Consider the following 144,179-nt stretch of genomic DNA (forward strand, 5'->3'; position numbering starts at 1 on the left):
TATAAAGCACTGTTGAGAGAAATTAAAAAACTAAAAGGACAGATATACTGTATTCATGGATAGGAAGACTTGATATTGTTAAGATGCCAGTTTTCCTCATATTGATAAATAGGTATCAATGGTATTTCAGTCAAAATCCCAGCAGACTTTTTGGTAGAAATCTAGAAATGGATTCTAGTGTAAACACGGTATTCAAATTACTGGGAAAAGGAAAGATTACTTTAAAAATAGTGCCATCACAAATGGCTTTCCATCTGGAAGAAAGTAAAACTGGACCTTTATATTACACTAAATGCTAAGATAAACTGAAGACAGATTTTTAAAAATATGAAAAATTCAAAATCTCACTACAAACTACCCAAAGAGACTACAAGTATAATTTAGAAAGAGAGGAGAGCTTAATCATGACCAGAAGGTCTAAAATATTACAATTAAAGACACACAACAGGTTTCATATTGCAGAAAAAAAAATGTAAAGAGTATGTGGAAACCCTGAACTATCTGCATCTTTTCTGTAAATCTAAAAATATTCAAAAATTAAAAGTTTATTTAAGGATAAAATAGAATGCACACACAATGCTAATAAATAGTCAAATGACATATGTGGAGAAAAATACAAGAGTCAAACTATTAACAGCTATAGTATAAAGATATATTTTTCTTTCTTTTTTTTTTTTATTTATTTTTCTGAGATAGAGTCTTGCTCTGTTGCCCAGGCTGGAGTGCAGTGGCATGATCTCAGCTCACTGCAACCTCTGCCTCCCGGGTTCAAGCTATTCTCCTGCCTCAGCCTCTCAAGTAGCTGGAATTCCAGGTGTGAACCACCGCACCCGGCCCTATTTTCATTTTTATTTATTAACAGAGATGGGGTCTTGCTATGTTGCCCAGGCTAGTCTTGAACTCCTGGCCTCAAGCAATCCTCCTGCCTCAGCCTCCCAAAGTGAGCCACTGCACCTGGCCAAAATACCTTTCAAACTGACAAGAAAACAATAAAAATAAATAAAAATAGGCAAAGGATGTAAGAGCCAATTTAAAGAACAGCAAATTCAAATACTATCTTCCACCTCCTAGGCCAAAAAAAAAAAAAAAAAACACAAGAAGATGTACACATTTACTAGTCAGGAAAATGTAACATTAGATAATAGATATTACTTTACACCAAACAGTTTAAAAATTTGTAAAGCTCTAATGCCTATTGTTAGTAGAATGCAGGGAAAAGGGAACTCCTGTATTGTTAGCAAATTGTAAATTGTGACAGCTTTTTTTGGGAGACAATCTGGTAACCTTCTAAAAATTCAATATACATGGACTTTAACCTAGTCATTTGATTTCCTTGAATCTATCTCCCATACTTAGAAGTACCAGAATATAAGGATGTAAGTATTACAATGTTTTCTGCAGTGTTTTATATTGAAGAAACAACAAATAACAAAGTGAATGCTCATCAATATGAGAATGTCTGAATAACTGCAGCACATCTATACTACAGAATTCTTAGGCAGCCATTAAAAAGAATGAATTGGAGTTATACAGTTGACTTGGACAGATTTCCCAAAGATATTACTGAGAAAAAAATCAAGAAGATTAACGTACATATGCATTATATGTGACTATGAACATGCAAAAAACTGGCATCACACACATTTTGTCATTTGCACTGGTTCTGGGGGAAGATAATGAGGGAAAGAGGCAGAGAAGAGAAGGGGAGAACAAAACACAGAAAGGCAAGGAAAAAAGGATGGGGAAATAATTTGTTGGTGCACATTTTATTTAAGCTTTCAATAGAAAGTCTCTAAAACATCAGTTTATGATATCTCTAAAGCAACTGTGATTTCCTTATCTAGTTGAAAGTATTACATTTTCTTTAAACAAGCAAAAAAGCAACAAAAAGCCCCCAAAAGCAAAATTAAAATGTCTTGGCTATATTAACTCTGAAAATTAGGTTCCAATGGCTGTCATACATGATAGAGTGTTTGTAAACTAACGTATTTGGTATAAAACCTTGTTAAAAGTTAACTGTCTTTTCAGCCACTGTATTGTTTCAAACAACTTATTTTACTGTACAATATTATGAAGTGACTGGTTATCAACTCTGAGTTGAGCCCACAAACATTCTCATTCCCTTTGCTCAGTTGTTGTTCTGTCCCATCAGAATTTCCAGAATTTCCTATATAAATACCTTTATATATACTATATAAATACTACAAGTATAGAAAAAATAAAAGGAAAGACAAAGTCCCTGCCCTCATGAGACTAGAGTTTCTTTAAGATTTGTTCTCCTAATATCTTGAATACAGAATTAAGAATCTGGAGGTATTAATACTTGGAACACATGGTGTTATGAATGTCTATATTTTACCTCCATGCAGGACAAAAAGTGGCAGAAATATGTGCTCCAGTGCTATTTAGGCAAAAGGCTAGAAAGAAAAAAAAAAAAAAGCAAAAGCAAGACTATCTTGTCACCAGCCAGCCCACACATTCTAGAATTAGTCAACTCTTAACAGAGCAAAGAGACTGCCTTATCTTACTGCTCATATAGATGAAAATGAGCTGCTTACTAACCCTGAAAACCTGGCTCTCTCTTGTACTAAAAAACAAACAATTCAAATGCAGACAGCCTTAATAGCAATTTCTACCAAACATTCGACGAAGACATCATTCCAATCTCACATACTCTGATCACTGAAGTCTGCCCCAGGTTAACATCTGAAGAATCAAATTCACCACATTAACATATTAAAGTAATCACAATTATACAGCAGATGCTCCCCCCACCAAATAAACAGCCAATAAAGTTCAACATATTTTCCAGCGTAAAAACTCTTGGCAAACTAGGAGTTAGAAGATAATTTACTAAATTCAATAAACAATATCCTATAAATATATCTGCGACAATAATAGCTGAAATGATGAAAGGTTTCCCTTTGAGGTTAACAAATCAACAATGCCCCCTATAACCACTGCTATTCAGAAGTATACACTAGAAGTCCTGGCCAGTGCAAAAGGCCAGAAAAATAAATAAATGATGCAATGATCTAAGAGAAAAAAACCAAAACAATGGGAATCCCACCTCTACCACTTAGCAGCTGTGCAACCCAGGCAAATTACTTAATATCTCTGTGCCTCAGTTACCTCCATCTGCAATGAAGATAATACCTCCTTCAGAGTTGTTCTGAGGAATAAGTATTTTATTTTGAACCAACTCTAATGATAATTAAGACTTTAATATATAATTTGATATACAATTATCTTTTGCATCTTTCTAAATTATATGACCCTTATTCACTGTTCAAGGTCAACCTAATATTATTTTTTAATTTAACTTTTAAGTTAAGTTCAGGGGTACATGTGCAGGTTTGTTATAAGTAAACTTGATAAGTTGTATTTTTCTTTTATTATTTTTTATGTTTGCTTTTCCATAAGTTACTATTTTAAAAGTGCTCAGAAAGTATTTGACACTTCAAAGCACTGTAAAAGTGTTTAATACAAATATTCACAAATAACTGTACAGTGATATCCCAAAGAATCTGGGGATAAACCATTGGAATTAAAAGAGTAAGATTCACCAATACAAAACTGTTATACAAAATCAATGGTATTTCTGTATACTATTAGTTACGAACAGAAAATGAGGATGGGCGTGGTGGCTTATGCCTGTAATCCCAGCACTTTGGGAAGCCAAAGCGGGTGGATCACCGGAGGTCAGGAGTTTGAGACCAGCCTGGCTAACATAATGAAACCCTTCTCTACTAAAAATACAAGAAATTAGCTGGGCGTGGTGGTGGGACGCCTGTAATCCCAGCTACTCGGGAGGCTGGGGCAGGAGAAACGCCTGAACCCAGGAGGCAGAGGTTGCAGTGAGCTGAGATCACACCACTGCACTCCAGTCTGCGCAACAACAGTGAAACTCTGTCTCAAAAAGAAAGAAACGACATTTTAAAAATATATCATTATTATAGGATAAAAAATATCAAGTACCTGGGAATGTACTTTAACAAAAGATGTAAAAGACTTCTATAGGGATAATTATAGATTCAATGTAATCCCAATCAAAATTGGTGAAACACAACAAGGTTATTCTGTTTATGGAAATGTAAAGTGCCAAGGACAGTCAAGACACCAAGGAAAAATCAGTGGCAGACTTGCCCTATTAGATAGCAAACTCAGATTTCAAGACTGATGTCCGCATTATCCACTAACTCACCTTGGAGATGTTTCTGAGATGTTCATCCACCAGGTATGTTTACATGGTTCCTTCATTTCCTTTAGATCTTGGCACAAATGTCTTCTAACAGAGACTTTTCCCGTTTTGCCCTGTATAAAACAGTACTGCTTCCCCCAAACCCCAGACACTCTTATTGTGCCCACCTCAAATTTTTCATAGCAACCATCATCTGGTTATTTTACATCTGGTTCCATTATTTTAAGCTACATGTACATGTTTATTATTTTTGTATCCTCCAAATTCTAATATAAGCCTTCTGAAGCCAGGGTGTTTATTTGGTACTATGCTGTATTTCTAGCATCTACTTTGTTGAATGAATAAATTGGTAGAAGTCACAAAAATTCTGACTAGCATATGATGTACAGTGATTCAATTTGAACTAAATTTTAAAACTGCCAACTTTTTCATATCCATCTATTAAATGATAGCCACCCTAAATAACATAACTCTCCCCAAGTGTAAAATACTATTTTTGGCATTCAAAAATCAACCAGTATGTAAACACTGGCTGTTAGCAATGATATCTCATACTCTAGTGAAGGAAATAAATGAAACAACAAATCCATTAAAAGGAACCATATGAAATGTAGCCCTGAGGAAAGAATTTTTTTTCCTCAGATCCAAGTACAGACTAGAATCTGTAAGAAGCGTGCTGACTCTGAATGGAAAGGCAAAACAATCTGTGGAGCAGGAGTTTCTTTTGCTCATGTCATGTAGGAATTAATAGCTCTGATGGTTTTCAACATATACTTTATCCTTTGGTGAATGGTCTATATGTTTACCTAGACAACAGGCTAGGGAAAGCCTTACATGTTTACAAATTAACACAATTTCCAGCAAAATAAGTTAGGAGTGGTGGATTATGTGCATTTAATATAAAAAGATAACTAATTCAGTGCTCTGAAGCTGGGAATTTGTACATTGAGGTGAATCTACCAGTTAAATTGGTGGTCTACATAATCAACAGTAGAATATACTATTATAATCTTTGTATTTCTTTTCTCTCATTACCAGATGATTTTTCCAACAGGCTTTAAGGTACAAAGAGTTTTAACAAGATTTCAGTGAGTTAAGGTTTATTTTGAATACCCTGGAGGTATATCTTGTTCAAGGCTAGCCCAGAGTTGAGCTCCAGGGAAAACTGGCTTGGTCCTAAATTAATCCAACTTTGAAGGATCCAGGAGACAAGGAATTTCTGAAGCTAGTTTTAAGGTGAGACTGAAGTAGTACTGGTTGGGAGTATCACCAGAAGAAGGTGTAGGGTGAATGAATGTACCAACCTCCTATAGGGCACTATTTTTGCTGTGTTCCTCTGAAGATCATTTAGCTTTCCATTTCATCTTTAGCCTTTTAAAGAAATGTCAAGAAGGCAGTCATCATATTCATAAGATTATTTTGGTCGAGCATGGTGGTTCACACCAGTAATCCCAGGACTTTGGGAGGCCAACGTGGGCGGATCACTTGAGCTCAGGAGTTTGTGACCACCCTGGGCAACATGGTGAAACCTGTCTCTACTAAAACACACAAAAAAATTAGCTGGGTGTGGTGATGTTCGCCTGTAATCCCAGCTACTTGGGAGGCTGAGGCGTGAGAATTGCTTGAGCCCAGAGGGCAGAGGTTGCAGTAAGCCAAGATCGCACCACTGCACTCCAGGCTTGGGCTTTGTACAAAGTGAGACTTCATCTCAAAAAAAAAAAAAAGGAACAAAAAAATAGTATTTTCATGAAGTATTAACTATATACCAGAGAAACAGAAAAACCATCTATGCATTTTACAGAGGCTACAAGAATAGAAAGCATCTGATTACAATTAGCTTGAATTTAAATGGCTCCAGTTTCATAATCTAATGTTGCTAGAAGAGAATCTCTTAAAACAGTCTTTTAAGATCTTTTTACTTTTTTCCCCTTTTCCCAGGTTAGCTGATCTTTCCACTTTTCTAAGATGAGGATTTATAATACTGATTTCTCTTCACAATTTAATGATAGATATATTTACTCAAGTTAAATTCAACCAATTTACTCAAAAAAATTATGTTGATGTATATGGCATCTTTTCTTCTGGTGGAAAAGCAGGAATTAGGAAAAAAGGGTAGTTTCTAACACTATTGAAAAGTTCAGCAAATGTTTTCCTTTGGGCTGAGACCAAAAGGCAGAATAATCACAAAGGCTTGCAATATTTATGAATACTACCACAGGGCCAATGAATATTCCCATTCTTATAATAAAACACTTGTGCACACACCAGAAGGCAGCAATACATTAGTATTTACATTTATTTAACGTATGCAGTTTACACACTCATTATTAAACAAAATTGGAATGCAAACAAATATACAAATACCGTAAGCATTATCAAATAAAATAACTGGCACTAGTGTTATAAGCATATTAATGGACCTGGTAGGGAAAAGTGATGGAAGAAGACTGCAGCCCATGGCATTTTTCTTTTTACCAAAAGAAAACGCTCAGTAGCACCATAATGGTAATACTTAAAAGAAATACATAAGATAGAACATTTTAACTGCTATCATTGAGGTTAACCTGCTTTTATTTAAGTGAATTATACAGGAAATTAACAGTACAGGCAGTATTTTGGCCAACTTCTGCTTATGTCAGCTGAACATTGTCCATAAACAAAAGCAAAAGAAAATAATGCTAATCATACATGGACCTTTTGTACTTGGTACAAGCTCTGCACCGTGCTTTGATTTCATGGTTGGAGAAGATACGCATGTGTTAAAAATTGAGGTTATGTAAAGTTATTCACTAAAGCCTGAGTGTGTCTTTGGTAGGCTAATACTTTTTCAGCATTATTATTAATCACATTCATGTTTATCTATTTCCTGTATTTTTCTATATAATCCAAGGTGACCAGAGAAGACATGGAAAACAACACAGCAAAATCCTCAAATAACTAGGCCATTAAAACCCAGTCAAACCCAAAGGCACCAAGAATCAATGGGGTACAAATTTCCCCTTAGAGAAAGGTGGTTTTTTTGTAATACTTATAACCTAATGGGACTTTATTTTGTAGTTTTATATATCTTATTTGTTGCTGTCATATGCTTACTTACCTTTACATTTTTCCTCTAAGATGGCATCAACAATATACAAGATAGAGTACCAGGTATTTCTATTTCAAAGTTGTGCAAAAACTGCCACAATCTTGCTCAAAGTGTCTAAGTATCCAAATGGTAGCAAATGAGCTGCTTTAAGCTTTATATAACCACATTGCATATGAAGAAAAAAAATGAAATTTATACCCAGATATAAATAGAAATGTTACAAAGAGTATCATATACTGAGAGTAACCTATGCAGTTCCTTTAAACTTATCTCTTAGTGGTTTCAATAAAATATCACTAACCACTTATCCCTAAAGCCTCAAGTTTTCATTTGAATGCTGTAGAATTGCATTAGTATTTTATATTGATTATAAATTAAGACCAATTTCTATCTAAGTATGTGCTTCAAGCAATGTTTTGTGGCAAACACACAAAACATGCTTTGCTCTTCAAATTTATTGTCCTTAAAATAATGCACTTTTAAAGCCTTCATTTCATAGTTTGGTAACTAAGATCCACATGACACACAATGCCTTGCTGAACACAGAAAATGTATCTGCATTATGATAATGAAACCTGGCTTTTGCTGGTAACCTGAAACTTAAGAAGTCACATGTAGTTCAACCAGCTTGAAACACAGTTGTACAGTGGTAATTATTTTGCAGCATTTATGGGCCTAAATTTCAGTCTGAATTGCAACTTTTAATTCCATTGTCTGATGTGAGTGGTTGTTATTTGTTTCTTTTAGTGTATCACCAAAATATAAATCAACATTAGGTTTTATTACATTTTTACTATGTTCTTCAGCAATATGATTCAACTGTGGAACTTCTGAACAGGAAGCAGTTTGGGTAACCACAGAAATGCTACACTGATGTGGGGAATTTTCCAGACGGTCATTTTCTACCTCAGGAAGAATGTTAACAGTAGCAAAGCGGGTGTGATAATCACTGGAACCATGACTACAAGAAGTTTTCATACTTTCTAGGTCAGAACAACTAAATTCAGAAAAATGACTAGAGTGGGAATCTGCTACAGAAGGCATACTGTCACTGAGGGATGGAGCCTCAAATTCACTTGAGTTCGTGCTTTGTTGTTCTAACAACTGTGCATCCATGTCCTCTCTCGTCTCATTTATCTTCATGTTACCCTTTTTCCTCAATTTACCACTTTTTGATTTTTTCCCTGCTGTTGCTTCTTTGGACCACTTGGTGGCACTAGATTTACCTTCAGGCAAGCCACTGGATGAACCACCAGCATGACTTCGGGTGGCACTGCCATCATCCACACTACTACTTCCACTGTTGTGCCTGAATTTGGATGGCTTTGACTCAATATCTACTTGCACTTCCATACTGTTGCCTTCTCTGAAAATATAAGAGGAACAAATTCAAACATAATTGCTGACTTCTTTTTGTTCAGATGACTGGGGGCAGGGGTTTCTGTGTGGAAAATTCAGACTATACATAAGCTATGAGAACATCTTAATGCAGGACATATCTACTTAAAAAATGTACTTGATATAAGAGAACTCTTTATAATGCTTCAATTTTTTAAAATAGTAGTAAATACATTTATTGCTTATGTTGTTCTAGACACTATGCTTTTTTTTAAAGAACAGCTTTATTCAGATATAATTCTCCCGTTTAAAGTGTACAATTCAGTGATTTTTAGTTGTGATCAGAGCTGTGCAACTATCACCACTACCTAACTTCAGAACATTTTCATGATCCCAAAAAGAGATCTTGAACCCATTAGCAGTTAGTTCCCATTCTTCCCTCTCCCAGCCCTTGGCAACCACAAATCCACTTTATGAGCTATATAGATTTGCCTACTCTGGACAGCTCACTGTTTCCTTTTCTCAGCGAACTTAACAGTTGGTAGTCACTTTTCACTGGTAATCTGTCTAATGATAGGAATTATTCCTTTTAAATTAATTTTAAAAATACTCGATTTTATAACAGTTTTTTCCTTACTTGTCCAATGGGATGTAGGAATTCAGAATGGATCCTGCCATTGCTTTGGTGCTGGCATTATCACTAACTGTTCCCAAGCTGACTGTGCCAGATTCTCCACTTAGACTGTACCGTTCTTTCTGTACATCTGCTTGTACTTCCAACCTTAAAGGGGGGGTATGAAATCACCAAAATTATATTTAATATCAGCACTACTGTAATATGTATCTTTAAATAATTCAGTTAAGAACCCTAGTAACCAGAAGCTATTTTAGGAACCATTTTTTAAAAATTTCCTTTTATTTAATTTAAATTCTACTGCAGCACACTGCATAGTACCAGTCATCCAAATAAAATGGGAAAAATTAGCTGTCTGCCAAGTAAAGTACTAATAAAATAACACAAAAAAGACACAAAGGATTTTCACTTAAATGTACTCCATTATTCTCACTCAGGATACGGCACTTTGTAATGTTTCAATGCAAAACACAAAGTTAGAATACAGTATTAATCATTAAACATGACAGACCAATGAATCCAAAAATCCTGGGCATCTATATTAAAAAATAGCTCTATAAATAACACCTGCCTTTTAATATTTTATTTATTTATATATATTTTTAGAGACAGGGTCTCGTTATGTTGCCCAGGCTGGTCTCAAACTCCAGGCCCCAAGCTATCTTCTCATCTTGGCCTCCCAAAGTGCTGGGATTATAGGTGTGAGCCACTGAGCCCAGCCAACATTTGCCTTTTTAAAAAGAGGTAATATATACCACTATAACGTAAGAGTTTGTATTTAAAATGCAAACTACCTAAAAATAAGATAAATATGTCTAATTTATCTTTTAATTCATGTATTCTCCCCTACATTTAAAAAAGGCAAGGCTATTAAGCCTAAGTGAAAAATAGTGAATTAAAGAGAAACAGGGGAAGATAATTTTTCCTACTTATCTATATGGCTATTGATAAAACACTTGGTGAGAATAAAGTAAGCAAGCATTAATACATAAAAGGACCCTAGCTGATGATCCCGGTCCCAGTTCACACATTCCTGGATGTCCTGACTCCACCTGTTCCCCAGGACTCAGCCGAAGTCCCATCTCCTAACATCGGCTGTTGTCACCCACAGAGGTAAGATCTAGGCTTAAGTATTGCCTTTGCTTCAATGTCTATTGAAGCAGCTGCAGCAATGATTTATAATACAAAATCTGACAAGGACAGTGAAAAAATTGGCAGAATGTTATTGCTTAGACTTAGAAACCTACCACCAAATTTTTTTCTTTTTTTTTTTTTTGAGATAGGGTCTCACTGTCACTTAGGTTGGAGTTCAATGGTGTGATCTCGGCTGACTGCAACCTCCACCTCCCAGGCTGAAGCGATCCTCCTACCTCAGCCTCCCGACCAGCTGGGACTACAGGTGCATGCCACCAAGTCCAGCTAATTTTTTATATTTCTTTAGTAGAGACGGAGTTTCGCCATGTTGCCCAGGCTGGTCTCGAACTCCTGAGCTCAGGCAATCCACCTGCCTTGGCTTCCCAATGTGCTGGGATTACAGGCGTGAGACACTGCACCTGGCCCCAAATTTCATTTTTAACAGTACTATTTTAAACCTCGACATAGTAGGGTTATATATAATCATCATGCTTTATGTTCAAAATTCTCACCTAATTAATAATTTGTAGTTACCAGAAGGCAGAACCAAACCAAGCCAAAACACACACCTGTTAAAACAGTTTACCATGGCACTTCCTGACAGACTCCCCGTTATACTGGCTCCAGCTAGTGCCATGGTGCTGGCCGTTTCACTCAGGTTGTCTCGGATGGCTCCTATTCGATCCATGTGGCTTCCACTTGCACTCAAACTGCCAGTCAGCCCACCAACACTTCCCTCCCCTATGCTCGGGTTGTGTCTTGCTTCTGCTACTGATGTTGTGTCTAAATGCAAATATTCCAAAGAAACTAAGTAAGTATGATTATCAATTTTCTCCTTCTTAAATTCCTCCATGATTTCAGAGAGGGCATTTTATAAGGTATAAAATATACACAGACATGGAAAAATTTTTTTTTCAGGCTAGTCCACTAGAAGCAGTGGGAAAAGAGCCAACAATTTTAAATGGTCACTAATTTCTTTTTTCAAAAACCCAGATTTAGGAATTCTTTTTTTTTTTTTTTTTTTGAGACGGAGTCCGGATCTCAGCTCACTGCAAGCTCCGCCTCCCAGGTTCACGCCATTCTCCTGCCTCCGCCTCCCAAGTAGCTGGGACTACAGGCGCCCGCCTCGTCCCCCGGCTAGTTTTTTGTATTCTTTAGTAGAGATGGGGTTTCACCGTATTAGCCAGGATGGTCTCGATCTCCTGACCTTGTGATCACCCGTCTCGGCCTCCCAAAGTGCTGGGATTACAGGCTTAAGCCACCGCGCCCGGCCCAGATTTAGGAATTCTATAAAGAATCTGTTAAAAAATATAGCTGACTTTAGAGGAAAATTATGTGACAATTTTCATTAAGGGTGTCATTTAAAGAGCTTATTACTCTCTAAGTCAATAACAATAGGCTAAAAGTTGATTTCTAGATACATCCCACAGTTCTGTCTACAAGCTATTATTAAGATGTGATAACACTATGTTCCAATTTTACAGTACCTCTCACACATTTTGTATTGAAGGAGTCATTTATTTGCACCAATATTTGAGTTCCTATTATATACCCAATCACATGGTGATAAATGCTACGTGGAAAAATACAAGAGAGTAAAGGGGAGGAGAGTGATGAGAAGTGCATGTACGTACATGTCTGTGAGCCATTTTATATGATGACAGAAGGCCTCTTTAATAAGGTAATACTTGTAGAGACAAATGAAGTAAAAAAGTGAGTCATGAAATGTTCTAGGGAAAGAGTATTCCAGGCAGAGAACTGCAAGTTTAAAAGCCTACAAGTAGGAGCATGCTTGGCACCCTCAAAAATCAAGCAAGAATGGTATTAAAATAGGAGGGTGACAAGAGATGAGCTCAGACACATAGTTGGGGCAGATCACGTGGGACCTTTTGGGCTATGATAAGGACTTTGGATTTTCTTCCCCAGTACAGTTAGAAGCCACTGGGGAAGTTCTGAGCGTAAGAAAGTCATAATCTGACAGGGTTTAGACATGTGACTACGGCTGCACTATGGAACAGTGAATAGAAGCTGACAAGTTGATATAACAGTTAAGAGGCTATTACAATAGCCCAGGAAAGAGGATAGTAGCTTGGTCTAAGAGAAGGGTAGTGAAGAGAGTAAGAAGTAGTTGGATTATGGCTAAATATTGAAGGAAGCAGCAGAATGTGCTGACAGATCAATCAGATGTAGGGTAAGAGGGAAAAGAGGGAGGCATTGTAAGTGAAGGTTTTTGGTCCAAGCAACAGGAGGAATGGAGAAGCTACTTATTGAGTTAAGGAGGATGGAGGGAAGAAGAGTTATTAAGAGCAAGGAATTTGGCTGTAGACAAGTTAAGCTTGAAATTCTTGTCAGACATTCAAGTGCAGATTAAAGAGGAAAGTTAGACATGCAAGTTTGAAGTTCAGGGGAGAGGTCAGTCTATATATTATTTAATAGATGAGATTATCTAGGGCAAAAGTGTAGATACATAAGAGAAGAATTCTGAGAACTGGGCTCCGGGTAACAAACATTTAGAGGTCAGAAGAGGAAAATGAGCCAGCAAAGATGAATGAGACGGAGTAGCCAGAAAATACGGTAAGAAGTGGTTTCCCAGAAGAAAAGTGAAGTATTTCAACAAGGGCAGAGTCTCTACCATGTCAGATATACTGCTATATTAAGATGAGGACCAAGAACTGACCACTGTATTAGGTTACATGGAGGCCACTGGTGACTCTGCTTTAGTGAATAGTAGAAATGAAATTCTGGAGTGGTAGGGACAAAAATCTGATTGAGGTCAGTTCAAGAGAAAATGAGAGGTAAGAAAGTAGGCATTATCTTTACACATCTGCCTGATTATTTCCCTATGACAAATTTCTAAAATAATAATTGCTAGAATACAGAACATGCACTTTTTAAAAAAGGTTTATTGACATACTCCTACGGACAGTCTATGAAGGCTTTTTTATTCTTCTTAATCTTTGCTTGTTACTGTCCTAATTCACATTTCTTTGAATAACATTGAGTTGAAGATATTTTTGACTTATTGGTCATCCATATTTCTTTTATGAACTGTATTCCTCTTCATATCCCTTACTTAGTTATTTGTAATGTTTCAGGCAAAATTTAAGATGAAAAGTTTATGATATCTAAGATATTATATTCCAATTAGAAGTCAGGTACCCAGAATTACCCCCACCTCTTTCATCCATACTCCTCCTTGGCAGTTTATTCACTGATGTACTTCTGAATGAATGCTATTAGGCCTAGTAAAAGGAGGGCAATGGAAATTCTGACCTGCATGTTATATCTGGCCTTCCCAATACTCACACTGTTAATAAGCACATTTTCTTCCTTTGCTTAAAGGACTTACCTACAGCTGTGTTAGTTCCACCAACATTTATATCATTTTCATCATCAAATTCAATCCTGACTCCTTTTCCATTGCCTGCTGAGACTCCACAACCTCCACTTCGACAAAGAGAAATGGGAACAACGCCATAGACATAAGCTAACATAATAGGAACACCAATACCTAAAGAGAAATTAAATCAGTCATTATAAACAACAAAATAACTTACAGAAACATGAGTTTTAGAAAGTCCTTTCAACAGAGGCATGCAGAGAAAAGTGCCAGGGTTCTGAAGAACTGGCTGGAACATTTGCCAAAAGTAGAGTTACCCAGTTGTTAGGCAAATTCAAGGTTCCCAGCCTTTCAGGTAATGCACATGAGGAGAAAAAGAGAGAGATGTAAACTTTTCTCTTTTGAAGTGCCAGGCCTCTGAACTGTACTTGGGGTGGAGTTGGAGCGGAAGGGTATCAGCCACTAACAATTTACCAACTACTTTAAGGCTAGGCTCTTGAATCTCTAATACTTTTAACCAAGGAAAGACTTACTGTAGGCTCAATTTAAATTGTCCTCAAATTAAAAAACAAAAAGGTAAGTCTTATCTTCAAACACTTTGCTTTTAAAAAATCTTTCCATAAAACTTTAACTCCATAAAATTTTAGGTAATTAGTACTTTCCAGCATGTTCTTACCTACAGTCACTGCAGCTACTACTGGAGACACGATTACAGACAACGTTACACCACCTGCTATGGCCAAATTCCGTTTGTGCTTTGAAACATCCTTGCCTTCATAGCGATTGTGAATCTTGAATTAATAAAAACAGGGGTGGGGGATTAAAGAGAAAATACATTACAATTTAACCTAGTTGAAAAAGACCTATACTTACTAAAGTGATTTTTCATAAAAGTTCGTAGCTGAGTATCCTAGTTCAAGGTAAACCTACTAGTGTCCTTAAACTATTAGTATATTCTCACAAATAATTTGCTCCTTTTTAATAAATTGCTTTAGACAGTGATTTAATGGATTTTACTTTGTGCTTAATTTTAAAAGTCTTGAGTAAAAGTAGTCTTTATAATTTTAATCAAAAGTAGTGTAATTATGTATTGAGCAAAGAGGAAGAAATTAAGATTTATTATTTTGAACACAGTTATGAGTTACATGGTTCACTAACAGGATAATTCTAGCATTCTAAAGGTTTCTTTCTAAAGAAGATTCTTTAAATGGTAAAAATTGGCTTCTAGGGAAGTTTTCTTTTTTAAAAATTGACCTTAAAAAGCAGTTCTAATAAACAAGTATGAATAAACAGTATTATTTTTTCTCAGATCCTTTTTATGAAGACAAATATTGACAAATGACTCAAATTCCAGGGCTCTCATTTATAGCTCAAAGTAAACGGCAGAGAAAGAAAAAAGATGATAAATAATGGCTACCAGAGGACAGGATTGAATTCACTCAGCAATCTCTGTACAGGACAGGTGTTAATAAGTAGAATTTGATATCATTATAGAAGCAGTGATTAAAAAGTGGCTTGTGAAATTACATGAACTTTGAGATCTTTATTTTCATGGTTTGCAAGGGCTAATAAAGTACATTTTCCCCCCGTTTCAAGACAAAATCAAAACAGCCTCAAAAGTATGTGGACCCTCTAAAATAAAATAACTTATAAACAATATTACAGGTGGGACTTATAAAATAATCTATTATTACATGGTATAATACCTTTGGCCTTTGGAAGGCTGTAAAGTATGATGAGTGTTATGGAAAACAGTGGAAAAGTTGGGGTGGGAGGTGGGTGATGCATGTATGGGACAAGAAACCTTTCTATTTCCTAGTCAGAATCCCATTTCCCAGCACTGACTAGAGGTTCCTTGTCAATGAGCCTCCTCATTTCCCTACACAGTCCATGCAGGCAGAGATGGCAGACCTTCCCAAGGTACCTTTCATTATCCTTCAGCACTGCAGCTAATTCCTGCTCCTCCCCACTCCCACTCCTGGGAAACTTAGCACTGAAGAAGAGAAGAGGCACAACGGATGGAGCAGACTTGCAAAGGCAGGCTGCCAAAAGAAAGGAGTCTTCTAGAAAATTTTTCAGCCTCAAGCACCAATGTTCGACTACAGTGATCACATCATTCCACTATTTCTGTTTCAACTTAAATTTTCTGTTTACTATTTTTTGCCACATTCTCTACTTTTCATTAAGTGAAGGCTCAGCTTTTGGGTACTTTATTGACTTAGTAGGTTTTCCTGGGCTGATTGGGATCCCAAAGCACCACAGAACATTATTTCAATGGAAAATTAATTCATTCATTTACAAATCTTTGGATACATGTTTAAAAAAAGGAGACCTGTAACTGTACCCTATGACCTAAACAATGAGGTAAATAATCTCTCCTCTATAAATTATTTGTAGGTACATGTGGTACAACAGTCTCTCTTTCCCTTCTATTTCTAAGTACCTGAATAAATAGTTTTGTTTTCAGCAAAACCTTGATTTGAATAACTATATGAAAAATTATAATCAGCTACTATATTTTGAATTTTTTTATTTTCTCTCTCTTTTTTGGAAAGAGGGTCTCTCTCTGTGTCGCTCAGACTAGAGTGCAGTGGCACAATCACAGCTCACTGCAGCCTCAACCACACAGGCTCAATCAATCCTCCCACCCCAACTTACTTAGTAACTGGGGCTACAGGCATGCACCACCACTCCAGCTGATTATTTAATTTTTTTGTAGAGACAAGGTGTCACACTGTGTTGCCCAGGCTGGTCTCAAACTCCTGGATTAACGCAATCCTCCCACCTCAACCTCCCCAAGTGTTAGGATAACAGATGAGTGAGCCTCCACACACAGCCCAACATTTTTTTTTTTTTTTTTTTTTTTTTTTTTGAGACGGAGTCTCGCTCTGCCGCCCAGGCTGGAGTGCAGTGGCCGGGTCTCAGCTCACGGCAAGCTCCGCCTCCTGGGTTTACGCCATTCTCCTGCCTCAGCCTCCCAAGCAGCTGGGACTACAGGCGCCCGCCATGTCGCCCGGCTAGTTTTTTGTATTTTTTAGTAGAGACGGGGTTTCACCATGTTAGCCAGGATGGTCTCGATCTCCTGACCTCGTGATCCGCCCGTCTCGGCCTCCCAAAGTGCTGGGATTACAGGCTTGAGCCACCGCGCCCGGCCGGCCAGCCCAACATTTTTTAAAGTTCAAGTTGACTACTTAAAACCTTCAGAAATAAATATGTGGCTTATAAATATGTTTGTCATCAGTCCCAAAACTAATTTTTAAGAAATAGTATATGTTATTTTTCTGATTATAAAATGTAAGGTGAATATAAAAAATTCAGCTGTTTTACAGAAGAGGATCAACCTTATTCCCAGTGTGGTCCCAGAAGTTAGAAACAGAAATAAATGAAACAAAAGGAAACAGATCTGACTCAACATAACAATTTTGTAACAATTAGTAGCCATTTTACAACAGAATGGGTTGATTCATGAGTTGGTGGTTTCCCCATGACTGAAGTTCCCAAATAGCTAATGAAACTTAATCAGGGAACTCATATTAAGAATTCATGCCTCTGAGTTCAAATCTCAGCTCTGCTTCTGTGTAACTGAAGATATATCACATAACCTTTCCTAAATCTCAATATTTTAACACACAGAGACCAAAATATCGAGGTTGGTGCAGGGTTAAAATGAGTAAAAGTACATACAACACCTATGACATGGTATGAAAACCTTTAGAGCCTTTTCTTATTTTAGAGATAGGATCTTGCTCTATCCCCCAGACTGGAGTGAAGTGGCATGATCATAGCTCACTGCAGCCTCCACTTCCCCATCTCAAGCAATCCTCCCACCTCAGCCTTTCAAGTAGCTGGGACTACAGGTGCATACTACCATGCCCAGATAATTTTTAAATTTTTCGTAGAGATGGGGTCTCACTATGTTGTCCAGGCTGGTCTTCAACTCCCAGCCTCAAGTGATCCTTCTGCCTCAGCCTCCCAAAGTGCTATGATGACAGGAGTGAGCCACCATGCCCTGCTTGTTAGTTCCTTTTTTTTTTTTTTTTGAGATGGAGTTTTGTTCTTGTTGTCTAGGCTGGAGTGCAATGGTGCAATCTCAGGTCACTGCAACCTCCACCTCCCGGGTTCAAGTGATACTCCTGCTTCAGTCTCCCGAGTCTGGGATTAGAGGCACCTGCCACTATGCCTGGCTAATCTTTTTTTGTATTTTTTGTAGAGATGGGGTTTCACCATGTTGGCCAGGCTGGTCTTGAACTCCTGACCTCAGGTGATCCTCCAGCCTCAGCCTCCCAAAGTGCTAAGATTACAGGGATGAGGCACTGCACCCGGCCTGTTAATTCCCTTTTTAAAAATTGCTATCCCTTTGTTCTGCCTGGGTACAAGGTTGGGATTAGATAATTTCTTTTTATTTTTTAAAAAAAGTTTTAATTTTTTTGATCTTCTTGGATACCAAAGAAAATTTCTTTTTTTTCTTTTAGCTAACTCCTACTGAAAGTTTCTTCTCAATACAGAGATTCTATTAATTTAGGCAACAACAGACTTCTTAGGACCTCATAAATTATCCCATTAATCCTTAACAAAAGAACTATTTGCTTAGTTAATGAAATATAATTCATCAATTAGAGGCCAGTGGTACTCACTAGTGTTTGAACTTTCACAAGATTCTAATAATTTGCAAAACAGCATATTTATTAACAGCAGTAATCCAAAAAACAAGCTTTGCACTGCAGCAGAAATAATTCAAGAATTGGCTAATTAGTTTTTCCCTGAGGGCATGTGTTATTTAGCTATTAACTTTCATTAAAAAGATCTCATAGACCTGACCTTACAAGGATATACCTATAGAAAAATCTCAGGTGTGTATCCTTCAATATTTTATACTCAAAGTTTTATAATATAAACATACTAAAATTTTCAGATTCAGAACATTTTAAAGCAAGTCTGCTTTATACATATTTATATATGCTTGCCAAATACTAAACATTTATGAAAAAAGAGTAACTGTTTTATACTGAGGAAACTAAAGATACCCTTTGTCTAAAAAAAAAAAAAAAAACCCAAAAATCATCAATACTAAAAGAATACATCTAAAGATTTAGAATATCATAATGGACTAACAAGAATTATGCATTTTACCTTGCGGCCCACATACACAGGAATGCCAATAATCATTGCAGGAATAGCAATGCCAGCTATTAAAGCGATTCCAACAGGAGCACCAACCAGTGTTCCCAGCTGCCACAATATTTTCTTCTTTCGGCTCCAGGGTTTCTTCCCCCAAAAAGTACATCCTGATGGACTAATGGAAAAAATTATAATGTAAATAACTGCTGCAAAACACCACAATAACAAATTAGTATAATATATTAAAGCAATGACTATTTTTAAAAACTTCTCATAGTTAGGAGTTTTTTTCCCCTTTAAATTCTGAGTTCATTAAACTAAGGTAAGAACCACTATAAATTATATTAACAAGATACTGATATATCCTATTTTATGTTATATTTTATTATGTATTATATATTTATTATATTATAATTTATATATAATTTAGATATTATATTATAATTATATTATAATTTATATATTTTATTAAAAAGATACTGATAACTGAGATTCAGGTTAAAAATTTATCCCTAGTCCTCCATTACCCTCAAACCCTTAAGTCAGTTTTTTAATAGTAAATTAATGCAAAACATACATATTTTTAGGCATCAATTACCTGATTATATCATAAACTCACTCTGTAGCCTAAATGATAAAATTTATATACGGGAAAATTCAATGGAAGTATAAGGTAAGAACCACTATAAATTATATTAACAAGATACTGATAACTGAGATTCAGGTTAAAAATTTATCCCTAGTCCTCCATTACCCTCAAACCCTTACGTTAATTTTTTAACAGTAAATTAATGCAAAACATGCTTATTTTTAGGCATTAATTATCTGAGTATATCATAAACTCACTCTGTAGCCTAAATGATAAAATTTATGTATGGGAAAATTAAATTAAAGTATTTATGGTCTAGCATAATCACACAGGGTATTACATACTTACCAGCATTCTAGTTTAACAAAAACAAAAAAAGGAAATACCCATTTCCTATTTTGACTAGTTATTAATTCCAAATGACTAACATAATAACTTGGTTTCTTTTAAATTTATTTAACTAGAATAAAACCAATCCCTTTAAGTATCTTATAAAACTCAAATTTAAGACAAGTTATTTTGTCTTACAATATAAAATTACATTTACATATAAATAGCTCCTCCTATAAGCTTACCTTAGATAATGTAAATCTGAGATCTCCTTCATACACAACCAACAAAACTCACAACCACAAACAGCACATGTCATGTGATTGCAGCTCCCATCATTCATCTTTATTATATAAGCAGCACATCGTGGACATGGCTTTATATCATCAGCTATTGGGAACATAGACAAATCTATTAGGCATATAAAACTGGTCTAAAAATAACTTCTGGCAGTTTACCAATTGTAGTACTGCCAAAAATCTTAAGATGTAGATAGTTTGTTAACTCATAGCCTCAGCCTGCTGTTTTTAGCATATAAAGCGTTTTTTCTTCCCTTCTAAGAGAACATATTTTACATTAAAATATCAAGTTATAAACATTTTTTAAACATAGTAGTGAAACAATGAGAACAAAGAATAACAAAAGAATAAAAAGAGAAAGGAGAATCAAGGGCAGCTCTAGCAAATTGTGAACTATGTAAAGTTTGTCTTTGTCCTGGTCCCACAGAAGTCTTCTGAGTGGTAGTTCCTGGTTCTAGAACTTTTCTAACCATCTTCCCTTAATTCAAATGTACACGTTCTGTATACTATTCCTTTAGTGAATGAACACTAACAGGAGGTGACAATTTGATATTAATCTGAGGTGCTATATCCAAAGGACTATGAATTTATTTATTCTAATTACATCAATTATAAGCACTATAAAAATAGTAAAACAGGTATCTTTAGAAAAGCAGCCTTTTCCCAGTATTTTACTTCACACGAAAGAGAGACGGACCTTGCAAAGAATCAGTACCCAAAATACAAGGAAGGAAGGAAGAGATTAAGGAAGAGTCATATGGCTATAAATGTTACAAACCATGGAAAACAGTTTCAGAATAAAAGCAATCATTGTTAGTTATGCTCATGACTTTTAAATTAGTTGTGTTTATCCTTTTTATTCATTTATTCACCCGTTTACTCAACTGTTGTTGGTATATGCTCCTTGTATAATAATATGGTTACAATGCACAATGGTGTCACACAGTTAAAATCAAGTATAACATAACTTTAGGAAAATTATAACTATTTTGCATGTTGGCATCCGTTTAAATAGCAACTTGTAATTACTATTAGCCAGCTATATTTTTCAACTACTCACAGTCTAGTAAAGATATTTATAGTGCTAACCACTGAATCTAAGTATTTGCTCCAATGTCTTACATTATAAAGCATTAAACTATATTCCATTCTTTCTACAAGTTTTATGGTCAAACTTTACCTGTGCTTTATCAGTTAATTCAGGTTTCCTTAGTGCTTCTTCTAGGACCAAAGATTTTTTTTTTTTTTTTTTAAACTTAAGATCTGGTCAATGCTCACAATTAGTATTTATTTTAATGATTCAAGCAATTTTCAGCAAACTAATACTCTAAGCAGCCAGACCAGACAACTGATAATTACTAGAATATACAAATTAGAAATATTCATGTCATGATTTAAATGATAAAAGAACATAAAGTCTGCACTTAACAATTTTAAACATTGGGGTATGACTAAAAAAAGCTGGCTTTTATGCCTGATACAACACATAGTATACCAAATTAAAGAAATGCTAATCCTATCCGCTTAAGCAGCATGTTAATCGATAAACTTTCTCATACCAGAGTATGCTCAAGTAGTAGGTATCTCAATAAGATGGGGGAGTAAAAAGACTCAAGCTTTGGTACTGATGCATGCAATCTTTGGAACAAACTAAGGTAACATCCCCATTTATTCCTATGGTTCTAAAAACATAAAAAAGCCTTTTAATATGCTAAAATTACACGTTAGAGAATTAAACCACAAGCAATGTATTTTTGATAGGTCTCTATATACTTATACCCACATCTTTCACTCTCTATACTTATTTACCTATGAAAGGCTGTTCAGTTTGCTTTGTGTCTTTCCTCAAAGCAACAAATTAGGAAAAATTTACTGTGCACATTATAGGATGACATATTTCTCTCCAAATACTCTCATAATGCAAAAATGCTAAATGAAATTGTTTAAGGTCAGTTGATCCCCCATTCCCCAAGAATCAATTAAGCCACAGTTCCCTCATATGAAAAAGCTTCCCATTTCTATTTACAGTGTTTGGCTAAGCTTTTGTCTTCTTTATCTTTTTGTTTACTGCTAAAATATGGGCCACTGTCATATTAAGAAAAAACAACAGGTTATAAAACACCATGTCCTCAAATGTTAACAAAGATTATCTCTTAGGGTGGTAGTGGTAAGGGGACACAGGCAGGAGTGGGGAGCCAATTAAATAGTTTATTTTTATAAAATGGGAAAACTACAGTAACAAAAATGAAACATACGTGGTTCACTTAAAATTTAACTCCAAGTGCATAAACCTGGTAGTTATAAGAAAGAGCCTCAAGTGGATGCACTACTGTCACAATTTAAAGACAAATATAAACATTATACTATAAATATTGTATTATTTTATAAACACAAATATTAGTGTACCTTATGTAACTAAGCACACATTTACCTTCAGTGACCAATTAGGGAAAAAAAACAACTAATTATTATACTAATAAATAATAAAAGTAAAACTAGTTTTTCAGCATATCATGATACAGAAAACAATACCAAAATATCTGGAATAAGAGTAATAAAACCATTTAGATGGTAGCTTCCTTTTTAACTTTCTACAAGTCTGTGATAAGCCAAGTTCACTACACTTTTTAAATTTTTTTTTAAAGAGGGTCTTGTTCTGTCGCTCAGGCTAGAGTGCAGTGGCATGATCTCAGCTCACTGCAACTCCACCTCCTGGGGTCAAGCAATCCTCCACTTCAACCTCCCAAGTAGCTGGGACTACAGGTGCACAGCACCACGCATGGCTAATTTTTGTATTTTTAGTAGAGACGGGATTTCACCACGTTGCCTAGGCTGCTGAAGTTTGAGAACTTCTGAGCTCAAGCAATCTGCCAGCTTCGGCCTCCCAAAGTGCTGGGATTATAGGCACGAGCCACGGCGCCCGGCCCTCACTGCACTTTTAATTCTTCCTCTTGTTTTTGGAAACATGATCTCACTCTGTCACCCAGGCTGCAGTGCAGTGGCACACACATTTCACTGCAGCCTTGACTTCCTAGGCTCAAACGATCCTCCCACCTCAGCCTTCTGGCTTGCTGGGACCAGAGGTGCCCATCACTATGCCTGGCTAATTTTTTAAATTTTTTGTAGAGAAGGAGTCTTGCCACGTTGCCTAGGCTGGTCTTGAACTCCTGGGCTCAAGCGATCCTCCTGCCTTGGCCTCCCAAAGTGTTGGGATTACAGGTGTGAGCGATTGCACCAAGATTTTTAAACAAACATGGAACAAATTCCAAATGAAGTTTTTTTTAAAACAATCACCTTGAGACTATTTATTCCAACAATGTTATTGTTTGGCTCAAAGCATTTGGTAAGGTTTTCTTTCATAATTACCTTCAAATCTCCTTTATATAAAAGAAAAATCACTCATGATCATATAGTCACATCTCACTCTGCATCTATCTGAAACCAATAATCCAACCTGTTATGATACTCTAGCCGTTAGACTTAGCTCTAAAGGAACTTCTAGTCATTCTCAGAAATCAAACTGATATTAAACTGACGTAACCTAAAGGTTATGCCAATGAGGCATTCCAGGGAAGTACTGCTGAAATAAACACAAAAACTCCCATGGTGGCTACGTTGAGGAAGACCAATATTCACCTGGATAACTAAATCATGATCTTTATTTTAAAAAACAATAAAAGCCATTTCTGTCATTTTTTAATTGAATGATAGCCCAGACATACTTAAATCTCTAGAAAGTGACTGGTTTCTCTAAGGTCCCCTACCTCATATAGCAAAAGCACTTACTATGAGCCAGGAAATATTTCAACTATATGGATATAAGCATTACTAGTATCTTTATTTACTATTATTATTATTTTTTGAGACGGAGTCTCACTCTGTCATCCAGGCTGGAGGGCAGTGGCACAATCTCGGCTCACTGCAACCTCTGCCTCCTGTGAGGTTCAAGTGATTCTCCTGCCTCAGCCTCCCAAGTAGCTGGGGATTACAGGCACCCGCCACCACGCCTGGCTAATTTTTGTATTTTTTTAGTGGAGTCAGGGTTTCACCAAGTTGCCCAGGCTGGTCTTGAACTCCTAATCTCAAGTGATTTGCCTGCCTCAGACTCCCAGAGTGCTGGGATTACAGGCATGAGCCACCATGACTGGCCAGTATCTTTATTTTAAAGATGAGACAATGGCCGGGCGCGGTGGCTCAAGCCTGTAATCCCAGCACTTTGGGAGGCTGAGACGGGCGGATCACGAGGTCAGGAGATCGAGACCATCCTGGCGAACACGGTGAAACCCCGTCTCTACTAAAAAAATACAAAAAACTAGCCGGGCGAGGTGGCGGGTGCCTGTAATCCCAGCTACTCGGGAGGCTGAGGCAGGAGAATGGCGTAAACCCGGGAGGCGGAGCTTGCAGTGAGCTGAGATCCAGCCACTGCACTCCAGCCTGGGCAACAGAGCGAGACTCCGTCTCAAAAAATAAATAAATAAATAAAGATGAGACAAGTAACTTGCTCAAGATTGCACAAGGAATAAGCAGAGGATGTGGGATTTGAATTCAGGCAGTCTGATTCCAGAGTCATTCTCTCTTGCTCTATATGACTATGTATTCTGTGACCAATAAATACACACCCCCTACTTGGAGGAGAGGAATATCATTTCCAAGTGAACTACCCAGTGGCTACTGCTGACTCTTTAGGGAACAGTTTAGGTACATTCAGGTCCTCTCTGAATTGCTTCTGGATCCATACCTACAAATTAATACTAATACTACTGAGTTCCAGAAATCTTTAGGAAAGAGAAACAAATCAATCAGCAAACAAGTATAAAAATACATTTACGTTATAAAAGTATTAAATGTCGAATATTCTGTGTTAAAGCTTCATGAGACTTTTTTTCCAGTAGCATAAAGTATATGATTATCTCAATACACTGCTGGCAGAAATATAAATTATTTTTAGTAGAGATGGTGTTTCACCACATTGACCAGGCCGTTCTCAAACTCCTGGCCTTAAGTGGTTGGCCCGCCTCCGCCTCCCAAAGTGCTGGGATCACAGGCGTGACTACCACACCTGGACAGATACCTTTATAATCAACAGTTTCAGACCATCTTTGGCTATCAGTTACATAAATTATCATGACACTTCCTTTTTTCCTTTTTTCTTGGACAATAAAATCTTTCTAATTTCAGAACCACTTTCTTCCACAGGAAAGAATGAGTGCTTCTGGGATAGAAATGCACTTAAAAACACTTTTGGCAAGTGAAAGGAAAACAGGAATACTTAACTTTAAAAAGTTAAAATAACTAGTGTTTTGTGTCAAATATTTCATTAGAAAAAATTAGACATAAATACCTGCTGCTCCAGACTCTTGACTATAACTAATGGATGAAGAACGTATAGTTCTCAAACGTAAGCTCTGGGCTCTCTCTTGTCGAGCAGCATCACAGGTCTGGTTGGGGTGCCAAATCTGTTTACAGTGGTAGCAAAACTCTGTTCCACAGCCCTCTCGCCCACAAGTTAATTTTGGACAGCTGGCACATCCAAATGCTATCACAGCATATCTTGAAAGAACAAGAAAAATGATTTAAAATGTGACATAAAACAAGAGATACTCATTTCAATAAGTATCCAACTAACGATTATTCCTGAAAAACATTTTCTATTTATACATGAGCAAACAGTTATAAGCACAATCTCACCAATATAAAAATGGGGGAAAATGAAGTTTACGAATGAAGATATATAAATGGCGTAAAATATTTTAAAAGTTCAATTTTTAACTTTCAGGGTTTTTTTTTTTAGATTCAGGGGGTACATGTGCACGTTTGTTACATGGTCTATTGCATGACGCTGAGGTTTGGGCTTCTAACGATTCTGCTGCCCAAATAGTGAACACAGTATCTGACAGGTAGTTTTTCAACTCTTGCCCGTCTCCCTCAACTTTTAACTTTTAAGTAGGACACCAAACTGCATTTAGCCTAATCCCAATTTTATAAAAAACCATATTAAATTAATACAGTATTGTATGCACACAAAAAAAGACTAGAAGGAAAAACACCAAAAATCTTAATAATGGTTTTCTTGGTATTGAGTTTTAATTTTCTTGTTTATATGTCTATACATTTCTGATTTTCTACAATTACTTATTAAAGTGGAAAAAGTTAAAAGAAAAAAAGAATGCCTGTTTAAAAATGTAATGACTAAAGGTAAGTTTTAACTGTCAGGTAATGGCATACTGTGCCAATTTATAAATTTTGTGATAATCTTGTAGGTATGCAGAAGTCACACATTTTTCTTTGTAAGATACATGGCAAAAGTGGTCTTTGGTGCCAATCTCCTGCCAAAAAAAAAAAAAACAAAAACTAGTTTCTTTTTTTTTTGCTTCAGATTAAAGACTGAGAACGGTAGATTCATGACTAGCATGAACACCTTTCTCTGACTTAATATTTCTGACACTTTAAAAACTTATGACTTAAATTCTAGGCATTCTTTGGCATTTATCCCAAACAAATGAGTATTTGTGCTCACACAAAAACGTGTACACTAATGTTCACAGCAGCCTTATTCATAATAACCAAAACTGGAATGAGCCCAGATGACCTTCAAAAGGTAAATGGTTAAATAAGCTATAGTGCATACACACTACCATCAATAAAGAAAGTACTGACACAAGTAACACCTTAGGTGAATCTTCAGATAATTACAACAAGTGAAAAAAGTCAATCTCAAAATGTTATATACTGTATGATTCCATTTATATAATATTTTTGAAATTCAAGCAGATTAGTGGTTGCCAAGGATTAGGAATGGGGATTGGGGCAGGGAAAGAGTGGAGGGAAGTACATGTGATTATAAGAGAGCAACATAGGCCAGGCACGGTGGCTCACACCTGTAATCCCAGCACTTTGTGGGGCCGAGGTGGGCAGATCACTTCAGGTCAGGAGCTCAAGACCAGCCTGGCCAACATGGCAAAACCCCATCTCTACGAAAAAATATTTAAAAAACTAGCCAGGCGTGGTGGCACACACCTGTAATCCCAGCTACCTGGGTGGCTGAGGCAGAACTGCTTGAACTTGGGAGGCAGACAGAGGTTGCAGTGAGCCAAGATTGCGCCACTGTACCGGAAAAAAAAAAAAAAAGAAAAAGAAAAAAAAGGAGTAAAATGAGGGATCTTTGTTGTGATGGAACTGGTTCAGTATCTTGACTGTGGTGGTGGATACACAAACTTAAACGTGATAAAATACATGTAACTAAATACACTGCACAGAAATAACTAGAAGTAAATCAGGAAATTTGAGTGAGATTGGTAGATTGTATCTATGCCAATATCCTGGTTCTGATATTGTTCTATAACTTGTGCAAAATGGCACCACTGAGACATACAGTGAGAAGGGTACATAGGATCTCTGAATTATTTCTTACAACTGCATGTGAATCTACCATTACCTCTATAAAACTTTCATTTTAAAAATTTCTAGAAGTTTCTAGTTCCCTTTGAAAGCAGCAACAATCAAGTTTTATCAATGCATGTCTTTTATAAATACTAAATATTTCCTTTTGCCTGGAAATTTAGGGGAGTTTTCAGAGCTGGCAATAAAATTTAAGTAATAACTGTAACTGAGATTGCAGTTAAGTTTCAAGATACTCTATAAAATTGTGCAGGATTTTAAGAGTCAAGGAGTTCCCTCCATTTTTGGACTTGTTGGTCCCTTAGTACCATACTCTTTTTTTTTTTTTTTTTGAGACAGTCTTGCTTTGTTGCCAAGGCTAGAGTGCAGTGGTGTGATCTCGGCTCACTGCAATCTCCACCTCCCAGGTTCAAGCTATTCTCCTGTCTCAGCCTCCCAAGTAGTTGGGACTACAGGTGCCCACCACCACGCCCGGCTAATTTTTTGCATTTTTAGTAGAGACGGGATTTTACCATGTTAGCCAGGATGGTCTCGATTTCCTGACCTCATGATCTGCCCACCTCAGCCTCCCAAGTACCACATACTCTTTAAACACATCTTAAATTCCATCTTATTTCTGAAAGACCAATTATCTAATTACCATTCTCTATCACACACATGTTCAAACAGGACTGAATTAAAGGCAATGTATAATCAGCAATGGGTCATTTAACAAAGCTTCATTTCCCTGAGCTTTAAAATTCCCAAGACAGCTTATTCATTGCAGTCCCAGATACAGAAGAAAGACCTCATTTTTTAAAATCAAAGTTATAATCTAAAGTATCTATACACTAAAGTGTAGTCTTTGTTTTAAAACAATAATGTCAGTGAAAAGGAAATGGCATTCTCTTCCAAACTTTTTCTCTCCCTACCTTTTATTGAAGGAAGGAAGAAGGAAAGAGGAGGGGCAGAATGGGGAAATCTGTGTATGCAGGAGACAAAGCCAAAACTATTTTCTGAAGTTGGTTACAATTTACAAAGGCAGCAAAGAGGTTTTAGCATGGCCAGTTCAAATTCTACTTCCACCGCTTATTATCTGTGTAATTTTAAGTAAATTACATAATCTCCCTACAACTAAGTTTTCTCATACGTAAAACAGGCATTCACTTTAGTTTGGCTTAGCCTCAGTATTCAACCAAAATAATCTTCAGCTTTGGCCTTGGCCTTTAGAATGCCAAATAAGCAAATGGCTGCTCTGATGACATTTCTCATAGCCCTGCACTTGTGCTTGACTACTGACCACGTGATCATACAAGTGACTATCATTTCTACATAAATAATATAAATAATGTATGTTATTAGGACTGAATATTAATATCTGAATACTCATCTTAAAATAAATATTGGTTGGCACTTTAGACATAACTTAACAATACAAATACTTTATATGGTGAAATTTTACTGGCTAACTTAAATGTCCAGTATGTTGCAAGAGTGTGATGACTGTAAAAGCCAAATTTAGGTACATGCTTAACTTTCAAATAATTAAATAGGAAAACAATTTACAGCTAATATGAACACTGAAAGTACTTTACCTATATAAATTTAGGAAGAATACATCGTTTCTGAGCAAATAATATTTATAAAAATACACAAGGCAGATTAATAGAAATTCAGTTACATATAATTCCAACCTTTGTAGAAGGCTGCTCAATATACTAGTATTCACAGCACTACACAAACTTTTAAGAACTGACCTAATATTTAATGATTTAAGTAAAAAAAAAAAAATTAATGAATTAAGTTTAAAAAAAAGTGCTTCTTCTTGACAAGAATTAAAAGCAGAACAATCAATATTGCCCTTTAAAAATTTCATGACAAGTTCCAAAATCTGGTACAATTTCCATAAAAACATGAAGGGGTTTGGCGAGAAAACTGTGAACCTAAAGCATATTTTCTTCTCAATTTTTTCCTTTTATTTCTAACTCTGTTCAGATCTTCTCGATAATTAAACTTCAAAACAGCTTCATAAATTGCTTTTAGATGATAATTCCTTACAGTTCTGAGTCTAGAGACTTAAGCGCATCGAAACTGGCTGCTTATAGAGAACAAGATTTTTGAGATTTATCCAAACTTCATACCAAATACAGTATTCCTCCTATAAAATACATTACTATAAAACTTTCTCTTGAATTATATGAATAGTGTTGATGTTAAAGTGAACATCTATTTAGAATTTTTAAAACAGACAGTATAAAATATATATATACACACACGGTATATTTATCAGGAGCAAACTAATAGCTGGTAGTGCAGGGGAAATTACCAATCCTGCATTATCATGTCGAACATTTAATATTTGATTGCCAGTTTTTTTTTTTTTTTTTTTTAAGACAAGAGTCTCACTCTGCCACCCAGGCTGGAGCACAGTGGCACAATCTTGGCTTGCTGCAACCTCCACCTCCCAGGTTCAAGTGATTCTCATGCCTCAGCCTCCCAAGTAACTGGGATTACAAGCATGAGCCACCAGATCTGGCCAATTTTTGTATTTTTATTTCATTTTTTATTTACTTTTGAGATGGAGTCTTGCTGTTGCCCAGGCTGGAGTGCAATGGCACAATCTCGGCTCACTGCAACGTCTGCCTCCCAGGTTTAAGCTCCCAAGTAGCTGGGATTACAGGCGCGCATCACCATGCTTGGCTAATTTTTTTTGTATCTTTAGTAGACACGCGGTTTTGCCATGTTGGCTAGGCTGATCTCAAACTCCTGACCTCAAGTGATCCGTCCGCCTCAGCCTCCCAAGGTGCTGGAATTACAAGTGTGAGCCACCGCACCCAGCCTCAATTTTTTGTATTTTTAGTAGGGATGGGGTTTTGCCATGTTGGCCAGCTAGTCTCCAACTCCTGTCCTCATCTGCCGGCCTTGGCCTCCCAAAGTGCTGGGATTACAGGTGTGAACCACCACTCCTGGCTTCATTTCTGATTTCATTGTTTAATTTTTCATAACTCCAATCTCTTAAGATAGCTATCTTAGAGCACTTTATCTCTATACTCCCTATGATTACTTATAATCGTAATTCCTCCACTTTGATAATGAAGCTGAAGTTAAAAGAAATAAAGTGAATTGGCCAGTCATTGAGGGGCAGGGCTGGATTTGAACAAATCTCCATTCAGTGCCCTGCCCTTGATTGCTAGTTTTTAAAAATTAAATTAAAACTTCCATTTATTCTTGTATCCCAGAAGTTCATCATACTATGATGGAGATATCTGACTTTGGCCACCTGACATTTGGTCAAAATATATACCCAAAACTAGGAAATAATAAATAAGAGTTGTGAGATTAAAATAAGATTATACATATGTAGTGTTTGTGTGTCTGTGAAGAGAGATGGGGAGAGAAGAGAGGAAGACAGGAGAGGTAGGGTTACGGGGTACAGCGAAAAGGAGAGTTTAGTTCACGGCACATTATGTGTACTCAAATGTTAAAGTACCAACATTTTATGCTACTTCTCAGTATTTTTTAAATGGAAAAGCTAAGATGTCCTTCCCCTAGAACTAAACATTCAAGTCTACTGAATTTACACAAATTCCAAAGAAAAACAGCATTACTTTAATAATATGACCAAACGTTTTCATAAATGTATAATCTGATGACAAAAGTTAGAGCAGTTTGTCTAGTAGTTTTTTCTTACACTAACACTCATTGAGTGCTTCCTACGGAGGTGTTTCACATTCATATGTATTCAATCCTAACCATAACAGTATTAGGCAAGTTCTGTAATATATCAAGAAATTAAATGTACCTAGCATTCACACATTTTGAAAACAGCTTGTCAGGCCTCTTGAAGATGACTTTCCTTTTGTGGGAGTTGCATTTATTTTCCATTGAAAAATAACTCTCAAATTATAATGGAAGCAAATGGTAAAACTAAATTAAATACAAAACCCTTGCTTTACAGAAAATTCCAGGAGTCTCTCTGCTCTGGTATAATAAGTGATATTTGGAAAAAGAACAGGCTCAATAGAAGGTCTCAGAAATAACTGAACACCTCTGGCTCAAACAGCACCCAAACCTTAGTTTGGTGGTTAGCTCCATTTCTTTCTATAGTCCATTATTTAATTCAAGCCTCACTTTCCTTCTCTACCCTTCAGCTGAAGGTCTCTAGCTACTGTACTTGAAATGCTTAACCTAGGAGTGGATGGACAGGAAGAAAGTGGGGAAGACAGGAAGGGGCTGAAACAGCAGTCTCTCCAGAAGTATCTTCTGTTCACTGCATTGTTAACAGGTGATCCACACTAAGAACTCAGTGGTCAAGTTAGGAAAATGCCAAGTAAAATTAAAGAAGTTCTTGTTTTCTATTACAGGATTTGCTAAAAATATTTTTAACATACCAATGTTCAGTACATAGTATGCAGTATTTTCTTAATTTATTTAAATTAAGTCATTTATAATATCTCCTGGGAGAATTTCATAGTACTAACGTTTTACAAATTATACATCAAGCAAGTAGGGATACCAGCTAGGGTGATATATTCTACCTGGAGCAAATTCCTTGTAAGGAACAAGTAAGAAGAAAAAAAACATACCTAACACGAAATGTAATCCTAAGAAAGACATGACAGTCTCAATAAATATTTTGATTAAAAAATGACACTGTCTCTCATGTCACTTCTGTAGATTAAAAGAGAATGAAGAAGTATCTGTAAGTCCAAAATAATTTTTTAAAGCATAAAGCTTTTAACATATCTTTAAATAACTTTCTTTTATCTTTAAAGTAAGAACAGAAAGAAAATATAATCAGAAATACCAAAATTATTTGATCCAGTTAAGGGGAACAGTCAAGTTTTGTATCAGAATCAAGAGGCTCATGATTCTATTTTTAACGTTTTGATTATTCCAGTGAAAAAGGAATAACTTACTTAAGATACTTGAGAGAAGGTCTAGACAAAGTGAGGCTCATCTCCTGGTTCCCTTTTCTAGGATTTGCATCCTGCAGACAGGATGCGTTCTGTTCTGTTTTCCACTACATGCTGCAGGAGAGGCCTTCAGTTGTTCTCAGGCCTACATGCCTGAGACTAATTGGGGAAGTCTGTCCAACTTAGGGATGAAGTGCTAGCAAGCCATTTTGGCTGCATATCCAAAGCCACATTCTTTAGTCAACTAATTACAGAAAGCTGACATGTCTCCTGGGTCATATGTTAACATGGTCTTGAATGAGGGTGGAGGGGAAGCATGTTATTTTTATTGACTCATTAAAACACCACCAAAAATCTTAGTATCAATTAACAATGTTTGGTACAGGAGTAATATACAGGTTGAGCATCCCTAGTCAAAAAATTCAAAATCTGAAATGCTTAAAGTTTATTACATTGTCAGAAGACACAGAAAATGTGATTTTTAAACTTCAAAGAACTACCCACATAGTATACTGAATTATTTAGTGTTAAAATATACCTGGATTAATTTTATGGTTAGGAAGAATAAATTAAAAATAGCACTCTCAGTTCAAGCTATTAACTCTTAGAATATGCTTATGTATGTGTGTTCTAACACATATAATTTATCACTAGTCATGAATTACAACTTCCCCTGAAATGTAGTTTATTCATTATGGCTCGTTATACCCCAAATCTGTTTTCTAAGTCCCATGTACTTACTTTCTCTGGATAAAATCTAAGTAGGATCTGTGGTCTCTGCAAAATTTGTAAAAGGCCAGTCTACAAAAGCATTTCCAGCATGTCAAAAGATGGTCAAGGTATAGCTAAAACACATCTTTGTAGGATGAGAATGAGAGTTACACAGACATTAATTAGAATTCTAAAAATACATGTTATTTAGTCCCTAAGCCTATGGCCCTATTTTTTTTTAATCCATTAAGAACAATATTCTCCACCAGAGTAAGTTATCATTGAAAGCCATTTAAATGTCATAGCAAACCAGCTTGAAGCTTGCAAAGCCAATTACAGTTGATTACATTACCCAAAAGTATATGAGTTATGCTAGTGGCATACAGTCAGGCTGGTTCATTGAACAATTTTTTTACTGAGCATGAGGTTAGCCTGTGGTTCCAAAAGCAAAAAGGAACTTTTCTGGAGGATCATTGGGAGGCTCACAGACAATAAATCATTAATTACGTCCCAGTATAATAAATGTTCTTGTATATTCAAAGCTCCCCAGCAAAGTCAGAAGCACTCACATGGGATGACAGGGATAATGTGTGCTGGTAGCAGGGTGGCCTCAGCCAACTGAAACAGGTGATAGAAACCAAAACAATAACTTTTTGCTGTCTGCCTAAATAATATACAAACTAGGACTCCAAGGCAGAAGGTAATCAGATATTTTTATTCAAGGCAGCTTCTATGCTTCTCCTCCTTGCACACTGGGATCCCTCCCCCAATTTTTCTCCTTAACTATGGCTGTATTTTTCTCTGAACCTGTGAGGACTGGCATGTTCTAGAAGCTGTCTAGCGAGACTCACTCTGGTTAAATCACAGCACTCAAACTTGGCCCTCTGGGCCCCTCCTCAAGTGGGATTTTTAGAAACACCATCCTTTAAACAAGTGTGATCAGTCCTAGCCCTCAAGAGTGGAAAGAATATTAGGTCAGAAACCCCGAGAGATCTTAAATGGAAATCAGGTCAGGTAGAACTCTTTTCTACTCTGTGGTAAGTACAGTATTTCTCAAGGTGTGTTAAACTGTATGTTTAAGTAAAATTAATGTCAGATAGAGAAAATGGCCATGTTTACAAATAACAAATGCAAAAGAAAAAATTCATAATTTCACATCTAGCATTTCTGGAAAAGAACATTTCAAGTGTGTTATATAATAAAAGGGGCTAAATACTACATATATGCCTATGGTCCTGGCACCATGGCTAAACATTTTTATAAAAACCAAATATTCAGAAATTTACCAATATTCCCTATGTCAGATTTAAATTAAAAATGGGGTTTTAATTTTAAAAAAAAGAGGCGTCCTCTGTGTGTTTCAAAGGCTTCAGTAAGCTCCAATAGGTCAGGGAATTTTTGTCTTGTGTTCATTAATAAATCTCCAGTACCTGGCACATAGGTGCATTAAATATTTGAATGATTATCTGATTTTTTAAAAAAGCAAAACTTTGGAAATAGAGATGAAGAATAGTAAGTAAGAGCAATGACAAGTTTACTGTGTACTAGGAATTTTGCTAGTAATAGCATTAAAGATCTCACTTAATCCTTACAACATGATAGAATAGGAACTCAAAATCAGGTATTTACAGCTCATAATAAGTAAAGCTAACTTTTAATGAGGGTTTGTATAGTATCCTATGTTTTCAAAGTATACACACAAATTTTATATTATTGGGTGACATTTTCTTCAAAACACAACCACAAAACCTACATCATCAAGTATGTGAAATACGACCATAACAACTTACAGAGCAGTACAAGCCAAGTATAAAACAAAATACACAAAAGTAATCTCTGTGATGTTTTTTCCTCTGTCCTTTGTGGGTAAGACTACTGACAACCAATAACACCAAAAATTAATGTATAGCCAAATTAATCAAGGACAATTATTTGTTAAACTTATGTAACAATCATGTGGTTGCTTTCATAGTAAGAGTCTAGTAAAGCAAATGTTTCTATTATTTTATGATATTTTATACTTGAGTTAACATTTGAATTATCGTCTCTAAAATATTAATACTGAGCCATTTTACTTTTTAACAATGAAGTCTCAATGAGAAGAAAATGTGCCAAAATATCCCAAAGTATGAGTTTCTGAAAAAAATTTTTATTAAGAAATATATATAAAAGGGTTTATAAAGAATAGTAAAATAAATACTCCTGTATGTACCACACAAGTTAAGAACATTATCAGTAGGATGATTATTAACTCACAATCTAAATTGGAACACTTAAGAAATGTAGTGCTATTAAACATTATGCCAGTATACTAAGCATGAACTGGAAATCAGAACCTTTATCAGTGGCTTTAGAAGTAACCTGGTTACCCCTTGAAGTTCACATCCCCTCTTACTACTCTCAAGAGGTAACCAATAAACTAAATATATTTATTCTACTGTTAATGAACTTTTTTTTTTGTTTTGCTTTGTTATTGTGGAACATCCTTATACAAATCTCCTGGTACACAAGTAAAGATTTTCTCTACAGTACTGATCTAGGAGTTGAAATTCTCAGTTATATAATAAATGTGCGTTCAATTTTAATACACAATGTGGCAGCAGGTTAGCTAATCATTCACCTATATTTTCTTTTGATATTTTCCTTTTATTTATATAACCTACACCTCTGTAATCTGTTTTGATTTTAACATATGTGGTGACAATCTAATGTTTTCCCCCTCAAATAACTAATTCTATATGTTGAATAATCAATCCTTTTCTAGTTGGTTTGGCATGCTTCCCCTAAAATCAATTCTTATACAAATTATAATTTGCTTTAGCCCTACCTACTACGTTCAATTAGGTTGCTAATGTTAACTATATATTATGATGACATTATCAACCAACCCAGGACAAGATAATATACAGCAATTCAGTGACCAGAAGGTTTGTGCCCATGGATTTATTGTCTTAATATTTCCTGGCCAAAGGCTGTGACAACTTAAGTCTCCTTTTCCTTTGTTTTATCATTGTCAGATTTTTTTTTTTTTTAAGACAGGGCTTTGCTCTGTTGCCCAGGCTGGAGTGTAGCGGCGCAATCACGGCTCACTGCAGCCTCAACCTCCTGGGTTCAAGTTATCTTCCCACCCTGGCCTCCCAAAGTGCTGGGATTACAGGCATGAGCCACCACGCCCAGTCGCAGATTTTTTTTAAGCTATTAAAAATTTAGAGGAATGTATGAAGCACCTCTTGCACCCTGGGGTTCTATGAAGGATACACAGAAAATCACACTCTTTCTGTAGATGAAACATAAGAGACATATTCCTCAGTATTTGAACTCTTGCTATGGGAGTATTTGTTATAACAACACACAAAAAGTTTTTTTAAAACTCAAATTTGCTATCCTACTTGAAATCTACTCTAATTTCAAGAGTATAACTTGCACTTGTGCACCAGTGGAAACGCACACTTGCACCTGTGAAAACGTTATGTGGGGGCTGGTTCACAGGATCAAGAGCGATTCAATCACATCCAAGCTGTTTTTCTGTCAGAATACTGTCTTCTGCTCAAGGTATTTAAAGCTACTGTTCATTATTTCTATTTTCTTCCCACCTTTTTCTTGAATATTTAGCCCTGCATACATCCCAGAGTTTGCTTCTGCCATTACACCTGGAAACACAGCTAACCTTGGCCCAGTTTAGAGAGCATTCATAACATATTTTGTTATTTATCTATATTACAGTATAAGTTCCCTGTAGTATAGGACAGCATAATTCAAATCTGATAATGAATAAGATCTGAACCCTACAATTAATTAATTCATAAAATATTAACAAGGTAATTTAAAAATGTTGTATACTACACAGAAATCCTTGGTGGATGGTAAAGTGCTAGTGAGACCTGGGAAAACTGGGATTTGCACAGGCAGGAAACACTACTTTTCTCATTTAAAATTACGGAATGTAGGTTAGATGCGATCTGAAAATTCACTACTCAAGAAACTTTTAAATAGTGGATTTGATTCAGGTAACGAGTCTTGAAATTGTAATTTGATAAATGAAACTCACATCCCAGTCTTGCCTCTGAGATTATACCCAGATAATCTCGGAAGTTCTGGATTTCCCCAAACGTTACTTATAATCTCTGGTTTACTAATACTATGATACATATCACATTAATTGTTTGTGGCTTTTACTATTCTTGAATAGTATATGACTACTGTTTCCCTAATTCTGACAACTGTACACAATAAATGCTCTATAAACAGGAGCTGCTCATCAACATAATAATCAAATATATACACAAAATTATTTTGTTTTAAATGCTGAGAATATGGTATGTGTTAATTCAAAAACTTGAGGCAAATCAAATATTACATAACCCCTAGAACTTGAAACTAGCAAATGCTTATGTATATCAACATGAACACATCATACTGTGGCACATGCTAAGGTAGGTACCTTTCAAAAGGGCCATTTATCTCTCATGAGAAACATGTCAACAAAGAGAAAAAATAAGGAAGAGGGTCATTTGAGTTTATGACCACAAATAACCTCCTCTTCACAAACAATGCTCATCATTTTGTCTGTTATTCCAAAATGAAAATTCTCCAAATGGATGAGAAAACCAATTTTATATACAACTAGATCCTGAACTCTACCACCTTGCCCTTTTCTTCTAAAACTGCTCAGTGAATATGTAATGCAGAGACAATATAGAAATGAGTAAGGCAGGATCACTGCCTTTAACACCTAGCATAGTGCCTGATACACGGTGTGCACTCAACATGCCTGTTGAATGAATTCTCCAGCACGTAAAAATTTTTCTTTTGAGTAACAGCAAATTATTTTATCCACAGAGAAAAAAATTAACTCAAGAAAAATCAAACAATATCTTCTTACCCACAATCTGGAGCTGGACACCACCTGCAATCAGGATCTGCAACAAGCCACCGTCTAAGCATAAATTCTTCGTATTTTTCCATCAAGACATCATCACTTAATATCAAGCGAATATCATGGGGATTAAACCGTTCAGTACATTCTGGGCAACTAATATTAACTCTACTTTCAGAGATTTCTATCCTTAAATATTGTCGTAAGCAATCCACACAAGATCTATGATGACAAGTCATTATATCAGGAAATCTGTCTTTAGAATGCCGCAAAAGGCACAAAGGGCACTCTATGAAGTCTCCAATTTGTTTGCTGATGGAAGTTAATCCATTGTCAGAAGAGGTATTTGTAGAGAAAATGGAGTTCTTATCAGTACACATTTCAGAATGTATACTTTCAATACTTGCAATTCCATCCACCCCGCCATTTAGCTCCCTTGATTTACGTTTGCTATCTTTTTTCCTCCGAAACAGGGAGCCTATTGAAATTCTTCTTTTCTTGGGTGCCTTTTTGACTGAAGGCAAGCTCACAGATGAAGCAGAGGACTGAAGATCTCGATCTGAACCCATTTGCCGATGTAAACTCATGTCTAAAATGCTTGTTAGAATTGAGTCAGGGTCAGTGTTTACACACAGCCCTTCATTATATTTAGAGATAAAACCTATTTCTTGTTCTTGCATTCAGAGTAAGTCATGATGTAAGAATATTCTACTTGGTTCTTTCAGAGAATTCTTCGAAAGTTCGATTTACAGAAGACTGTTATCACAGATGTTCTGAAAAATAAAAAATAAAAAAATCAAGATCATTTAATTATGTTCTTAGTTTGTGTATTTCCATAAATATCAAATTTCAAACAAGTATGTTCCTTAACCATTAGTAGCTGTTGTTTTTTTAAATAAGGCCAATTTATTAAATAGTCTATAAGCAACTACAAGACTAATGCTGAAATAACAAAAAGGGCATACTTTAATCTTAATAAAAGATTCTAGATTTGAGCCGACCTAATTATTCTTAAAATCTTAGAAAAAAACTTTTGGTCATTATCACTCTGACTTCAATGATTTCTCACTGCCTTTAACAGTCTTTCTGTTGTTGTTTATAACTGACAATCAAGTATACATGCAAATACAAAGGGCTAAGAATAGCTTACACAATCTTGCAGAACAAAGTGGGGAAAGGGCTCTAACGCTGCTAGATATAATGACTTATTATAAGGTTACAGTAATCAGATAGTGTGCTATGCCACAAGGATGAATACAAAAACCAGTGAAACAGAAAGCAGTCCAGAAAAAGTCCCACATAGGCCGGGCGCGGTGGCTCACGCCTGTAATCCCAGCACTTTGGGAGGCCAAGACGGGCGGATCACGAGGTCAGGAGATTGAGATCATCCTGGCTAACACAGTGAAACTCCATCTCTATTAAAAATACAAAAAATTAGCTGGGCATGTAGTCCCAGCTACTCGGGAGTATTCTCCTGAGGCAGGAGAATGGCATGAACCCGGGAGACGGAGCTTGCAGTGAGCCGCGATTGTGTCACTGCACTCTAGCCTGGGCAACAGCGTGAGACTCCATCTCAAAAATAAATAAATAAATAAAATAAAATAAAATGAAAGTCCTACATACACACACACACGAGACTTGATTTATGACAAACGTGATGTTGCTGAGGACTGAGAATAAATGGCCTTTAAAAAAAGAAAAGTACTATGTCTACCGGTTATCCACCTGAGAAAAGAAAGGAAACTTGATGGATGGATGGCTCACCCATATGTGAAAATCAATTACAAATGGTTTACAGATCTAAATGTAAAGCTTCTAGGAGAAAAGAGAAGAGACTATTTCAACGGAAAAATTCTTAAACAGAACATACAAGAATACCAACCATAAAATAAAAGACTGATAAATTGGACTAGAATAAAATCAACAGACAGTATTAAGGGTATGGGAGAAGACTTTTGCCTCATATAACTAATAAAGGCACAGTGCCGAGACTATGTAAAGAATGCTTACAAATCAATAAGAAAACATACACAATCCAAAAGAAAAATAGGCAGGGGCATTTCACAAAAGCATATGAAAAGTGCTCAACATCATCAGTCATCAGGAAAAAACACATTAATGCCCCATTCAGAGACTACAACACACCTAATAGGATGGCTAAAATTAAAAGACTGTCATTTCCAAGTGTTAGCAAGGATGTGGAGGAATAGGAACTCTCTTACACTACTGGCGGGAGTGTAAAATGGCAAAACTACTTTGGAAAACTGTTTAACAATATAAAATTGGCACACAGAGATAACCTATTACCCAACAATTTTATTCCTAGAAAGGAACGAGTAAGAAAAATGACATACTTAACAATGCTCACAGCAGCATTAGTAATAATATTCAGAATATTGGAAACAACCATATTTTTATCAGCAGTAGAATGAATACATAAACTGTGGTATATTCACACTCTAAAGCAACGAAACAATGAAAAGGAACAAAATACTGCTACACACAAGACAGGACTCTCATACAAAAGTGTATGTGGTATAATTCTATTTATATAAAGTTCCAAACAGAGAGAATTAATGTACAATGTTAGGAGTCAGGATTGTGGCTACATTTTGTGGTGAGGCACAAAGGGAACTTTTTTTTTTTTTTTTTTTGAGACCGAGTCTGGCTCTGTTACCCAGGCTGGAGTGCAACGGCCCAATCCCGGCTCACTGCAACCTCCACCTTCCGGGTTCAAGCAATTCTCCTGCCTCAGCTGGGATTACAGGCATGTGCCACCATGCCTGGCTAATTTTTGTATTTTTAGTAGAGACAAGGTTTCACCACGTTGGTCAGGCTGGCCTCGAACTCCTGACCTCAAGTGATCCGCCCTCCTTGGCCTCCCAAAGTGCTGGGATTACAGATGTCAGACACAATGCCCAAACTTTCTTAATATGTGCAGTATGCATAGTGTTTACAAAGGTATGTTCACTTTGTGATACATATATGACCCAGAAACTCATGATTAATGTGCCTTTTTCTATGGGTTTTTTTCCTCCTATGGCTTACCTCATAATTAACATGTTTTCTGGAAAAACATTTCACTCAAACAAACTTCACTCATGTTCCTCAGTTTATATTTTCCCTCCCAAACACAGGATAGATAAGGAACAGAGAGCTCAATCTATACAAATATAGTTATGCATCACTTAATGATGGCGATACATTCTGAGAAATGTGTCATTAGGTGATTTTGTTGTGTGATCAGAGTGCAATTACACGAACGTAGATGTTATAGTCTATTACACACCTAGGGTATACTGTATAGATTATTGCTCCTAGGCTACAAACCTGTACAGTATGTTACTGTAGTGAATACTGGAGGCATTTGCAACACAATGGTATCTGTGTACCTAAACACAGAAAAGGAATGTTTCATTCCTTTGGCTCTCCAATATCCTGCCAGTGCCTCACATTGAGTAAATCCAACCAGAAGCCAACTGCCTCTAAGGCAGTCCTTCTAGTCAACCTCCTGAGGGGGGCACAGAGCAGGGTAGAGAAGGGTGAATGAGAGTAGATCTGGACATGCAAACAAAAAAAATCCAGTGTTGTATGTATAAAGAAGAGAACTTGGGAGTCAAAAGACCTGGCTCAGCTATTTTTTGTTATCATATCCTAGATAAGACATTCCTGCATCAGTGATCAGGACCACAAAATATGGATACCACTCACCTCAAATAGATGTTCTAAGAATAATGTGAAACTGACACGTGTTAAACATGCCTAACAAACCTGGCACCGTACTAAATGTTAGCTGAAATGGAATGTAACATAACTTAGTGCTTTACAAAATATGTACCTTACAGCAAGTGCTTCATACGAAATGAATGAATGATGCTTTTCAGTTGCTATTACTTTGTGATCCTTAAGCCATACAGCCTTACCACATCCAGTTTTTTAACTGTGGAAAGACAAGAACCTTTTACCTTCAGAAGTGCTTCAGGATTCGTAAAACATGTTAAGTATCCTGACACTACAACTTCAAGAATTATACATTTACAATATCCCACCAATAAACATCTTCTAACCACAAACACTTCAGCAGGATCTAACAGCCACCTATGTGCCTAAATGATTTACACATCATTAGACAGGTATTCTGGAAATGAAGGTAGGGCAAAAAGTTTGCATACATAGAAAACACTTACTTTCCAAGAGGAAAATCTACTACATGGTCAAATAACAGTTTTTGCTTCTGTTATTCAGCTAAAATTAGCTTTCTTCTGTCACTTCTCAAACAGCTTAAAATATGGAGAAAATCCAGCAATTTTGTGCTGATGGTCAAAATATTAAATCTAAGAGCAGTGTACCTATGTCTTCTAATTTTAATTGTTTTTTAGATGTCTGACATCCAGATGTATGGTACTTCTAAAATAAGCATGCAATAAAAGCAGCGTGTGACAATATTTACTAGCAGTGTTGAAGAGAACCAAGAGGATTTTTTTTTTTTTTTTTTTTTAAGTAAAGACGGAACAGGTACACAGCAGAGTTTCTACTGATCACTAACTTGGTGACTACAGAAGCTTGAAGCTATTCTATACTCAAGTGGAAGTGTCAATAAAGACGACAAATAAAAAAGACTATTTTAAATGCTGCATTCTGTATTACAAAATAATAACAGGCTATTAAACTTCAGCATATGCTTATGCTGAGAAGACGAAAGATGATGAAGAATAAAGAAAACAAATTTAAATGTAATGGCTATGTATTTGTATGTGAGATTGGAAATCCACGAGGAACATTTGCTTTGATGGGAAATACATTTTTAGTATTTCTCACTACAACTCATTTACATTTCACTTTCTGTGAAGTAGGCACATGTTCATATCCTGCTGCAGCACTTTTCCTTACTGATGTGTAAGACGTAGTTCTATTTAATAAAGAGCGTTGCTATCATGTGGGGGTGTGTGTGTGTGTATGTATAAATTGTATTTGACTACATGGCAATTTTCCAATGCAGATATTTCAAAAGTTTTTAACGTGCTCAGATTCACATATCTTTATGACTTTTGACTTCTACATCAGCCTTAGAAAAGCCTTGCCCACTCTAAGATGGTATTTTTAAAATTCCTTCACATATTTTCTACTGGTAATTTGATAGTTTATGAATAAGTCGAGATCAAAATTTGTTTTCTAAATGGCAAGCCAGTTACCTCAACACTAGTTACTGAATAATGATCTTTCCTCCACGCCCCACCCCCTGCATACACACTGATTTAATTTTCTAATTTCTTATTTTTTATTTTTGAGACAGGGTCTCACTCTGCTGCCCAGGCTGGAGTGTAGTGGCACGAGATCACTACAACCTTCACCTACCAGGTTCAAGTGATTTTTGTGCCTCAGCCTCGAGAGTAGCTGGGACTACAGGCGTGCACCACCATCCCCAGCTAATTTTTGTATTTTTTAAGTAACAATGCAGTTTTGCCATACTGGCCAGGCTGGTCTCTTAACTCCTGTCCTCAAGTAATCTGTCCAGCTCAGCCTCCCAAAGTGCTGGAATCATAGATGTGAGCCACCTTGCCCAGCCAACACATTGATTCAACAAGTCACTTCCTGGTGTAAGAATCTACTATCTAGGTGGTATGGACTTCTAAAATAATCCCTTGAAATGAAATACCAACATGTTTTGTTCCAATTTGTACTCCAACTCGCCAGAAAGGTTATTTCCCTGAATTCTCACCAGCATCCTTTATAAGAGTTTTTCTTTTGAGTAGCAAAAAATACATAATTTCCATTTCTTTGATTGCCAAACAATTTAAACATTTGTTCACATGCACTGTCCTCTTCACTACTTCTATGTTTTATCTGTTAACATTTTATGCCCATTTTTACACTGGAATATTAATGCTCCTCTTTGATTTTAAATAATATTTACTTTCTCTAAACACTTGTCCTTCAATTTTGTGATGTTTTGAAGTACAGTTATCTAAGTTTTTAATTCAGTAACATCTAAGAAGGTCTTTCATAAATTTTCCCATTGCTCTATAGGCTTACAAAGTCTTCTTTTGGAGGATGAAACCTAATTGTTACATATTTACTTTCTGGTATTTTTCATTCTTCCTTGTGCAGCGGTGCCCAAACTTTTTGGCACCAGGACCAATTTCACAGAAGACAATTTTTCCACAGATGGAGGTGGGGAGTGGGAGCGGGGATGGTTTCATCAGGCATTATATTCTCATAAGGAGTGTGTGACCTAGATCCCTCGAGTGCAGTTCACAATACTCCTATGAGAAATGAATGCTGCCACTGATCTGACAGGAAGCGGAGCTCAGACAATAATGCTCATGGCTGCTTGCCTCCTGCTGCGTGGCCCAGTTCCTAACAGGCCACACACAGTGGCCCAAGGGTTGGGGAGCCCTGTTCTTGTGGATCCACTTTTCACCTGGTGTCATGTATCTTCAGCCTCAGGAACTTCCATTAGCATTTTTTGCTATGCAGGTCTCCTAGCAATGAATTCCTTCAACTTTCATCTGGGAAAAAAAAAAAGTTATTTCACTTTCACTTTTTATGGATATTTTTGCTGAATACAGAACTCCAGGTTGATATCTTTATCCTTTCAGGACTTTAAATAGGTTATTACATTGTCTTCTGGCCTCCATTGTTTCTGACAAGTCATCTTTCCTGATATTTTAATTCCCCTGTATAGAACGTGTCTTTTTTTCCTTTGCTTGCATTCAACATTGTTTTCTATCTTAGATGTTCAGCAGTTTGATAAAGATGTGCCTAGATGTGGTTTTCCTTATATCTGTCCTGCTTGGGGTTCAACTGAACTTGTTGAATCAATCTCAATCTCTCTCTCTCTCTCTCTCCCACCCCCCGCCCCCCACTCCTGGAATTCTAATTATTTGTATGTTAGTTTGATTTCTGTCCCTGGAGCAACTGAGGCACTATTCTTTTTTGTAATCTTTTTTTCTTCGTTTGGTAGACTGGCAAATTTTCATTGATTTATCTTCAACTTCATCAACTTTTTCTTCTGTCTCCAATCTGCTGTTAAATCCATCCAGTGAAATTTTCATTTTAGATACTGTACTTTTGGGTTCTATAATATCTCATTGTTCTTTTTTTATAGTTTCCATTTCTCTGATGAGATTACCCAGTCACTATGATATTTCCCCCTTTAAGTCCTTAAAATATTGCAGTTGCTATAGTCTGTCTGCTAATTGTAGGGTCTGCTACCTATTTTTGAGGGGGTCTTGACATGGAATGAACCATATTTTCCTCCTTATTTACATGTCTAGTAATTGCTTATTATAAACTGAATATTGTGGATATGTTATAGAGGCTCTGTAGTCTCTTATCTTCTCCTGAAGTGTGAGGACTTTTATTATACTATTGACTGGCTAGTCAACATGAACTTCTGAAAGCTTGGTTTTATGCTCTTTTAGAGTAGATCTGTGGAAAGCACTCATGTTTACCAATCCCTTCTATCTCAGTGGGAATCAAACAAATTCCGTCACCCCTGCAAAAGCCATCAGCTAAAATCTCTACTTAGTTTTTTCTGCCTGCCAGCTGTTCTTTTCCACTGAACTCCTTGGAATCTCCCAAGCACAGTTCTAGGGGATATCTAGGCATCTGAAGGGAGTTTACCCACAGATTTTTGGGCTACTTACCATAACTCCCTCCTTTCTGGGATTTATCCTATTTTTGGCCACTTAACTCCTTCCCCTGATACTTCAAGCCAGTAAGACTCCGACTTTCTGCTTGACTTTCAGCTGCCCTACACTACATAGACTATTCTTTAGGGGGAAAGATGTATAAATTTTTTAAGGAAAACATCTGGCAGTTTTCCAAAGGATATCTTCATCTAGGCTTTGAGATACAGTATTCTTGAATCTGTACACGATGCTGTCACAGGGAATTTTAGCCTACTTATGCATCCATGATCTCCACAATATAACTGCTTACCAGACTGCTTTATAAAAATGATCCTTTAAAAGATTTTCTTGCATTATTCAATACCTGGAACTGTAAGGTCTTCTACGAATGACTAAATCTGTTAAACTTTTTGCCTTATTTGCTCCAAGTAACCTGTGTAAGTATTAATTCATTTATTCTTTCAACAAATATATTCAGTGCCTATCATGTGCCAGATACTCTTGTAAGTGCTGGATAGTGAACAAAATAGACAAGGTCCCTGTTCTGTGGAATTTTCATTCTAGTACATTTAAGCATTGAACAGATACTTCAGATGATATCTTCTCCAAAGAGTAACATGCATAACTTTGCAAGGATCTAAATTTTAATGAAGTAACTCCTTCTTTTCTAAGCATAATTTTAAAGAAAAAAAATTGATTTTTATTTGGGCATATATGGTAGTCCCATAATTGAAACCAGTATTTATTAAAATCCACTTTAAAGCTTTCTTCCTAATAGAGTTTAGATACTTTTGACAGCACTTTATTTTTCATAGTTACAATGGTTTTCTAATACCTGAACATTCTGGTAGACAATTTAAATTGCACAAAAGAAATCACTATTTATCTAACCAAATGATCTAGTATAGAGAATATTCATTTTGCTCACTGGGCATAACTTTAGGAACCAATATTAGCAGATAAAAGGTGGGGAAATCCTCAACCCTAGACTCACTATTTCGGATCTGCTCAGCCTCTGGTGCTACATAAAGGTTCCTAAGGCAATGAACAAAGGAAGTATCTGTCTTTGTGTAGCATTTACTATATGTAGTATTGCAAACACCACCTCAAATTTAAATAGCTGTATTCAAATTTAAATACAGCTATGTACAATTTAACGTAGTAGCTGACCACCAAAAAATAGATAATTATCATAAGCCATCCTTTGATCAGACCACAACTTTAAGTAATCTACTAGAAATGATATATTTCTACCCAAGCAATTTTGGCCCAAAGAGAGTTTTTATAAATCTGAATCATATCATTAAGAGAAGTGTGAGACATTAAACTAGATTCTCATATATCGCTTTCTCTTAACAGAGATAAATCACTGAAGTTCATTATAATAAAGTTTGCTATTACTCAAAAATCTCATTTAAATGTTATTTTTAAGTTACGTCATTCATCATCTATGCTTACTTATGAGTCTTGCTTAAGAACCTCAAATTTAGAGATGTCATTATTTTCCTCTAATAAATTGATTCCCCAATATAACTACCAAATTCAGATACCAAGCAGCAATGCATTCTCTGGGCATTATTCTTTTTTTTTTTTTTTCTTTTCTTTTTTGAGACAGAGTCTCACTCTGTCGCCCGGGCTAGAGTGCAGTGGTGCGATCTCAGCTCACTGCAACCTCCGTCCTCCCGATTTCAAGCGATTCTCGTGCCTCAGTCTCCCTAGTAGCTGGGACTACAGGCACGTGCCACTATGCCTGGCTAATTCTTATATTTTTAGTAGAGACGGGGTTTCACCATGTTGGCCAGGCTGGTCTCCAACTCCTGGCCTCAAGTGATTTTCCCACTTCAGCCTCCCTAAGTGCTGGAATTACAGGCGTAAGCCACTGCACCCAGCCTCTGGGCATTATTCTTACTGCCCAGGTAATAGTATTTATTAGGCCGGGCGCGGTGGCTCAAGCCTGTAATCCCAGCACTTTGGGAGGCCGAGACGGGCGGATCACGAGGTCAGGAGATCGAGACCATCCTGGCTAACATGGTGAAACCCCGTCTCTACTAAAAATACAAAAAACTAGCCGGGCGATGTGGCGGGCGCCTGTAGTCCCAGCTACTCGGGAGGCTGAGGCAGGAGAATGGCATAAACCCGGGAGGCGGAGCTTGCAGTGAGCTGAGATCCGGCCACTGCACTCCAGCCTGGGCGGCAGAGCGAGACTCCGTCTCAAAAAAAAAAAAAAAAAAATAGTATTTATTAAACATCTCTTTCTACAGCCTTTAATCGTTTAATACTAAAAATATAACAAGCACAATACATTTTTAGAAAAAAATTAAAATGCTTAAAAATAACAGTTAATGCATGGACTGGCTTCAGAGAAATCCATGAAATCTCAAAGTGTATGTTAAACTGTGAATATATGTATATTCTAGTCACAGGATACATCCACAGCTTTCAACACATTCTCCAAGGAATCTAAAGTACAATGAAAGGTTAACTGTTAACACTAAGATGTCATATTTAACTTGCCAGTAAAAGTTAACAGTTTCTGTAAATCCTTCCTACTCTTGCTAATTTATATTATTACTACAACATTCACAGCTGTACCAATTATAAGCTCAGTCAGAAAATACTTCTATTCCATTAGAAGCATTCCAGTTGAAGTTGCAACTCTTTCCACAAGAGTTAAGTTTTTGGAAAGGTTAAAAAACAACTCTCATCCCTAAACAAAGTCTCCGATTCATCACACAAGAATAAGCATTATGTGGATAGATGGCCTAGAGTAACCCATCACATGTATTGAAAACAAAAATCACATAAAGGTTAATCAATATTGTATATTCAAAGGACAGGTGACCATAAATATGTCCATAAAGATATAATGCTATTGTGTCATCTTTACTTAAAATGGCAATTACCACCAAAAAAATTTTCAAGCTGATTATTCCTTATGAGGTAAGTCAATTAATAATCTATTTAAAATGTATTAATAACAGACACGAAGAGGTTAAGACATTTAATGCCCAATGTGAAAGAAAGCAATGGTACTAGACATACAATTTAATTATCTTTCAGTTATTTCAATGTGTCCTTAGAAGTGTGAGCACATAATATACAGATCTAAGGAAACCTAGGTTCTATGATCCCTACCAAGTGGTTTTATGCCTTTTGTTCAGAAAGGCCCTCTCTGTATCATCTGTAAAATGGGGAAAATACTATTGTCAAGAGATGCTGTTATATGCTTATCTGCTTCATTTTCCTCCTGAGCACAAAGCAGGGCTACATTTTCCCATTCCACTTATGGCTAGGTGTGGCCATGTTATTAGTCCTGGCCAATGCAATCTGAGTATAATAATGTATGATTTAGACTGACCTCTAAATCATCCCTGAAAACAACCTTCAAGCTCTCCTTCTCTTCACACAATGGCTGGCTGAATGGAGTAATTCTAGTGGGTGACTATAAGCAGAACTTAGAGGACAGAGAAGTCACAAGATGGAAAGAATCCGGATACCTGAGTACTCCACATGGTTTTTTGTGTGAGAAATAAATTGTTATTGTGTTCCACCATGAGATTTTGGGTTTTCTGTTACAGACAAAATCACCTATCTTACCCACCTTAAAAGTTGGAAAATATAATGAGGCAACAAAATTCAGATTAGCTTGGAGGGAAAGTTTTTTTAAATGCTATACAAATATGGGGTAGTGATAGAGTACATTTTATTGAGTGAGTAAAGTATGCACTTTGGAGTCAGTATATCCTGAGTTCAAGTTCAGCCTCTGAAACTTACATTAACTATGTGACATTGAGTTAGATTACTAAGACTCAGTTTCTTCAATTGTAAAATGGGAATTACAGTACCTATAGTCCATAAAGATTAAATAAAATAACACATCAAGATTTCAGTAAAGGGTATGGTACATATAAATCACTTAAATATTATCTGTAAGTATACTCATCTGAGAAGATAGCACAAATATATCTAAATTTACCATATATTGGGTAAAAAAAAAAACTTATCACACATTAGGTTACAAATAAAAACAAATGCTTGCCTCTGAAATGGCTTCCCTCATGTAATCAGAATAGCCACTTGGAAGTTTGGAATACATTATTAAAGTACACGAATTTCTCAAAGGTAAATATAAATGCACAGCTAGTACAAACTTACCTCAAGTGGTCTAATATTAAAAATGGAATAAATATTTTTAATTCAACTACTTATAAATGAGGAGATGGGGCTAATACAACTTATAATCAGTGTAGGCAAGTATCAGTTTCCAACAAGTTCTTTAGAAAGTAAACACTTATCAAGACCCAGATATACTCTCTTGGGTTCTAGCCTTAAGATAGTTTCTATAATCTCTCAGAAACAGAAACTCAAAGTTCAGAATAAGCTATTCCCATAAGCCACAAAGCCTCCCAAAAGAGGTATTTTTTAAACAGCTTCACAATCACGCACCTGCCACATTTACCTGTTTAAGCCTATATCTGATTGGGAGAAGAACAAAATGGTGCTTTGTGGTTTTAATAATACTCATTGCAAGTAATATTCATTACTCAAGTCATTACAAAAAGTAAGCTACTGCAGAAAGGAATAAAGCATTACTCATTCAATTTCCCTGGTAAAAAACATTTTGGTTAGCTTATTCCAGGCCCTCTTTGACAAGAAGAGCAAACAATACAGCATTAGGGAAACCACAGGAAAAGCAGAGTGCAAAATGCCAGGTATGATCAAGTGTCCAGAGACATGTAAGTTTTTAAATAGGTTTTAAAAAGATACCTAGCTGTCAAAAATTTCCTTCAATTGGTTAAAACAGACATTGCTGAAGAGAAACTAATTTGAATGCTGCATATCCAAAGGAAAACAAACACATTTTGCTTACTGTTTCTCTTGGTTCTCAATAGAAGGGAAACACTGACCTAGTATTAGATCTTAACCAAGTTTGTCTATGTTTTTGAATTTTAACTTCCATATTCAAAAACTAAGGTGATTAAGACCAGATAATGTCTAGGGTCCCTTAGTTTCAAAAGACTATGATGATAATATACAAATATATAGGCAGTTTTAATACACAGAATACTCTAGGTTAAGTAGATGATTACAATCGTCTAGGATAAACAAATAATTGTTGTTTCTGTTCTTTACAAAATGTCTCCAAATTCTCCCAAGTATTAGTACACTCTTCTTAGTAAATTCAGTGTCAAAGTGAATTTTACCAAGTCTCATGATTAATCTGATTCTACTATTCGGACAATTAGAAGTATTAAGTGTTTGGACCGGGTGCAGTGGCTGGCTCAAACCTGTAATCCCAGCAGTTTGGGGGACCAAGGTGGGCAGATCACCTGAGGTAAGTAGTTCAACACCAGCCTGGCCAACATGGTGAAACACTGTCTCTACTAAAAATACAAAATTAGCTCGGTGTGGTGGTACATGCCTGTAATCCCAGCTACTTGTGAGGCTGAGGCAGAAGAATTGCTTGAACCCGGGAGGCGGAGGTGAAGTAAGCCAAGACTGTGCCATTGCAATCCAGCCTGGGTGATAAGAGCAAAACTGTCTCAAAAAGAAAAAAAAAGTATTAAGTGTTTGGACTAATCTTATCCTAACCACTTTCTCTGGATATCCCTCAACTCCACACAAATTATTGATTAACAGTAGCATCCCATCTCTCCAATTCTGGAAGCTCATTTGTCTCTTTCTCCTAAAGGACACCATGAGTAAGGGGGAGGGAAGACCTCTGGTTAGCTAAATCATTGTGTGTGCATATAATTGTATGATATACGTACAAAAGAGATAGAGTGTAATCTGTAAGAGGTGTTTGGGAGAGATCTATTTTCTTCAAACTAAAAGTAATTCTCAGATGGAATACTATCTCTTGGGAACCAAGAGGCACAATAAGCAAAATGTGTCTGTTTCCCTTTGGGTATATAGTATTCAAATTAGCTTCTCTTTACACAAGTCCCCTCAAAATGAGATTAAAAACTCATGTACAAAGGAAATATTATTAACTGTATAAGGAAAGAAAAGGGAGTATTTTCTAAAGACAGAAAAATCTAGGTAATAATTACACAGCAGGTAAACAATTAAAAAGGTTTATCTCTGTTATGGTTTTCTTATTGAGAATTCAAAAGCAATAAAATCAGCTGGGCATGGTGGCTCATGCTTGTAATCCCAGCCCTTTGGGAGGACAAGGCAGGCAGATTACTTGAGCTTAGGAGTTCAAGAGCAGCCTGGGCATCACGGTGAAACCCCTTTCTACAAAAACTACACAAATTAGCTGGGTGTGGCGGTGCACACCTGTAGTCCCAGCTACTTGGGAGGTTGAGGTGGCACGGTTGCTTGAACCCAGGAATTCCAGGCTGCAGTGAGCTATGATCACACCACGGCATTCCACCCTGGGTGACACAGTGAGACCCTGTCTCTGAAAAAAATGAAACAGAAAAGAATTAAAAAATAAAATACAAAAGCAACATAATTAGTTTAACTACAATTCTAAAACAGACTATTAAATTAGATGTATCAGATATTTAACTAGTCAACTCCTGGGAGACAGTAATCCAAAGACTAATTTGAAAAAGTAGCCATCAAAAGACAGAGTGGGTCTTTAAGTAAGTCAAGAAGATACAGAGTGAAAAGGCTACAAATTCTGGACCTATTTCACACACACGAAAAAACTAGCCATGTAAAAGTCCATGTGCTCATATACTTACTTGCTCTTCTCAAGAGGCTGCACCAATTTTATGTGTCTGTGAAACCTATCTTTCTAGTGACACTAGCATTCTAATCTAACCTATTTTGTAAGTGAGAAAACTGAAGCTTAGAGCTACTAGGTTCGATGTACCACCACTAGTCACACGAGGCTATTTAAATTAAAATTAAATTTTAGTTCCTCAGTTGTGCTAGTCACATTTCAAATGCTCTACAACCATAGGCTATTGGCTACCATACTGGACTGAACAAGTCTAGAACATTTCCTTCACCACAGAAAGTTCTACCACACAGCACTGGTCTAGAGATGTGACTTACCCACACAGCTAAAGTGGCAGAGCTAAAGGCTCAGTGTTCCTACTATCTTACTGCCTAGACTAGGCCTTCATTAATCACCTGGTATTCAAATTACCACATCACCCTCTTTGTTAAAGTCTGCTTACAAATTTCCACTGGTTTCCCCGAGATGAAGAATAAATTTCAAGCTTCCTGTGGCATTAAAAGCCCTCCACAGTCCAACCTCAGTTTCTCACTGTTCTACATAAAAACCCCACACTTTAGCCAACTGACCTATTTGTTAAATATCTTAACAAAACATACATAGTTTCACCTCTATGAATTTTCCTAAGCCTTTGTCTCTGCCTAGAGTATTATTTTCCATCTTCTGTGCTAGTCCTACTCCTCTTTCAAGGCCCAACTCCTATCTTATCTCCACAATCATTCTAGGTCAGTAACTATAAATAAGCATTACTAAAAGTTACTCCATGCTCTTATATACAAGTTTACAATTTTCTAAATATCGTCTAAATATTTTAATATTCTTCTCTACTAAAAGGTGGGGGAAAAGTTTGGCAGAAGAAAGGAGATCAGTGTCTGTGTGGTGTTGATTACTATTTTAAACAGGATGATCAGAGTCTCATTGAAAGGGTGGCATTTAGCACAGACCTAAAGGAGGTAAAGGAGGTGTTAGCTATGTGGAAATCTGGGGAAAGAGCATCCAAGGCACAGAACAGCCACTGCAAAGGCCCTAAGGGAGGAATGGGTCTGGTATGCTCAAGGAACAGCCAGGAGGCCCTAATATCACTGAAAATAAATGAGCAAGGCAAAGACTATCTGAGATGCATGAGAATGCCAGGTTGTGTGGGGTTAAGGCCACTGTAAGGACTTTGGCTTTTATTTTAAGTGAGACAGGGAAACTTAAGGGGTTTCTAAAGTGACAGAGATAGTTTACAATCTAAGAGTTTAAAAGGATCATTCTGGTATTGTGAACAGATAGAGGTATCAAGGATGGAGCATGGAGAACAGTTTAAAGACTATGGAAGTAATCTATGAGAAAGATGACAACAGCACATCAGTGAAGGTGTTGAGGACATGTTTTGATACATGTTTTGAAGGTAGAACTGTAAGGACTTCCTGATGGATTACAAGAGGATTTGGCCTGATTAACCAGAAGGCTGAAACTGCTATCAACTGAAATGGGGAAGGCTACGAAACACAAGTTTCAAGAGGGAGTCAAGACCAGAAGTTCATTTTTAGACATTTATATTTGAGATATCTCTTATACCTAGGTAGAGATGTATATCCAAACACCCGTTTGATAAGCCTAGAGTTTAGGAAAATAGTAAAGCCTAGAGCTGTAAATTTTGGAGTTGCTGTTATTTGGATGGTATGTAAAATCACAAACACAGACAAAATCACCAAAAAGTAAATACTAAAGAGTAGGGAATGAGGCCTGTAGCATTTTAACATTAAGATGTAGGGGAGAAGAGGCAAATCCAGTAAAGGAGACAGAAAAGGTGGAAGGCGGATCATGGAGGAATTACACCTTAAAGAAAACAAAACCTGTTGGTCTATCCTACTAGTGTTTTACTCATTCCCCTCCTCCACATCAACTACATCTTAAAAAGCATACAAAGAGCAAAGAAGGAGCAAGTTAGGAGAGAGAAGAATGAAATGATACAAGCAAAAATAACAAAATGCATCTTATAAGATATAATCGATTCCTGTTGAGACTGGAGGGTATTAAAACACTTCCTCTGATATTTCTCAGAATTAGAATTCTAACGAAAGGGCTGTTTAGTCTCTGACCATCACAGCACATGATATAAAACAACAATAATTAGAGATTTTTGGTTTACTTAAGACTTTGACGGTATATTAGTTTCCTGTGGCTGCTGTAACAAACTACCACAAACTGGTTGGCTTAAGACAATGGACATTTCTCTTACAGTTCTGGAGGCCAGAAGTCCAAAACCAAACAGTGCCGTGCTCCTACTGGGGCTCGAGGGGAGAATATGTTCTCTGACTCTTCCAGCTTCTGGTGACTATAAGCATTCCTTGGTTTGCAGTTACATCACTCCAATCTCTGCCTCCATGAGCACATTGCTTCCTTCTTTTCTGCGTGTCTTCTCTGTAATTTGTCTACTTTTCCCTTACAAAGACACTTGTCACTTGATTTTGAGGTTACCTGGATAATCCAGGATGATCTTATCTCAAGATTCTTAATTACATCTGCAAACCCCTTCTTCCAAATAACATTTGTAGATTCTGGGGATTAGGATGTGAACATATCTTTTGGGGGGGAGCTACCATGCAACGCACTACAATATGGTTCTGGAAATTTTTGCTAAGGACATCACTAAGGTATGCTGTATTTATGCAAAAATCTAAAGGATATTTAACTTATCTGCATAATTTAAACAATGGGCCAGGTGCAGTGGCTCATTCCTGTAATCCCAGCACTTTGGAAGGCTGACATGGGCAGATCACTTGAGTCCAGGAGTTCGAAATCAGCCTTGCCAACATGGCAAACCTTGTCTCTTGTAAAAAAAAATACAAAACGATTAGCTGGGTGTGGTGGCAGGTGCCTGTAATCCCAGCTACTGGCAGGCTGAGGAATGCGAATCGCTTCAACCTGGGAGGCGGAGGGTGCAGTAAGCCAAGATTGTGTCACTGCACTCCAGCCTGGGTGACAGAGCGAAACTGTGTCTCCAAAAGAAAAGTTTTTATTTACTTATTTACTTTTAAGACAGAGTTTTGCTCATCAACCTGCCTGGAGTCCAATGTTGCGATCTCGGCTCACTATAACCTCCACCTCTCAGGTTCAAGCGATTCTCCTGCCTCAGCCTCCCAAGTAGCTGGAATTGCAGGTGCCCACCACCACACCTAGGTAAATTTTTTTTTGTTTTTAGTAGAGACAGAGTTTCACCATGTTGGCCAGGCTGGTCTCCAACTCCTAACCTCAGGTGATCCACCCACCTTGGCCTCCCAAAGTGCTGGGATTACAAGCACGAGTCACCATGCCTGGCAAAAGTTGGTTTTATATTAAAGGGTATGGCTATAAGGAGAAATCTATTTGATATGGTTATATATACAACCAGAAGTCTCAACTGCTTACCAGGTAACCACTGCCACCCTTGGTTTGGATAAAAGAATTACAGTCATTGTGCTATATACATCATATACCCTGAGATAATAGGCTTTTCTAAATGGTTATTTTATTTTCCCCACTTACTCACTCACACTACTTAGCAGTTCCCATCCCCACTTTCCAAAGGACCTTATTTCATGATTCTGATTTAAGGATGCCTATATAAAAAGTCCCATTTATTCCATACAAAAACTGAAAAACAGATTTGTTCAGGCAATATTAAATAGATGAGAGATTTAAAATCTGGTGCTCAAACCAACCTAGTCGTCTCTCTTGATTCTATTTAAGAGCATCTTGTATTGATTTATCGTTACTGATTCCAGTGTGGGAGGTAACAGTACATTCTACATGCACTAGTCTCATGGGAACTTCTATCCTGTTTTTTACACTGAGCCTTGCTCTGACTAGTTACTAATAATCAGAGGATCTCTTTTATAACAGTATTGTCTGAGTAGCCCGGAGTGTTTTAAAGGCATAATTAACTTATACAATCCAATGAAATAGATGATGAACATCCTTCCTTATTTTATCTTATTTTAGAGATGGTGTCTCGCTCTGTCACCCAGGCTGGAGTACAGCGGCACAATCTCAGCTCACTGCAACCTCTGCCTCCCAAGTTCAAGTGATTCTCCTGCCTCAGCCTCCCTAGTAGCTGGGATGACAGGTGCCTGCCACCAAGCCCGGCTAATTTTTGTATTTTTTAGTAGAGGCAGAGTTTCATCACATTGGTCAGGCTAGTCTTGCCTGCCCTCAGATGATCTGCCTGCCTCAGCTTCCCAAACTGCTGGGATTACAGGATTATATATGGGGAAAGACAGTAACGCACAAAGTCATTTTTGGGGGAGATGTAAAACTGAGAGAAGACAGGTAGCCTGACTTTCAATCCAACTCAGTGACTCCAATTTGAAGGTGTATGCAACTCTGTATTTGGCCTCAAAAGACACATTAATCAGTTAGAAAAAGACTACAAAAAGACAAAGAAGTTCTGCAGAAAGAAACATGTCATACAAAATGCCCCTAGAGCTACGCTGTCCAATACAAATAAAAGTATGCAAAGTCACTCATGATAATCTTTTGGATCTATTGGCTTAAATGCATTATGAAAACTAATTTTGCCTGTTTCCTTTTACTTCTTTAATGTGGCACTAGAAAATTTTAAATTATATTTGTGGCTCACATTGTATTTCTATTGGACAACACTGCTGAAGAGATAGTTATAAAATAAATACCTTAGATTGTAGATACTTTAATTCTATTAGCAAATACTTACTCTACATCTTTTACTGTCAGGCTTATGCTAAGTGCTGAGATTTGAAGAGTGAACAAAGAAAATGGTCCCTGTCATCACAGAGCTTGCATTATCTCCTATACTTCTGCACATTTCACATAGTCCCATTTGTGATTATGCATTAGAATAACTTAATTTAGGATATCTTACCATTTTCAGGGGCAAATGCCATACTTGACTTAGAAATCACAAAATATAAGTCAATAGATTTATGCTAATGAGTTAATTTTTCTGATATAATATTTATATTAATATGCTATATAATATTATCTGGAAGCCTAATATCACCACATTCCCAAAAGCTTCTTCTGGTTTCTTGCTCCTTCCCTTTAACAACTCTGGCTCCCTCCTTATGGCTCACTTCTACCAGAGTCTCTTCAACTGGCAATCTGCCTGCTATTCAAATCATAAGGACTATTTTTACCCTCAGGGGTCTCCCCAACAGGACAGAAGTTAAAAATGCTAAGTATACATAATTTTATGGGGCCAACTCCAGTTTTTTGGACCAAAGACTCAGTTTCAAAGTTTCTTTTGGGCATAAACAAGCTAACGTGATTTCTGAGCAGGATTTTGCTTCAGAATTCACTGCACAAACTTATTTGAGACTTAAAACAACGGATCATTTCTGTCATATGGAGAGTTTCATGTAACAACACCTTCCCAAATAGGACATCTAAAACAAATTAACACTAATTCTTTAGTAAATGATTTATAAAATAAAATACTAGATAACATCAATCAGATAAGACTATATAATTGTTTTAAGGCTAATGGCATAACTTTCAAAAAAATGTTACCAATAAAAATAATTCTTCAGGTGTTAATGACAGTGATAAAGAGAGCAACACAAACAAAACCTACTTTATCAAAAAGTGTTACTTTTTTCCACTTTGATACATAAAGTATCACTGACATATGATAGCTTTTGAGAAACAAATGAAATACACAAGTTTTAAACACCCAAAGTGATTTCAACCCAAAGTGATTTCAACCTATTTGGTTGAAGCCTGCCACCATCTGAAATACAGGTATGTTTAGCAAGGAAATATTATCCCTTAGTCTTAAGATGTGCAGGTATGGTTAAGTAAATGAATTGTTTCAACGTTAGGCATCTTCTGTCTGCTAACAAAGAACTGGCATGACTTACAAAATTCATAATTACTCCTAGTTGGAGAAAAAAATTTCGGAAGAAAAATTTAGCTATTCTCTGAAAATAGTAAGATGAACATTTTGATAAATAGCTTTCAAGCTGAAGTACTACTCCATATACAATCATAGGTCCTTTCAGACAATGTAAATTAAACTACCATTTTGCTATGATACGCTAGTTTGCCAAATACAATGCAATATGCAATCAAATATAAATTTAGAAATTCAACTTTACTTTGGGCTTTTGCCCAAGGTGGCCTAATTTTTATCTTGGTGAAGAATGTTAAAAGAGCATGAGCTTATTAGTTCAGTACAAAACCAGCCTGCATTTGACGGTCAGTTTTCACTTGTTAATGACATTAGAGAAACGAATAACAATTCCCTAAGATTTCCTATATAACCTGAGTACAGATGATATAAGTGAGCAATTCAGATGTAAATATTAATATAACAAAATTTATCTCCAGCTTACTCTGTGCCCAGCACTTGACTAGGAACTTTTACATGTTATCACAAATAGTTTGCCTTCTTTTCCCTACTTGGAAATTTCAGAAAACTATGTATCTCAACCATCTGTGTCCGGTAGATTAAAAACGACAACAACAACAAACTATGTGTGTTGGAGAAGGGGGAGAAATAATTTGAAACCAAAAAATTTCTATATAAATCTAAATAAGTGTTCAAGATATAAACTGCTGCAACAGGAACAACAACAAAAAAACCGTGGGGGGCAGGGGATGTCAGAACCTTGCATAATATACAAGTGATTATTTCAAATAGTTAAAACAAGAAGTTTGCTTTTAATTACCCATATTTAATACTAAACAACCCCATAACAAATAGTATCCTTCAATCCAACCCCATTAAAATAGAAGTGACCCAAGTGTCTTACATCCTCAACTGCAAACATACCGCTTTACGACTTCACTTACATTCCAATTTGGGAAGTGCATTTACTTTCCACCAAGATGCTAAATATTTTATTTATTCATCCATGTTCTTGAATGAAGTATCTTTAAAAATACGAATCTTAGCGCCTCTCATAAATTAAGTAGAAAATAATAGTTTTAGTCAAGCAAAATACATCAAAAACTCAATAAATCACCAATTTTTTAAAAAAATCCCAACACTGGTTGACAGTATGGACAGTTTTTTACATTAAGTCTACTGATCAACTGAGGGATCTCCTAAATGAGAAAACAAAATTTCCAGTGGCCACTATTTGGATACTAAGAATTGAGTTGTGCTTCAACTCCTAAAATAATGTTGCAGTTTTAAAAATTAATCTTACTGGAATCTCCTGGAAGCTGAGATAGTGAAAAAAGTACACTAACATTAGTTGCCAATTGTAATTTTTTCCTCAAAGACACCTTGCGATGACATTAAAATATTTTTCCATGGACACGTAAAATTTAAACTTCAGTTAAATTCCATACAGTAATTTTAAAAAAGAGAACATTAACCAGGGCATTAAACTAACAAATTTTAAAAGTGTTTTTTAGCACAATTTGGTTTATTAAGTCCCAAGGCTTAATTCTAAATCTTTACCATGGAACTGTGGCAAGGAAAGAACATTTGAAAATACGATCATCGCCATTTTCTAAATAGAGAAGTATTTACATTTTAACTCAATTCAGATAGTTCAGTGTTAAATAAGCATAAACAGGTAAATACGGTAATGGCTTGCATTATAAACAGAAGTGGTAAAATGTGTATGAAAAGGGGTAATGGCAAAACTGAAAATAAAACTTAGGTAAACCGTCAGACTTCAACCAACCAAAAGTGTCAATGAATCTATGTTAAAACAAGAAAAGATACAAAAAACAATAAAAAGATAGCCATGTTCTTAAAAAAAAAAAGTGGAATGTAAAGATCACAATTTAAGGCAACCGATCAAAGGAAAGGACTGCATTAAGCCTCCACTGTTTACTAACACTTAAAATTAGCATTTCCAGCCAACACTTAGGTTTGAAAATTGCAGCGGCACTTAAACGCTGTCTTTTCTAACGTCACCCCAACAGAGCATTCTGCAACACTGTGGACAGTAAAACATTAAGCAGAGTAAAGCATCGTTCGTGTATTTATCTCTCCAAGGGCCAATGGGAAAAAATTAAACCTTTCTCTCTCCCATATATAGCCTTAACCACTCTCTTCCCTCTTTTTATTTACTGCTCTTGTCGCGGGGTTAATGAACCCTAAACTTCTTTTTCTTCTTCCCATTAATGGAAATGGGAAAAAAAAGAGCAACTGCAGAGTGTAACTCAGATAGGAAAAACTGAAAATTCAAAGTAGTAGCATTACTTGCTGGGCGAGGGCTGGGAACACCCTAAAGGCTTAGCATGAGTAGACAATCCCGGAAGACCCCCGTTAACACATACTTCACCCCAAGGCTACACCGTTTTGGTGTGTTGTGTAATTTTTGCTTTTGAAGGAGGTGGTAGCAGTCCCAGACGAACCTTCCCCGGAACACAGCTCCCCTCCCTAGGGCCCCTGGCAGCACGGCTTGCGGGGCGATGTCCCGGCTCCGAATTTGCAGCGAGGCCCGGAAATCGGTCCCGTTAGAGCCGATTTCACCCGTCAGGAATGCGTTCCGCCCCCGCCGCCTCCCCGCGGCAGTCGCCCTTGGGTCTCCCCTGCTTCAGGGGTAGCAGACAGCTCGAGGGGAGCGCCGCCTCGGCCCGTCACAATATCGCCGGGCCGGCTGCCGGCCGCACAGGCACTCGGGCCAGGAGGACAGGGCTTGGGGCTGATCCCACGCTCCGCCTCGGCCCCCGCGGCCCAGGAGGCGCCCGCGCCTGGGCCGGGTAGGGGACCCGGAGCTGCCCGAGGCCTGACCCCCTAAGCCGGCCACGGCCCCGGACCCACGCTGGACACTGGAGGGGGGCGCTTTTCCCACGGGACTTCCGAATCGATTTCTGTCCCGGGGAGGGGCGCGAGGGCTGCGGCCCGGCCAGAGCTCCCTGGGTCGTAAGCGAGAGCCGCCCCTGCTCTCCCGCTCCGGGGCGCAAGCTCCTCCGGGTGCCCGCCCGTACCTTTAACTCCTCAGAGAGGGTGCAGCGCAGAGCGGCGGGCGAGTAGGCCCATCTCCCAGCAGCGGCGACAGCAGCCTGAGGAAGCGCGGGGGAGGGTCCCTCCGATGCGCCGAGGCGCCTCTCAACCGGGGCGGAGACGACTGAGGGGAGGGGTCCCGACGGCCGCTTTCCCGAACTCCTCCTCCGCAGTTGCGGCTCGCGGCTGCTCCCGGGAACCTGCGCCGCAACTACCACCTCCCCCGCCCGCAGTCCCCGCTTTCCCCGCCTCCTCCTCCCACTTCTTCCTCCCGCCCGCGGCAGCCCCGCCCCGCCCCGCCCCGGCGCGCCGCCCGCGTGCTGTGCGTCATGGCGTCACGCCCACCGCGCCCGCCGCAGGCGGCTCTGGACGCGGTTGTTCTCTTCCGCACGTTCGTTCCGCGCCCGCGCAGAAGGCGCCTCGTTGCACCCGGGTGGCCCAGACTGCGGCCCCCACGCCTGTCAAGGCCTGTCACTGGCGGAGGCGACTTCGCCTCGAGCGCGCCGGGCGTTGGTACCGGTGTCTCCCTATCCGGTTCTCCGTGGCCCCGAGAGCGTCTCCTGCAAGGACAGGTCGGGGTGACTGGAGCTGCGCCCGGTTGAAGGGAGTTGCCAGACTTGGCGACCCTGGCTCTTGGCAGTTTGCCGGGCAATATTCATTCCTTTGTGTTCTCAGGGTTCACCTGCTAGATCGGCCGGCCCAGGGAGAGAAGTGCCGGAATGTTGCAGCTCTCGGCGAGGAAATGTCCTTTCCCAGAGGGCGGCAGCACCCCGTGCGTCTGCAGCCGCCCTCTTAGTCTTAGTGGACCTGTCTGCAGAGGCTGTTAGGAGCAGTACTTAGCCACAATAGCAAGCCTTCGTGAGGGTTTGGAGAGTATCTTCCACTCATCTATTTCTTTTTTTTTTTTTTTTTGCTATTTTGCAGTCACGTAATCAGAAGTCCTAGTTCATCTCTAATACATTCCTAATTACTTTAATCCAGCTTTATTTGTTCCTTCCTCTCATATCTTTTCAGCCAGTTATATCCCCTTTGAATGTTTCAATCTACACTAGTCTTGGTATTCTTAATTGAATAAACAAATTAAGTCTGGGCCTGGTGCATTTCCTCCTGGTTTATTTCTCTTCAAGATTTAGATCACTCTTCCGTGGAATACTGAGAAACGAATGTTACAGAGGCTGGACAGAATGTCCATTTGCCATCTGTTACCTAACTAAATATATCACTCTCTCAGTCCTTGTTTAGTGTGTCTGTGTAATTTAAATTAGGAACAAACCAAGGAGCCATGGTCTTTCCGAATGTACTTGGTATCTTTGGTAACCCAGTAAATGTTTACCAATTAGAAAATTGAACAAGCTAGGCAGTTTAGGTTTAAGTGTCTTTGACCTCGAATCTTAAAGGAATTAATTATGGGTATGTTTATTTTCATTTATGGAAAGTTTTAAAGCTGTTATACCTTTAAATGCTACTTGAAGGCTGCCAGCGACTTTACATATGGGATACTTTAAGCCTACAGATAGCACAAGAATAGTAAGTTAAGTACCCATACATAATATCCTTCTTGAAAAAACATCAATATGTTGGCCGGGCGCGGTGGCTCACTCCTGTAATCCCAGCACTTTGAGAGGCCGAGGCGGGCGGATCACGAGGTCAGGAGATAGAGACCATCCTGGCCCCCGTCTCTACTAAAAATGCAAAAAAATTATCTGGGCTTGGTAGCAGGCGCCTGTAGTCCCAGCTACTAGGGAGGCTGAGGCAGGAAAATGGCGTGAACACGGGCGGCGGAGCTTGCAGCGAGCCAAGATTGTGCCACTGCATTCCAGCCTGGGTGAGAGAGCGAGTCTCTGTCTCAAAAAAAAAAAGAAAGAAAAAGAAAGAAAGAAAGAAGGGAGGGAGGGAGGGAGGAAGGAAGGAAGGAAGGGAAGGAAGGAAGGAGAGAAAGAGAAAAGAAAATATATCAACATGTTAAACAACATTTCAGTACAGATGCTGCTTCTGGCTTTCTTGTCTTCCTAAAAATTAGAAGGACTGTCTATTCTTCACTAGGCCAAATAAATCTATTAAAAAACACGTATTGAACATCCCCAACTTGAATTCCTAGAGGCACCTTAGACTCAGGCCGTCCAAGATGTAGTTTGTCCTTTCCTCAAAGCGTGCTTCTTTCATTCACCCAGACACAAGCCAGAAACCTAGGATTCTTCACAGGCCCCATTCTTTTTGTCGCTTCCAATTAATAACTAACCACCAAGTCCTGTTTATTATACCCCAGAAATATTCCTGTGCTCTCTCTTCTATATCTCCCTCCGCTTTTAGAGCAGTGTTTTCAACTTTGGCTGCATATTCTTATGTCCACGTTGCACCCACCAATTAAATCAGAATCACTGAGGGTGGTGCTCAGGCATTAGTAGTTTTTAAAACTCCCCAAGTGTGCTGGGCACGGTGGCTCACACCTGTAGTCCTAGCACTTTGAGAAGCAGAAGTGGTTGGATCACTTGAGTCCAGGAGTTCAAGACCAGCCTGAGCAAGATGGCGAAAATACAAAAATTAGCCTGGCATGGTGGCCCACGTCTGTAGTCCCAGCTACTCCAGGGGGCTGAGGCAGGAGGATGATCTCCATAGCATTAGGAGGTCAAGACAGCAGTGAGCCCTGGTCACACCACTGCCCTCCAGCCTGGGCGACAGAGGGAGGGAGGGAGAGAAAGAAACCGGGCACAGTGGCTCATGCCTGTAATCCCAGCACTTTGGGAGGCTTAGGTGAATGGATCACTTAAGGCCAGGAGTTTGATACCAGCCTGGACAACATGATGAAACCTCATCTCTACAAAAAAATGTAAAAATTGGCGGGTCATGGTGGCACACTCCTGTAATCCCAGCTCCTTGGGAGGCTGAGGCATGAATCGCTTGAACCTGGGAGGCAGAGATTGTAGCAAGCCGAGATTGTGCTACTGCACTCCAGCCTGGGCAATAGAGCGAGACTCCATCTTAAACAAAACAAAACAACAACAACAAAAATAATAAATAAATAACCTCTTCCCAGGTAATTCCAATGCATAACCAAGGTTGGAAACCACTGCTGGGGCCTCATTATTTCTCATTGGAATACTGCAAAAGCCTAATTGGCCCCAGGTGCCTTATTTTTTGGCTATATTCTCTTTTATTTCCCTCCTTTTTTCTAATTCCTTTAACATCAATTCGATAAACATTTGAATGCTTACTATGTTGGGGATGGGGTGTTTGCCGTTATAGGCACTGAGACTATAGCAATGAAAAAGCCTACATATCTGTTTGCATGGTGCTTACATTGGGGGATGAGGATTAAAGAAGGAAAAATAATGAAAAAGAAATACACCTACCAGAGTAACAGAAACCAGAGAGGCTGTAGCTTAGTTTGGTCTCTCAAACTAACATCAATTCTTCTGACATTTGAGCTGGATTCTATAAGACAAGAAGAAGGCAAACTAGTTAGGAGGTGGGGAAGACAGAGGAACAGCAGATGCAAAGGTCTTAGCCAGAAACACTTGTCAAATCCAAGGCAGCTAGAGGCTGAACATAGTAAAAGGGAGGGGAGTATGACATGGGCCGGGGGGCAGGTGGGTAGTCAGAAAAGTAGGAGGCAGCCAGATTGTTTAATACCTTTTTAGGTATAGTAAGGAGAATTCTAAATGATTGGTATGAAGTGTGATGAGACAATAGATGTTTAAGCAACGTAACATCTGATCTGTCTTTGAAAAAGATCACTCAGGCTGTTCTGTGGATCAGATTAAGGCAGAGCAAGAGTGGAAGTAGGGAGACCAGTTAAGAGGCTATTCCAGGAATCTAATAAAGATGTCATAGTTCTTTGAACCAAGGTGGAGACTGTGGAGACAGAAGTGGATGGTTTTGGTTATGGTTTTAGAGGTATAACCAGTCAAACTTGTATGGAATGGAATAAAAGTGGCACGTAAAGAGAAAGAGAACTACTTTTTTTTTTTTTTTTTTTTTGAGACAGAGTCTTACTCTGTCACCCAGTGCTCAATCTTGGCTCATTGCAACCTCCACCTCCTGGGCTCAAGCAATCTTCCCACTTCTGCCTCCTGAGTAGCTGGGACTTCAGGCATGTGCTACCATGCCTGGCTAATTTTTGTATTTTTTGTAGAGATGAGGTTTTGCCATGTTGCTCAGGTGGGTTTTGAACTCCTGGGCTTAAGTGATCTGCCCACCTCAGCTTTCCAGAGTGCTGGGATTCCAGGCATGGGCCATGTGCCCAGCCAAGAACTACTCTTTAGTGAGTACATACTATATATACTCTTTTTTTAAAGAGTGCATATATTTATTGAGTACATATACTATATATACTCTTTATTGAGTACATATACTGTATGACAGGCACTATTTTGATTGCTTTATAAGTATTAAGCCACTGAGTTTATCATAAAGAGTCCCTAAAGCTCCCATATTAGGATCTGAGGCACAAGAGTTTAAGTAATTTGCTGAAAGTTACGTAGCCAAGTGGCAGAGCTGGGATTTGAACCATCCAGTAGGCTGGTTCCAGAGTTCATGCTCTTCTCTTAACCCTACCTCTGGCCCCTTTGCTGGTGTCACAGTCCAAGTGAACATTTCTTTAGCCACAGTAAGCTACTAGCACGACCACAAATCCCCCCATCCTTTCCTCTCTTCCTTCTCTTCTCTCTCTCACACACCCTGCTAACTTTCTTTCTCTTTGTAGGTACTACCTAGCTTTGCAGATGCTGCTATGCCTAAAATGCCCCCTCCCCTCTCCTCTGCCTGGCTTATTTCTATCAACTCTCACTGGTCCTGACAGGCTAAATCAAGCTCACGTTCCCTAGCTCCACAGCAATCATGCTTACCTCTATAATTTTTCTGTATAAAGCATTTCACTGTCATTATTTGTAGGCCTTTCCCACTAAACTTTGAAGGCAGAGAGCTTAATGCCTGACACCTAGTGAGAGAAGAAGGAAGCAGGCAAAGAAGCTTAGCTATGCACATGACATGCCTTCCCTAGGTGCTGTGAGACACCAATATGGTAAAGTATTGTCCCTCCCCTTGAGCAGCTTGTAAACTTGCCAGGGAAACCGACATGGAGAAAATCACTCTAGGACAGTGTGGTGGCACACGCCTGTAATCCCAGCACTTTGGGAGGCTGAGGCAGGCAGATCATTTGAGCCTAGGCAATGTGACAAAAGCCATCTCTAGGAGTTTTGTCATGTGCCCAAGCATGGCAGCACACGCTTGTAGTCCCAGCTACTCAGTAGGCTAAGGTGAAAGGATCACTTGAGCCTGGGAGGTTTAGGTTGCAGTGAGCCAAGATCACACCACTGCAATCCAGCCTGGATGACAGAGCAAGACTCTGTGTCCAAATATATATAATCACTCTAACATAAGAGCCAATAAAGTACATATGATATAAACACAGGACAGGGTACCATTAATTCTGCTTCAAGATATCAAAGGCAAAAAGTTTGGCCTTATGTTTGTTTCACTGGGGAAAATAAAATGCAACCAGGAACGAATGGGAGGTTGGGGGCTTTATTCTCCACCATCCTTTCACCTGGCTTAGGGAGGCAGTCTTGGGCCTTGTCCAGGGAGAAAGAGATTCTCATTTGGTACAACTGATCATTGGAATGTGCTACTTCTTGACTCTCCTCCTTACCTGTCCTTATGTGACTAAATATACTGATTTCCAAATTGATTCGGTTTCTTTCCCAGCAGGGTCATAGAAAGTTTTCTTCTTCTTCTTCTTGTTCTTTCTTTTTCTTTTCTTTTTTTTTTTTGGAGACAAGGTCTCACTCTGTTGCCTAGGTAGGAGTGCAGTGGTGCAGTGCGATCACACCTTGACCTCCTGGACTCAAGCGATCCTCCCACCTTAGCCTCTTGAGTAGCTGGGACTACAGGTGTGTGCCACCATGCCTGGCTAATCTTGCTTGTAAAATAGATTTCTGAGTTTCATCTCAGACTAACAGAATCATTATCTGTGGGGTTGGGGTGCTAGAAACTAGTTTTCCACAAGCTCTCCAGGTAATTCATATCACATGTTTGAGAACCACAGCATAAGTGTTTCAGTCATTATGATAATATCCCAACTTCAGGAAGTTTTCTTCCACTAGACCTCTCACTGGGCCCTTCAGAGAGTGCCAGGGGAAAGGAAAGTGTTTCTTTCCTCTTCATGGGACCCATGCAATTACTTAGAATCTTCTTTATTTCCCCTTCCACCCATTCTCCTGACATATCCCCAAAGCTCTTCTTGATGAATTCTCAGGCGACTGTTCCCATTTGCCTACTCCAGTCTTTCTTGGTTCCCTTCCCTGTTTGACTCATAGGCCAGCCCATACTGTACTGGTGACCTGGACCAGAATCCCCCAGAGGCTCCTGCAAATTAAGCTGGTTAGACTCACTCCACGTTTGACAGGATGAGGTTGGCTCACTGTGTCTAGAGTGGCAGGATGCACTGGGGCAGGATGTCAGCAGGTGATGAGCAATGACTTAGATTTAGCTTGCCCAGGACAGTCATGGTTTCCACCTATTATGGGGGCCTGATTGTTAATAGTACCCTCTTTCATTCTCAAAAAGTCCTGGGTTAGACAATAAATTACATGGTCACCCTGGTAATGAGCCTCATGTGAAGGCCAACTGTTGTGACATTTTAGCCCCTAGATAGGGCCTAGACCACCCCCTCCCCACCTTCTGCAGCCCCTGACCCTGTGCCATGGCTCCTTCCTCCCCTCAGATTTCCTTAAAGAATCCCCTGTGGTATAATGCTTTGGGCCTACATTAAGGGATTTATAGGAGCCATGAAACTTGTTGCTATATTTACTCTCTCTGACAATATCTGGAAAATATTTTTCTTTGGTTTTAGCACCTGGTATAGTTGTGTTTCCCTTGTTTATTATCCCCATTTGTTTTTGCCTTCTGGAAACCTAATTGTGGAACTGACAGTATTTCCCTTGGCTGTGAGAAAGCTTAAAGCCTTATATGCAGTCTCCTTCCGGTCTGTGTATAAGATTTAACAGGATGTATTTTATATACTTAACTCACTCTTGGCTTAAATTCTCTGTTCCCATTTCTTCACTGCCTTCAGACTGAATTTTTCTGGTGCTATATTTTATGTATATTTCTAGCCCTTTTATCAATTTTGAAACAAGGCAAATATAAAAAAAAGTGTATGAATACATGCACACAAAAAAACGGGTACTGATTGTTATATAACTGAAAAGGATTATATTTAAATGTATACACAGAATAACTTCCACACTTATGAAATATAATTGTAAGCAATGAGTAGCACTTCAAATAATGCTGGCTTTAGCATTCCTCAGCTACATTATTATCTAGAGAGTGAAATGATTCCAAACAAAAGCAAACAAACAAGAGATTAAATTAATTTTCAAGCTGGAACACTTTTAGGTATGACCCAGAACCTTGATACCAAATAATGTAACAAAGAACACTCACTGCCGGATTTACGTAGCCTAATTTGATAGCATGCATGATTGTTTACCCTCAGAGTGAAATCCTATGCTGTTGAAAATGAAGAAAGGGAGAGGAAGAATGATGGTTGGGGGAATCATATTTGGGAATGCACAGTCCAGATGATAACAGTGACCCACAAGAAGGAATTATGGCCAGAAGCACATGGCCCAGAGCAATCCCCAGGCAACTGTTCTTCCTGTTGCCCTGGATAATGTTGTGAGAGGCTGTAGAGACTGATACCCTGTGGTTTGCAGCTAATGTAAAGCTGAATAAAGAAATTCACTGTAATCAAATTACTAAGGAATATATTTTACAACTAGCTTATTTTGGAGGATACATTGAGTTTCCAAAACTCAAAGACAGACATTCTATGGATGGTTTACTAAGTTATTTTATGGATAAATTGAGCTTGTAGTTAAATCTGCTTCAGATTTAATGCTAAATTTTAGCTAAAATTTTAGTGAGATTATGTTTTATATGGTGATTCCTGCTCTTTTCCAGCAAGAATATAAATTTTTCTTAGGATGGAAGTTTTTTTCTTTTAATACAGAAGCTTTCAGAAAATAAGGTAATAAATCCATGTAGACCCTGTAAGAATAAATGTTAACTTTTCTTATATTTGTATTATTATTTAAAACAAGATAAATTAAACATAGAAATTGTGTTGAGGCCTACTTTGCACCTTCCCCTAGTGCACCATTCCTTTCTTTCCTCAAGTAACTGCTATCCTGAAGTTTTACCTATCTGGTTCACTTTTTTTTTTTTTTTTTTTTTGAGACAGAGTCTCACTCTGTCATCCAGGATGGAGTTTAGTGGCACAGTCTCAGCTCGTTGCAACCTCCCCCTCCCAGGTTCAAGTGATTCTCCTGCCTCAGCCTCCTGAGTAGCTGGGATTACAGGCACGTGCCACCATGCCCAACTAATTTTTGTATTTTTAGTAGAGACGGAGTTTCACCATGTTGGCCAGACTTCTCAAACTCCTGACCTCAGGTGATCCGCCCACCTCGACCTCCCAAAGTGCTGGGATTACAGGCGTGAGCCACCGTGCCTAGTGTTATCTCATTCACAATTTTATACTTTTACAACATAAGCACAAATTCACAAATAACATATTCTAGTGTTTTATATTTTAAACAGTTTTTACTAAGCAAAATTTTATATAAATGATTTTATACTGAATGTATCATTTTATAGCCTTTCTTTTTTAAACAACAACAACAACAATAACAAAACACTATTTTCAAGATATACCCATGTTGATATATGGAAGTTTAGTTTATTCATTTTGACTGAAATGTAAATACACATTTTCATACATGTATCTTCTTGCTCATGAAGGAGAGTTTCTCTAGGGTATATGCATAGAAGCAGAATTACTGAAGAAAACCTTTTAAAAGTTGAAAAATACTATAACCAACCTCTCTTGTTGGTTATACTTGTAGGTGCTAATATTCACTGGGTGGAAAAATAACAGGTGCATTTGGATTCTCAGAGCCCTTCCAGTAAAAGGTCTGAAATGACTAAATCAGGGTGATGAATGCCCATACATCAAGGTCCTTTAGGCCTGTTTTCTCATCTTTATAATGAAGGTAATAAAAATACCTTCTTCATAGGGTTTCTATGTGGATTAGATAAAATAATACACATAAAACATTTAGCACAGTGTCTGGCACTTAGTAATAGCTCAATACAGACATACCTTGAAGACATTGTGGGTTCAGTTCTAGACCACCAAAATAAAACAAATATTGCAATAAAATGAGTCACACAAATTTATGGTTTCCTAGTATATAAAAGTTATATTTACATTATACTGTGGGCTATTAAGTGTGTGATATCATTATGTGTAAAAATGTATGTATCTTAATTTAAAAATACTTTATTGCTAAAAATACTAATGATCATCTGAGTCTTTAGCAAGTCAAAGACATAAACTTTTTGCTGGTGGAGAGTCTTGCCTCGATGTTGATAGTGGCTGAATGATCAGGGTGGTGGTTGCTGAGAGTTAGGGTAGCTGTGGCAGTTTCTTAAAATAAGACAACAATGAAGTTTGTCACATTGATTGACTCTTTCTTCCACAAAAGATTTCTCTGTAGCATGCACTGCTGCTTGACAGCATTTTACCCACAGTAGAAGTTCTTTCAAAATTGGAATCAATCCTCTCAAACTCTGCTGCTGCTTTATCAACTAAGTTTATGAAATCTTCTAAATCCTTTGTTGCCATTTCAACAATGTTTCCAGCATCTTCTCCAAGAGTAGATTCCATCTAAAGAAACTACTTTCTTTGCTCTTCCATAAGGGATCAACTACTCACCTGTTCAAGTTTTATCATGAGACGACAGCAATTCAGTCACATCTTAGACTCCACTTCCAATTCTAGTTCTCTTGCTATTTCTACCACATCTGTGGTTACTTCCTCCCCTGAAGTCTTGAACCCCTCAAAGTCGTGCATGAGAGTTGGAGTCAACTTCTTTCAAGCTGCTGTTAATGTTGACATTTTGAACGCTTCCCATGAATGACAAATAGCTTCCAGATTGGTGAATTTTTACAGAAAGTTTTCAATTCGCCCGGATCCATCAGAGGAATCACTATTTATGGCAGCTATAGCCTTACAAAATGTATTTCTTAAATAATAAGACTTGAAAGTTGAAATTACTCTTTCATCCATGGGCTGCAGATGGATGTTGGGTTAACAGGTATGAAAACAATATTAATCTCCTTATACATCAGAATTCTTGGGTGACTAGGTGAATTGTCAGTGAGGCTTAATATTTTGAAAGACATCTTTTTTCTGAGCAGTAGTTCTTAACAGTGGCTTAAAATATTCAGTAAACCATGCTGTGAACAGATATGCGATCATTCAGGCTTTGTTGCTCCATTTCTAGAGCACATGTAAAGTAGGTTTAGAAAAATTCTTTTTTTTCTTTATCAATACTCTGACAAAAGCCCTAGCATTTGTGGAACGGTAAATGAACACTGGCTTCAACATAAAGTCACCCCTGCATTAGCCCCTAACAAGAGAGTCAGCCTCTCCTTTGAAGCTTTGAAGGCAAGGATTGACTTCTCCTCTTTATCTATGAAGTCCAAATGGCATCTTCTTCCTATACGAGTCTGTTTTGTCTATATTGAAAATCTGTTGTTTAGTATAGTCCCTTTTACTAATGATCTTAGCTAGATCTTCTGGATAACTTGCTGCTGCTTCTACATCAGTACTTGCTGCTTCACCTTGTACTTTTATGGTACAAAACAAACTCTTCCTTATACCTCATGATCCAATCTCTGCTAGTTTCAAACTTTTCTTCTGAAGCTTCCTTACCTCTCTCAGCTTTCATAAAATTGAAGGGAGTTAGCGCCTTGCCCTGCATTAGACTTTGGCTTAAGGGAATGTTGTAGCTGGTTTAATCTTCTATTCAGACCACTTAAACTTTCTCCATATTAGCAATAAGGCTGTTTCATTTATGAGTTCACTGGAGTGGCACTTTTAACCTCCCTCAAGAACTTTTCCTTTGCATTTACAACTGGGCTAACTGGCGTAAGAGGCCTAACTTTCAGCCTGTCTCAGCTTTTGGCCTGCCTTCCTCATTAAGCTTAATCATTTCTTGTTTTTGATTTTAAATGAGAGGCATGCGACTCTTCCTTTCACCTGAACACTTACATGTCATTGTAGGGTTACTAATAGGCCTAATTTCAAGATTGTGTTTCCAAAAATAGGGAGGCCCAAGAAGAGGAAGAGAGATGGGGGAATGGCTGCTCAATGGGGTAGTCAGAACACACACACACACACATTTATTGATTAGGTTCACTGTCTTCGGTGGGAGTGGTTCATGGCACTTCAAAACAATTACAATATTAACATCAAAGATCACTGATTAACAGATCACCATAACAGATATAATAATAACTTAAAAGTTTGAAATATTGTGAGAATTATCAAAATATGACACAGAGGCACAAAATCAGCACAGGCTGCTGAAAAATGTGCCAATATACTTGCTGGATGCAGGGTTGCCACAAACCTTCCATTTGTAAACAAAAACAAAAAACAAAAAAAAATCTGTGAAGTGCAATAAAGTGAAGCACAATAAAATGAGGTAAGCCCACAAATACTAGCTGTTACCCAGAGTGTTAAGATGATGGGATATAGGACTCAATGGCTTTTATTTGAAGATAGTATTTCATAGAAAGTTTTTAAGGAAGAAAAAAAATCTTTATTCTTCCCTGTAATATCATTTTTTGGAGTTTTATCGGAATATTTTCCTTTTCCTTCCATATTGTATTTAATTCATATTCTTGGCAGAATCTCAGCACTGAAACAGTAAGAAGAAAACGGTAGAGAAAGGTAACTAAGTAGAAAATAACTCCTGCTGAAGCTGGACAGCCTGTTTTTGCAGGATGACCACTTTTCACCCTTCTTTTCTGCCATCCAGTCTTAGAATCGTCATATTAACTGCACATATACTAGCGAAGAAACTCATCAGCAATTACCAAAAACAGTTCTGTTTCTAGTATGGCTCCAGTTTTTAAGATCCCATCTACCTTTGCCAGGGGAATCCCATTAGAAATGTGTTAGGGGAAGACATATTTAAATAGTAATTTCCTAGCAAATGTGGTCAGAACCCAAAATGGCTAATTGAAAGTTTGTGTGATATAAAAAGATAGGCAAGAGATGACATATAATAACTTGAGCATATCAGCTGATATTTATGGCTGGAAGGGAAAATTTAGGGCCCTGTGTTAACTTGTTGAAATTCATACTTGGGAGTTTTCAACAAACATCACAAGTTGTTTGTAAAATGACTGTGCCAAGCCGACATTCCTATCAACGATCAAAGAAAGTAAGATTTTTAAATGGTTGGATAACTCAGCAAGGGAGAAAAATTTATCTGAGGTCTTGGGGCCAGAGATCTGTATTCAATTTCAAATTGTTTCTAAGGGTTTAGTATCCTGTGATAAAAGCAAAACTTTGTACAATGTATCCCAAGGACATGAGGGAAAAACTGAACAGTTACTACAGAGCTGTGATTTTGAGATGACTTTGGTCAAATAAAATTCCCACATACTGAAGTTGCTACTATAATTTATTTTTTAGAGGGGGAAGCCCAATCTAGATTTATAAAGTTAGTTCCATAGATCACATGAGCTCTTTCAAATGATCTTCTGTGTATTTCAGTGTTGAATAGAAGAGGAATAATTTAGTGGCAAGCATTTTGGGGTATAGAAACAATACTTGAGACTATTTTCAGAAGTACAATCTGCAACACAATCAAGTTCAAGAGTTTGGATGACTAAAGTAGATGATTAATCACAAAGAAGTATTTCTTTTGTTTCCACCTTAATATTTACTGATTTATAGACCCAACAGGAAAACAAATGTGGAATTTTTGTTTTCCTTTAAAACGAACAATGGATTCCCTTGAAATATTACATTTTAAAAGCTAAGGAAATCTGGAGGAGAGTGGAAGTTCCTTTCATTCTCTCCTCTGTCCAAACCCTATTCCCACTTTACCAGCATCTAGTAATGAACCACTGTTTTCTTTTAATTAGGCTTCTAACATACCTTTGCATTGATTTTTCACAAACGAAGAATTTCCAACCTGAGAAACCTAAATATGAATCTATGTTTGCTTCAAGAAAATTCAAAACAAATAAAGAGAACCTCATGACAAGACATTTTGATAAGAGATGATAGGAAAATTGATTAAAAGCATTGATCTTTCTTTCTTTCTCTTTTTCCTTCCTTCCTTCCTTCCTTCTTTCCTTCCTCATTTTTCCTCCCTCCCTCCCTCCCTCCTTTCTTTCTCTCTTTCTCTCTCTCTCTGTCTCTCTTTCTCTCTTTCTCTTTCTTTTTCTTGACAGAGTCTGACTCTGTCACCCAAGCTGGAGTACAATGGCATGACCTCGGCTTACTACAACCTCTGCCTCCCAGGTTCAACCCATTCTCCTACCTCAGCCTCTCAAGTAGCTGGAATTACAGGTGCCTACCACCACATCCGGCTAATTTTTTGTATTTTTAGTAGAGATGGGTTTCACCATGTTGGTCAGGCTGGTCTTGAACTCCTGAGCTTGGGTGATCCACCTGCCCTGGCCTCCCAAAGTGGTGGGATTATAGGCCTGAGCCACTGCACCCAGCTTAAAAGCATCAATTTTTAATAGAAAATCCTAGAAGAAGAAACGTGTTTGATACTGAAGGCAGAGAACTTAAGAGCCTGAAGGGTTTTCACAGAGGGTTTTGTTTCTGAGTCTTCCAAAAAGTAGTTACAATGTAACTGTGCAAATATATAAATTATAAAATTACAAAGTAATTCTGGACCTGCCTATATGGTGTCTGCTAATTTGCCCCTCTATTTGACCTGGCCAGTTTCATGGTCTCTGATGCTGTTGAGACCATGCCTTGTCACCTCTAGGTCCTCCCTTTTCAGTAAGTGACCTCTGAACAAGACATTTCAACTTTATGTATACCCAGGAATTTGGATCTAGTTCTCTGCCCTCAGCAGCACCACACCTCTAGTCTACCCACTGGGTCCTCAAGCCCAGCCTATATTTACCATATCTTGGCCCCATCCTACAGTACAGAAGATTGAACACAACTTAATGGACCGATTTTCTAGGCATTTTTATCAACTCCAATATTGCAGAAAATATCTGTGGATGTTTATGGATGGTACATGTATTTGTGTGTGAGTATGTATTACACACACATACACACACACATTTATATCCATAAAATCTAAGCTCATTTCAATAGATATAACACATGTCAAGCAAGACTTTAACTCATTTTCTTCCTTCTCTCCTCTTTTCAGAATTTATTTAATTAACAAACTGAGCTACTAGAGAAAAGACATCAGACACAGTCCATGTCTGAACACTCACAGAATTCAGGTTATATATTTGAGTTGGACACTTATCCTATTACAAATCTATGTGCTACAAAGCTTTATGCTATCTGCTATTTTGGTGTTTTATGCTCTCTGCCTAAAGCCTTCAGAAGTGCCTATAATCTCATGACCTTGTCAGTCTATTGCTGTTTTCAGTCTGTCTCCACCCTTGACCTCATTTCCAGCCTGGCTTTCATCACCCTCACATGCATACGAAACTCTCTTACCCTGTTTCCATTCCACTCTTCTGGTCATGCCAATTCCCATCTGCCTGCTTTTTCTGTTCTTTCTTCTGAACTTCAGAAAAGTGCTGATTCAATTCTCTTTAAATGCATACCACCTAACCTCAGTTTAGCAACCTCATTATTCATCTCTTGTTGATTCCAGAGCACAGTTCCTAACACAGCGATTCCCAGCATTTTCCATTCTTCTAAATCCCTCATGCCCACATTCTTTCATTCCTTTTATTTAGCAAATTCTAATTGAGAATCAAAAATATGCTATATACTGTGCTGGGCAGAGGGCATTACAGTAGGGGCAGAACAGAGCCAGTCCCTGCCCTAACAGATCTTGCAGTCTAGCGAGGGAAACTGGGGTAGCCCCTCCCCCTTTCCTGCTTTACTGATAACATTCAATAAAGGGTAAAGCTCTTGACCCCCTTAAGCACCTTTGTCCCATGCCATCTCTCCCTGTCTTCCCTTCAAGTTTCTCTTATTTCCTTCCCATGAGCTCTTGAATTCATTCCCTTCTTCCTTCTTCCAAGACATTACTCCTTATGGACCTAAATATTTTTTTATTCTGAAATAAGTGATACTTATCTTAAACATTTTAAAGAGTCTGTATCAAACACAAAGCTGTATTTCAACTGTCTTTGATGAAAGAAGTGCTGAGCATATTTGCTAATTTTTCAAACTCAGAATTGGCACGGTTTCTTTGAGTGTTATCTTATATTTCTTTTCCTTTTGAAATTTGGTTCTGTCCCAAAATAACCAGCAGAGGAGCCAATGGGTTGACATCCTTGGATCTGGTCTAAACATTCTGATTAACAGTTCCTCAGCAGATGTGTCAGCATTACTTCTCTTGAAATGATTTTATGTGGATTGTCTTCCAGGTACTTTTTATTTTGCTGTGAAAAAAGTCCCACACATCTCTGATGTGGTTTTTCAGTTTTTAATCTTAGCCTCGCTAACAAATGTAAAGAAAAATTATTCTCATTTTCTGGCTTACTAATTTTGAATTGGTAAGGAAGAGTGTTTGAATATCTAGGAATTCTTATAAAATTTAGCAATTACTTCTTCTTCTTCTTCTTTTTTTTCAGGCAGATTCTCACTCTGTCACCCAGGCTGGAGTGCAGTGGCATAATCTTGGCTCACTGCAACCTCTGCCTCCTGAGTTCAAGTGATTCTCATGCCTCAGCCTCCCGAGTAGCTGGGATTACAGGGGTGTGCCACCATGCCCAGCTAATTTTTGTATTTTTAGTAGAGATAGGGTTTCACCATGTTGGCCAGGCTGATCTCAAACTCTCGATTCAAGTGATATGCCCAACTCGGCCTCCCAAAGTGTTGGGATTACAGGCGTGAGGCACTGTGGCCGGCCACAATTACTTCTTATATGCTACTTACTGCATCAGTTCTTGAAAAACTCTCTCCTATAGGTGATGTCATCTATGACTTCATTGTGGTCATAACCTGGGAAATCCTGAGTGGATGGTCCCTCAGTTTCAGTGTCTTATTTTTCAGAAAGAGGCTGTTAGAAATTTCCCTTTAGGAAAACATCTGGTTCCTCTTTTGAAAATAACACAAAAAGGGCATCACACAAAACAAGTTTGGAAAGGTTATAAGAGCATCATGGATGTTCTGCTTCACCATTGTTCTTCAAGGCACCATTTCTTCTCCAGGGACTCAGAATATGTGAGCAAGAAGCACAAATATATCATTTCTTTATTGCTGTTGACACAATCTGACAGCTATTGCAGAGATTTGTGAGAAAACTGAGAAATAAATCCTAGCAAACAGGTAGGCTCTTCAAGTGTTTGAGTTAAGAGTCTCGCATTATGAGGAGTCTGAGAACTCAGTTCTTTTATAAGAGTAGCTGTCTTTGCTCTTGCATGCATGCATTATGAGAGGAGAGATGAAAGGGCAGGTAGTATCTCCATCCCCCCACTCTCCACCCACTCCTCGCACAATGCACCTCCCTTTCTTTGAGTCAGGGAAGACTCTACCTTCTGCCACACCCTCAGTGTCCCAGTTGCCCATTCTCCTTAATTATCATAATTGGCACTTTCCCAGAGCCTCAAGGTACTTAGGACCTCGTGGCAGTGTTGGGGCTGAGACTCATTGAGTGAGAAGATCTAGCCTCTGCCAGGGAGAGGTCAGTAGTGGAAATTATCGAATCCAAGAGACAAGGTGAACTTTAGATCATTGTGTGGTCTGTCTACATGCACAGGATCTAGTCTAAGGGGCCTGGAACAGAAAGCAGGGGAGGACTTCTAGGCGTTAATGTTTTTGTTTTTTGTTTGTCTGTTTTTGAGACAAAGTCTCACTCTGTTGCCCAGGCTGGAGTGCAGTGGCACAATCTCGGCTCACTGCAACCTCCACCTCCTGGGTTCAAGCGATTCTCCTGCCTCAGCTCCCTGTGTAGCTGGGATTACAGGCACGTGCCACCACACCCAGCTAAATTTTGCATTTTTAGTAGAGACGGGGTTTCACCATGTTGGTCAGGCTGGTCTCGAACTCCTGACCTTGTGATCCAACCCCTCTTGGCCTCCCAAAGTGCTGACATTACAGGAGTGAGACACCGTGCCTGGCCTGCTTTAACGTTTTAAGACAGCAAGTGGTTGTGCAAATCTTAGATCAAGGAGAGAGGAAGCAGGTTATAGCCTTGTGCAAAGGGTCTTCTATAAACCAGGTGAAGAGGTCATAAGGGAATCAGGACCCCCAGACAACACAGCTAGAGTACGAAGGGTTTCGGTTCCACTAAGGATATGGGGGTGGATCTAGGAATCTGGGACTTGGGCAGAAGGTTTATCAGTTTGGCTACACGGTGATGACTCTTCTCCAAAGCATAGGCCAGATGTGACTAATTCCAGGTGCCTCCAGAGCTGTCCTGGCTGCTACCCTTTAATTTAATATAGGAGAGGGAGAGGGGTGGTGCAGCTTACAGACACCAAAGTGTTCATTCATCCAGAACTGCTGGCACAAAGCAAAAGTGGGTGCAAAGGTTGGCAGTGGCTGATTTGAAACCACAGGTCAAAGTTCATCTCACACATGCACATATACACACCTACACGTACACAAACACACACATTAGGACGTTCTATTCTTTTGGCTCAAAAAATACCACCTACATAATTACAAAAGGCCTGACTTGGCAGCCACTTGTAAGGGAAAAAAAAGACTTGGGGATTTTAATGGTCATAAGCTCAAAATGAGTGAGTTGTGATACAGTGCTGAAAAAAAACAAAAAAACAAAAAACAAAAAAAAAACAGTGAATCTTAGGTTGCATTAGCAAAGTATGTATAGTATGCAGATAAAGGAAGCCAGTGGCCCCACTGAACTCAGCAATGGCCAGGCCTCATCTGGAGGCTTATATTTAAGCACGTTTTAAAGAGAGACACATGCAAACTAGCATGAATCCAAAGACAGACGACTAGGTTAAGAGAAGTCTGAAAACCATGTCACCTGATATGTGGCCAAAAGAACTGGTTGTATTTGGCTAAGAGAGAAAAGACTGGAGCAGAAATGAAGTGTCTTCCAACACTTAAAGGATCGTCTGATGAAAGAAGGAGTAGCCTCATGGTTTGTTAATCCAGAGGGCAAACTGAGTACTAGATTTCAGTCAATGAAAAGCAGACATTTTAAAGAATCAGACCCATACGACAATAAAATTAAATATTTTCTCATGCATCCCATACATGTGCACAAATGAAAAAAATTAAATACTTTCCAAAATCATGAACTATCTATTATTGATATGTTCAAGTAGAGCTTAAATGGTCATGTAAGGGATCCTAATTTGTTTTTTTGTGACCGAGGCAGTGGGAGGAGGCTTATAGGGGAGGTGGGGGAAGTTGGATTAAAGGGCTGCCAGGATCCTTCTTAGCTCTTAGAGTTCATAATTATTCTCTACCGGCAATGTTTCCATCCAAATACCATCCCGTCCATTTCTTCCAGTTTGCTTCCACAATCTCCCCAACCTTCTCTAGCATCTTAACTTTTTCTCCCTCCAAAGGCTCTTTCCAACTTTTGTTAAGGAAGGGAACAACTGTCATTTGATCTTGTTTTTTCCCCATAGTGGACTGTTATTATTTTTATTATTTTCAACTGTTCAGCATCTTTGTGTTTGGAAACAGCATCCTGATTTATTTGGGGACCCATCCCTCCCTCACTCTTGGTTCATAATATTAAAGTCATGCCCTGTAAGGGTTATGATCTTTGCCTGGCTTACCAGTGTTTGGCATAGTGACTATTTTTGGGATGGGCATGTGACACAGTTGTCCAATATGAGTTAGTGATGAGATTTTTACTGGACCTATTAGGAACTGTTGGGGACACTTATGTGTTAATTGCAAAGCTGGAGTTACCAGAAGCCAACACGTGTAAAGAGTCTGCAAGAGAATAAAGCCGACACAGAAAAGTGGGTGTTAGGGAGGGTGGAGAAAGAGAAAGAATATCCTGATAATATTGTTGAGTCTCTGGACTTTCCAGTTACCCAAGGCAATAAATTACCTATTTTATTTAGCCGTCCATCTCTTGAAGCCAAAGAAGTCTGAATAATATGTTTGTCCTTTCAGTTTCTAACTTCTCTCCTTCTCTCTCCTTCCCATGGCTTCTAAGGCCTATGAAAACTTGGCCCTGCCCACCTCTCCAACTTCATCTTTCTCCATAACCCTCTTGAGACTCTTGCTGTGTATATAGCATTAATGCGAAAAGTGCAGACTGGCTCCAAGGCTCTGAGCTGGTGTTTCTGAAATCTGACTCCCTTGTAACATTTTTGCAGGGAATCTTCTTTTCACTTCTAAATGCTTTTTGTCTCTGAGTCTTCCTTTCACATTGATCTGTCCATTTCTGTCTATGACTTCTCCACTTTTCTACTCTTTAGGTTAGAATCCTAATCTACTATCTAACATATTTATTAAGCATATCCCATATGGTTCAGGTGCTGGGCAATTCAATAGGAAAGACAACATTCACAGCCCAATCATCTTGGGCTGAAAGGGAAGAACAATTGACACAGCTGTATTTGAATCACAGTTTGGAGAGAATCCAAGTGGCCGTCCTTTTGAACCTTGATTTCACATAACGTAGAAAAGCCATCATCCTCTTGAGATTTTCCCAGTACAACTCCTTTCAAGACATCTTATTTAAAATAGAAAAACAGATATAGGCCAGGTATGGTGGCTCCTGTCTGTAATCCCAGTACTTTGGTAGGCCAAGGTGGGAAGATTGCTTGAGCCCAGGAGTTTGGGACCAGCCTGGACAACATGGTGAAACTCCATCTCTACAAAATATTAAAAAAAAGTAGCTGGGCATGGTGGCGTGCACCAGTAGTCCCAGCTACTCGGGAGGCTGAGGCAGGAGGACTGCTTGAGCCCAGGATGTCAAAGCTGCAGTGAGTCATGATAGTGCCAGTGCAGTCCAGCCTGGGTCACAGAGAGAGACCCTGTCTTAATAAACAAAACAAAACAAAAACCAGATGTATGGCGCAAAATTTGGAAGGAATAAAAGGGTAGAGTTAAAGTCTCTTTTTAAATTCTATTCTTTAATTTCTACCTCTTCAGTGCCTCTCCTGCAGACGACTATTATCAGTTTCATATGTATTGATCAAAAGCAAGTCTGTGCACATACAAATAAATCTATATGTATCCTCCCCAGCCCTATCTACCTCTCTTACACAGTACTAACCTTTGTACCCTGCTTTTTTACTCAAGAATATATCTTGGAGAATTTCTATTAATATATCGGTACCTACAAACCCACATTGTTCTTTTTAATGGCTGCATGATATTTAACTTTACAGATACACCATATATTACCTAAATAATTTCCTATTGGTATACCTTATGTTGTTTCCAATATTATGCTCCTACAAACAGACTTGCAAGAATTATCTGGGTTATATATTATTTTACACATATTGTGAATTATCTGTAGGATAAATTCCTAAAAGTGGAATTGCTGGGTTAAAGGATGTGTCCACTTTCCATATTGATAACTGACTGGGTTTGGCTCTGTGTTCCCATCCAAATCTCATCTCGAATTGTAATCCCCATAACCCCCAAGTGTCGAGGAAGGGATGTGGTGGGAAGTGATTGGGTCATAGGGGAAGTTTCCTCCCTGTTCTTCTCATGATAATGAGTTCATTCTCATGTGATCTGATGATTTTATAAGTGTCTGGTATTTCCCCTGTTTGCACTTCTTTCTCTCCTGCCGCCTTGTGAAGAAGGTGCCTGCTTCTCTTTCCACCATGATTGTAAGTTTCCTGAGGCCTCCTCGGCCATGCAGAACTGTGAGTCAATTAAACCTCTTTCCTTTATAAATTACTCAGTTTCAGGGAAGTTCTTTATAGCAGTGTGAAAACAGACTAATACAATATCTATTGTCCAATTATCCTACAAGTGATCACATAAATCACATTGAGAAGACAACTGGTCTTATCAGCAATGTATGCATTGCCTATTTTCCAACATCCTCTTTAACAAAGTATATTATTAAACATTTTGGTCTTTGCAAATCTGTTAAAATGTTATCTCATTATCATTTTAGCTTGCACACTTAATTGTGAGTGAAGTTGATTATCTTTTTTTTTCTTTAAAACCCATTCCTATTTCCTTTTTTAGAACCATTTGTTCATATCCTTTGCCCATTTTCCTATTAGGTTGTTGACCATTGTTGATTGGTACTTGCTGTTTATATTTTATGGAAATTAGCCTCTTTTCTATCATACATGTTTCAATTTTTTTCTATATTGCTGTTTAATCTTTCATTTTGTTTATGGGTTCTCTTTTTGCTTTGTCTTATTTACATTTGCCAAGAACATGACAACTTTAACTGTTCTCTTTTTCACCCAATATATTGCTAACTCTTAAAATTTGTTCCTTCTTACTATTTCTGGTATGGAAAAACAAAAAACAAAAAAAAGAACAAACCTAGGCTCTTCCCTCATAAATGGAGTGGGTTAACATGGGAGTGGGTTTGTCACAAAAGTATGTTTGGTCCTGCCTTGCTCTTCCTCTTGTCCCATGTGTTGCTTTCTGCCATGTATGATGTAGCAAGATGGCCCTCATCAGATGTGCCCACTCAACCTTGGGCTTCCCAGATCCAGAACCATGAGCCAAATACACTTCTACTGTTTAACAATTACTCAGTCTGAGGTATTATATTATAGCAGCACAAAGTGGACTAAGACAGCTGTTGTCTTATAAGTAAATCACAGTGCATCTACACCAAGGAAGGTCACATAGCTACAAAAACAAAGCTTAAAGCTATTAATGACATAAGAAAATCTTCACACTATTATATTAGAGGCAAGATTCAAAATTTTTTATACAGTGAGATCAGTACTATATAAAAGTATATTAAAATCAGAAAGAAATATGTCAAAGCACAGTTACCTGTGTTTAGAGATCATGCATCATATTTTTCTGGTTCCTTTTACTTTTCTGTGTGTTGCCTGGGCAACATAACAAGAGCCCATCTCTAAAAATTTTTTTAAAACAATAGCTGGGCTTGATGGTGTCTCCTGTAGTCCTAGCTACTTAGGAGGCTGAAATGGGAGGATCACTTGAGCCCAGGAGTTCAATGGTGTAGCCAGTTATGATTATACCACTGCACTCCAGCCTGGGCAATAGAGTGAGACCCTGTCTGTAGACAATAACAACAAAAACCCGAAACACACTGTCTATCTTTATTTATGACCTCATAATGACTCCCTGTTCCCTAATGCATGATGTTTAAATTATTCAGGCTAGTACCCCGGTCTTCTAAATTTGGTTCCGCTCTACCTAAATTATCCTAGTGTATTTGCTACTACTGCCCACTAAACATCCTCCATCCTAGTTGGACTGGTCTGTCGCTGTTTGTGCCCACATCATGCCTTTTCTTGATTTTGCTTATTCTGTTCACTGTGCTTGTAATGCACTTCCTCGTGCTCCCTTTGTGCCCGAATCCTTCTCATCTTCAGGAGGTTCCACCTCCTCCATCTTGACTTTCACCTTGCCCTTCACCAAACTCTCAGAGCATGTTCTTTTAATCATAGCCACAACATAATGCTTCATGGTTCTGCCACCATTTCTTGTGTGCTAATTTTGACTCTTCAACTGTTTTGAAAGCTCTGTGAAGGCAGGCAATATTAATCATAATCTTCTTTTCACCCTCTGCTCAGTTTCCACACATTGCTGAGGAGAGGGTAAGGCTTGGTAAACTGCTGACAAGGCTGATATGATGACCAAGTTCTTGGGCAATGTCTTCTTTTCTCCTTTCCTCTGTTCTTATCTGCTAGCCTCTCTTCTGAGTAGTGCTCAGTAGCAGAGGCAAATTAGTTGAAGCCCTAGAACATTGGGGTTCTGAGCCCTGGCTGCAGATTATAAGCATCTGGGGAGCTTTAAAAAAATATGACTGCTCGCCTTCTCCCTTTCCTGTGCCCCACCTCTGAGCTCCAGAATTTTATTGGTCTAAGATGGGACCGGCATTGGTATGTTTTCTAAAGCTCCCTTGTTGATTCTAATGGTTTCATCAAGTTCCACTCCTTTCAAGACCCAGCCCCATTGGTGTGCACCCATTCAGCACTTTCCTGTCTGGTTTCCAGGCAGGAAGTCATCCTAGAACTGGCCAGAGACTCCAAAGAGACGGACTTTAGATAAGTCCTTTGACATCAGCTATAGCCTTTGTTGTATTTCAAAGGTGTTTACCTTCAAACTGACAACTGTCTGCACTGGGGCCTGCTCTGAAGGTTGCCTTTCAGTCTAGGCACCAAGATAAGCTAATGGATAGATAGACCAGCAATAGGGTTAAAATAAGCTCAGATCTCCCCAAACAATACTCTGTTGTTATACAGTTAAGCAATCCGATTGAAGTAATTTGTTTTAATTGGAAATGCAATACACAATTTTTATGACAGAGCTAGAACACTGTGTCAAGGAAAAGTAATTATGTATGTACAAGTAGGAAAACCTCAACAATTGTCAACCATTATAAAAACTCTACTAATATATTAGTATGTAGCTCCCCTATTTATAAGAACAACAAAACAACAGCAGCAGCAATAATAATAGTTAACAATTTTTAACACTTAATGTAAACCAGGTACCCATCCTAAATTTTTTTTTTTTTGAGATGGAGTCTCACTCTGTCACCCGGGCTGGAGTGCAGTGGCCAGATCTCAGCTCACTGCAACCTCCGCCTCCCAGGTTTACGCCATTCTCCTGCCTCAGCCTCCCGAGTAGCTGGGACTACAGGCGCCCGCCACCTCGCCCGGCTAGTTTTTTATATTTTTTTTTAGTAGAGACGGGGTTTCACCGTGTCAGCCAGGATGATCTCGATCTCCTGACCTCATGATCTGCCCGTCTCGGCCTCCCAAAGTGCTGGGATTACAGGCTTGAGCCACCGTGCCCGGCTCATCCTAAATGTTTAATTTGGATTTTTCTAATTTAAAGTGCCAACCCTGTGAAAGATGTACTATTATTATCCTCATCTTATCGATGAGGAAATTGAGGCACTGTATTACAAAAGAATTTGCTTTGCTAGCTGGTAAAGGGCAGAGCCAAGATTAGAAAATGTTCAGAGATATGTACTCAACAACTTCCTAGTTTCTATTTCAAAGGAAAATGAGATTAAATTGAGAAAAAAGAAACCCAAGCTGTCCCAAATATGAATACATATTAAATACCTTTTATTATTTTTACTTTAATAATTTTTAATGGAAATTGCTCCAAAGTCTTCTATACACATCACTGCTTCCTTAAATAGAAGAAATTGAACACAATTTAACCTTTTCTTAAAGATTTCATGTTACTGTCATAGACTTTAATTATCTGGGGAGGCTAGATGGAGCCTGATTCTTTGGGCCTTTTAGGGTTTGAAGAGTTGGGTCACTCCTACCCAGTGCACTGGACAGTGACAGTGGCCGCCTGTTCCTAGGTGCTTTCTAAAGGTAACTGCTCTGCCCACAGTCCCTGCGGAGGTGCCAGCCCTAGACAGCAGTGCTCTGGTCTTAGTGGGCCAGGCTGCCCCTCAGCCACAGCTGATTGGGCAAAGAGTTATCCTATAGGCTGGACGCTTTCTATACTATGAACGAATGGGACAAGTTTAGCCAGAAATGGGTGAGATGGTCCAGATTCTCCCTTTGGAGAATTTGAATGACTGGTTAGCAATGGGAGCTAAAGGGATATACCGTACAGAGAGTCCATGGGCTAGAACAAGCAAAACTGATAAGAAACCAGATATTACGATGAGAAGAAGCTGTGGGGTAGAGAAGAAATGCAGGGCATGGGTCTCACACTCAGACGCCCTCGGCAGTCAGGCAGGCAGTGCCAAGGAGAGAAGAGGGCGCGGCGAAGGTGATCCCGCACGTAAAGATTCCGGGACTGCCAAGCACATGCCACGCCCAGAGACTTCGGGATTCTTAACAATGCAAAGGCGTCATGCTGGCCAAACACAATGAATCTGCAGGCTGAAATAGGTCAGGAGCTGCCAGTTTGCAAATTCCAAAGAAAGGACGAGGAAGTCAGTTAGGGGCAAGTCCAGAAACTCAACGACACTGACAAGCACAGAGGCCAAGGGAGAGCAGATTCACAAAAATAACTCATCGCTGAGGTGAACTCCCGATGCTGAAGTCCTGAGGTAACCTTGGATTCCTGATGACGTCCTGGCTCCAGTCTTCATGAGGCTTCTGGCTCTCGAAGCTCCTGTTCTTCCAGAGGCTTGGTGATTTGGCCTCTCCTGGGTTCCCACGAGGCCTTTTGGGGCTGAGATCCCTGTTTTCTTCATTCCTTATAACTCCTTCCCCTAATATTAGATGTAACTTGAGCTGTTCCTCAGAACCAAAAGAGCCTAACGAAAACACTCTAAATGGCCCCAGATTGCTTTTTTTTTTTTCTTCGTTGGAATTATTGTACTCCTATTTATAGTTTTTCTGTTTCCTCCTTTGCTGCTAGGCTGTCAACTGTCATTTTTTATTGCTTTAGTGTGCTTGCTTCTCCTGGCCGTTGTCTCTGTTAATAAAGCTACTCATAGACTTGGACACTAGATCTGGAAGCTTGATGGAATTAAAAAATTAAAAGTAAACAAGCAATGAAACAAGGATGAATTTTATAGGATGTAAGTTAAATCTCAATACAGTTGTTATACAAATTTAAAAAGTAATAAAAGATTTTTAGTATCACAAGAGCTTTCGTATACAGTATTTTGAAAATGCAATTTGCCTATTCAGATGCATTTCTTGTTTACTTTTTTACTTTTGGCTCTCGTCCAGTTGGTGCATATCTTACTAAAGTAACCTCTGGTTCTGAGGAATCAAAACATACTGGAGACAGCACAAGTAAAGGGAAGGAGATTTATTTTAAGGTATTATACAGAACCCAACTGAAGAAAGCATGTGTGATTAGGCAGCTTCTCTCCCTCTTTCTATTGCTCCCTTTGCTTGGTTTTCCAGTCTCTTTGTCCTTGTTTCACATCTGCTCCATTTTCCCTTTTGCAAACTAGTTATTCTGCATCTCCGTAAGTTTTTAAAGTTTCTTTTCCCTTATAACACTGGCTTGCATATGGCTTTGAGCTACCATGCTGCCAGTTTTGACAACAACTCTTTATGACCTTGCATCTTTAGTGTCAACACCATCCACTTCAGCTTCTGTGTCTCTCAGAATATGATTTACTCAGTTTGGGCCAAGTGACTGCCCCTAGTCAAATTAGCTGGTCAGAGAGCAGAGCACAGCCCCTATTTTTTAAGGAATGTCCTTCCAGTCTGCAGGCATATAGTCTCTCTAAGGAGATTTTGGCAGGGGTGACATGACTGGCATTTTGACCTGGGTGGAATTTCTGAATTTCTGAGCTGTGATAATAATGTGTTATTACATATTTACTTTTCCTCTTCTTTTTTGCTCTTTATTTAGCACTTAAAGTCCTACTAACAATAAACAAATTGTCCGTTGGTGATATTACCTATCAGTACCTGGAGTTAGATTATCTAATCTAGTAAATAATTGCTATGTTGGTCTTTATTTATGTAAAACTACAAAAACGTTAAAGACAATTCTTCCCTTCAACTCTTTTCTGTCATTTCTCAAGACTCTACTACTAAACTATCCTTGTAAAACTAGTCTTGTGGTTTGGTTTGTTTTTTGAGACAGAATATCACTCTGTCGCCCAGGCTGGAGTGCAGTAACACGATCTCAGCTCACTGCAACCTCCACCTTCCGGGTTCAAGCAATTCTCCTGCCTCGGTCTCCCAAGCAGCTGGGACCACAGGCGCCCACTACCACCGCAGCTACTTTTTTGTATTTTAAGTAGAGATGAGGTTTCTCCATATTGGCCAGGCTGGTCTTGAACTCCTGGCCTTAAGTGGTCCCCCAACCTCGGCCTCCCAAAGTGCTGGGATTACAGGCGTAAGCCACCGCGCCCGACTATAAAACTAATTCTTGTTCAAACAAAACATAGTGGAGATTTAATTTTTTTTTTTTTTTTTTTTTTTTTTTGAGATGGAGTCTCGCTCTGTCGCCCAGGCTGGAGTGCAGTGGCCAGATCTGGGCTCACTGCAAGCTCCGCCTCCCGAGTTTACGCCATTCTCCTGCCTCAGCCTCCCGAGTAGCTGGGACTACAGGCGCCCGCCACCTCACCTGCCTAGTTTTTTTGTATGTTTTAGTAGAGATGGGGTTTCACTGTGTTAGCCAGGATGGTGTCGGTCTCCTGACCTCGTGATCCGCCCGTCTCGGCCTCCCAAAGTGCTGGGATTACAGGCTTGAGACACCACGCCCGGCCGCGAGATTTAATTTTTAACAACATAACTAAACGTTTTTGATGTTTTGTAAAATCAATTTAAACTCCACATTTCATCTACACAGGGATGCTTTCCTGATCAAAAATTCTTCAAGAATGTAGGGGTGATTTGAGAATTTGTCTAAAATCACTACTTTCTATCATACTTTCTTCTCTTCACAGAAGTATGAAATAATTACAAGTCAACCACAGGTGAAAGAGTTTATTAGTAGTTTTTCAAAAGGTGCCAGGTATTAGAGAAAACATTTCCTCTAAGCCAAAACCAGAAAAGTTCTATTTAAAAAACAACAAAATACAAAGTAAATGTTTCTCCATTTTTATTCTAGCGTTTGAATGGTACTAAACAGTTTACAAAACATTTTCTTTCGCATGGTTAAACTTAATAATCAAAATAATGTTCTGGCCAGGTGCAGTGACTCATGCCTGTAATTCCAGCACTTTGGGAGGCCGAGACAGGAGGATCACTTGAGCTCAGGAGTTCAAGACCAGCCTGGCCAATATGATGAAACCCTATCTCTTAAAAAGAAAAGAAAAACAAAACAAAACCTGGTGTGGTGGCACATGCCTGTAGTCCTAGCTACTCAGGAGGCTAAGGCTAAGAATCACTGGAGCCCAAAAGGTTAAGGCTGCAGTGAGCTGTGATTGCACCACTGCCCTCCAGGCTGAGCAACAGAGCAAGAGCCTGTCTCAAAATAATAACAATTAATAATAATAATGTTCTGAGGTTGGTAATAACATTTTGTAGCTGGAAAACAGGCTTAGAGAGGTTATGTGACTTGTTCAGGGTCACAGTGCCATGTGTACCAGCTAAAAACTAAAGTGGTCTTACTCTAAATCTTAATGGGGTTTGAATGGCACTTACTCTCCCTTTTTCCTATCCTTAAAATAAATTTGGGAGGTGGAGGTAGGGCATTAGTTAAGTGCTGTATCTTAGGGTTATCAAAGCCTGCAAATTCTCAGAACAAACTTTCAGTGTAATCTTGACTTGTTTCTCTAACCTCAAGACTCATACATATTATGATATAACAAAATTACTGCCTAATTATTTAGATAAATTGAGGGTCACCACAGCCTAAGGCAATGTTTGAATCTGCCCCCTTGCAGATGAAATCATATACACCATTTTAATTCAGTGTATCCTTTTCTAACCCTTTCTAAATTTGTCAGGCATATAACTCTATAGAGATTAAAATAATGTAAAATGTAAATCGCTAACGAAACCATTCTTGGAAGGAATAACTTTTACTGCTATCTAAAGTAGGCAAATTAGTCTCCTAAGTGAGACTGTGATTGTGTGGTTGTGGTGGTTAGGATGTTAGCCTACTTAAAAGCAGAGGAGATAGATGCATTTGCTATTTATATGTAAATAGATACAACTAACTACCCAAAGTGTTATTCCATCACTAAAGTAGGCAACTAGAGCTTCTACTTAGAAACCCCTTCTTACTAGTTCAAGTTACTATATGTTTCCAAAAGGAATACAATGATTTAGGGTTTTAAAAAAATTATTATTATACTTTAAGTTCTGGGATACACGTGTAAGACGTGCAGGTCTGTTACATAGGTATACACGTGCCATGGTGGTTTGCTGCAGCCATGAACCCGTCATCTACATTAGGTATTTCTCCTAATGCTATCCCTCCCCCCCCCCCCCACCCCCCGACAGGCCCCGGTGTGTGATGTTCCCCTCCCTGTGTCCATGTGTTCTCACTGTTCAACTTCCACTTATGAGTGAGAACATGCGGTATTTGTTTTCTCTTTCTGTGTTAGTTTGCTGGGAATGATGGTTTCCAGCTTCATCCATGCCCCTGCAAAGGACATGAACTCATCCTTTTTTATGGGTGCATAGTATCACATGGTGTATAGGTGCCACATTTTCTTTATCCAGTATATAATTGATGGGCATTTGGGTTGGTTCCAAGTCTTTTATATTTTAAGTACTGCTGCAATAAACATATGTGTGCATGTGTCTTTAGAGTAGAATGATTTATAATCCTTTGGGTATATATCCAGTAATGGGATTGCTGGGTCAAATAGTATTTCTGGTTCTAGATCCTTGAGGAATCACCACACTGTCTTCCACAATGGTTGAACTAATTTACACTCCCACTAACCGTGTAAAAGTGTTCCTATTTCTCCACATCCTCTTGAACATCTGTTGTTTCCTGACATTTTTAATGATTGCCATTCTAATTGACGTGAGATGGTATCTCATTGTGGTTTTGATTTACATTTCTCTAACAACCAGTGATGATGAGCTTTTTTTCATATGTTTTTTGGCCATATAAATGTCTTCTTTTGAGAAGTGTCTGTTCATATCCTTTGCCCACTTTTTGATGGGGTTGTTTTTTACTTGCAAATTTGTTGAAGTTCCTTGTAGATTCTGGATATTAGCCCTTTGTCAGATGGATAGATTGCAAAAATTTTCTCCCATTCTGTGATTTGCCTGTTCCCTCTGATGATAGTTTATTTTGCTGTACAGAAGCTCTTTAGTTTAATTAGATCTCATTTGTCAATTTTGGCTTTTGTTGTCAATGCTTTCGGTGTTTTAGTCACGAAGTCTTTGCCCATGCCTATGTCCTGAATGGTATTGCCTAGGTTTTCTTTAGGGTTTTTATGGTTTTAGGTCTTACATTTAAGTCTTTAATCCATCTTGAGTTAATTTTTGTATAAGGTGTAAGGAAGGAGTTCAATTTCAGTTTTTTGCATATGGCTAGCCAGTTTTCCCAATACCATTTATTAAATAGGGAATCCTTTCCCCATTGCTTGTTCTTGAATGATTTAGTTTTTTAAAGTCTTTAATTCAGACTTTTCACAACTTCAGAATTTTCTCACTACTACGTGTAAATGAGTAAGATTTTGCGATGTTTATTATGATGTGAAAGACCAACATTAGGTTGGAATTTAGGTCTTCTATGTGCACTGTTCACTAGAATTACATTTAGTGCTTACAAGAGAATAGTTACAGCTGTGATGAGCAGAGGAACAGTTCTTATGGCCTAAAGAGGATGAGCAAGAAATAATCTACAGACAATGACATACTAAGAAACAGATGGCAGTCATCAACAAATGAGTTATTTTAATTTCTAATTCTCCTTTATGTTGACTGTATTTCTAATCCCTTTACCTAAAGGCATTTAGAATCACTCTGGGAAGAAAAATAATTGAGACGTTTGGCCAACAATGTAGGGATAAGGAAAAAGAGTATGACTACAACGAAAAGGGCTGAGAGGGGACAGGAGCAATTCAGCAAGGAGAGGAAAAGTCAGAGGTAAACATAAGAGGAACAGCAATATTAGATTTCTGTTAAGAGTAAAAGGATTGGTGTGGGTATTGGGAAGGAATGAGATAAGTTGATTCAACAAAATCACAGGATTGGAGAATTTTGAATATAAAGAAAGGAAAACAGTCCCCTTTTCATACAGGAGTTTGTTAAAATGTGGATTTAAATCAAATGTGTCAAAGCTGAACAATAGAATTGTATGTTACAAGGAGGATTTTATTCCAGAGTATAAACAATTGTGTATATCTATATGAAACTTTAGGCATAACCTTTGGCAACATGGTTCTAGCATTTTACTCATATTATCAATTTTGTGTTTTTCCATTACAACTGAACAAAAATTAACCAGTGTATGTCTAAAAAAGCATCTGAGGAGGCTGAGGATTCCCATCCTTCTGACTGTCACAATTGTTTATAAGACCAATGCTTCTAGTTCCCATTATTAACACTTCCATTTTATATTTTATACTTTTAGTAAAATGAAGGTAAAATGCAATAACTATTCAAATAATTGTCGAAACACTGAGGCAGAGAAGGATGGAAATATATTTGAAATCAACCTGTTGCCTACCAGGTAGCTCTGTCTACCTACCTCAAATGTCCATTTCTTAGCTTAAACACAAAAGATCCAAGTTCAGCATATGAAAACACTTTAGTGGCATTATCTAACATGTGACTGTCAACTAACATCAAAGAAGTCAGGTAAATGGAAGGCCTAAGGCTGAAATTATTTAATTAATTAATTAATTTTTAAGCCAGTCAAATTTACTAGTGGGAGGTTGTATACCAACCAATGGGAACGGAGGGAAATCTAGTGGGAAAAGAACACAGTCAGGGTATATTTTGGAGATAAACAAAACAAAACAAAAACAGTGGAACATGCTGATGGATTGGATGTGTGGGACCAGGGAAAGAAGTCAAGGATGAGTTCCAGCATGGAATGGCCAGAATAACCCAGGAGGAAGGATGTGGGTGATGGTGGAAGATAAGCAAGTTTGCCCATAGTTGATCAATGTTAAAGTGGAGTGATGAGTACAGGGGGTTCACTTTGCTATTTTGTCACTTTTCTTTATGCTTTAAACTGTCCACAATAAAAATGTCTTAAAATGCCAAAAATAAAAAAGAGTAAGGAATATGGCCACGAAAAGATGTAAAGCTTGGTGTTCTGGTGGCCATTTTGTAATTATGAGAGCAAAGCAGGCCAATAGCAGAGAGATTGCCCCAGAGTCCTGACACTGTCATGCCACTTATTTCACCATTCCCAGAGCTTCCTACTTCCAGGCTTCTTGTTATGGAAGAGAAACAAAATGGAGAAAAAACAAACCTAAAACAAACCTGTGTTGCTTACATCACTTTTATCGGGTTAAACCAAATTTTTTCTACTTGCAGCCAAATGCATCCTAACTGAGGTATAGATCAAATACATAATTTGATCCCATGAGGAGAAAAGCACAGAATAACCACTGGATTTGGAGTTTGCTCTGCAGCGTCACCTAGACCTCTCATTCCTGCAGCCACTTCTTACAGTCTCCTCCTATCTGTTTCTCCTGGAGTAATTTCCTCTTCTGTCTAAACAGGAGTGTCACTTCTCATCAGTCTCAGTGAATTCACTCCCTTGTCCTCTGCCAAGCCTCTCCCGCATTGGCCTCATTGCTCGTATGCTGATCATGTTTAGCAATACAACCAAGGACAATTGCCTAACAAAAGCAATTGCAATTTCAAGGTTCCCAGACTCACCTGGGTCCTTATCATCATTTAGCTTCTCTTTTATTTGTTACTGGTTACCTCTCTTCCCCATTCTCCATGGTGTCTATGCCAGATCTTAGTCACTCTTCTCCAACCTACTGTTCTCTAGCCTTGTCTCCCTTCTTTTATCAGATGATCTTGTCTCCTTCCAGAGAAAATGGAGACCAAGAGGTGATCCCATTTAACACCTCCAACCCACTTACAACTGTACCCACTTACAACTTTTGCTTTAATTTCTTTCCTTTTTGTTTTAGTGGGAAAAGGGATTCATTTGTGCCCTCATGAACTCCTGTTCCAATCTGCTTTTGACTCTTTTGTAATTTTTTATATTATGTATCTTCAATCACTTTTTTTCTCTAATGATAAGTATGTTCAAATCTCTTATTCTCTCCACATACAAAACCTAACTCAAAATGGATTATGGACCTAAAACCTAAACTATGAACTGTTTAGAAGAAAACATAGGACTTTGAATTAGATAAAGATTTCTGAGATAGAACACAAAAGTATGAACCATGAAAACTTGATAAATTGGATTTCATCAAAAATTTAAACATCTACTTTTCAAAAAACGTTGTTAAGAAAATGGAAAGACAAGCCACAGACTTGGAGAAAATGTTTGAAAAACACCTATCTGATAAAGGATTTGAATTCAGAGTATGTAAAGACTTTCACAACTCAATAATAAGAAAACAGACAACCCAATAATTAAAATGAGCAACAGTTTTGAATTCACCAAGAGGTACAAATGACAAACACATGAAGAGATACTCAACATAATTAACAGAGTGCAAATGCAGTAGGAAATGGAAATTAAAACCACAGTGAGATATCACTGTACATGCATTGAAACAGCCAAACTTTTAAAAACTGACAATATCAAGTTCCGAGGAAGATGCAAAGCAACAGGAAGTCATACACTGTTGGCATGCAAAATGGTATAATCACTTGGGAAAAGTTTGGCAGTTTTCTTAAAAAGTTAATTTATACTCAGTAACCCTCTCCCAAGGACCAAGAGAAATGAAGATGTACGCCCACACAAAGACCTGTATGCAAAGGTTTATAGCATTTTTATTTATAATTGGCCAAAACTGGAAGCAATTCAAATTTCCATCAACTGAGAAACAGACAAATCATGATAGCACTCACTAATCAAAAGGAATGAACTACACGAGCAACAATATGGATGAATCTTAAAAGCATCATACTAAATGAAATAAACCAGATGCAAATGGCTCTGGTTTGATTACCTAGTAAACAAATAGACTCCTGTTTGAATGCCATTTGCATGACATTCTGAAACAGTCAAAACTATGGGGACAGAAATTAGATCAGTGGTTGCCGTGGCAACCCCCAACACTGGAGGGTGTGGGTGAGGGACATGATGGAATTTGGGGGGTAAAGGTGATATAAATAATCAATAATTTGTCATGGTTGCTCTATGACCGCATTTGTTTGTCAAAACTCAGAGAGCTGTATGCATAATATCATAAACTTGAAAAACTACTATCTTTTATCTTGGAAAAAACCCTCAACCATGCATCCTACCCCATTTATTTATTTACTTACTTGAGTGTGAGTTCTCTAAGGGAGGAGCCTTTTTCTGTCTACTTTGTATTCAGCTAATATTTATTCATTGTTTACTACATGCAAGCATACATCTTGACTGGAAAGTCAAGATGAAACAAGATAGTGTCTTTCCTTTCAATATATAGTCTGAGGGTTAGTTTTTGCCTGATCCTATTCCTTTTCTTTTGAAGCAAATTTTGTGGAAGAATCACCTAAACTTAATGCTAATATTTTGTTTTTTGTTTGATCCTTAATTTGCTGCAGTCCAGGTTTCCCATCCGCTTTAATAAAATTCCTCTTATTATGCTATCAAAGACCTCCAAATAGCTGAATTCAACAGAGACTTTTCAGTCCTTATTTCATTTGACCTCATTATGATATTTGAACTGTTCATTCTACTCTCCTTAAACATCTTCCTTCCCTTGATTCTGGACGCACCACTCAGTTCTGATGTTTCATTTTTCCAGACTTCTACACGAGTTATTCTTTTTTTTTTTTTTAAGTTACCCAGCAACTTTCAGTGTCACTCGGGGCCCTAATATTTTGCTCTTTTCTCTTCTTACACCATGTTCTTCCTAGGAATGAGGAGGAAGACACCAGTCCCCACTTCTACCTCACCCTTGCACTTTTAAGAAGACTTCTTGGAAGTCCCACAGAACACTTGTTAGGATTTAGTTAATAAACCATGACCAAACTGTGGTATGTGGTCCTTTATTTCAGGTAGTAATGTGTCTGGTTAAAAATGGAAGTTCTGGTGTACAGTATGAAAGATTTGGAAAATTGCAATTTTGCAAACCTCATGGTAAAGATTGATCTGGACGAGAATTATCAGAGAATGCTAAATCTAGACAAGAAAGTTTGTTGAAGAGCAGAATATTTCTGTAGTCTTAAAGTATTTTCCCACTAATCACAAATTGGTAACAAGAAGGAAAATAGTAACTATAGTGGGAAAACCAGACAACATCCTGACCAGATAATCAAGATTAACATAACAAATGAAGAGCAGGTGGACATCATGTGGTCTCCAGATGTGACCGTCAGAAGGACATAGCATTGCTTATGTGGTATTCCCACTGGAAATGCATAACCCAAATCAAATCTTGAGAAAACATCAGACAAACAAAAATTAAGAAACAACCTGTGAAATAACTGACCTGTACTTTTCAAACATGCCAGTGTCATGAAAGATAATGAAAAGCTGATGAACAGCTTCAGATTAAAGGAGACTAAAGAGACACAACAATTAAACACAATATGTGACCCTGGACAAGATCCTGGACTGGAGGAAAACAAAATGCCATAAAGGACATTATTGAGACACTTGACTAAATTGGTAAAGAAATTTCAGGGAGAGAATGGACCGGACCTGATGACTGTTGACTGTTTTCTTCATTCTATCCCCAAAGCCACTGTCTTAGTCTTTTGTACTTCTCTCCTTAGTGTATTTCTAGAACTTTCCGAGTGATAGTGCGAAGTCCATTATCTTTCTCTTCCAGTCTGTCCTCCATATGATCACTACTGTGACTTTTTGATCTGATCATGCGCTACTCCTAATTAGAAAACATTTGTGGCTTGCTGCTGCTCAGTCCTAGTCCGGCAAACCAGATGAAGCTCCAGAATTCATTTTATTTGCCTGTCTGTCAGTCTGTGTGTTTGTTTGTTTGCTTGCTTTGAGACAGGGTCTTGCTCTGCTGCCCAGGCTAGAATGCAGTGGTGTGATCACAACTCACTGCAGCCTAAACTTCCTGTGCTCAAACAATCCTCCCACCTCAGCCTCACAAGTAGCTGGGCTCATAGGCATGCACCACTGTGCCCAGCTAATTAAAAAAAATTTTCTGTAGAGATAGAGGTCTCACTGTGTTGCCCAGGTTGGTCGTGAACTCCTGGGCTCAAGAGGTCCTCCCACCTCAGCCTCCCAAAGTGCTGGGATTACAGTCATGAGCCACCACACTGGGTCTCAGAGTTCTTTAGTGGCCATTTCCCTCCTGCATTCACATCCCAAATTGCTCTAGTTATTGATTGGTCCCTCCACCCTCAGTAGTTGTGACATAACACCCAGTGTGACATCACAAGGACAAGGATGAATGAAAGATGAAGGATGGAATGAAATAAGCCAGGCAGATAGGTAGTACTTTTAAAGCTTTGTACCTAGTTTGAGATATAGGCTATTCTACTAAGTGAAATGATCCCATTAAAATAGATAGATAGATAGATAGATAGATAGATAGATAGATAATAGATATAGAGATATAGATACGGAGTCTCGCTCTGTAGCCCAGGCTGGACTGCAGGAGTGCAGGGTACGATCTTAGCTCACTGCAACCTCTGCCTCCTGGGTTCAAGCAATTCTCCTGCCTCAACACCCTGAGTAGGTGGGATGACAGGTGTGCACCACCACGCCCAGCTATTTTTGCATTTTCAGTAGAGACAGGGTTTCACCATGTTGGTCAGGCTGGTCTTGAACTACTGACCTTGTGATCCACTCGCCTCAGCCTCCCAAAGTGCTGGGATTACAGGCGTGAGCCACCGTGCCCGGCTAAATTTTTTTTAAATAATTTATTTTTTAGAAAAATAAGTGTCCACTGTTTGTGCCAAATTAAAGGGCAAACAAAGATGGCTTTCTTGGCTGACTTCCATCCTAAGATGTCCTGTGAAACTATTAGATGCAGCCAGCTAAGGATCTCATTATCTGGGTCAGGATTATTCTATCAACAGCCCTTTTTCCCTGTCACAGCTGGTGCTGAGAACCATATGTCATAAGACTCCCTCTGTCCCCAAAGTGTAGAACCTTTGCTGAATGGAAAATAAATCACTGTTGTTGAATCAAGTGGCCTATGGGGTTCCCAGGAGAATTTTCCTTTATATTTTAGTTATGTGGTGAAAACTCATGATTTTTATTACCCATGTGGCTTTTCTCCCATTTCCCATCTGCTTACTCCCCATAATTTTGCCAAAATGTGATTCCATCATTCTCTTCAATAAACAAATAGTGTTTCCTTACTTGCTCTCAGGAATAAAGCCTTACAAAAATTGCATTTAGTGATGAATTGATACAATTCATTTACTCTGGGCTTATCAAATAAGATTACCAGCAAATGAATACTTATCTCGAATTCAAAGCAGAAGATTCAGCTATTATATGTTAATATCTATTCCACAAATTCATAAAGTCATGGCTACATTAATACAATGAACAACGAGAGAAGATTGTGAGTATAATTTGGGAATATAATGCTGAATTGCCAGAGTAAAGATTATTCATTCTGCACCATATATTCTGCAAAGTCAAGTGGAATTAGAATCTGTGACCAAATAACCATACTCATTTCTATGTAGGAGCCATGATCTATTTAGCTCCTTATAGCTTTGCGTCTCACGGGGATGTTGCTATGTCAATTTATACCTAATCCATGTATTTGCTATGTTTCTATTTCTACTTTACTCTCTGAATCACAAAAGCCACTTACCTTATATTTTTGGAATAAGTGAAGTAATATATTATTTGCAGCAGCAACCATTTCTAAGCTACACATCTATTAATGTGTTATTTTACTTAGACTCTAAAGTTATCCATGATTTACAGTTAGATTCCAGTAAATTGATGAATAAAATCTAAGTTACCCTCTTACCTTCTCAGAGAATGTTCCTGGTTCATAAATATCTATGTAAGTTTCCAAAGAATTGTCAAAATATTTACATGCTAGACACTCCCAAATAAAATAGATTAGTAATTGCTCTTTTAATGGGGCAGATAATATCTGTTCTACTCACTTCACAAGCTTGTAAGAAGCTTATGAAATACTTACAGGAAAATAAAGTGTTATTCTAATATTAGGTATTATTAAAAATAATATATAATAATAGGTATAATAAAAGAAATATAAAACTTGGGAAGACATATAATATTACTCTCTGATAACAAGGAGACATATATTCTGTTCACAAACCAGGAGAGTGAGTTCTACAGCCCTAATCTTAATATTCATTGTCTAAGTAAAATCAACCAAGTTTAGGCATCCACCTTGAGGTGAGCCTTTAAGGGGCTAGACTTACTACCTGAATTGCCCCACTCCCTCTGCCTTATTTAAAATACCTAGGGTGTGTGTGCATGCATCTTCTACTAAGCCTTTATTTTACCCATTCTCAAAAATAAGAGTTAACAACTGCAACAGACTCAGCACTGGAGGGAGGCGAGGTCGTAGGACTCCTATGTCCAGTAGAGATTGCTAGTTGTTTAAGGCTGACATCCATTCTTTTTGATCAGCGTCTATGTTAGACAGTTCTATGAGGTGGGTATTTTTATTAATATCACCTCTATTTTAAAATTAGAAAATTAAGAGGTTAAATAATTCTCAAGGTCACATACTCAAGGTCATATAGCTAATAAGTGCTAGAGCCAGTATTTGAACACAGTCTGTCTCCAGGCTCTGTGCTCATAACCTTGACACTATTGTCAAGTAACTGAGTGCAAGGGTCTATGGAAAAGACTCCTAACTGGGACATGAAGGGGAATCAGATAAGAGGAGAGGGTGCAAAGGGGAGATGGCAGAACTCCAAAGGCAATTCTGTCTGCCCTACCCCTGGGGAGGCCTAGATGGAATATTTGTAACAGAATATTATGCATTCAATGAGCATTTGAGCTGGCCAGGACTTGGAAAAAATAGACTGATGCTGTGATGGCTAATTTTATGTGTCACCTTGACTGGGCAAAGGGATGCCCAGATACCTGGTAAAAATGTTATTTCTGGGTGTGTCCATGATCGTGTTTTCAGAAGAGATTAGCATTTGAATTGATAGAGTGAATAAAGAAGATCCACCCTCACTGATGTGAGTGGACATCATCCAATCCACTGAGGGCTTGAATAGAACAAAAAACAGAGGGAAGGCAAATTATCCTTTTCTTTTCTTGAGCTTGGATATCCATCTTCTCCTACCCTCAGACACTGGAGGGTTCTTGGGACTCTAGCAGAACCCCATCTGCTCACCCCCAGGCCTCAGGCCTTCAGATTAGGACTGAATACTGCCACTGGCTTTCCTGGTTCTCCAGCTTGCAGATGGCAGATGATGAGACTTCTCAGAGACTTCTCAGCCTCCATAATCACGTGAGCCAATTCCCATAATAAATCTCTCTCTCCGTATCTCTATCTTACTCTCTCTTGGTTCTGTTTCTCTGAAGAACCCTAACTAACACAGATACCTTCATTTTACAAATGAAGAAAGTACAGTACCAGAGAAGTTATGTGAATTGCCTAGGGTCATAAAGCTCCTTCATTTATTTAATCATTCATTAAGTCAACTAGTGTCCTAGGTGCCAAGGAAGTAAACATACTAGACCACATTGCCTGTCTTCAAGAAAGTTATGTTTTGGTTAGAAAAGCATATAGGAAAACCAAAATTATGAAACAGCAAAAATACTATAAAAGAGATATGAGCAAAATGTATGAGAACCCAGAGACTTTCCTGGGGGTAGTCCTTGAAGGTTTCTCAGAGGAGGCAGCATTTGAGCTGATTCTTAAAAGATAAGTAGGAGTTTGCCAGATGGAGAATGGAAGAAGATCATTCCAGGCAGTATAGCCGGTTGGTGGCTGGGTACAAACTAAAACCCCTGTATCCTGCCTCAGTCCTGTAGTCAGCGCTTTATAACTGCCAAGGAAAGTAGTCCTGTGTCTTGGGCAAGCATTCTTAATTGTTTTTTGTTTGTTTGTTTTTTGAGACAGGATCTCACTCTGTCACCCAGGCTGGAGTGCAGTGACGTGATCTCTGCTCTTTGCAACCTCTGCCTCCCCTGCTCCTCCTGCCTCAGCCTGGAAAGCAGCTGGGATTGCAGGCACACGCCACCACACCCGTATTTTTTTTGTACAGATGGGGTTTCATCATGCTGCCCAGGCTGGTCTTAAACTCCTGAGCTCAAGCAATCCTCCTCCCACCTCAGCCTCCCAAAGTCCTGGGAATACAGGTGTGAGCCATCGTCCCTACTGAGCAAGCATTCTTGACGGAATCATACCAAATCACTGGAGAACACATGTCAGAAAAATATACACAACTGATGGCAACTATTTTAAAATTTTTATGCATAAAATTTTAAATAATTTCTATTCTAAGACTTTCACTTTTTTTTTTTTTGAGACGGAGTCTCTCCCTGTCACACAGGCTGCAGTGCAATGGTGCGGTCTTGGGTCACTGCAACCTCTGCCTCTTGGGTTCAAACAATTCTCCTGCCTCAGCCTCCCGAGTAGCTGGGACTACAGGAGTGTGCCACCACACTCAGCTAATTTTTGTATTTTTAGTAGAGGCGGGGTTTCAGTATTTTGGCCAGGCTGGTCTTGAACTCCTGACCTCATGATCCGCCTGCCTCAGCCTCCCAAAGTGCTGGGATTACAAGCGTGAGCCACCACACCTGGTCTGACTTTCACATCTTTTACTACTGACTTAATTATAACTTGCAGCTGTATTGAAATTACATGTAGAAGGTATTTTGATGTATCTATTTTTCCTGTTGTAAAACCAAAGAGATAATTTATTGTTCAGCTGCCTCAAATTGCTCTTAGGATATTTTGCTTAAAGAAGTTATGAGAAAAATTTGTTTTACTACTATTCTTTTAAGCCCCATATAGGACTAGTGAGAGTAACCACTATTTTTTAATTCCAGTCTCTGTTTGGCAAAGCATTAACACTTTCTGCTGAGAACCATAATACATTTTGTTTTCTGCTAGGATCTTAATTCTCTTAAGAGAGTAAGACTGGCCAGAGCTTCTAGAATTAAGTCTCCCTGGTCTTGAGTGGTGGCAAAAATTTCTTTTTTCTTTTTTTTTTTTTGAGACGGAGTCTCACTCTGTCGCCCAGGCTGGAGTGCGAGGGCACTATCTCAGCTCACTGCAAGCTCCGCCTCCCGGGTTCATGCCCTTCTCCTGCCTCAGCCTCCCGAGTAGCTGGGACTACAGGTGCCCACCATCACACCTGGCTAATTTTTTGTATTTTTAGTAGAGATGGGGTTTCACTGTGTTAATCAGGATGGTCTTGATCTCCCGACCTCGTGATCCGCCCGCCTTTGCCTCTCAAAGTGCTGGGATTACAGGTGTGAGCCACTGTGCCCAGCCAAGTGGCAAAAATTTCTATAAAACTCATGGACTTTGTAATTTTTAAATTAAATGACATTTTTCCTCCAAGTTTTTTCTTCAAGACTAAAATAATAATTATGTTAATTACTGTGCTCTGGGTATATGTGTTAAGGTTATGCCCAGCACAGGGCTCCCAGGCAAGGGTACGAATTGGGAGTGGAGTCCCACCTGAACTTTCTCAGTCTCAGAAAAGGAAGCCTTTTCCTGGTGACACTTAGATGCTAACTGGGCTAGCTGCAGTCCTTTAGGTTACCCAAACATGAGTTTGGTCTTCTGTGGGAACTCAGTAAAACTTAGAAAACCAATTCCAGTCCAACTTGGGCTTTTACAAGAAGGTGTATTAGGCCATTCTTGGAGTGCTATAAAGGAATATCTGAAACTGGGTAATTTACAACGAAAAAAAGTTTCATTGGCTTATAGTTCTGTAGGCTAAACCATTCGTGAGAAATCTGCCCTCATGATCCAATCATCTCCCACCAGGCCCCATCTCCAATACTGGGGATTACATTTCTACATGAGATGTGGGGGGACAGATATCCAAACTATATCAGCTAGATTCTAGTTACACCATTAGATAAGCTTTGATGCCATGGTAGAGGTAGAATTTGACTCTGGACAGTCTGACTCCAGAGCCCTTGCTCCTAACCACCAAGGTGTATTGGCTCCCATTGTGCAATTCTGCCTCTCTAGTCTAAACATACAAGTCAAATCACGGAACAGCATTTGTGCCTGGAAGGTCCTGTGCTTGTAGTTCTGCCACTCCATCAACCTCCTGCCCCTGACCAAGTAAAGAACACTTCTTCCTGGGCTATTTCTGGGAATTCTCTAGGGAGCAGGTGAGGAGATGGAAGTGCTCACACACCTGCCTGTTGGCAGCACCCAGCCTATTTCTCTCTCCTGTTCTCATTCCCTTCATCAATATCCGCTGTTTGGGAAGCTGCTCCAAGGGCCCTCAAGATCACCATGGACAGTGATGTCCTTCCAAACAGTGTTAAAGCAAATAGCAAATACTTGTAGAGCACAGGCACTGCTCTAGGGACTTTCCACATAGAACTCATTTGATCCTTTAAACAGCCCTGTGAGGTAGATACTGCATTATCCTTCTGTTTTATGGATGAGAAAGCTGAAGCAGAGAGAGGCTAAGTCATTGCTCAAGGTCAAGTAGCAAGTAATAACGAAAGTAGCGATGTCAGAGTTGTTGGTCTTCAGCACACTGCTGACGGCTAGTGTTCCAAGATATGCTCCTGATGCTTCCAACAGATGAGGTGAAAAAATGGTACTAGGTTTATTTTGTATGTAAGAAAAAGGGCTTTTTCCCATCTTGGGGCTGCACTTGGGCCTCTCGACTCCAGGAAACCATCTGTGCTCAGATTCTCTCAAAACCTTCAGTGTAAAACCTCCTTAGGTTTCTCAAGTAAATGCTTACTAAAGGGTATTCATGGCTGGGGGCAGTGGCTCATGTCTGTAATCCCAGTGCTTTGGGAGGCTGAGTGGGGAGGATCACTTGAGCCCAGGTGTTCAAGGCTGCAGTGAGCTATAATTGCACCACTGCACTCCAGCCTGGGCAACAGAGACTCTGTTTCTAGAAAAAGAAGAAGAGAGCCGGGCGCAGTGGCTCACGCCTGTAATCCCAGTACTTTGGGAGGCCGAGGCGGGCGGATTATCTGAGGTCTGACCAAGCCTGACCAAGATGGAGAAACCCCGTCTCTGCTAAAAATACAAAATTAGCTGGGTGTGGTGGCGCATGCCTGTAATCCCAGCTACTCAGGAAAGCTGAGGCAGGAGAATCGCCTGAATTCCGGGAGGTGGAGGTTGCAGTGAGCCGAGATCGCTCCATTGCACTCCAGCCTGGGCAACAAAAGTGAAACTCCGTCTCAAAAAAAAAAAAAATAGAAGAAGAAAAAAGAGTGTTCATGTTTCCATAAGCGCAGGCAACAGTTTATCCTTGCTCTAGGAATTGGGTGTTTTTGCTGTGCAACAATGGGTTCTTGTATCTCTAACAGTAAAGATCACTAAAGTCATAAACTTGCATTGATCATTGACTAATAATAAAATATAGCTACCCTCGAGGAATAGAAACCTCCCCAACCCATTGACTTGATCTCTTTTTGCACGCTTTGGCTCCCGATTTGTGATCCATCTACTTTTTCTTTCTCTCATTTCTCAGGTAGTGATGGGAATGGTGAGCTGTTTGTCCCTTAGATATCACATGAGGTAGAGGGAATATGGCAGAAATGGAAATAGGAATACCTATGACCCCGCTTTTGGCTAGATTGCGATGTAGGCAGCTGGACTCTTAGATTTTTCCGTGACCTTTATATCCTCCTCATTGTCTGAGACTCATTTTTTTCTTTCTCAACAATTGCTTTGTGGAAGGTGAAAAAGAGAAATAATCAACTACTTTTTATCAAAATACAAATGACCAATCAGACTTAATGTGGGCCATGGTGGCTCACGCCTGTAATCCCAGCATATTGGGAGGCCAAGGCAGGTAGAATGCCTGAGCCCAGGAGTTTGATACCAGCCTGGGCAACAGAGTGAGACCCCATCTCTAAAAGGGAAGGTAGGAAGGAAGGGAGGGAGGGAAGAAGGAAGGAAGGAAAGAAGGAAGGATGGAAGGAAGGAAGGAAGGAAGGAAGAAGGAAGGAAGGAAGGAAGGTGTGTATTTCTTTTTGTGATATTTCCATTTTAACTTAGTGCTAAAACCATTTGATTATGCTTCAGGATGATGAGCTGATAGAAGAATTCCAGGCCAGTCAGTAGGGGCTAGAGGCTGTGTGAGGAGGGTTAGGGAGGGGAGTTAGGGGGCAGGAAAGGAGAAATCTTTCCACTGCTCCAGATTCTCATTCAGGAGTAGTCCTGAAAGACCACTTCTACCTGGAATAAAATAGAACGGCTTTGTCCTTTTGAATGTGGAGGCGGTAGCCTAGGTAGAAAAGGTAAACTAAAAACTAGGTCATAGACCTCAAAGCCCCCCCAAAATAAGAAAATGTTTTAAATGGTAACTGGGGCATAAGCATCTTTGTGAATTAGTATGGAAGGAGATTCATCCTGTCGCTGTCCTAGTTTGAGGTGTTGTGATTGTCTGTTCTGACGCAGACGGTTCTTGAAGTGGGGGCAAGTCTATCCACAGGCCTTGCCTCTTCCTGATATTTTTTTCTTTTCTTTTTTTTTGAGATGGCGTTTCACTCTTGTTGCCCAGGCTGGAGTTCAGTGACACAATCTCAGCTCACTGCAACCTCTGCCTCCCGGGTTTAGGTGATTCTCCTGCCTTAGCCTCCCAAGTAGCTGGGATTACAAGCACCTGCCACTATGCCTGACTAATTTTGTATTTTTAGTAAAGACAGGGTTTCGCCATGTTGGCCAAGCTGGTCTTGAACTCCTGACCTCAGGTGATCCACCTGCCTCGCCCTCCCAAAGTGCTGGGATTACAGGCGTGAGCCACCTCACCTGGCCTCTTCCTGATTTTTCATACTCCCATTCTATGAGCCCCCTTTGGTCCTGGGTAATAAATTATGTCTCAATGTTGTTGGGGGTCTTTAGCCCCTATGCCTGCAATTTTAAATAAAAAGCTAGCACAAGGGTGTTGACTGTGAGGGAGCAATAATCTAAGAATGAACATCACAGAGAGACAGCCGTCCTCAGTCAATTCAACAGACTCAGCTTGCTAGAGAGAACTCCTGGCAACACGTGAATTAGAGATTGGAGTATCTTGGCATTTTTTGGCCAAGATTTTGTTGTGTGACTTTAGGCAAAGTGCAACTGTGATTAGAGACTGTAAAAGGCTGGGGAGTGAATGTACCAGAGCTGAGTCTGTTTACTGAGCTTGGGAAGATTCTCTGCACTCTGGGGGAAGAGAGGAAGCAGCTGTAAGGAGAGAAGGGAGCGGCAGATGGTAGAGTCTTGGAGTTGATTCTGAGGTGTGGGTGGGGGTCAAGCTTCTCCCTTGACCCCCAAGGGAGAGGAGAAAAGGCAGGGTGCACAGGACCAAATACTATAGCTGTGAGAGGAAGCCTCACCTCAGCTCAAGCAGGGCTGTAAGTTGTGGCCTGGACCTCCCCAGAAGAATGCCATGGCATTCTGAAGTCAGTGTGGGGCGTCAGGGTTGAGGGAAATAGAGATAGGATTATATCATCTGTTGGACACATGATTTAGTAATAAAAAGAAAGTCTTATGATTTGTCTTTTAGGGTTATAAGAAAGACAAATGTTAAAATATGAGTAGCTTCAAAAGACAGATTCAGAACAACCATATGGAAACATCATGTACTTTTAGGGGGCATCATAGGCTCTAGTACCTGAGTGGAGCTACAGGCATGAACCTCACAGGGCAGAAGGCAAGGGCTTGGCATTGGTGACAACTGAAAAGTGTTCCAGCAATGCAGCAGAGAAAATCAGGTTGTGCACAGCAGAAAATTAAGAAAGGATTCACTGGGGTTGTTGTATTCATGAGGCAGGGGCATTAAGGTAGGAGGGGTAGGATGGGAGGCTGTGCATCAGTTGTCAAGGAAGGTACTGGATTCCTATGCACTTAGAAGTAAAGTAGATCCCATCTGCAAGTCCTGGGCATGTGGAACCTCATGTTGAGGCAAGGACCAATTCAGATAGGGCAGAAGTTTGCAAAGTTGGAAAAACTGTGCCAGTAATATTGTTGGGAAACCATATCATTCCCAGTTTGTTGATCTGAAGAACATTTATTATACAATCTTTTACTGTATCTTTGTACTACCAAATAAGAATAATAAACTCAAACCTTCCTCCTAAGACAATATATACAAAAAGGTTAGCAGAAATGTGTTACTTGGAAAAAATTTCCATAAAGGGCCAAGCCAGGTGGCTCATGCCTGTAATTTCAGTGCTTTGGGAGGTTGAGACAGGAGGATTGCTTGAGACCAGAAGTTTGAGACCAGCCTGGGAAACACAGTGAGACCCTGTCTCTATACAAAAAATTAAAAAGTGAACCCAGTGTTGTGGTGCACACCTGTGGTCCCAGCTACTTGGGAGACTGAAGTGGGAGGATTGCTTGAGCCCAGGAGTTCGAGGTTGCAGTGAGCTATGGTCATGCCACGGCACTCCAGGCTAGACAACAGATTGAGACCTTATCTCCAGAAATAAATAAATAAATAATAATTATATATAGAGAGAGAGAGAAAGAAAGAAAAGGAAAGAAAGAAAGAAAGAAAGAAAGAAGAAAGAAAGAAAAAAAAAAGAAAAGAAGAAGAAAACAATAAAGAAAAATTTTTGACCTGGTGTGGTGGCTCATGCCTGTAACCCCAGCACTTTGGGAGGTGAGGTGGTCAGATCACTTGAGGTCAGGAGTTTGAGACCAGCCTGAACAACATGGCAGAACCTCATCTCCACCAAAAACAAAAAATTTAGCCAGGTGTGCCAGGCACAGTGGCTCACGTCTGTAATCCCAGCACTTTGGGAGGCCAAGGTGGGCGGATTACCTGAGGTTGGGATTTCAAGACCAGCCTAACCAACATGGAGAAACCCTCTCTTTAGTAAAAATACAAAATTAGCTGGGCATGGTGGCACATGCCTGTAATCCCAGCTACTTGTGAGGCTGAGGCAGGAGAATCACTTGAACCCAGGAGGTGGATCACTGCCATTGCACTCTAGCCTAGGCAACAAGAGCGAAACTCCGTCTAAAAAAAAAAAAAAAAAAAAAAAAAAATATATATATATATATATATGTATTAGCCGGGCGTGGTGGTAGGTGCTTGTAGTCCCAGCTACTTGGGAGGCTGAGGCATGAGAATCACTTGAATCAGGGAGGTGCAGGTTGCAGTGACCTGAGATTGTGCCACTGCACTCCAGCCTGGATGACAGAGTGAGACTCCGTTTCCAAAAAAATAGAAGGAAAGAAAATTTTTTTGTAATTTTAGGAGCTGTTGTGTAACTAAGCAACAAATCAAAACTTGCATTCTCCCCCTTTTATCAATAAGGAAAGCCCCCTAGGGATGCAAGATAGATGCAGGGCTATTACTACAGTTCTCCATGAAGTCACAAGGACTTGGACAAGATGTTGCAAAAGAGAACTACTGGAGTTGGGTAACTAACTACATATGGGGGTTAAGGGAGGAAGAAAGCTGGAAGAAGAGCCATTTAAGGGAAAAAAATAAGGTTTGTGTTAGGCATGACACAGTCAAGCTGATGCTAACCCATATATGTGGGAGTACCCAGCAGACCTGGGGAGAGATGGAGATGAGCTAAACATGAGGGTCATTCTACTTAGAAACTGGTCACTGAAGTTGTGAGGGTCAGTGAGACCATGAGGGGTAGTAGGACATGCAAGAGGAGAATGGAGGTGAGAAGATCAGAGAATACCACAGTTATGAGGTGGAAGGAGGAAGGAGTGTAGGCAAAGGGTGACGAGGAAGTGGGCCTGAGAAGTGGCAGAAAGATTACACTATTATTATGTTACAGAAGTGGAGAGAGAAAAATACCTCCTATGACCAGTAGGCTGTTGAGAGAAAAAAGTCCTTGGACTTGGCAAATTGAGTTCACAGGTGATCTTTCAGGATACAGCTTCATTAAACTCTGAGAACAGAAGCCAGATTGCAGGGGGTTGAGGTGTGACTGATTGCATAGAAAGTCAGTGATTATTTTCTTTTGTAAAGTTTGATTTAAAATTGTAGTGCCAAAAGGCAAAGATTAAAGGTCTGAGTCATTGATGTGGAATTAGTTTTAGGAAGGCTCTTTGGCAATTTTTGTGAAGTGATAAGTGAACCATAGAAAGGCAGAAGAGGCTCCTCAATACTTTTTTGTAAGCTTTTGTAGTTTTTTTTTTCTAGACAGTCTCGCTCTGTTGCCCAGGCTGAAGGGCAGTGGTACAGTCTCGCCTCACTGCAACCTCCACCTCTCAGGTTGAAGTGATTCTCCTGCCTCAGCCTCCCGAGTAGCTGGGATTACAGGCACTCACCACCACTCCCAGCTAATTTTTGTATTTTTAGTAGAGACAGGGTTTCACCATGTTAGCCAGACTGGTCTTGAACTCCTAACCTCAGGTGATCTGCCCACCTCAATGCACTTTCTTATACAGTCCCTTATTTCATCCTCACAAGAGACTTCTGAAGGCACCAGCATTTCCATATTACAGATGAAGACCTTAAACCTCCAAGAAGTTATGACTTGTTCAGGATGTCATAGCTGATCTGTAGCACCACTGGGACTCAAATCCTGTCTCCTTGTCCACCATTCTGAAATGTCATTTCAACTCACAGTTAATAAGCAGCCTTTTAGGCAATGCACTAGAATTTGGGGTCCGAGGATTCCTGCTTTTGGCCAAAATTGAATGGGATATGTGGTTACTTCTTGGAGATAAATATTCCATATCTGTTTTGGTGAGGAGGTTGAAGGAGTGGGGAGGATGAGGTAAAAGTCAGTTGGATTCATGTGGCTCAGAAATGTGAGAAAAAGAACATTCACTTTCTCTTACCATGGACTGTAGCTAGAATAGTCATTCTTGGCAGCAGCTCAGTCTCTCAGTAGGTTAACAAGAATTTACTGAGTATCAGTTGTATGCCTGAGTTCAGAGTGCTTAAAGTACAAAGATCAGGCAAGTCCCATTAAGTAACAGAACAGAGAGGGAGGCAGAGTTATGGTATAAATATACACAGTCACTATTATAATTACAAAAGTGCTTGGAGAAAATCAACAGTCATTTAAAGGTTGTTTTGGCATGTAGTTTTTCCTTTAAGTGAGTGGATGCTAGTTGAATAGGATTATCAAATGAATGAAAGACAGTTAATGGAAATATCCTGGAATTAAGCAGGTTTGGTGGAGAGTTAAAGAAAAGGCCTAGAATATATATGTTGGGAGTGGTGATGGAGAGGGAGGCAGGGTTCAGCAGAAAAAGGAAGGTGTCTCCAGGAATGTGGGCAACATGCACCAACACTCAGAGGTAGTGGAGTGTAGAACAGATGTAGGAAGGCATCAGAAGGCAGCATAGTAGAAATGAGGCCTGGGCCTGGGGTAAGTGAGACATGGATGACAGTGAGGAGAGATCAATGACCAGCTAGTTCCAACTTTTCTTCTTTTCCACATCTCTGACAGACATGCACTTTGTTCAGGACTAAGATTGTGATGACTGTTGTTTGCAGTTGGAATTCTAATTCAGGTACACCTCCAAACCAATTAACTTAGCTCCCCTGATGAATTTTTACTCCAATTCCCTGCCCTCTTATCCCATGAAAATCTTGCCGCAGGGTGAGAGAGATGAGAATGTGTCCTTGTATGTAGGAAAATTTTAGAGTCAACATCACATCATTTTTTGAAAATATTTATTTTGTGCAGACAATAAATCACAAAACATTGGGTTTTTGAACGTCAGTCAAGCAGGACCCTGTAGTTTAATTTTAAAACAAAAGAGCAAAGAAATGTCACTTCTGTTGTAAGGCACTAATTGTTACCACCTTATCCTTTTGCAATCTGTGTAACAGATACTTGTTGCCTTTTATTTTGTGAAGGAAAGAAATGCTTTTGAAATCTTCTCTAACCTGTCATACATACTTCAATTTTCCCCACCAGATTAGCTTAATGGCACTAGTAACAACAACAACAAAAAAGGTAAATTTTTAGAAAATGACATAGGAATTCTAATGGCATACACATCAAAGTAGATGATGAAGATATTTATATTTCTTCTTGATGTCAAATCACTGTTTATCCTACAGAAGTCAATGTTATGGCATGTGTAATATCTGGTCTTTTCTGGTTGCATTGTTTTGCTTATGGATAAAATTTTGAAAGGGCATACAACAGACAAACGAATGTCTATTGGACTTGGGTAGGATGGGGCTTTAATTTGTGATGTCTTGTTCTGTTTTATCACTTCTCATATTTTGGCAAACCTGGCTTTGACAGTAGGCTGACTCTTCTTGGTTATAATGTTTAGGTCTGCCAAAATATACAGCTATTTAAAAGTAAACTATCAAGTTCCTTTTGCACCATAATTCTTTGCTTAAAATACCTTGTAGTATTTAATTGGGTTTCCAGATTGTCATGTTCTAGTAATGGACACCATATGTTCAAAGAATCTGTATGGTATAGTGTAGTGGTTAAGAGAACAAATAGTGAGTGGTTCAAACATACAAGCTGGGAGTTATATAGCCTGAGTTCAGTTCCCAATTCTGCCGTTTACTATTATGTGATCATGGGCACACCAGTTTCTTTATACATGGTGACAAGGATACTTATCTTATAGTGTCTTGTAAGGATCAAATGAGTTAATACATATAAAATACTTAGAGAAAGTATGGTCCTTAATAAGCACTCAGTAAATATAAATTATTATTGAAGGGCTTAGTTTTACTTAATGACCTTGGGGCAGATCCACCACATGATTCTTTGAACTCTTTCTTGGTATAACACATTTATTGAGATACAATTTACATGCCACAGGGCCAGGCGTGGTGGCTCATGCCTGTAATCTCAGCACTCTGGGAGGCCGAGGCGGGCGGATTACCTGAGGTTGGGAGTTCGAGACCAGCTTGACCAACATGGAGAAACCCCGTCTCTACTAAAAATATAAAATTAGCCAGGCATGGTGGCTCATGCCTGTAATCTCAGCTACTTGGGAGGCTGAGGTAGGAGAATCGCTTGAACCCAGGAGGTGGAGGTTGCTGTGAGCTGAGATCGCATCATTGTACTCCAGCCTGGGCAACAAGAGTGAAATTCCGTCTCAAAAAACAACAACAACAGTCAAAAAAAAACAATTTACATGCTGCAAAATGCATCTTCTTAAAGTGCACAATTTAGTGGTTTTTAGTGTTTTCACAGATTTCTGCAACTATCATTACAATCTAATTTTAAAACATTTTCATTGTCCCTAAAGAAACTAGAAATCTGGACTCATTAGTAATGGCTGAATTATTTTATGTTCCCACCAGCAATGAATGAAGATTCCATTCTTTGCACATGCTGATTAACACTTGTTACTATTCGTCTTTCTTATTTTAGCCATCCTACTTGGTGTGAAGTAGTATCTCCTTGAGGTTTTGATTTAAATTTCTCTAATGACTAGTAACACTGAGCATTTTTTCATGTGTTTATTGGCCATTTGTATATCTTCTTTGAAGAAATATCTATTAAATCCTTTGCACATTTTAAAATTGGGTCTAACTTCTTTTAATCCACTGAATTTCCACTGTAATTCCTTCTTTCTTTCCTTCCTTCCTTCCTTCCTTCCTTCCTTCCTTCCTTCCTTCCTCCTTCCTTCCTTCCTTCCTTCCTTCTCTCTCTCTCTCTCTCTCTCTCTCTCTCTCTCTCCTCTCTCTCTCTCTCTCTCTCTCTCTTTCTTTCTTTCCTTCTTTTTTTGTGAGATGGAGTCTCACTCTGTTGCCAAGGTTGAAGTACAGTGTCGTGATCTCGGCTCACTGAAACCTCCGCCTCTCAGGTTCAAGCTATTCTTTCGCCTCAGCTTCCCAAGTCTGGGACTACAGGTGCACACCACCACACACAGATAATTTTTGTATTTTTAGTAGAGACAGGGTTTCACCATGTTGGTCAGGCTGGCCTCAAACTCCTGACCTCAGGTGATCTGCCCGCCTCAGCCTCCCAAAGTGCTGGGATTACAGGCGTGAGCCACCTCGCCCAGCCTCCACTGTAATTCTTTACACGTTTCATTATAATTTGTCCATTATAACTCTAGCTCTAGTTAAAAATATAATATTCCAAGAAATTGGTGCACATAATTTAACCATTCATCTGTGGATGATTATCTCTATTTTTCCTGCGATTATAAATAATGCTACAACAAATATTATAGTACATATATTCTCATGTGTTTGTGCTTTTCTATAGGATAGATTTCCAGCAGCATAACTGTACAGTTGAAAGATATGTATCTAGAAATATTTTTATAGATATGCCAAATTGCCCTCCAAAAAGATTATACCAATGTATACTTCCACTAACAGGGTATGATGATACATCTTTCCTCATACTCTTAGATAGACAAGTTTTTAATGGGGTCATGGGTGAACTAATTTATTTTTCTCATTTCATGTTGTATCTGCAGGAAACTCTATCAACATTGTCTTTACATATCTAGACAGCTTTAAGCATAAAGTCTGCATTCAGAAAAAGAAGGAATAATGTCACCAGTATTATGAAGAAACTTCCCCTATCCACTAAGAAAAGGACAATTCTTTAATAATTTTAATATAATTTATAAGAACTTTTCCCCTCTGGTTTTATGTTATGGGTATTTTATTTTTCAAATTTTAATGTCTGCATTCTATGGGATGCTATGATTTATGTTGTGTATATGATTGCTACTATTGATCAGAGAATATGATGGAAATTAAGCAATGTGAAAAATTTCCTGAATTATTAAAAAATAAGTGACCAGTTTGAAAAACGTTAACCTGAATTTTTAAGAAATCAAACTCCTTGCCTCTTAGGAGTTAGTTTACAGAGAGATGTACCTTTCCACGTCCATGTAAGCTGGGTCCCCTGAACATTTTAAACATTTACATTTTGGACATTCACCTTATCCATTTGGAGTATTTAGTATCATTGGTAATCAGTATTTCAAATGCCAGCTGTCCTTTGATAGTTCAGGAGAAAATAGTGATACTGTCTTTAAGTCCTTTTTTCTTTGAGACAGTCTCACTTTGTCACCCAGGCTTGGGTGCAATGGTGCCATCTTAGCTCACGGCAACCTCTGCCCCACTAGCAGTAGCTGCCGGTGAAGTAGCTGGGATTACAGGCGTGAACCATCATGCCCAGCTAATTTTTGCATTTTTAGTGAGACGGGGTTTTGCCATGTTGGCCAGGCTGGTCTCAAACTCTTGACTTCAAGTGATCCATTCACCTTGGCCTGCTGAAGTGCTAGGATTACAGGTGATAATGTTCCTCCTCCTCCTCCTCCTCCCCTTCTTCTTCTTCTCTCCTTCCCCTTCTCCTTCTCCTCCTCCTTCTTCTTCCTCTCCTCCTTCCTCCTCTTCTTCTTCTTCTTCCTCTTCCTATTCCTCTTCCTCTTCCTCCTCTCCTCCTTCTTCTTCTTCTTCTTCTTCCTCTCCTCCTCCTCCTCCTCCTCCTCCTCCTCCTCCTTCTTCTTCTTCTTTTTCTTCTTCTTCTTCTTCTTCCTCCTCTTCCTCTTCCTCTCCTCCTCTTCTTCTTCTTCTTCTTCTTCCTCTTCCTCCTCCTCCTCCTCCTCCTCCTCCTCCTCCTCCTCCTCCTCCTCCTCCTCCTTCTTCTTCTTCTTCTTTCTTCTTCTTCTTCTTCTTCTTCTTCTTCTTCTTCTTCTTCTTCTTCTATGTTTTTTTTAGAGATAGGGTCTCACTGTCTTGCCCAGGCTGGACTTGAAGCAATCCTTCTGCCCCAGCCTCCCAAGTAGCTGGGACTACAGATGTGCACTGTCATGCCTGTCTCCTAAGTTCTTAATTTGTGGTAGGCAGAATAATGCCTCCCCCAGGAAAGCACATGTCCTAATGCTCAGAACTAGTGAATGTGGTAGGTACGTGGCAAAGGAATATTAAGATAGAAGATCAAATAAAGGTTGCTAATCGGCTGACCCTAAGATTGGGAAATTATACCGGATACTCCATGTGGGCTCAGTGTAATCACAAGGGTCCTTAAAGGTGAAAGGGGGAGGCAGAAGACAAGTCAGAAAGAAAGAGATATGACAACAGCAGTGAGGTCAGAGTAGTAGGATGTGAGGACTGGACCTACTGTTGTTGGTTCTGAAACTGGAGAAGGGGACCATGAACCAAGGAATGTGAGCGGCCTCTAGGAGCTGGAAAAGGCAAGAAAATACATCCTTTCCTAGAGCTTTCAGAAGAGAATGCAGGCCTGCCAACAACTTGATTTCCACCCAGTAAGACCCATTTTGGACCTCCAGAACTGTAAGGTAATACATTTGTATTGTTTAAGATGCTATGTTTATGGTAATTTGTTATAGCAGCAAACAGAAAACTAATAAGATTTGAAATGTTCATACAATGTTACTGAGTAACCCAGTTTCCTCATTCGATACCATTGTAGCTGTTTAAATGTGAATATCTTACTAAGCTGATGAATCTATTTTCTGTCCCAGAACTACAGCTGCCAATCCTTCTGATATTTATTTCTTCATCTATCCAAATCCAGTCAATTGAGAGCTTTTCTCCAGTGTCTAATGTGGCTTTAAACATTGGCAAGTCTTTGTAAACTGCACAAGGACACTAGATGTCAAATTCTTTTAAATTTATTTGCCAAGTGCCACTTGGTTCACGATGACTATGTTCTCTAAGGATGTTTCTTGGTCTCTTGTTAACATGGAAGCAAAGAATGTCATGTCATGTGTTGGTGAGAGAGACCTCCCTTTGTCTTTTTTCTGGGCGAAACTCCTTCTACTCCTATCATGTGACACTAATGAGTACTCAGTCTTCTCATGGCTACTGGTCTTGGCACTGCTGTTTGGCACAGGGATAGGCAATAATCCAGCTCTTTCCCAGTACTTCTGAACCTGGGTATGAGAGCGAGTGTTTCAGTCTCTCTCTGGCGGTGAAACAGTGAAACACCAGATGTAGGCAGCTAATTGGTGGCCCAGTTGAGAGAATAAACTGAAGGGTCAAGAGAGAAAACTCACAGAGTTCGAGTTCTTGGCACCTGTTTTACTTGAGGCACAGCTGCATAGAAGCCCTTCCCAAAGTTTATTTTTATGAGCGAATAAGTTCTTTTTAAAAAAAAATAAATCAGTTTTAATTGTTCCCGTGAATTTAATTCGCCTGCAAGGAAAATAATCTTGATTAATACATTTGGTAAAGGAGTGTTAGAGGTCTCTAAGATTCAAGCTTGATTACTCTTGCTTGCAACCATGGGTTAGCAGTGTCCCTATCTCCTAAAAGTGCACCAAATAATTGATAAGTCATTGTTACACATTCACTGAAATTGTATAAATTCTTTCTATACATCAATCTCATCCTGATGTCTTATATTCAGTAATTCTCAAAGACTGTTTTACAGAACCATATTTACTTAAAATGACCTATGAAAAAAATTAGATCACAAAGATAAAAGACCGGGAAATGCTGAATGCTATCTCTTGGAGTGCCATATATAGACAAACATATCAAAGGCTCTGAGAAGTCCAGTGTCAAATAAAATTAATCAGATAGTTGATAAAAGTAACAAATAGCTTTAAAAGTTCAACTTTGCTTATACTTAAGTAAGTGCAAATTTAGACAACACTATTTTAACCAATCAGATTGGCAAATATCAAAAAATATGTTACTACACAGTTTGGGGTAGGATATCAGGAAACAGGAATTTGCATGCATTATTGAAGGCAGTGTAAATTGCTATATTGTCTTTGGAGGACAACTGACACTATTTATAAAAGATAAAAATGCACACACAGTTTGACACCCCCTCCCCATTCCACTTACAGATGTTATCTTGCATTTGCACAAGGGTATTTATTTCAACTTTTTTTTTTTTCCTGCTGAAGGACTTGAAGTAACCTAAATGACCACCAATATTATACTGGTTGTATAAACTGTGATTAATCTATACAGTGAAGTGACTGGATAGTCATTTAAAAGTGACTAGACAGAAATCAGGGTTTCTTAACAGTGCCATTTGGGGCCTAATAAATCTTTGTTGTGGGGACTGTCCTGTGCATTGTAGGATATTTTGAAGCATCCCTAAACTCTACCCATTATTTAAAGGGTATTTAGTGGGTAGGGAGTTTGGGATGCTGCTAAATTCTGCCCACTAGTTACCAGTAGCAACCTGCTCTGTCACCCTCCCAGTTGTGACAATTAAAAAATCTGTAGACTAATTATCCCAGGTTGAGAACCACTGATATATATTTTTTTGTTATATTTAATGTATCCAACTGAGAGAATCACTGATCTAAATGAACTGATATTTTCCCAAGATACATTAAGTGAACAAAGGAAGATGCAGAAGTATGTATAGTTTGCTACCTTTTTTAATGTATTTATCCATATTTAGCCATACATTGATAAACTAAAATGTTTATATGAAGGGTCTACAAAAAGTTCTTGGAAAATGTGCATTATGATAAAAACTATGCATAGATTTAAAACAATTTTGTACCAAAATTAACTTGCACTAACTCTTTATAACATGTCTGAACAGAATCTAGTTTGAGGCAGTAGGAAGGATACGACATTAGTTTGAATAGAACCCCTTTTAGAGCAACATGAATTCTGCTAAAATAGAAGCAAGAACAGGCATGAAATTTAGGGTGAAGTTTGGGTGGAAGAATGGTGAAACCACTGATGTTTTGTGAAAAGTTTATGGGAACAATGTTCCAAAGAAATTTGTAGTTTACAAATGGATAACTCATTTTAAGAAAAGACAAGACGATGTGCTAGATATAACAATGGCAGACCATCCACATCAATTTTTGAGAGAAAAATTAACCATCTTGTCCATGCTCTAATTGAAGAGGACCGATGAGTAACAGCAGAAATGATAGCCAACACCATAGACATCTCAACTGGTTCCACTTAACACAACTCTGACTGAGAAATTACAGTTGAACAAATTTTCCCCTTCGTGAGTGCTAAAACCATTGAGCCAGATCAACTACAGACAAGAGCAGAGGTTCCGTGGAAATTTTAAACAAGTGGGATCAATATCCTGAAGCATTTCTTTGAAAAATTGTAGCAAGAGATGGAACATGGTTTCACCACTACAATCCTGAAGAGAAAGCATAATCAAAGCAATGGCTACTAAGAGGTGTAAGTGGTCCAGTCAAAGCAAAAAGGGACTGATTAAGAGCAAAGGTCATGGGAACAGCTTTTTGGGGATGCACAAGGCATTTTGCTGATCGACTTTCTGGAGGGCCAAAGAATGATAACATCTGCTTATTATGAGAGTGTTTTGAGAAAGTTAGCCAAAGCTTTAGCAGAAAAATGCCTAGGAAAGCTTCACCAGAGAGTCCTTCTTCATCATGACAATGCTCCTGTTAGTTCCCCTCATCAAACAAGGGCAATTTTGTGAGGGTTTCCATGGAAAATCATTAAGCATCCACCTTACAGTCCTGATTTGGCTCCTTCTGACTTCTTTTTGTTTCCTAATCCAAAAAAAACCACTATAAAAGGCATATAAAACTTTATATAGAAAGTTTTGTGTGTATATATATATATATATATATAAAACTACATGACATGGTTATTCCCAGGACTCTCAGTTCTCTAGAGATGAACTAAATGGTTGGAATCATCACTTACAAAAGTATCTAGACCTTGATAGAGTTTATTCTGCGAAATAAAGTTTACATTTTTATTTTTATCTTTTAATTTCATTTTTTTCATAAACTTTTTGAGGTCTCCTCATGTATACATGCAATGGTTCTGGAAGGATATACAAGAAACTAGTTAGAATTGCTGATTCTGTGAAGAACTGGAGGATAGAAGCTGAAGTGAGCAGAAATCTTATCCTATGTTCTTCCCTACATTTTTATCAAGTATATGCATTACTTTAGGAAAAAAGCCTAGAAACTGGTTTAACTTTGTTTAACCCAACAGCTCTTACATTATACAATTCCATAATTTTTTTTTTCTGAATAACACCCAGAATGTACTTTGGGAAACATTTCCTTGATTCACTTTCATTGTATCATCATTGAAGATTCAGTAGTTTTCTTGCTTTAGTCTAGGAATGTACTAGTTTTAGGAGACTTTGCTCTGGAGATTACAGGTTAGCCCATCTTACAAACTTGACTGAAGCAGAACCACTGCAACTGAGTTCAATTTTGTCAAATAGCCAAAAGTGTACTTACTAGTCATGCCTCCCTTCCAAAAAACTCTTCTGATACAAATATAGTTGTTCTTTCCATACAGCCTTCACTTTAGTTGGCCTGCATTTCTTTTTTAATCTGACTTTTGGTTATTTTGTGTTTGTATTCCAGTATTTTCTTGTATCCTTGCCAAACAAACTCTGCTGTTTAAGATGGGTGATGGTACTTTCTTATCATAATAACCATTTACTGAGATATACTAGTATTCTGTTAGTACTAGAACTATGTTATCTGTGTCTGGTACTGTTAAAGGCACACTTTGCATACATTAACTCTATTACTTATAATGGTCTTGCAAAGGAGATGAGATTATCTCGGTTTCACTGATGAGAAAGCTGAGTTTCCAAAAGTGACTTGCCCAAGATTACTCAGCTTTGAAGGGAAAGATTTGGATTCAAACCAACATCTGTCACACTCCAAAAAGCCTGTGCTTTTTCTGCTAAGTTCTGATGCCGTACTCTATTCTGCTATCTTAGTTCTTCTGTTTCCTCAACAATTATTTTTCTGCTACTTTTAAATGCATCCCAAGTAATAATTTTTCAATTCTTCAAGGACTGTGCTAAAAGCAGTCACAGGATGATAAAAATGCTATTACTGTGTCCCATAACAAAGCTGTGTTGTCAAGATTCAAGTTTTATCCCTATCATCTGCTATATTTTGAAACAAATTTGCAAAAGAACCCTGCCTGGTCTGAGCCTATTTTTATTGTAATTGCAGCTGAAGAGACACAACTGCCCAAACTGATTAAATTAAAATGCAGTTTAGACTTGAGAAAGTTGCATGGCGAAAGGAAGAAAATATATAATTTATCATATATGGGTTCTAAATATTCCAGCTGTGTAAGATACATTTGGGTGTCTGCAGTTATTTGCAAACGGAATTGTCTTTGCTCTTCAGGATAAGGAGGATTTATTCATCACCACATTAACTAATCTCAACCAAATATTCGTTGTCCACCCCCAAATTTGTGTAACTTTTCAAAAGGCTGAGATACAAATGCCTTTTGTTTAGCAACTGAAGACTTCGACTGAACCTAATGTTAATAGTTTCCCCATCCAGTTACATATAACAAGATACACAGTCCATTTGGCTCTTGTTCCAGCGTGGGCATCATATGAGAAATTTTCAGAAATTCGTTTGGCGAAATTTCTTGTTTTTGAGATCTCTGAGGTAACCAGTTAAAAATCAGTAATGGCTAATTAGATTGTTTTCATTGTGTTTCTTTTAACTTTACTGTATCAGGCTTTTCACTTAGCAGTCTTTAGCATCCTAGTCCTCTTTTCAGGCTGCATAAATTAGTGGTTTCCAAAGTATCTTTGGAGGAAGCTAGTCCCAAGGGGTATTCTGCAATGAATGAGTTTTATAATCAAATAAATTTGGGAAATGCTACATTGTACAGTTCAATGTAGTCGCAATGTGCAAAAGCATAACAAGGGCTCTGCGAGGTGCAGTAGTAAAGACGTATGTTTAATTTGTTTTAATCAAATTTCTCTAAATTTTTTAAAAATCAAAGATCACCCTCTCTTTTTTTGTTTCCTTTTGTTTTCTTTTAAATTAACACCTGTGAAATCTCACAGTAAGTTTCACTTTGGAAAACACTGACCTAGGCCATTGCGAGGTCAAGGGGACACTTTGTTCCCATAGCCTTATCTGTAGTGAGACACTGGCTAGTTTTGACAAGCAAACTCACTGAAACTCCAGATTTCAAGTGAGACTCCTGGCACCGTGGTTGATGGATGTGTAGGCACTCGTGAGACGTTCACTGAGTAAATAATTTTTTCTTTTAAGTTTTTTTAATTAAAAAAATTCTTGATTTTTATTGCACATATTTAAAGTATATGACACGATATTTTGATATACATATGCATAGTGAAATGATTACTACAGTCAAACAGACTAACATATCCATCTCCTTACATACTTATCTTTTTTTTGGTGGTGGTGGTGGTAAAAGCACCTGAAATCTATTCTAAATTTCCAGTATGCCATACAATATTATTAACTCCAGTCTTCATGCTGTACATTAGAGCTGTAGACCTGTTTATCCCACAGAGCTACAACTTTGACCAATATCTCCCCATTTCCCCCTCTCTCTTTGGAATAGTTTTAAATTTACAGAAAAGCTATAAAGTTAGTACACAGCTCTTATATTACTACCCTCTGCTCTTCCAGTTTCCCCTATATTAGCATCTCATATTAGTAATAATTAGTAATGGTAGATTTGTCACAATTAATCAATATTGATACATTTTTATTAACCAAGGTCAATGTTTTATTCAGATCTCTTTAGTGTTTACCTAATACCATTTTCCTGTCCCAGGATCCCATCCAAGATCCCACATTACATTTCATCATCATGTCTCCTTAGACTCCTCTTGGCTGTGATCATTTCTCAGACTTGCTTTGTTTTTGGTGGTCTTGACAGTTTTGAGGAGTACTGATTAGAATGATTCCTTTTAATTGTTTCCTTTTGCCCCTTTTGTTATTTGATTTGTGGCAGTTAATCACTGACAATAAACCACTGGGATATCCTTCTCAGATTGTGAGTAGACTTGTAAACAAACTCCTGCAAATGTGAAATGTAGAACCTCTGAATTGGGAGAGCCAAGAGCATAAGCCAATACTAAATGGACCAGAGTGTAGGCAGCGTTACAAGTGCTTTACTCTTTTTGTTTGTTGGCTTGTTTTGTTTGTTTGTTTGTTTGTTGAGACAGGATCTCACTCTGTCGCCCAGGCTAGAGTGCAGTGGCCTGATCTCGGCTCACTGCAACCTCCACCTCCTGGGTTCAAGCAATTCTCATGCCTCAGCCTCCCAAGTAGCTGGCATTACAGGCACGTACCACCATGCCCAGCTAATTTTTTTTTTTTTTTTTTTTGTATTTTTAGTAGAGACAGGGTTTCACCATGTTGGCCAGATTGGTCTTGAGCTCCTGGCCTCAAGTGATCTGCTCGCCTCAGGCTCCCAAAGTGCTGGGATTACAGGTGTGAGCCACTGTGCCTGGTTTTACTCTTCTTTTTGCTTGTACTGCTTTGCTTTTTGCTTCTGTGATTTTTCTCTTTTATCTTGGGAAATGAGATTTTTCTTCCCCCTGTGAGTCCTGTTTGGATTCAGTCTCCCCTGTGTGTCAAAGCTCAATGGGACTTGACTTTGGCAAACACTTGTGCTCTTGGGGTCTTCATCTCTGCTCTGTCTTAAAATGGAGAAATGCTTTGCTAGGCTTATTCTGGTCTTTTAGCAATCCCTATTTCTGAGCTTCGAAATCTTACTACGAGGTCCTTAGGTACCAAGGTTTTGCGGTTCTTCTCTGGTATTAACATCACAAGGGCTTGTCTTTCTATTAATCAAATAAGACATGTTAATCAAGTGAAGATGCAGGCTTTTAAAAATCTTTAGAGAAATGTCTGTTCATATCCTTTCCCCAATTTTTGATGGGGTTGTTTGTTTTTTTCTTGTATATTTGTTTGAGTTCTTTGTAGATTCTGGATATTAGCCCTTTGTCAGATGAGTAGGTTGCAAAAATTTTCTCCCATTCTGTAGGTTGCCTGTTCACTCTGATGGTAGTTTCTTTTGCTGTGCAGAAGCTCTTAAGTTTAATGAGATCCCATTTGTCAATTTTGGCTTTTGCTTCCGTTGCTTTTGGTGTTTTAGACATGAAGTCCTTGCCCATGCCTATGTCCGGAATGGTACTACCTAGATTTTCTTCTAGGGTTTTTATGGTATTAGGTCTAACATTTAAGTCTCTAATCCATCTTGAATTAATCTTCGTATAAGGGTAAGGAAAGGATCCAGTTTCAGCTTTCTACTTATGGCTAGCCAATTTTCCCAGCACCATTTATTAAATAGGGAATCCTTTCCCCATTTCTTGTTTCTCTCAGGTTTGTCAAAGATCAGATGGCTGTAGATGTGTGGTATTATTTCTGAGGACTCTGTTCTGTTCCACTGATCTATATCTCTGTTGTGGTACCAGTACCATGCTGTTTTGGTTACTGTAGCCTTGTAGTATAGTTTGAAGTCAGGTAGCGTGACGCCTCCAGCTTTGTCCTTTTGACTTAGGATTGTCTTGGCAATGCGGGCTCTTTTTTGGTTCCATATGAACTTTAAAGCAGTTTTTTCCAATTCTGTGAAGAAACTCATTGGTAGCTTGATGGGGATGGCATTGAATCTATAAATCACCTTGGGCAGTATGGCCATTTTCACGATATTGATTCTTCCTATCCATGAGCATGGTATGTTCTTCCATTTGTTTGTGTCCTCTTTGATTTCACTGAGCAGTGGTTTGTAGTTCTCCTTGAAGAGGTCCTTTACATCCCTTGTAAGCTGGATTCCTAGGTATTTTATTCTCTTTGAAGCAATTGTGAATGGAAGTTCATTCCTGATTTGGCTCTCTGCTTGTCTGTTACTGGTGTATAAGAATGCTTGTGATTTTTGCACATTAATTTTGTATCCTGAGACTTTGCTGAAGTTGCTTATCAGTTAAGGAGATTTTGGGCTGAGACGATGGGGTTTTCTAAATATACAATCATGTCATCTGCAAACAGGGACAATTTGACTTCTTCTTTTCCTAACTGGATACCCTTGATTTCTTTCTCTTGCCTGATTGCCCTAGCCAGAACTTCCAACACTATGTTGAATAGGAGTGGTGAGAGAGGGCATCCCTGTCTTGTGCCAGTTTTCAAAGGGAATTTTTCCAGTTTTTGCCCATTCAGTATGATATTAGCTGTGGGTTTGTCATAAATAGCTCTTATTATTTTGAGGTACGTTCCATCAATACCGAATTTATTGAGCGTTTTTAGCATAAAGGGCTGTTGAATTTTGTCAAATGCCTTTTCTGCATCTATTGAGATAATCATGTGGTTCTTGTCTTTGGTTCTGTTTATATGCTGGATTACATTTATTGATTTGCGAATGTTGAACCAGCCTTGCATCCCAGGGATGAAGCCCACTTGATCATGGTGGATAAGCTTTTTGATGTGCTGCTGAATCCGGTTTGCCAGTATTTTATTGAGAATTTTTGCATCAATGTTCATCAGGGATATTGGTCTAAAATTCTCTTTTTTTGTTGTGTCTCTCCCAGGCTTTGGTATCAGGATGATGTTGGCCTCATAAAATGAGTTAGGGAGGATTCCCTCTTTTTCTATTGATTGGAATAGTTTCAGAAGGAATGGTACCAGCTCCTCCTTGTACCTCTGGTAGAATTCAGCTGTGAATCCATCTGGTCCTGGACTTTTTTTGGTGGGTAGGCTATTAATTGTTGCCTCAATTTCAGAGCCTGCTATTGGTCTATTCAGGGATTCAACTTCTTCCTGGTTTAGTCTTGGGAGAGTGTATGTGTCCAGGAAATTATCCATTTCTTCTAGATTTTCTAGTTGATTTGCGTAGAGGCATTTATAGTATTCTCTGATGGTTGTTTGTATTTCTGTGGGGTCAGTGGTGATATCCCCTTTATCATTTTTTATTGCGTCTATTTGATTCCTCTCTCTTTTCTTCTTTATTAGTCTTGCTAGCGGTCTGTCAATTTTGTTGATCTTTTCAAAAAACCAACTCCTGGATTCCACAATGAGATACCATCTCACACCAGTTAGAATGGCAATCATTAAGAAGTCAGGAAACAAGAGGTGTTGGAGAGGATGTGGAGAAATAGGAACACTTTTACACTGTTGGTGAGATTGTAAACTAGTTCAACCATTATGGAAAACAGTATGGCAATTCCTCAAGGATCTAGAACTAGATGTACCATATGACCCAGCCATCCCACTACTGGGTATATACCCAAAGGATTATAAATTATTCTACTACAAAGACACATGCACACGTATGTTTATTGCGGCACTATTCACAATAGCAAAGACTTGGAATCAACCCAAATGTCCATCTGTGACAGACTGGATTAAGAAAATGTGGCACATATACACCATGGAATACTATGCAGCCATAAAAAAGGATGAGTTTGCATCCTTTGTAGGGACATGGATGCAGCTGGAAACCATCATTCTTAGCAAACTATCACAAGAACAGAAAACCAAACACCGCATGTTCTCGCTCATAGGTGGGAACTGAACAATGAGATCACTTGGACTCGGGAAGGGGAACATCACACACTGGGGCCTATCATGGGGAGGGGGGAGGAGGGAGGGATTGCATTGGGGAGTTATACATGATATAAATGATGAATTGATGGGTGCTGATGAGTTGATGGGTGCAGCACACCAACATGGCACAAGTATACATATGTAACAAACCTGCACGTTATGCACATGTACCCTAGAACTTAAAGTATAATAAAAAAAAAAAAAAAAACTTTAAATAATGTCCTTGTCTTTTTTCTACCAGGGATGTCCTTGTTGATTTTTATAGTCTTTCAACATTACAATTGTACTGCTAAAAGAATTGCTGCTTCTTTCTTTTTTAAGGGATTCAATGACTTCTTTTAGATAATTCTAACTCCGTAGCGTTGTTTGCCAGGACAGTCAAATCTTGCCAAGGTTTTGAGTTCATCCCTGTCAACTGGTTAGTTCCTAAGCTGAGTAAATATTAAACTTTTTCAACAATAGTTGCTTGATCAATCCTCTTCCCTTGCTGGCGTTATTGCCTCTTGCTGCCATCTTGTCAAAACTGTTAAAGCTTTCTTGAGGAAGAGATGATATGCTTATGTCAGTTGCAGAAAAAGCAGGAGTATTTATAAATTTCTGTTAAATGTTTCCCTTTCTGGCTTTTGATGGATTCTCTTGTCTGGAACAAACTTCTTCATGACTTTGCTTAGCCTTAGCCTTTTCACTGCCTCCCTTGTTCTCTTCTTTGGCTTTTTTTTTTTTTTTTGAGACTGAATCTCCTCTGTTGCTCAGGCTGTAGTGCAGTGACACAATCTTAGCTCACTGCAACCTCCGCCTCCCAGGTTCAATCTATTCTCCTGCCTCAGCCTCCTGAATAGCTGGGATTATAGCACTCACCACCATGCCCAGCTAATGTATTTTTAGTAGAGACGGGGTTTCACCATGTTAGCGAGACTGGTCTTGAACTCCTGACCTCAAGTGATCCTCCTGCCTCAGCCTCCCAAAGTGTTGGGATCACAGGCATGAGCCACTGTGCCCAGGCTTCTTTGGCTCTTTCTTTCCCCCTCCTCACCTGGTTCCACCTTCTCCTTACTTGCTCCTCCATGCTGGGATAAGGTGTGATTACATCAAATAAAATGAAAGGGTGGAGACCACTGTGCACCTGCAAACTTTCTAGGGAGTATTGGCAGTTTGTTAATTAAAAGAATTTCCAACCTGGGACTACATTTGGGAATAGAGTGAAGAAGGGGAAGGGCAGCAGTTTGGTTGAGTATTTCTTTTTTTTTTTTTTAAGATGGAGTCTCACTCTGTCACCCAGGCTGGAGTGCAGTGGTGCTATCTCAGCTCACTGCAACCTCCTCCTCCTCCCAGGTTCAAGCAATTCTGCTGCCTCAGACTCCCGAGTAGCTGGGATTACAGGTGCCTGCCACCACGCCCCGCTAATTTTTTTTATTTTTAGTAGAGACAGGGTTTCACTGTGTTAGCCAGGATTGTCTCAATCTCCTGACCTCGTGATCCACCCATCTCAGCCTCCCAAAGTGCTGGGATTACAGGCATGAGCCACCGCACCCAGCCTGGTTGAGTACTTCTAAGTGACGAGGCTTCTAATGTGATTTGCTTATACCAGGGGCTGGCAAACTTATTCCGTGAAGGGCCAGATGGGAACTATTTTAGGCTGGCGGGCCATACGGTCTCTGTTGCAACTACTCAGCATGGCCATTGTAACAGGAAAGCAGCCATAGACACTATGTAAATAAATGAGCACAGTTGTGTTCCAGTAAAACTTTATTTATGGACACTGAAGTTTGAATTTCATGCAGTTTTTTGTGTGTCATGAAATAATATTCTTCCTTTGATTTTTTTTTCAAAAATGTAAATGCCAGTCTTACTTCATGAATCACACAAAACTGGGGGAGGGATGAACGTGGCCTGTAGGTTCTAGTTTGTGGACCCCTGGCCTGTGCCAAGAGTTCAAGATCCTTCTTATACCAACCAATCAACCAACTACCAAACTAACAACAAACAAACCGTGCAGCAGGGTTAAAGTGGTTAAAGGACTTCAGGGAGGGTGTCTTATGGAGGATTTTGTCTCTTGGGTAGATAAAGATTCCCTCTCCAGACAGAGGGAACCCTGGCATGAAGGGATAGAGCTATGCCACATGCCTTGGGTCTGGTAAGGCTAGAGGGGGTCAGATGGGGCCACTGACAGAGGAACACAGCACCTCATGGGCACCCTCCTATTAAAAACACTACCTATGGCCAGGCACAGTGGCTCACGCCTGTAATCCCAACACTGTGGGAGGCCGAGGGGTGCAGATCATGAGGTCAGGAGTTCAAGACCAGTCTGGCCAACATGATGAAACCCTCTGTCTACTGAAAATACAAAAATGAGCTGGGTATGGTGGCACACGCCTATAGTCCCAGCTACTCAGGAGGTTGAGGCAGGAGGATCGCTTGAATCTGGGAGGCAGAGGTTGCAGTGAGTCGAGACCAAGCCATTGCACTCCAGCCTGAGTGATGGAGTGAGATTCTGTCTCTAAAATAAAAATAAATAAATTAAAACACTACCTTTTATAAAGCATTCACTGTGTGCCAGCTACTTTCCTTGAAATTTCTGATTTACTCTTCACTCTCCTATCCAGTAAGTGTTATTGTCCATCTATAAGGGATACAGAGCTATTGAATACCTTGCCAGAGTCACACAGCTGGTAAGTGGTAGAACTAGGATTTGAACCCTGGCCTAGCATACCCCCTAGTTGTCTTCTTTTCCCTGCTCCATATTGCCATTTCTAGGACAGATCACAGAAAATCAAGGCAGTTACTGTCTCCATAATCTAATTCTGCCAGGACCACCCAAAAGTAAGCTTCACCATTCCAAATAGGAAACAGCTTTTCAAAGTTGCCCAGTACCTGTAAGGATCAGCAAGCCTTCTAAGCTGCTGACTTCTTTCATGTGTTACTTTAAGGCAGGAGGCAAAAGACATAGAATGGGAAAGAGCACTTGAGCTTGACTCCTGGTTCCTGTTCACCACCTGTGTGACCATGACCTTGGGTGATGCACTTAACTCCATGAGCCTGTTTCCTCATCTGAAAAATGAAGAATAAGAGTAACTGCCCAGCTGTGTTGTGAGAATTGAATGAAATGTGGGTGCAAGCCACCTGCATGGTGCTTGTCACAAAGGAGGTACTCAATCAATGCTGACACCCTTCAAGCAGCATTGTTTTCTCATTCATGCTATTAGCATCTGTCGAGTGGCTACTATGTGCCAGGCACTTTGAGATAAACAGATGAGTCAGACATAGTTCCTGCCTCCAAGGAGCCGACAGTCCAGCAGAGTAAGAGGCATATATATAACTAAGCTTCACGAAGTGCCACAGGAATATGTGGGGGTCACAGTGAAAGCACAAAGGAAGGACTGAATATTTCTAAGTGGACGGGTGACAGGCACAGAACAGGCTTCAGTGAGGAGGACACAGTGTTTATAATATCTAGGTAACTCAAGCTGATCCTGTGCAATTTCTGTGGCTTATCACTCACCAACATAAATCTTGTCTCATGGAAAAAAACAAAGAGCAAAACAAAAAAAACTTTTCCTAAAAGCACTTAAAAAATTCTATGAAAATTTTGGAAAGCAAAACAGGAAACCCAGTTATAGGCAAGGGCAAACACTCCTTGCTTCTCAAGTCTCTTGTGCTTGTTGCAGGCAATGTTTCCTGCCAGGATGTTGATCAAAGAGAGGAACAGCCTGATCGAGAGTCATTTGTTCCTCATGAGTTTCTTTAAAAAGAATCTGATTTCATTTTTTGCACATTCTCTGTGGCTTTAGGAAACACCTCCTATAAAAATAGAAATACTCAAAAGAGGTTCGGGAAGAAGTGATTCCTTCTGGGTCTAAACTGTCCGTATGTGACATTGGCATACTGCCTTGAGTTTGCAGAGTAGATAACACATTACAGTGCAAGTGTGCTGGGGGCAGGCTGCCTGGGTTTGAGTTCTGGTTCCACCATTTACTAGTTATGTGACCTTGTGGTTTTCGGGAGAGATGAGATGATACATGTAAAGTGATCACCATGTATCATGATAATCTGCCCCAAGAAATGTTAACATTTTCTTGTTAGTTCTAGTTTGGAGAGATTGTCTTGGATCCCCCCATCCCAACCCACAGAATTCTGCAGTTGAGTGGGAAGGTCAGGAAGAAGGGGTCGGGCATGGTGCCACCTCAGGCTAAGTTCATAGAAGGAGGCTTTGTAATATAACTCAAAATCTAAAAGAAGAGGGAAACTTTTATAGGGTAGTAGGTATAGGTAACCCAAAGTTAGGTTAACAGGAAAGACATGTGACCTGTTGAGCGCTAATGGCAGACAGCTGATCAGAAAAATGACACCTTCAGCGAAAGCCACTAGAGGAAAGGAAATACCATGGAGATGGCCCAGTTAGAGAAGCAGTAATGTTGACTCCTGGGTGGATTCCCCCTCCCAGGGGAGAGCTACAGACATCCTCTGAGTCAACGATGAGTAAAGCCCGGGCAGTGTGATGGGTGGGGAAACAAAGCAAACACAATCTTTCACAGATTTATTTATTTATTTATTTATTTTATTTCATTTTTTGTAAGATACAGGGTCTTGCTCTGTCACCTGGGTTGGAGTGCAGTGGCATGATCATAGCTCACTGAAGACTCAGCCTCCCAGTGATCCTCCCACCTTAGCCTCCTAAGTAGCTGCGAATACAAGCACTAGCTACCATGCCTGGCTAATGAGGTGGATCTTGAAAAATGTAGAGAACATTGACAGGCAGAAGTGGGGACAGCCTCCTTTTTAAGGAGAAAGGCAGTCCCAGCCAAGCAGAGGGAGAGTAGAGAGAAGGCTGGAGAGGCAGGGTGGGTGCAGCTCATGGAGACCTTCTATTCCGGACCAAGGAAGTGTCACTTGGTTTGAGGGAAATGGGAAGGCATTGAAGATTCTCAAACATGGGTGGCAGGCTGTGGGTGACATGATTCAGCTGGGACTTTCAGAGATCATTTATCAGCTACATGTGGGACAAATTGTGAGGAAGAAAGAATGAGTAAGGAGAAGTTACAAAAACATTTTTAATAGGGTAGGTGAGAGATCATGCTATAGAATATAATTTAATTTTTTGTATTACTGAGGATGAGCTTGTCTGCAAGTAACGGAAAACATCCCAAAGAGAAGCCTACACAAAATATGGCATTATTTCTATCTCATATGAAGGACTGGTGTGGCAGCTTTGCCAGGTCCCCCACCCTACCACCCCACCGCCATCCTTAGGACAACCTGCTTTCCCGTGGCCCAGGATGGCCATATCAGCAAGATGGAGGAGGGCAAAGAGCAGACACATGATGTCTTTAAAGGAAGGTTCCCAGAAACTTCCATGTGATACTTCTGCCCCCATCTCATTAGTCGGAAGTTAGCAACAGTTCAGGCGCGGTGGCTCACGCCTGTAACCCCAGCAGTTTGGGAGGCCAAGGCAGGCGGATCACTTGAGGTCAGGAGTTTGAGACCAGTTAGCCAATATGGTGAAACCCTGTCTCTACTAAAAATATAAAAATTAGCTGGGCGTGGTGGTACACACCTGTAATTCCAGCTACTCGGGAGGCTGAGACATGAGAATTGCTTGAACCCAGGAGGTGGAGGTTGCAGTGAGCCGAGATTGTGCCACTGCACTTCAGCCTGGGCAGCAGAGCGAGACTCTGTCTCAAAAAAAAAAAAAAGTTAGCAACAGGGCCACACCTAGCTAGCAAGGGAAGCTGGAAAATGAGATTTGCTGTCTGGATTTCCATATTCCCAGCTGATAAACAAGGGATTCTGTTATGAGGGAGAAAGGAAGAATGCATATAAGGGATTTGCTGGCATTTTCTGCCACAACGTTATAAAAATCAAAGAGACAAAGATAAGAGATGATAACTCATAATCACTGAAAATTATTCTTTGGATCTTAATGAAAAGAAAATTTTAAGTGAAGGTTCCTTCCTATAATCTTGCCTTAAAGCTGATTACCCTTGAGACAAAATAATCCCGCACTCCCAGATAACACTGGATTTGACTTAAGTGGCCAAGGTTATCCAAGGCGGTGAGAGGGTCAGTTTGTCCAGGTCTTCATGACCCTGCCTTAGTAACCCTCTCTGAGTTGTTTTAATAGGAAAGTAAATTCCATTATCATCAAACATTGCTAAATTCAGGGAATTGTAAACCAACAATGTGTAAGCATTGTAAAAGGTCTGTCCTTAACAGAAGTCCAGCTTTGCAGTAATGGCCACACTCCATTTCCTTGGCTCTGAAGTCAAGCAGCCAGCTTCCTTGGTGCACATCTCATCATAGACAGCCTGGTGCATCTCTCTCCTCTACTTTCTTCCCTGCGCACCACTGCCTGTAGAATCTTCTTAAGGCACGATTGACAACATCTGGCTGTGCTCCACATGTTCCCATGGCTCTCAAATGCTCACTACCTTAAAACAACTCCTTTGCCTGGCCTCCCAGATCCTCCAAAATCTTACCCACCCTCCCAGTTCAACCAGATGTTCCTCTGAGATATGGTGATTGCATTCTGGAATTTTGGGGAAAATGGGAAAAAAGGCATTTTGTACTCTTCCTCCTTCCCTCTGTGCCCTTTGCCTGTTGTTGCTATCGCTGGTTGATTGGCGGACCATTCACTTAAGTGACATATGGAGTTTTGTGCTTAAAATAGAGATGGATTTCCAACTGGAATGCTAAGAACCCCAGAGAAGAAACACACCTATGTTTAAATGAATGAAATTATATGTATAATGATAAGTATATACTCACTACTAGCATGAGGAAATAAATCAATGTCCCAACCAGAAAAAATTAAATATTTTAAGTATAAACAAACCATTATTTCTTTCTTAACTTTCTTAAGGATAAAGCTATCTTGATTCTGTCTTATGCCGATTGATTCTCACTTGTTTTGATCCAGGAAGGCTTTGGAATTTGATTGTCGTTAACACTGCTCTTCCATTGCTGTTATGATTCATACGCCACTCATTCATTTATTCAACAAATACTTATTCAGTGTCACTTATGGTTGCTGAAGATATGTAAGAAAATATTCCAGTTTTCATAGCATTTACATTCTAGAGCAGTGGGTCTTATCCACAGACGATTTTGTCCCCCCTGGGGGCTGGGGGGAAATGTGGCAATTTCTGGAGACAGTTTTGATTTTCACGAGTTGGGGAGGGGCATTACTGCCATCTAGATGGTAGAGTCCCGTGATGCTATCAGTGTAGCCTCACTTTTCCACACCCCATACTGGAGTACTGTATCCCCACCCTCACACCTCAGAACTTGATATGAGCTGCTCCTGTCCTTCTTCACTGGGTTCACAGTTAAGGTGATTGTCACATGATAGGCACCAGGACAGCAAGTGTCTATTCCACCTGTTCTTCCAGACCATCCACTTCCTCAAGGGCCTCTCTGTTCCTTCTCCTGTCACTTGGTGGCTGGGGACACTGGCCTTATTTAGTGTCTGTTCTGCTCTCTAACTCAGCACCAAGTGGCCAGACATCTCCATTATGGTGTAGCCTCTCCGTTGTCCTCTTATGTCTTCTTATGTGCACCCTCTGTCCACACAGGGCCCTGCTACCCAACTTGAATCTCTGTCAGACACATATCCTGTTGCTGGGCCCTTCTCCTGCTCCCCTTTGCCCTGCTTTAGACAGAAATCCAGGAATGACCCTGATTCTGCCCATTAGTCTCACTACCTCTTTCCCATATGACTTGACAGCCTACCCCTGGGAGGAAGTAGACTTCCAAGCAAGGCCCTTCCTCTGGGGACTGCAGCTCAGGTTCCGGTTTCTTAGCTCCTCCTAGCTTCTTGCTCATTCCTGCCCCCCACTCCTGGCCCTTACACTTAAAATGTGTTTGAGGTCTTCAAGCTTAATCTATAAACCTGGTTATTTTATTTGTAAATATAGTGATTTTTATATAAAAATGAGAACAATTGCTTTTCTTGTTTGATTAATGTTCAATTAACTTACAAACTTAAAAACATTAAATTTCTTCAAACTGACCATCTTTATACATGCAAAAAGATTTCCTAAAATATTTTTAACTATCTTTACAAATTTAATAACTTTGACTTTCTCAAACACTTCAAATGCCTGATGGGGCAACATTTACAAACCAAGCAAGAAAAATCTTTCAATATCTCAATTAAGTCTTATAATAATACTAGTTTATACATGTGCTAAATTAGATTCTTCTGAATATTCAAACACTTTTAAAGAACATATTCAATTGTTTTGCAGCTTTCAAGTGAAAATTACAAACTGAGTATTAGTTTATCATTCCAAAATAAAATTGTAAGGCTAATACGTCAGAGTTTCTTAATCATTTTAAGCTTCTTAAATAACAAAAACAAGCTGATTGCAATGATTACAGAACTTACTCCTAAAGCTTAACAAAAAGTATTGATACTATGAGTTTGATTGGCTTTAACATCCCTTTTCTACACCTTTTCCGCTGAAACAAAGTTATTTTTACCAGTCAAGGGGAGCAAGAAGGTATTTCATGCAGGCTGGAGTTATTTATATAACTGAGATACTGATGATCAGTTAGATTGTAAAAGTGGGAGTTTTTCCAGGATGGTTTTATCTGAGCAACAGATTAAACACACTGAATTTCCTTTTATAGTTGGCTTAGTTCTGCCTACTGTGTCACCAGGGAAGGAGTGTGCTATGTGTCCCCAGAGCATTTTTCAAATTTCACCCTTATCCTACTTTTATCATAACCTCTTTCACAATTTAACACATGATTTGGGTAGATAGAATTCTGCAGACTACCTTGGGGTGTAGTCTATCTTTTTGTTAATTGAATTTTTTCTCCCTCTTCAGGTTGTAAAATTCTTTTTCTTTTGCCTTCTTATCTGTTTCATTGTTGCAGAGACTGACTAAGTCTTCATCAAATCTGTTTTTCTCTGCTTCTTGGGCACAGAGCTAGACTCCATTTCCCAGCTTCCCTTGCAGTGAGTGTGGCCACGTGACCGAATTTGGGCCAATGAAATATGAGTGGCCTGACCTCTATCCTTTTTTGCAGGCTTGAGACAGGGCAGCAGGGCAATCTTGGAAGCTCCATGTTGAAGATGGTGGAGCCACAATTTGAAAGGAGTCTGGGTTGGAGGAGAGCTACAGGCTGATCAGAAACACCCATCTTGGATTTGACCTGAGTGAAAAATAAACTGCAATCATGATGTTAAAACACATATATTTTTGGGAATTTTTTTGTTTATCTTGTGAAAATACTCGTTAATCTCTATTGTCATAAAAAAAATCCTTAAAGTTGGTACTAAAAACAAATGCAAGTTTGAAAATTCATATGATGTTAGTTACTACTGCATATCCTGAGTCAATGCTAGAAAACATCAAGTGAAGCAGAGGGTGCATTATGGCACAGAGTCACTCTTGGATGTTGCATAAAAATCTGACCAAATTAGCTCAATCTTTTTTAATAGGAACTAATGTCATGAGACTTGTGTACCTTTTTAAATAAATTTTTTAAAAAGCAAGCAAGAAAACAAAAATAAGCAGCCCATTGACAATTAAATCACCTACAATATTCATGAGATTAAAATAAACCTGTTGCTCAGTTACAAATATTTGGGCTTCCATGATCAGACAGAAATTTTCCCCCAAGGGTCCTAATAAACAGGAAACTATGTGATACAATAGACTCATATCCTTAATAGACAAAACAATGTCAACTACCCACACTCTCCTAAAGAAACCACACACACATGTTCAAAGGAGTAATTAAAAAATTTTAAAAACATAGATTTCTTTTTTCTTCTAAAAAGTATACTTTTCTTTAAAATGGTAAGGGTATATTACTGTGACGAGGAGCAATAATAAGGCCTCCATTTTTTTTTTCTAGTTTGGTTATCTCACATTCTGCTTTTGGCATTTGAGGTTGCTAAGGTTATGGGTTTTTAAAAGTATTGTCTTTATGCACAAACGGGCCTGTCATCAAACAGCTTTGGACCCTATGCAGTCAGAGTTTCCCTTTCCTTCTTCCACATCAACTAATTCTGCCATGTGTGGGTTGCAAGCGCACCAGGCAACAATTTAATCTAAATGAAGTGATCACACATTAGATTTTGAAAGTGAAACTTATAAATATATTTCTTTCAAAATGAATTTTGTAAATCTTTTCTCTCCAAATTTAAAACTTAAACTTCTACTAAGTTTCCATGAAAAGAACCCGTGGGAACTTAGTAGAGGTTTAAGTTTTAAATTTGGAGGGAAAAGAGTTATAAAATTCATTTTGAAAGAAATATATTTATGAGTAAGTTTCATTTTCAAAGCCTAATGGCACATGCCTGTAATCCCAGCTACTCAGGAGACTGAGGCAGGAGAACTGCTTGAACCTGGGAGGTGGAGGTTGCAGTGAGCCGAGATCATGCCACTGCACTCCAGCCTGGGAGACAGAGTGAGACTCCATCTCAGAAAAAAAAAAAAAAAATGGGAACAATAAATACAGACTTTAGGCAGTGCTGAAATATACGGGAGAGAGACAAACAGGACGTGGTGGATATTTAGGTAGACATGTTAGAGTAAATACTAGTAAAGCAAAGTTCTTTCCATGAATTATATGTTAGCAAAACTCTGACTAAAAGTAAATTCCACAAATAGGGGTTTATGTTTCTCAAACAACATGAAGGTTAAAAGTACAACAATGGTACTGATTCATCAGCTCAGTGATGGGATGCCAGGGCTAACAATTTGACAGTTCTCTTGGCCTTTCCTTATCATAACAAGATGACTGCCTCAAGAAGGCAGCTGTGGCTCCAGGCATCATACCACTTTCTTTTTTTTTTTTTTTTTTTTGAGGCGGAGTCTCGCTCTGCCGCCCAGGCTGGAGTGCAGTGGCCGGATCTCAGCTCACTGCAAGCTCCGCCTCCCGGGTTCACGCCATTCTCCTGCCTCAGCCTCCAAGTAGCTGGGACTACAGGCGCCCGCCATCTCGCCCGGCTAGTTTTTTGTATTTTTTAGTAGAGACGGGGTTTCACCATGTTAGCCAGGATGGTCTCGATCTGCTGACCTCGTGATCCACCCGTCTCGGCCTCCCAAAGTGCTGGGATTACAGGCTTGAGCCACCGCGCCCGGCCGCATCATACCACTTTCAAGGAAGGAAGAGGAGAAGAAGGGGGTCACACTAGGAATATTTCCCCCTTTCATCAGAAAAGCAAAAGCTTTCTACATGTAACTAGGTCATACGTTTTTCCTAGCTGCAAGGGAGGCTGAAAAAAGCATTTTAGAATTGGAGGTAGGCAAGTGGCAATGAGAAGGTGTATCAGCCCAACAACAGTGGGTGCTGCTGAGTGCATGGCTGGCAGTACTCATGTCTTATTGATCTCATTATAATGAATTCTTGAAGTCAGATAATGCTACACAACACAGCATGCTTTCTCAGTCCACATTCATGTAAGAATCATGTAGAACTTCATGTTTTAGAGAAAAATAATGTTGAACATTCCAATTAATTATGTCTTGCCTTCAAGTAGTGACTATCCTTCAGGCCATCTCCTTCCTCCCTATCTCAAACACTGAAATATTCACAATTAAATTCTACTTAAACTCTCCAAGAAAACCCACCAAATTACCCATGAACTTGGATGAGGAAAATCCTCCTGGTTCCTGAACATCATATCTATTCCAAAGAAGAATATTCAAAGTCAGCTAGCAAAGAAATTGTAGAAAGTAACACATATAAAAAAGAAAATTGATCAGGCACATTGTCTCACTCCCGTAATTCCAATGCTGGTGGAGGCCAAGGTGGGAGGATCACTTGAGGCCAGGAGTTCCAGACCAGCCTGGGCAACATAATGGGATCCTGTCCCTACGAATGCTTTTTTGAAAAACCAAAACTTAGCTGTGCATGGTGACATGCCCTGGTAATCCTAGCTACTTGGGAGGCTGAGGTGAGAGGATCACTTGAGCCCAGGACTTTGAGGTTACAGTGAGCTATGATTGTGCCACAGCACTCCAGCCTGGGTGACAGAGAGAGACTCCATCTCTAAAAAAAAAAAAATAAATAAATAAATAAAAAAGCAAGAAATAAAATTACACAAAAAATTTGAATGCCCAGTGTAACTTCCTAAAAGAGATTTGTGCTTTCAAACACGAAGTGATCTTTCTTACCCCTTTATACTGTGATAAATCATAGTATATCTAGAATGAGTCCAACTGGATCACTGGTTTACCCATCATAGAGCCTCCATATTTGGGGACATTTTATAAAACAAGGAAAGCACAGCAACTTCCTGCTGAAATAGAGCAGTGGCCCACCCTCCCTACATGACCCACTGCCAAGCTTCCCCAGGCTCTGCAGCAAAGCAGCACGTTATATTTAGCCATAGCTTAAATGGGTCTGGTTTACTGCTGATTCCAAGCGGCATGTGCAACAGGGTATGCTCCAAAGTGAACCATGCTTCAGAAAAGTGGGTTTTGGTTATCACAGGCTACATTCAGTTGCAGTTAGAGGAATGTCTAGCAGAATTTCTCCTCTGTGATACATGTTTATATTTAAGCAAAAGCACCAGTTACAGAGTGGCCACAGGCACCGTGACACCTCTGCGTTACGTCACTACTAAAGACCTGACCGGGGGTCATAGTATCCCAGTTGCGTTTGAAAGCAGGGCCCCCTGTGATGGGGTCTCTCACACTAAAGAGGGAAGAGGGAGCCTGTACAGGTGCAAAACATTTGGGCCACGTGATGAGTTGTGTACCATGAAGCCTCCTAGACCTGTGTGCTCCCCAGCTCAGATATGCCAAAGCTCTACTTCCAGGAGGAAACCTTCGGAGGAAAAGACTCTTATCTCTCAGCCTGGAATCTACTTTAAAAAGGCCACATATATCACCATAAGAGGGGATAAGGTACTAATATATGCTACAATATGGATGAATGTTGAAAACACTATGCTAAGTGACAGAAGCCAGACACACAAGGTCATGTTATTGTATGATTTCATTTGTATGAAATGTCCTCAGTAAGCAAATTGAAACAGAAAGTGGATTAGTGGCTGCCAGGAGCTGGAGGAAGGTGAGAATGGAGAATAACTGCTAATAGCTATGGGCTCCTTTTTTTTTTCTTAATACTTGGTGTACTTTGAATGTTTACATTTAACAAATGAAAAGTATTAGCACAAATGATTCAATAATATACTGCTATTTACAAGGTACCTACAGGAATTCCTTTCCCATTTTTTTTCATTGCGGTATTTACCAAAATTATTTTTATTGTGGTAAAATATACATAACATACATTTTACTAACTTAACCATTTAAGTATATACTTCAGTGGTATTAAATACCTTTATAATGTATGTAGCCGTCTCCACCTGCCAACTCCATGTCTCTTTTCTTCTTAGACATTGAGATTCTGTGTCCATTAAACAGTAACTCCCAATTCTTCCCTCCCCATAGCCCCTGGCAACGGCAATTCGACTTTCTGTCTCACTGACTTTGACAACTCTCCTCGTATGAGGAGAATCCTACAGTGTATATCTATCTTTTTGTGGCTGGCTTACTTCACTTAGCATACTGGTTTCTTTTTGGGGTGAAGAAAATGTTCTGGAATTAGAAAGTGGTAATAGTTGTACAATAGAGTGAATGTTCTAAAACCCAGTGAAGTGTACAGTTTAACGTGGTGGATTTTATACTTTGTGACATATCTCTCAATAAAAATGCTTTCAAAACTCTCATATATGGGAGGATACTCATTGAAAAATGAATAATAAATATACAAATCCACAAATGAGATAGGTTAGCACATATTTAGTGAAGCTGAATAGGGTGGTAGAAAAAGTAGCGGACTGGAAACAGGAACCTAATGACTTACAAAGTCACTTTAGCCTCTCCTGCCTCATTACAGAAACCGGAAGGTAACCTAAGAGTTTCTGTAAAGAAACACTAAGTTTCCATGTTCACAAAGAAGGAAACAACAGACACTGGGATTTCCTTGATGGTGGAGGGTAGGAGGAGGGAGACGAGCAGAAAAGTTAACTATTGGGTATGAGGCTTAGTACCTGGGTGAAAAATAATCTGTACAACAAACTTCCATGACATGAGTTTACCCATGTAACAAGCCCGCACATGAACCCCATACCTAGAATAAAAGTTAAAAGAAAAAAAGAAACACCAAGTTTCTTTCCACTTTCTGTATCTGACGATTTCAATATTTCCCTCTAGGGCCTCCTCTCCCCTGCCCGCAATGCCATGCTAGCTGACCTTGGACCTGCGACCCTTGCCTTCATCTGTGCCAAGACCCTCACAAACAGTGATGAAGCATCACAGCCGGAGGCGGGAGAGCCTCTACCAGGACAGTGCTAGCATTGGAACTGGTGCTCCTTTAAGCGTCTACTGCAGTGGAAACTTGGTCTGTACCCAGAAAGGCCCAAGACGTTGCTTCTTGAGGGCATACAGCTTTTAATGACCATTGGACAAATGCTACATTATTTAGCATTGAGACAAATGGAAATCTGTCAGCCTCTGTAAGGGGGTGAAAGTGGTTGACATTCTTGCTTATAATCTTGAACTTATTTGGGTAAACTACCTACTAATGTTTTACAGTTTTAACTTTATCTTACTAGAAGTCTAAAGGGTTTTTGGCTATAAGTGGAAAAATGTAGAACGTCTAAAAAAAATGGAAATAAGAATTTATTTTTCACTCGTAGATTGTGTGTGTGTGTGTGTTTTATTTTGTACTTTCTTCCACTTGAGTACTGCATTAGTGATCCTTACATGGGTCCAACATAAAAAAGTCCCAAACAATAAGAAGGTATTAAATACCTTCATAACGTTGTGTAGCCATCTCTACTATCCATCCCTGTATCTCTTTTCTTCTTATAAAATTAAAACTCTGTACCCATTAAACAATAACTCCCCATTCTTTCCTCCCCCAGCCCCTGGCAACCAAAATTCAACTTTCTTTCTCATTGACTTTGACTTCTTTAGACCAAAAGTCTGGAGAACTGGGCTTTAGATTTGCATTCGACATGGGCTCTTTAATTTGTCTGTTATGTAATTCATTTGCTCATATGTTAGAAAAATTTACTATTCAGAGGCCTTTGTGAATATGTAAGAATATACTTGAAACAGAGCAAGCAACAAAGGAAAGTATGCTTAATACCCATCTGGCTATTGTTCTCATTATTCACATTATTTTTTAAAGACTCTTCAAACCTCCAAAAAAATCCTCAAGGGTTTCCTGTCGCCTGCACAACAAAGCCCAGACTCGTTGGCATGCTATTCAGGACCGTCAAGAATGAGGCTCCAGTGCAGGTGTGGGGGCTCACACCTGTAATTCCAACACTTTGGGAGGCTGAGGTTGGAGGATTGCTTGAGGCCAGGAGTTCAAGACCAGCCTGGGCAACATAGTGAAACCCTGGCTCTACAAAAATTTTTTTAAAATTAGCCAGGCGTGGAGGCATGCACCTGTAGTCCCAGCTGCTTGGGAGGCTGAGGTGGGAGGATCACTGAAGCCCCACAAGTTGAGGCTGCAGTGAGCCATGATCATGCCACTGTGCTCCAGACTGGGCTACAGAACGAAATTTTGTCTCAAAAAAAGAAGACTCCACTAGCCCCTATTGTGTCTCTGTGTAAATTAGAAAAGACGCCCCTTCCTCTGGGTGGTTGGAGCATGGCTGATGAGTTGATGGAGGGTTGAGTTTCATTCCCCCACAGCCCATGTGGCAGGATTCCTTAGAGCCAGGTACAAACTGTAGTTGAGATGGTCCCAAACCTGCTTTCTGGTCTTGCCTTTTGCTATGTCCTTCTGCCACTCTTCTGTGTACATGCTAGGGTTTTCCTACTTCTCGGACTTTCCTTACACTTGGAGCATCCTCCTCCATTCTCCATCAAATTCCTTTTCATTCTTCAAGGCTCACTTAAACCTTCTCTCCAAAGCCTAATCATCCCTGCAGCCACACGTCCCCTAGCATGATGTTCATCCCACTTTTAAAGGGTCATAATCTGCTTTGTACTATAGGATGTTTGCACGTCTTTCTTTCTTTCTCACCAGATTGTGAAGTCAGTGGTTTGAAGATTTACATTTAATTCACATCTCTAATCCTTACAAGGCCTAATAGAGAGGTGGCCCATAGTAGGTTCTTCATGTGTGTTAACTGAATAGAAATGAAGGGATAAGTGAATATCTCATGGTAAAGCATGGAGAACCACCTGAAACATCAAAGAAAATCTGAGACTTCTCTCCCCACTTTTAGGTAGGTGCTCTCAGCATCTTTTGGTGAGATTATAGATACATGATTCCAACAAGATGCAGCTGTAGCATGCCAGGTGTGACTATTAAAAAGACTGACTTTTCTCCAACAACGATTGAAAAAGAGGACTTCCACATGTGGGCACTGGCAGTGTTGACAGAATAAGGCTGTAACAGTCATGCATTTGATCCCTGGTCCGAGGAGAAAGAAATGTCATGTTCTTTTAATTTTCAAAATCAAGTGAAATCTGACTCCTCTCCCATCTACTAGGGTTGGCAGGTGTGCTGAACTGAATGAAGCCACTTTGGGTATCCACAATGATTGATTCTTACTGGTAGCTATTGTGGGGGAAAAGGATAAATTCTCCTTTGCCCCCTTGATCTTTGGCTGGGTCTAAGAATTAAATTGACCCAAGACAGATTAACAGGAGAAAAGTATACACATTTCATTAATTTTTACATGTACATGAAAGCTCTCACAAGACAATGAAGACCCGAAGAAATGGACAAAGCAGAAAGCTTTTATGTCTTTTAGATAAAAATAAAAATAAAAACAAAAACAAAATTGATAAATGTGTGAAGAAATGACAAGATAAAGGGCAGTGAATCATGGGGAATTGTTAGGAGATATGTTTTAGGGGGGAGTGTAAAACATTGGAAGATAGCTATTTTAGTAAGTTTATGTCTATAGATCCATCGAAATGTCATTTCCCAGTCTCTGGTGCTAAGAGTTATTTTTTTTGTCCTGGTACAGGGAAAGCATCTTTCACAAAGGAGTTTTTATGGCTTGCTACCTATAGGAAAGGGCAAGTCTGTAGCCTTTTCTACAACTACTGTTTCTCAAGTGCTTTCAGCTTGAAGTAATCAATATGCCAAATGATATGGTTAGGCTTTGTGTTCCCACCCATATCTCATCTTGAATTATAATCCCCAGGTGTTGGGGGAGAGACCTGGTGGGAGAACCTTATTTTTTTTCTCAGTTTATCAGATGTCAAGTACATCACTGCCTGGGCCAGGCACATCTTTGTAGGACTACTATTATTTAAGCACATAAATTCATGGCTGAGTGCAGTGACTCACGCCTATAACCCTAGCACTTTGGGAGGCAGAGGCAAGAGGATCGTTTGAGGCTAGGAGTTCAAAACCAGCCCAGGAAACATAGCGAGACCTTATCTCTACAAAATAAGTTAATTAATAATTAAAACACATAAGTGACAGTTTAGTTAAAGAAAAAATTAACTATTACTTAGTAATAACACTGCAGTCTCAAGAAAAACATTACTCAGGCTGATCATTGCCTTCACTGAGCCATCTGACTTAGCTCCACATGACTTCTGACCATTCCAAGAAATCAAATTTACTTTCAAAAACAACAATTTGCAATAATTTGCCATTACTGAGGATATTCAAAGTAATGCAATGCATTTTATAATTCAATCTTCAATTTAAGTATGAATGGCTAACATAAAATTACAATAACTTTAATTCAATGAGTTTGGTTACATCAGGAAAGCATGTATATTATTATGGCAAGAATAATACAATTATTTTTATTTTTCATCAGTTTCTTGTTTCCCAAACAAGTATGTAAACACAGACATATTTTGGTATATAAGTTTGATTCTTATGAATGTAACTTTTATGCTTTTACTAATTTTGAAATATGTGTGTTCAATTCAATTAAATAATTATTAAATTTAAAAAGAAATGTGAAAAAATAACTTGAAAATATTTCAAGCAAATGTAGCATTGTTAGAATAAATATGTAATTTTGCAAGATGACCAGCTTGAAAGGGACAATAACTACTTGTTTTACTGTGTGAATTCTAATTCACTTATAAGTGTATCAGTTTATAAGCACAGCATCTAAATTCCATAAAAAATTCAATTGAAAGAATGAATTAATGACTTCCTACAAAAATAGATTCAACAACACCTCTGATTTTCACAATATAGTTTTCACAATGCTTTCATGTCGATTGTATCATTTATTTGGCAACCTCTGGGGTAGGCTTTATTTTTCTCTAGTAGATGTGAGAGTCAGATTCAAAGAGACCCAAAGCCACTCTGACTTAAAGTGCCAGAGTTTGGGAGGTGCTAACCTTATTTCTTCACTAACCTAAAAATCTTTTTTCAATATCGCCAAATTGATCTATAGATTCAATGCAATCCCTATCTAAATTCTAGCTGCCTTTTTGCAGATATGAACAAGGTGATCCTAAAATTCACACGACAATTCAAGGGACCCAGAATGGCCAATATGATCTAGGAAAAGAACAGGGTTGGAGGATTCACGCTTTCCAATTTCATAACTTACTACAAAACTATAGTACTCATGACAATGTGGTATTGGCCTAAGAACAGATGCACAGATCATTAGAATAGACCCGAGAGTCTAGAAATAAACTCTGACATTCACAGTCAATTGATTTTTGACAAGGGTGCCATGACAATTCAATGGGAGAAAAATGGCCTTTTCTACCAATAGCCCTGGGACAACTGGATAACCACATGCAAAATAGTGAGGTTGGACTCCTACCTTATACCATATACAAAACTTAACTTAAAAAAAAATGAATCAAATCCCTAAATGTGTAATCTAAAACTATAAAAGTCTTTGAAGAAAGCATAGGCATAAATCCCCTTAACCTTGAATTGCCAATGGGTTCTTAGATCTGTCATTTACAGCACGAGGAACGAAAGACAAAACAGAAGAAACTGTTTAGGAGCATTTCTTCAACAGTATTAATTTGCCTATTCATTATTTCCATCTTAAAAACCAGTTCAGATGTGTTAAAGCAATGCTTTAGTTAGCATCTATAGGGCACAGGGACCTACGAGGTCAATGTCACCCAGTGAGCCATGTTGCTTCTCT

General features: G+C 38.9%; 2 protein-coding genes and 1 long non-coding RNA gene across 4 annotated transcripts; 2 read left to right on the forward strand and 1 right to left on the reverse strand.

Moving 5' to 3' along the window:
- Positions 1-6,472: 6,472 nt before the first annotated feature.
- Positions 6,473-61,909, reverse strand: RNF19A (ring finger protein 19A, RBR E3 ubiquitin protein ligase). 2 transcript variants are annotated; one of them, XM_033202994.1, is made up of 11 exons: positions 61,178-61,909; positions 44,373-44,460; positions 37,958-38,724; positions 25,413-25,621; positions 20,018-20,162; positions 18,866-19,028; positions 14,412-14,526; positions 13,745-13,906; positions 10,965-11,178; positions 9,265-9,408; positions 6,475-8,655 (listed from the first exon to the last, which is right to left on the reverse strand). In XM_033202994.1, the coding sequence occupies exons 3-11, from the start codon at positions 38,629-38,631 to the stop codon at positions 7,965-7,967; spliced, it is 2,517 nt and encodes an 838-aa protein (XP_033058885.1). In that variant the 5' UTR covers positions 38,632-38,724; positions 44,373-44,460; positions 61,178-61,909; the 3' UTR covers positions 6,475-7,964. The 2 variants fall into 2 exon arrangements, with proteins under 2 accessions (XP_033058884.1, XP_033058885.1); XM_033202993.1 differs by lacking the exon at positions 44,373-44,460 and having other exon boundaries at positions 6,473-8,655.
- Positions 54,886-62,847, forward strand: LOC117079059 (basic proline-rich protein-like). The gene is made up of 5 exons (XM_033202695.1): positions 54,886-54,921; positions 60,631-60,861; positions 60,989-61,173; positions 61,262-61,765; positions 61,869-62,847. Exons 1-5 carry the CDS (start codon positions 54,886-54,888, stop codon positions 61,987-61,989), a joined length of 1,077 nt encoding a protein of 358 aa, XP_033058586.1. The 3' UTR covers positions 61,990-62,847.
- A 23,319-nt stretch (positions 62,848-86,166) lies between these two features.
- LOC117078923 lies at positions 86,167-134,291 on the forward strand. The gene is made up of 2 exons (XR_004435198.1): positions 86,167-86,374; positions 134,126-134,291. It is a non-coding gene; the product is annotated as an uncharacterized LOC117078923 (long non-coding RNA).
- Positions 134,292-144,179: the final 9,888 nt, after the last annotated feature.

The sequence above is a fragment of the Trachypithecus francoisi genome, unplaced genomic scaffold (genome assembly GCF_009764315.1).
Source record: "Trachypithecus francoisi isolate TF-2019V2 unplaced genomic scaffold, Tfra_2.0 Lachesis_group7, whole genome shotgun sequence".
Lineage (NCBI taxonomy): Eukaryota > Metazoa > Chordata > Mammalia > Primates > Cercopithecidae > Trachypithecus > Trachypithecus francoisi.

What these genes read in the sequence shown, in the direction of transcription:
- RNF19A (XM_033202993.1), bottom strand. Translation starts at nt 38,631, where the DNA reads ATGCAAGAACAAGAAATAGGTTTTATCTCTAAATATAATGAAGGGCTG. An exon ending in TCAAGAGTCTGGAGCAGCAG is followed by an intron (nt 20,163 to 25,412) that starts GTATTTATGTCT and finishes TGTTCCCAATAG; the next exon opens with CTGATGATATAAAGCCATGT. An exon ending in CTGTGTATGTGGGCCGCAAG is followed by an intron (nt 14,527 to 18,865) that starts GTAAAATGCATA and finishes TATTAATTCAAG; the next exon opens with ATTCACAATCGCTATGAAGG.
- LOC117079059 (XM_033202695.1), top strand. Translation starts at nt 54,886, where the DNA reads ATGGTTCTGGAAATTTTTGCTAAGGACATCACTAAG. An exon ending in GCCGGCTGCCGGCCGCACAG is followed by an intron (nt 60,862 to 60,988) that starts GCACTCGGGCCA and finishes TGACCCCCTAAG; the next exon opens with CCGGCCACGGCCCCGGACCC. An exon ending in GCTCCTCCGGGTGCCCGCCC is followed by an intron (nt 61,174 to 61,261) that starts GTACCTTTAACT and finishes AGCCTGAGGAAG; the next exon opens with CGCGGGGGAGGGTCCCTCCG.